This window comes from Drosophila mojavensis, unplaced genomic scaffold (genome assembly GCF_018153725.1).
Source record: "Drosophila mojavensis isolate 15081-1352.22 unplaced genomic scaffold, ASM1815372v1 contig_136, whole genome shotgun sequence".
In the NCBI taxonomy this organism is placed as follows: domain Eukaryota; kingdom Metazoa; phylum Arthropoda; class Insecta; order Diptera; family Drosophilidae; genus Drosophila; species Drosophila mojavensis.
This window is the reverse complement of record NW_025318667.1, coordinates 18,128,278-18,272,456: the sequence shown is the minus strand read 5'-3', so window position 1 is coordinate 18,272,456 and position 144,179 is coordinate 18,128,278. Positions and strand designations below refer to the sequence as shown.

Genomic DNA, 144,179 nt, shown 5'->3' with positions numbered 1-144,179 from the left:
AATCTATCTATATAAAATTTGTCTCTTATGCTAGCTCTAGTGTGAACATTAAATGATATATGTATGTATATATTTATATGATGTATTATGGGAATATAGCAAACCTGCAAATCTATAGATATCCTTCCTTCGAATCCGTACATTCTCTATATCTCTCTCTCTTTCTCTCTGTCTCTCTCTCTATCTCACTCTTCTTCGTCTGCCTCTCTCTTGCTTACTCAACCTAATTTCAACAGCAGCACAACTTTTTTAGCACACAGCTATTACATCAATTAAAAGGGTATGCAACAGTCGTTCACTTATAGTTATATGAATGAGTTACTCTTAGCTATTGTTGCTTCAACTTGGAACGCTTACTAAAAATGTTTATCATCACATTTAACTTATGTTTTACTTTGATCTCAAGTTTCAATTTGAAATACATATTTACTGCAAATAGCTTTAATTGTTGCCTCTCTCTCTCTCTCTCTCTCTCTCTCTCTCTCTCTCTCTCTCTCTCTCTCTCTCTCTCTCTCTCTCTCTCTCTCTCTCTCTCTCTCTCTCTGTCTCTCTCTTTCTCTCAAGTCAACTTAAGGCACTTTCTATGCAAAATTTGAATATTGTCTGGGTGGACTGTGTACCTCATCAGTGGCAAATACTTTTGTAAGCAACTCTGTAAGCATACCGACAAGCCACAAAGTCCGTAAAGACAGCTAATCCGAATCAATATGTATCGATAAGCATCGAACAGCGTATTATGGGTAGCAGGAGCTGAGATCTATGGCAACAGCTCCGCCAGCTAGGCGCACAAACTTTGCTGCTGCGACTCAATGGCTCTGCACAAACACAGACACAGAGAGACACACGCACACACACACACACACACACAAAGAAATAAAAGTTGTGAAATAAAAAGATGGGCAGAAGATGCAGCAGCAGACAGGCAAACAGCCAGCTAACCAACCAACCAACCAGCCAGAATGAAAAGAAGGCGCGCTCACACAGGAAATAATTTTGAAGAGCAGCGAGCCAAGCAGGCAAAGAAAAAAAAAAAGCAGAAAGAAGTAAAGTACATATAGATATCTCTATATATATATATACATACATATATCTGTATATACTGATTTGTATATGAAGAAGGGGGAGAGAGAGGGAGAAAGCAGCAGCTCGAGTTGAAGCTAAACCAAACACGAAAACTAAACCAAAACCAAGACCAAAACTAAAGCCAAGGAAACATTGAAGAAACTTTACGTTTCGGTGGCACGTTTGAATTGCAAAACTACTAAAGCTGCCTGGCGAAGGGCTGGTGGGGAAGACGGAAGGCGGAAGAGGAGGCGAAGGCGAAGGCGAAGGCGGGGCAGTGCTGTAGGCAAGTGAATCGGTTATAGTCAATGCAAGGGCCAACCAGGTTCAGAGTCAGGTCCAGCCAGCAGCCAGCAGCCAGCAGCCGGCAGCCAGCAGCCATCAGCCAGGAGCAGAGCGCAGAAAACAAACTTCCAGAAGTTATTCAGTTCGCATAACGATAAACGCCCATCGTTTTATTTTGATTTCACAAACGCCCCTTGCCCCCTCTCTGTGTGTATGGGTGTGCAGTTGTAGTAGTAGTAGTAGTTTATATGCTGCTGCGTTTTCCGAGATGAAATTATGTTTATGGCTGCCGTTGCCATTGCCGCCGCTGCTGCTGCCGCTGCTGCTGCCGCTGCCGCTTCAGTTGCCATTTGAATTGCACTTCTACTATCCACAAGTTGCAATTGCTCTTGCCTGCTGATGCTGATGCTGATGCTGTTGCCGTTTCACATACCCAGCAGTGTGCCATAGGTGAGGTATATAGAGTTGTTGCAAGATAACTTTAGGGTTTCATATATATATATAAAATATATATAAACTATTATGAAAGCATATACATATATATGTATAAATATAAATATTTATTTAAGCTTGAACACATCTTTGACTACAACCTCTAATAAGATTTGACTGGGATCTTAAAATCATCATATCATATACATATAATATATTACCTATAGGTAAGCAAGCAAGATCCATTGACATGGGCAAATCATTGATCAAACACGTTTTATACTCAATATACTACAATATACTACAACTTTATACTAAATATGCTATATATGCTATTAAAACTGTTTATACTATTTATACTATAGATACTTTATATACTATACGACAATCCCGAACGTCAAAGCGATTGCTTATAGAGATTTACGTATAACGTTACTTGCCTTTGCTCTCATTATACGACTTGCGAAACCATAGCAACAGACTTATGTTATATGAGAATATAAAATTCGTTGGTCTTCAGAGTGACGATCAGTTCAGCATAGATCGCTGAAGCTCACTCAGCTGAGTGCAATATAAATCTGTATAGCTCATCATCTCTGTTTGTATTACATATATAGATACAAATAGGTATATATGTATGTCTGCTCTATATTCAGTTTGAATCATACACAATTATTTCTCATAAACCTATTTCAACATTTTAGCTTGAGCTTGAGTCAAATTTGCCTTAGCATAGTTAATCAATCCATAGACATATATAGATCAATTAATAGCTTTATATAAAGATAAGCAAATAGATAGATAGAGAGACTAAAAGATTTGTTCTTCATATGAGTAAGCATATAGACAGAAAAAGAAACTGAAATGCATTGAAAAAATCCCATTAAAATATGCTTTAATAATGCATTGAGAACTAACTTCACAGAGACAGCTTAAATTCATGCTGAGCAGAAACTTCAAAGTTCTTCGTTAAGTTTGAAAAAACAGTAATGACTCCATAAAAATGCTATAGATCGAAGAAAATGTATTGCTTTAAAAAAATTTGTTCTCGATAATTATCGATAGTTTGAATTTTTGTATAAGTCGAAAAAAACTGATTACCTTACCATTTCGAATTATCGAAACTCGATTGTATCTGTAAATATGTTGTTATGGTTTGTATATGTACATATACAAACAATTTAGTTTTAGCTAATTATTTGAATGGTTTATTATAATAAATTATTTGTTATTTATTTAAAATTTTAAAAATATTCTAAAATAACAGCAGCACTTTGTCGACCCAGCCAACTGTAGCTCTTTTTCCCAGGGTATTTTAAATGTGAAGTTGCAGTTATTGTTGTTGTTGTTGTTGTTGTTGCTGTTGTTGTTGCACTGAAAATTGCTTGGGTTATGCGAGTGCGAGGAGCGCGCAGGCTGTGCAGCTCAAACCGCAACCGCCCGTAATCACGCCGCGTGCTGCTCACGTAGCGGCTCGGTCGAGAGCCGGGTCGAGTGCCTGGCCAGAGCTTAGACCCCAGTCGCTAGTCCGCCTGTCCGCCAGTCCGCCGTCCACCAGTCCGCCAGTCTCCAATATCAAATGGCCAAGCTGCACAAGCGGCAAGCTGCCATAGTCCATGCAGCGGGGCACGTCGCGATTGCGTCGGCTGCCGTTGCCATTTTTACCTTCACTTCAATGAGGACATTCAGCGCACGTTAACTTTTCGCTCAGCTCTCAACTCTGCTTCTGTAGTTGTTGTCGATGTTGTTGTTGTTGCTGCTGTTGTTGCTGCTGCTGTTGTTGTTGTTGTTGTGATTATCATTATATCTGCAAGATTACCAATTATTTGTTGTTGCTGTTTCTGTTGCTGCCTGCACTATGCGCACTCCTGTTTTGCAACCATATCCAGCTCACACCCGCTCCCTCTCTCTCCCTCTCTCTCTCTCCCTCCCTCTCTCTCTCTCTCTCTCTCTCTATCTTGCTGTGTGTGTGCTTCTGCTGGGTATTTTTTTATAATTCGCGTTAATTTTTCTTTTAAAATGAAATTGCATTGGTGCTGCAGCAGCAACAGCAACAACAGCAACAACAGCAGCAACAGCAACAGCAGCTCCAATCCACAACAACTCGAACTCGAACTCGAAGCACTCCCGTCCAGCTTCGTTGTTGTCTCGATTATGTCAGTCGTGTGTTGCCTCCTCTTTGATGTTGCTTGCTTGATGCTCCCCAGCAGCTGGCTGGAACACGCTGCTGCTGCTGCCAATCTGAGCGTTTAACTTGGCCCATTCATTCGGCTCGCACTAATATGCATTATGCCCCTCTCTTGCCCGCTGCCTATGCTGATTGTAATAGTCGAAGCTCAGCGCTTCGCTCCGGCTTCGCTCCGACTTCGTTCCGGTTTCGTTCATTGAACTGCTCGACGAGCGTGTCGCATTTTTTTGGCCACTGGTCTTCAGATTAGACCCCATTTGGCCGAGGGGGCCAATCAATATCTAAGCTCTTCTAGGCAATTGAACTATGGTATGCAATATTTTGGCCACGACTGTAACTGAGCCAACACAAAGGAATACAAATAAATGCTCGCAATTTCGATTTTAGTTTAAATCAAAATTTATTGAAGAGAACTTTAAGACACAAATCTAATTTCCTCTCTTTAGTTTTGTTTTGCATTCTGCAGGATATCTCTCAGTCGAGCCGTCTAGACTGCTGTCTGCTCCTCTGCTTCTCTTCTTCACTTTTTTTTTTTTTTTTTTTGCTGAATGTTTTTTATTGCTTTCGTGTTGATGGGCAAAATGCATTTTGTCATTATTGCCATAAATAAATATTTGAATTAACGAGAGCTGGCGACAATGGCAACTTGCTGATGGTGATGACAACAACAACAACAACAACGACAACAACAGCAATAACAACAACAACCACAACAACAATAACAACTTGCATAAAAATAAAAATAATAACAATGGCTTTAACTATGGCAATACATAGGACACGCACACATACACATATACATATACAGATGCATATGTGTTGATATGTATGTATGTGTGTAGCAATTTCTGTCAATATGCATTTTTGCAAAGATATATATGTATATATTTAAATATATATGTATGTATATGTATGTGTGTGTGCATATATTAATGTTGCATATACATGTTGCATGTGTTTGCATTGTGTTTTTCATACACTCAAAGCGGGCACTGGCACTGGCTAAGTGAAACATCAATTATCGCTTGGCTAGAAGAGAGCTCATGTGACAATATGTATCCATATTTATCAGCTGGATTGTTTAACTATATCATCATGATATTTGATAAGCTGCATTAGCTAACTATATTATGTATAAAGCTCTATATATTTTATTAACTTATACTCTGTGTTTTAAAGGACAAAATGCGTCAAAAATAAACATGTTTTATGCTTAGTAAAATCTGTCTACTTTTAAAAGGCCATAATCCTATATACATACATATCATAATCTTCACATATATCAGTTGGGCAGAAAAGCAATATTATTTATAGTCCATATTCGACGGATTTATTGCATTTATTTTTTCGAAATAAAAGAAGATTTAACAGTACAAATGATTGCTTTGAGCCTGTACGGCATATCGTGTCCGTCTTGTCTAGAGGTATGTATGTAGGTATACAAATGGGTCCGTCGAATTTGGACAGCCCTTTATGCATATCAATGTCTATCAATATCAATGGATCCCTTTGGTTCCACTTCAATAAGTGTCATACGAAGGCCCTACGATAGGCTCTATATAGTAAACCTCACATATATCAGCTGCATCGTATAGTGAACATAGAAAATATTATATTGAAGACATTCTTTTTTAACTCCATAGTTTTTTCATTAAATCCAAACATTTCCTCATTTATAGCTGCTACAATTACAGCCAACACTAAGAGCATTTCAACTTCAGTGTTCACTCTTAATTTTCCTTATTTTTTTCATTTTCATTTTATTTTTTAATACATGTTGCCGTGTTGTTTTTTGCTGTTGCATATGTACATATTTTGTTGTCGCAATTATTTTTGTTTTTTCTGCAGTTCTGATGTTGTTTTTTCTTCCTTTGCTTCCTTTTTTCATTTTTTTTAATGTTTTTTAATTTCATTTATAGATGTTTGTGCTGTTGCCCCTGCTGGTCCAATTACAATAATAATGACGATAATAGTAATAATAATAATAATAATAATAATCATTTTACGCCTCTGCAGTTTGGGTAAATATTTGAGTTTTTAAGCATATGCACATTCAGCTTCATTTCGTATTTTTCCACCCGTTTGTTTGCTCTTCCCATTGTGCAGCAGTCAATGTAAACAGTCCGTCAATATTATTTAATTTTAAATTGCTTACGCCGTTGCCCGATTCCACGTAAAACTGCGGACAAAAAGAACACTAAATTAGTTGAGTAATTCAGTGGAAAACTAGTAAAGCTTTATATCATTTTTTGGCTAAAATGCAATTTGAAAAGGAGGTAATTATGACATATATCACATAAATTGTTGAAAGACTGAAATTAAGCAGAAATCTAAAAATTCCATTTGCAGCTTAATCTGATCAAATATTTATATTATATTATATAGTTCAATATTCCGTTCAGCATTTTAATTTCAAAATTACTTTTTTTAATTGTTTATTTATTTTGTATTTTATTTATTAAATTATTTTTTAAATTTATTTATTATTTATTTATGTTTTAAATTTATTTATGTTTATTTTTGTTAATGTTTTTCCCACATTTTATTTTTTTTATATTTATTTATTTTTTATTCTATTTTTTTGTATATATTTATTTATTTTTTCATTTGTTTACGTCTTAATTTTATTTATTTTTATTTTGTATACCACTCAAAATGTGAGAAATTTCTATACTACTGTATATCATTATTAAATAAAATCCAAGGTTGACTCAGCTTCTGCTCTTATCATCAGCTTAGCTGCATCTTCTATATCAGAAAAATAAAAATCAAATAGTGTAAAGCCAGCATCAAGCTTCAGCTCCTTTGCTTCGATCTGTTGCAACTACTTTTGTACACGGCGAAAAATTTGTGTTTTCTTGTGAAAACCAGACCAAACTTGACTCTTTATTTGACAGCAATCTCTAATATTAATTTACATATATTGCAGCAAGTTTAAAGAGATGTACTAGCTGATATACTTCTGGCTTTTTAGCAGTCAATTATTGTAGTAAATACTGTTTCTTAGTTATGATGGCAAAAGCTGTGCATATGGATATGCGCATATGGTTGAATAATAAATCCGTTGGCTGGGCTGGGGGAAAAAAGAAATGAAACGTAAAGTATACGCCCCCTTGGCCACTGGGCAGGGCTCGTTGGGCACGCTGCGCATATGCCATGTAAATGTGACACGTAATGTTAATACGCGGCGCGCACACAAATCCGCAAATTCATTACATATATATTCTATTATATGAACAGTTGCACAGATACATACATACATATGTAAAGTATGTGTCTGTGTATTGGCTCGCATGAGATTAAATTGTAATTACTTTATTACTTAATAACAAAACCATTCATGCTGCTGAAGCTATTAAGAGTTATAAACTCGATTTTATTATTTTATTTATTTTTTTTTTTATATAAATATATATCTTTTTTTGTGTGTATTTTTGCATTTCATTATTTTTTGCTCTTGATTACTTTAATTCCCAATTGATTTTTAGTGCAAATCATAAATGATTTAAATTTAATTGCAAGTGCGACTTTGATGATCAGAAGTGGGCGTGCCGCCGCCTGTTCACAGGGCACTTTGATTGCAATCTCCGCTAAGTACGACAAATTAGACGTTTGACAAAGAAATTAATAGTGGAAAAAGCGAAGCGAGAAAAATGTGCATTAAAATGCAATATTTTATGCGATTTATGGGCTTTGCATTTTAATTGAATAGATTTCGATAGTCCGGTTCGGCCCGGCTCGATTGCTGTGGGCGTGGCATGCATGCTTTTTGCATGCACACACACACACAGAGAGAGAGAGAGCGAGCCAATGTATATGTAAGACTTTTGCAATCAGTTAATGGAATCTAATAAACGTGCGCGTATCTTACGGCCACATCTAATCGCAGGCGCACGACAGGGCTTGGCCGGGCCAGGCAAGACGGCCGCGGGGCTGGCTACAAGTACAACCAGCTACAGCTACCGGATCCCGGCTCCCGATATCTTCCCCTGCCACTGCCACCGCCTCCTGCCTCCTGCCTCCCGTATCCCGTATCCCATATCGATGCCGGTCGAAGCAGCTCATATGCAGTCAACACCAGCTACAAATGCTACTGCCAGCAGCAAGGCCACAGCCACTGCCATTGCCACTGCCACTGCCACTGCCACTGCCACTGCCACTGCCGCTGCCGCTGCCACTGCCACTGCGTCAGTGCTGCAGAGACTGCCACAACCGCTGGCAAGTGGTGTGTACTCTGTAATTAAGTCACATGGTCAACACACGGAGCGCACTGGGAAATAAGGCAATGCAGCAAGCAGCTCGAGTTACGCAACGGCAATGGCAGCGATCGACCCAGAGCATTGAGTGCGGCAAAGGGATGCAATATTTATCGATCGCAAAATGTCGGACGTCAAAAGTATCGATGGTGGAAGAAGAGTAACTAATGTTTATTATAGCTCATATTTTCTGGTAGTATATACATACAGGTATATGTATATGTATGTCTACATGATAATGCACTGAACTCTACCAAGTAGATTTCTTTTGGTAAAATCGATCCGTATGGCATATTTATTGTTATCGAAACTGAAGACATTTGCTGTATTTTAAATGAAAGCAGCCTAAAGACAAGCATTCATAACCAAAGATGTTTTAAATATCCTATATTGCTCATATATATATATATATATTTTAATTATTTCCGCCCATTGAAGACAATTTTTATCGTAGATTGAAAAGGAAGTCTGTACAAAATTTGGATTATTACATGGAAACAATTCTATAATGAAGCATTTCGGTTATAATATTATTTCTAAACCAATTATGAAAAAATATAATACATATAAATTAAACTGATTTTGTTCCATTGATTTGATCCATTTGATTTGAGCTAAAATTACAATAAAAAAAATTTTCAACTAAAAACAAATTGAATATAAATAAAGTAAATTAAAAGATGGTAAACTTATCTAAATTGTAAGTAAACCTAAAATTAATACATATAATATATATTTACATATATCGAAAACCGCGACAAATCGGAACAATTCTATCCCTTTGAAAAAAAAATCATTCTCGATAATTCTCGACTGTATAATAAAACATATATGCAAATATTAATACATGAGCAAAATGAAATATGAATTCAAAATAGCTGGGTATGAATACTTTAACTGAAAGCTGATCAAAAACATATTTCGAATGCTAAATTATATTATTTATAATATATACAGTCTCAGCTTAATATTTAATATATGTATAGTAGTCATATCGACAAGTGGAAGTAATTTGTAATATGTATAGCAATTAGATATATTTTGTCTGCATCAGCTTCCGCTTTTGTTATTCTCTCATTTGTTTAGTCGCTCTTCCGTTTAAGAATATCAGTGCATGCCTCTGAACAATCCTTACGCCATACAAGTAAGTACAAATTAAAGGTGTAGAATGTTCTTCAAATATTTTTTGATATCAATATATAGACAGATATATAAACCTGCATACGTTGCCTTTATAGATGTGACATATGAGACGACCGCCTTGGCGCTTAGAGCAAGCGTATCTATACAAAAGAGCGAGAAACCAGAAGAACTCTACTTGCTGAGAAAGCTATATTCCAACAGAGATTCAGTTATTTTTATCATATTATCATCCAAACTTTTATGTGCTCTACCACTGCAATTTTACCCACATTTCATATTTACAGTATGTGAAAGAAAATTCTCAAAAAAGAAAAGGTCATGGAAATATCTTTTGCAGGCAATAGTTTGGTGTAAATTATCTAGACTCCCTCAAGAGTCATTTTCTCCTCACCTTCGCCGTCACCTTCAGGAAATGTGGTTTCCAAATGACTTTTGCGCTTCAGTTTCAAATTTTCGTTTTTCCTCATTTTTTTTTACAGTTTCGGGCAAATTGCTTTGCCTGCAGTTAATTAGTTGCTCGCTAAAGACAGAAATTCAATTTCAAATTTCAATATTGAAAATATGTTTGGAAATGCTCTAAGAGTTTTTTCTTCTTTCAATTCGTTTCTTTTATTGTTATTGTTGTTGTTGTTGTTCCTTTAGTTTTTGACAATTTGGTGTGACTTGTGACGCGACTTGTTGGTTGATTTTTGATGAGATTTTCCCATAGTTTCTCGTTTGTATCTTGTTGTTGTTGTTGTTGTTCCGCACACACACATACACAAACACACTCAGAAATACATTTTGCTGCTGTCGCTTGAAGTGTCAGTTTTATTTCGTGTCCGCGTCAGTCAAGTCGCCAACAATTTTGTAGCTGTAGTTGGAGTTGGAGCTGGAGCTGGGAGTGGGAAAACCAACAAGCAGGACAGGCTAACAGCAAACAAAACTATGGGGACGATTTGGGCACCGAATGTCGGCTCCATGGCATAACCGCCGCAACTCTCCAGTCAACCAGCTAGCCAACTGTCGCCCAGCTCCCGCAGCTCCCACTCCACTCGAATATCCATCAGTGCCCTTAACATCCCCAGCGAGCAGCTGCCATCTGGCTGTCTATCGGTCTGTCTGTCTAGCTGGATGCCTGCCATTTGTTTACTGGGCCTGTCCATCTTTTTGTCACGAGTGCTGTCTGCCACGCCCACAATGAAGCGAAATTAGTTTGGCAGCCGGTCCACAGGTAGCACAGTGTGCAGCCAACAACAAACAACAAATTGTTCACACAAATGTCAAAATTTTCAAACATTTTAAATAAATATCTAAGTAAATTATATTAATTTTTTATTATTATTATTTTGTTATATTTTAAAATTTGTTAAATATTTATCATTTAAATCGAGTTTGGCCCCAGTGTGCAGCGACCGTTAATTAGCCCAGCTCAGCCCCAGTAAACGCGGCTGAAAATCTATTCGAAATTCCATTATTTTGTATTTTTTTTTTTTTTTCGAGCTCTGTTTTCTGCCTAAGTTTATTTTTTTTATCATTTTTTTTTTTTTTTTTTTTTCGCCATTTGTTTGTTAACTTTAAGATGCAAAGGCGATAAAAGCCGAGGGCATCATAAAGCGCTACAACAACAATTAACGAGGGCAACAACACGAGGTCGAGTGTGGGTCGAAGAATGCTTCTTGTTGTTGTTGTTGTTGTTTGCCTGCCCTGGCCTCGCCCGGTCTGGCCCTGTGGGCGGGGCAGCACTTGGGCTTCCAGCCTAACTGACTGACGGACTGGCTGGCTGGCTGGTTGGCTGGTTGGCTGGTTGGCTGGCTTATCGGCAGCAAGACCATCTCAATGACTTACTTAATCACATAGAGCAAATCTGGTTACAGGATATCCGCCGTGCACGGAGGCCATCAACATCAACAGGCGTTGACGACAGGACAGGACCTTTGGCAACAGCGACACACACTCACGCACGCACACACACACACACACACACACACACACAGATACACGCACGAACGGAAAGTCGCAGGACTAAGGACGGAAGGACTAACAGGCCCGGGCAGGAGGCACACAAATTGAAGCTCATCTACTTAACGCGGCTCGCTCGCGGCTGCCAACGTCGTCAGCGATGCGCTGAGTGTGTGTATGTGTGTGTGTGTGTATGTCTGTTTGTGTGTGCGTGTGTCCTGCGCTCATCGTGTTGCCGTATCCTGCGGCACAGTCGTCGCCCTCACACCATAATGGCCTCTCTCTCTCACTCTCACACTCCCTCTCTCCGTCTCTCTCGCTCTGCTTGGTTATGGTGTGCGTGTGCGTGTGCAGGTCTAAGGATAATCTTTGGCATAATTATTACAATGTCACCATGTTTCGGCCGCCGTCCTGGCGTCCGAGTGTCCTGCCCAGCCTGTCCTGCTGCCGAGTCTCACAATTTTTGCTCTCATCGCTATCATCTCATTTATTGCTTGCGGTGTTTGGCACGTTCCCTTGTGGTTTACAGCGTGAAATAAGATTTTCCTATGGCACAGCAGCAACACACAGCAGCAGCGGGACCTTTCTCCGCCTCCTCTTCTTCTTCATCATCTTCTTCTTCTGCTTCTTTATTATGATTATTTGTGCTCGTGTGCGTGCCGGTTCGAGCCCCGGTTGCCATGGTCCGGCAACTCTAGCTTCCCACACTCGCACACATCCTTGCTGCCCCGCCCACTCCCCGCTCTGGCGACAATGGGCGGTGACCTGCCACGTCAGCGCTTGGGCGAGATTTGGCTCCAGGTTCAAGTCACCAGCTCAGATGCTTGACACTTGCCTCGTCAGCGCCGACACTTGACACACGACACTGACACTCGCCACCGCTGCCAGCCACGTCCGGTGCCCATGTCCTGCCGGCTCGCAAGTGCGTTGATGCGTGCTCCTTGGCTCCGGCTGCCGCTGATGCTGCTGCTGCTGCTGCTGCTGCTGCTGCTGCTGCTGCAGTTACCGCCTCCTCCGATAGTGGGCTAATCACGTAAGAAATGCGAGAAAGCCAAGAAAATCAAGAATTTCATGATTATTACAATTATAAAACTAATACTATGTGATCTGATGCGTTTCTTGTTGTTAGCCAAATGCGTTTGAAAACGAAACTCTCTTTCGATTAAATCTTGGACAGCTTATTAAAATTACAACTGATTAGGGGAGAACTGAGTCAAATTGTCAAATCACATGCTAAAACATTTTAGGCTTTATCAAAATGCATGTAGAAAACAGAAGGAGGCGCAGCAAATCGCATATAGTATTATATATATATGCTGGATTGGGATGAAGAGCTGAATTTATATATTGGAGACACATCCATCTGTCTGTCGCCATCCTTGTGAAGTCTCATAACCCACAAAAGCTCGAGATATTTAAAATTCAATTTTAATTCAGTAGGCAGAGCAACGTTGACGTGTGCGTGTGTATGTATATATGTGTATTATGTATGTAGAAGAGAGACAGAGAATTATTAAAATATCAGCTCTTCGGCTGCTTACAGAGGAATTTTGGGTCATTCTAAAGGGTATAAATAGTTTTTAATCGGTATATCCGGCAAATGCAGTCTAATTTCTTGATATGTAACATTTTTTTAATTTTTATTTATCTGTAATATTTTTGATTATATTTAACAACAATTTTTATTGACTCGTATTTACCATAACTATTTAATTTTATTTTTTATTTTTTATTTTATTTTTTTTTTGCAAGAGTAACTAATTTTTACTTCTTCATTTAAATATCATTATTGAGTGTGGCTTGCATACGAAATATTTTAAATCTATCTTACTTGCAATCAAAATATGTGTTTATGATACATACAGTTATGAAAATAATATACAGTAATAAAATAATATATATAAGCACTATATGTAAATTCACATAAATATACATTTATGTATAAAGACAAGAATGCATAAACAAATATCCCCTTTTTAATGGGTACCAAGTAAACATAGTGAAACTACGTTTTGTCTTAGTTCAATTTCGTTTGAAGTAATTTTGAAGTTTTTAGCCAAGTTTTGAGGCAGCAAAACTGTGTCTTGGCAGGATTTCTGTTGTTGTTGTTGTTGCTGCTGCTGCTGCTGCTGCTGCTGATCCGGAATATTTGAGCACGCACTGACAGCAGAATGTGGGCTTAGGCCGTGGCAAACAAATTGCCAACAATAAGTCAGCAAAATTGAGCAACAACTGGGCGCAGGTAAAAATCGAAATGCTAGCTAAAGAGGCTGCCATGATGAGAGCCAGCTTAAAACCCTTTGCACATAATAAGAGTGAGGCAGAGGCAGAGGCAGAGACAGAGGCAGAGGCTGTTTTTGTGATTTAAGATAGCAAAGCGACCGGAACCCATCAGCTATCAAGCGGCACCCGCACTTGGCACTCTCAGACGCTGTCTCTGCTGCCCGTCCTCGACTCTGCTGCGGTCCGAGCTGTGGCTTGACAAATGATGATGAGCCGCACGCGCAGCAGCAACAACAACAACAACAACAGCAACAAATGTTTAAAGACCATGCTGGCTGGCTTTGTATGCAAATCACCGTTGACACTTGCCGCTGCCACAGGCCGCACTCGGGTGCAAACTCTGTCTCAGAGGCAGAGGCAGAGGCAGAGGCAGAGGCAGAGGCACGGGCCGATGGCCGAGGCACAGGTACAAAGTGCAACCAGGCAGCAGCTGTGTGCCTCACACTAAGCTGTCGAGCTTAGCGACAAATCCACTCGTTGTTGCAGCCTCCGCAGCTCTTTGTCAGCTTCTACATTCACATATGTACATATAGCTTGCTCTCTCTCTCTCTCTCTCTCTACCTCTCTCTTTCTCTCTCTCTCTCTATCTCGCTCGGCGTGCGTTCCCATCTGTTCGCTGTGGCCGCTTAATGTTTAATGCGCTTTTCGCATATCACACAAAATGCAACAACAAAACTTTTACAACACTTTTGTTGCATTGACATTTTCGCACCTCTCGCACCGCGTGCACGTCAATGAAATGAAATGCTCTCGGATTTTAGCCTCAGGCTTATCAGTTTTTTACTGAGTAAAGTACTTTAAAATCTGCATTGATGAAAAATATTGCCGATAATAATATATGACTGTGTATATACTATACAGATCTATCTGAAATACTGCTCTGCATTGCTCGATGCTGTATCGAGAGGCAAATGTCTGCCAGTCTGTCTATTGCTATGATTTTAATATTTAGTAATATCCTTTAATTTAGATAAGCAATTGATGTTTGTCAAGTTTATATTTGAATCAACATTGCATTTTGTTAATTTGCTGCGCTGAAAGCGAAAGCAAAACAAGCTGCAATTGACAATCGAGTGGACACAGCCACAACAACCAATCAGAGCGAGAACCAGTCGGAAATAAATACGCGAATCTTGTCAAAATATATGCGCATATAGTGGATATAACAGTAAAAACAATATATAGAAAAATCAATTTATGCACGATGCACGCTGTTCAATTCGGTGTACTGAAATTAGAGTTAGCTATTGAGGGATCATCTTTAAAGATATAATAATTATATAATGTCAACTTTTATAGATATATGTATAAAGATCAAGTTTTTGCAGTGATTCATATTTTTTAAATGTATTAAAATTATTAGAATCGACTAGAATAAATTATAATCTTAATTTCAGTTGCAACAATTGAATTCAGAATTGTGTTCAATCTTTTTAATTATTATTATTTGCTACAAGAGCGAAGAATTCGTATGGGAAGACATTTATGCGGCTAAAAAAAAATATTTATATGCAAGAAACCTTGTATATAAATATTTTTAGTTTTTATTATACATGTTATAGTATTATATAGTGTAATTTTGGGTTTTTCATGTATATACATATTTTCTCATAAGGATATATCAACTTTATTTTATCTTACTTTTTTTTTTTTGCTTTTGAATAGGTCTATATATTTAATTATGTTTTTGCTTCTTTTTCAAACTAAACTTATAATAATAATATAATTTTTATATATATAGAAAAATTTTTTGTGTGTTATTTATAATTTTAGGACTTTATTCTTATGTAATATTTGATAATGCTCTTAAGCATGTATAAGTATGTATAATATGTTACGCCACATCTGTACATTTAATGAAAATATAGTTTTAGAACATGTTTATAAGGATAAGATGTATAAAATAAATTTGATGTCCATATAAATGTTTTAAATGTCTGTAGGTAATTTTATAATATAATTTCTAAACAGTGTACATATTTTTTTAAATGTTAATCTTTAAAAGGTTTATATTTTTAATTATTATTAATAAATTCTAAAATAGTTGTTAATTGAGTAGTATTTAATTCTTTAAAATTGAATTAGTACATCAAATTCAATGCATTTTTATATATATTTCCCGAAAATATCTAGTGAATTGTGATTTGAGCTCAAGCTCCCCCAGCATCCCGTAGATAATTAGAAAAATATACGCACTTGACTTGATTTATGCATAAGCATCTATCCAATTTTTCAGAGTTCGCAGTGGCTCGAGCGATTCTTACGTATGTTAGACATCAATTTCGAAATCTGCTCGTGATGAGTGTTTGAATAATTTACGCTTTTACATATAATTTAAATTGCAATTTATTTTTTCCTTTTTTTATAATCACATATTTTCCACAGCTCATCTTCATTTTTTCCCCCCATTTTTTGCTGCTTTGCCATACGCGCTGCTCAAATGAAGCAACAGCCATTTTTATGACAGCTTTTCCCCACCTACCCGGAGGAGTCTTTCATGACAACTCATCTGCATACAACAAATTGACGCATCAGCAATTCACACACACACACACACACATGCTCACTCACAGTTACGCATAGATGTTACATGACAGCTCTTCATAATACTCTATAAAGTGCAGAGTCATGGATAATACTCTAGTTTTTCACTACTGAAAACTGTTTTCCAATCAATCAACATATTTCAGAATGTTTGACCATTTGTAAAATGAATTAGAGATATTTATGTAATTGTCTATAAATATAATTTTAATCTATTTGGTTGGCTTTGAAGTATTTAAGAAAGTAGTATCTCCTATTCGCATCCTATATAATTTACATTTAAATACTTAGCATATAGAATATTTAAATACATAGCATATACACTTATATATATGTATATATTTAATATTATACAATATATATATTTACAGACTTTTTTTTTTGCAGTCGGCGTTCAATATATAAAGCTGCGCGCGTGTTTCTGTAAATATGCACAACTGAATGCGACGTAATTTTCTATTTAAAATTTCTATTTTAATATAAATAAATTGTGTTTGACTGTGCACATGTGTGTGTGTAAGTGTGTGTGTGCACAGCACGAAAAATTATTTTAATTTTCAATAAAAATGCAAATACTTTTTATATTATTTATTTAGTGCCACATTCAATATGTGTGACACGCACATACGCACACTCACACACATGCATATATAATAGATATTGCACCACATTTGTTCAACTGTTCAGCGGATATTGACAATCTGGCAGCTGCTGCCTGCATTGACAAAGCGCTCATCCTTCAATTCATCAATTGCTCCAATACATACATAGATCCGATATGATAAATATCAAAACAAATAATACTAACAGTTTCATAATCATTCATAAGGCTATGCCTATTATTTAGCAAGAAAGTTATGATCACAAATTTCATCGATTTCCACTTTATATCCACTTTTTATACCCTGAACCCATTTTAAATGAGAAATCAGGGTATAATGGTTTTGTTGAAATGTATGTAACAGGCAGAAGGAGGCGTGGCAGACCCCACAAAGTATACATATTCTTGATCAGGGCGACGAGCTGAGTCGATTTGGCCCTGTCCGTCTGTCTGTCTGTCCATCTGTCCGTATGTTTGAACGCGTCGATTTCCGAAGATAGAAGAGCTAGAGACTTGAATTTTTTTTTTTTAAATGACCGTGTATACTGCGCGGATGTCGAGTTTGCTTTTAAAATTCGATAAATCATCTCGTTATGTTTTTATGTTTTTTTATGTTTTATTATGTTTTTATTATTATTTTATTATTATTTATTTATGTTTTTATGTTTTTATGTTCGAATAAAAACAATCAAGTTCAAGTCAGATATCACTATAGTTAATTGTGAATGATTTTTCATCTTTTTAAATTTCTCAAATATTCAATATAATATGTAAATCATATGCTGAAAGTTTCATTAAATTCCGTTCAGTCAAAAATTAATTAATTATTTGAGTTTTACCAGCGTACCTATCAGAAGTGAGGTGGCGTAGTGTGTTAGCTGCATGACGCTCGATTGAGAAGTCGCGGTTCGAATCCCGATCGGTGCAACTAATGTTAATTTTTCAGGGTAGTATCTAGTCGAGCACTCTCGATATTAGATTGGAAATTTATTCAAAATTTTAAATTCATTATTTCTATATTAAACTTTATTACAGTTTTTGAACAGCTTTTTCCTTTATAGATATCTAAACTTAAGACAAAAAACGTTTATTCATGCAGTACACTACTTATTGAATATCTGTTCTATATATATATCTTATATTTATTATTTTTATTTTTTTGTATTATTATATCACATATACAGTAGAATCCGGTTATAGCGACACTCGAGGGACCGTCGATTTTACGTCGCTATACCCGGAGGATACTTTAACCAGAAAGAGTAAAAAATATTTTTTTTTTTCATTTTTTTTTACGGCTGCCATTTTTGTAAAAGCTTTTACTATAAAACAATTAAAATTTTTAATCAAAACAATCATTTTTTATAAACTTCTTTCAATAACATGGTTTAGAAACATTTTTGTGACGTTGGCATTGTACTTTGCCTCTCTCCCCCTCTCTCTGTCTTAGCAGCATTTGTGGCGTTGCTACGCACACAAGCAAGGGTACTGATCACTTATCAATACATACATGTTACATTTCTAGCAGAGTCTTTTTATGCTGAAATTTTTTGTCATTATTTCCCGATTTTTTTTTATCACGTCGTAATAACCGGTGATTGACTCAAAAATATGAAAAAAAAACGTCGGCATCGATAGGCGCTGACCGCTGATAACCTGGCCAACAGTCGTGACTATGCAAATTTTGAAAACGTTTTGCATCGGAAACGGAAACGGAAAACGTTATACGAGTATAGACAGGGTAGATGCGACGGCTGGACAGACGGATGGGTGTACAAATGTATTTAGAAAAAAAGCATATATGGCAAATAAAAACAAAAAATATAAATATATACAAGCATATGCATACGTATGTATGTATGTACACGTGTGTGTGTGTGTGTGTGTGTGTGTGTGTGTCTACCATATCCGATCAGAGAGTCTGCCGGTCAATTAATATTTTGTTATTTTGCTGTTGTTGTTGCTGTTTTGCTTCAGTTTCGTGGGCATCTGAAGTCGAACTGGCTCGTGTTATGGTCACATCAATTTCCAGCTTGCTTTTATTTAAACGCATTTGTTTGCATAAATAAAGCGGGGCGAGCGCTACAAATGAATGGCAAAGGCAAAACGCCAAAGCAGCCAAATACAAATTTGGAAAATACAGAAAAAGAAGATGAAACAACAACAACAACAAGAACAACAAAAGCAACTAAACAAACGTCAAAACTTTTAAAATTTCAATTTCCGGTGCAACGACGGCAGGGAATCTTTACAGATCTACACAGAGAAAGAGATAGAGAGAGAGAGAGAGAGAGAGAGAGAGAGAGCTGGCCACAGACCCATTCATAAAATACAAGCAGAGCCAAGCGGAGCAGAGGTCAAGATCCTTTTGGGCTCGCGCAGCATGCGAAGCAAGTGCAGGGCCGGACTGAGGTCGCTCTCTATATCTGTGTGTGTGTGTGTGTGTGTGTGTGTGTAAAAATCAACGAAATTAATTTTATTTTGATATTTGCGCAACAAATTCCCCAGCGAAATTATCACAACAAGTTATTTTTCAACGCACAAGCAACAACAATAGCAACAACAACAACAACAACAAAGGACACAATCCGCAACGTTGCACGTCAAATTTATCAAAAGCGACAGCCGTAAGAATGGAATCAGCGAGCAGTGCCCCATGCCTCATGCCCCATGCCTCATGCCCCATGCCTCTTGGCCGACTGCCTGCTCCAGTCGAATCCAGCTCGAATGTCCAGTGTCTGGACCTGGACCTGGACCCGGCTCTTGGGCATCTGTCAGTGGCATAGCCTTGGCGAAATGTGCGAATCTTCTGTGTTTGCTATTTGCATTTATTCAAAATTAATCAAAAACGCTTGTGATTTGTGATTTCCTGCTGTGGTCCTGCCCTATGATGGCCACGGCCTCAGCAGATCGTTTCCCCTGCAGAGCACAACAAGAGGAAGAAGAAGAAGAAGAAATGCTTGAATGAAATGCTCTTCAGTCTTGCTATGAAACTCCATTAGTCAAGCTTGGCCAACTGTTGGAAATATTATCAAATTGTAGTGCAAATACAACAATTCCAAACTCAAATCAAAGTAAATCGAATCTTTAAGCATAACTTGAGGTGGGCTATTTCGTTAGATAGGGAATCACAGCTGCACTGAGTGCAATGGCTCTTGCCACAAATCAAAGCTATCCAAGTGCTTTGCATAGGCCACACGCAACATTCATCTGATTTGCCGTAGCAGGAGTTGCAGTAGCAGCAGCAGGGGCAGCAGAGGCAGGGGCAGGGGCAAGGGCAGGGAGAGGGCGCATGGACAAGACAACAATAGCAGCCCATTGATGCCGGAGCGAGTTGAGCTCATTGAGACTCATTTGAAGCTTACATATCGCATATAAAGCTAATGTGGCATGATCATGCGGCAGCCGAGATCCAAATCGGAGCAAGAATATGGGAGCAGTGCGTGACGAGCAGCGAGCTCAGTCGACAGATGCCAGGAGGCGGAGTGCTGTGCTGGAGACGGTGTCATAAAGATGCCTGGCGCTTGATAAGCGCACACACACACGCACACAGACATACGCACAGTTACAACTAGTATTGAAGCAATAAAGTAAAGAGTATACATGCTCGTATATATCCGTGTCTGTGTGTGTGTGTGCGTGTGTGTGTGTGTGTGCGTTGCCTAACTTTCTGGCCTGTTGCAGGCTTCGCACCCGCTCAGCGACAAAGATAAACAAAATGGCGCCCCAGCTGCAAGCGACAACAACAACAACAACGACAACAACAACTCCATTGGCCATTGGCTAAGTTATGGTTACTGGGCAAGGTCTGATCTGGTCTGGACTGGCTTGCTCTGTGGCACAAAAAGGTTTTGGCATCGATATGGGCATTGCATGCAAATGCAACATATCTCCCTCTCTCTCTCTCTCTCTCTCTCTCTCTCTGCCTCTCACTATCTCTCTCTCTCTCGGCATTGGGCTTGGCGTTTCCCCCCTGCACGTCTGCAGCTGACATGATATACGCTTTGATGTCTCGTTTTTTTGATAAAGTACTCAATCTATAAACGCCAAGAGCAAAAACGTAGAGCCGCTTTTGCATTGCCTTCGCTCCACTTGCCCCTCGCCCACGCTCTGCTCTGCTCTGGTCTGGTCGGCCCTGCTCTGGGGGTCAGTGCAAAAATATGATATGAATTGCCTGGCTGCCCAGCGACTGCTCAATGCTCAATGCTGACTGCCAACTGCCAACTGGCGACTGGCGACGGCCAACTGCCAACTGGTCACTGCTCGCCGCTGACTGGAGAATGGAAATAAAATGAAAAAAAAAAAGAAATAAGAAAAGAGAAATACCAATGAAATAACAGAAAAAATGGCGCGCTTGCAACGCTTCAAAGGTAAACACTTCGCGTACGGCAACCGGCAACAGCTTTTGGCTAATTCGCGCGGCACCAAAAAAGCGACAAAACAAACTTTGCCCGCACGACGAACAGAGGATACCCTTACCTCAATAGGGTGTGCAAAATTGAGAGTTCACTCGAATAAGATTGAGTCTGTAAATCAGAAGCAGCTACAATTGCTAAATTAGGCATATTTCTTATGCTCCTAGAAGTATGCTACACTGTTTAAGCTTTCCATTATATTTGCAGTTGAGTTGAGTATAAGAGTTAATTTTAGTATATTATAATATATATTCTAATACTCAGATTATCGGATATTCCTATATTCTTATATTTTGACAATTTTATATCTTTATATATATTATATTTATATATATTATATTCTATTCTTATATTATGAAATTCACAGATTCTTATATTCATTACATTATTATATTGTTTTATTCTTATATTATATTTTGACATTCCTTTATTTTTATATTCTTATACACTTATACTTTTATATTCTTTCGTTCTTATATACTTATCTTCTTATAGTCTTGTATCCTAATATTATTATATTCTTTTATTCTAATATTTTTATTTTTGTATAATCAAATATTTTTATAATCTTATAGTTACTCTTAAATTCTTTTTTTTTTTATTATTTATATTTTTATTTTAATAATTTCTTTCTTTTTTTTGTAATCAAATATTTGTACAATTTTATATTTACTCTTAAATTATTTTTTTTTTATATTATTTATATTTTTATTTTAATATTTTCCTTTTCTATAATCAAATATTTGTCTAATTTTAAGTTACTCTTAAATTTTTTAAAATATTTTCTATACATATATCTTATATTCATACGCGCTTACTATCTTTCACTCTTATCCTCTTACACTCTTATTTTGGTTTACTCTTATACTTGGACAGCCTTATAATCTTATACTCTAATTGGCTTATTTTATATTATACTCTGACAATCCAATACTCCTATACCTTATACTCCACAAGAGTCTTTGGTTTCTTTATATATATCTTTATATATATCTAACAATCTATAATCTCTATTACCTGGCATATTGCATACTAACATAGTATCAACTGCACTCAAGTGTTGCTAAACAGTCAATGAAGTGCATGCAACTCTCGCTGGGTTAGGGCAGCCGTAAGCTAAAATGTCATTCATAAATCATACGCAACGATGCTGGAACGACTACGATTCCATTGCTCCAGCTACGTTTTGACTCGTTTTGTTTTGGTTTCCTCACATCTCTGTCTCTCTCTCCCTCTCTCTCTCTCTCTCTCTCTATCTTTCTTTTCATTTTTGTCTTCTTTTTTTTGGCGGGCGCTTTAAATCGATTCGCAAGCAAATTAAAACATTTCAAGATTTATACGCACAACTGTCAAAAAATGTTCAAGTTCGTTTATCAGCGTATTACCCCCGAGCTGCCCCTCCTTCTGTCCCCTGTCCTCTGCCCCTGGCCTTGCGCCTTGCTGCTTACGTCTTGTAGCACAGCTTCATTCGCTGCATGCGCCATCCCCTGCGCCCCGCCCACCTGCCACGCCTATGCCGCCTCACCTACACTCGCATTTGCAATCGCAAAGCACTTCCGGCATTCAATTTGAACTTTGCACACAAAAAGGGCACACAATTTGCTCATATGACTATATATATCTATATATACTATATATATATATTACCCTATATATGTATAACTGTATGCAGATATGTGCATGCGTACATTTAGATATTATTTCTGGTGCACTAAGCCGCGGGTGTTGCGTCTGAGTCGAAACTTTTGTGCGTGCAGCGAAAACATAACCCAAAAATTGGCTTTAACTTTTATGATTTTCAATGATGAAAGTTTTCCGCAGAAAGAGCAAAAATAAAAAAATAAAGAGAAAGAAAACGAGATGAAAACGTGCAATAAAACGAAACAGCTAAAACAATTAAAGTCGAGTGCACTCGACTGTCCAATATCCGTTCGCAATCAAACGAAAAATCATATTTCAAATAGTTTCATTCGAATTTCATGTGAATAGCTGCAGCTAACGCTCCCCCACGCCCTCTCTCACACACTCTCTCTCTCTCTCTGTCTCACTGTTAGCTATAGCCTGTAATCCAATATACCCCTTTGACAGTAGCGCTGAGCGAGCATTGCAAATGGCAACAGCCGCAACGCGCTTTGCACAAAGCTCTGTGATAATATTTTTGCATAAAACGCGAAACTACAAATGAAATCATAATTTCATTAAAATCCAGCACACACACACACGCACACACAACTCAACACAAATGCGCAGCCTTTCATTCATAAATTTCGAAATTCATTTATATGTATGCAGATATATATGTATATGTATTTATAAGTAAATGCAGTTAGATATTTATTAGCGAGCTTCGCCCTGCCTTGAGCAATCATTTAAGATAGTTATTGTGCATATTAATGCGTTTGGAGCTATATTTGTTTTGTAAATTTGATTTGCAGCAAGCTCAAGCTAATATATGAGGCACCATATGCCAACAATTTCAGCATCATTTAATATATCAGCAATATAAAATATAAATAATTATATATTATCTTCCATAATTGACAATATTCTTATATATATTTTCTGCAATTTATGAAATATTTTTAAAATATTCGAATTTAATCATTGATATTTTGAGCACAGCTATGCAATAGTATAAAATCAATTTATGCTTAAATTTTAAACCGTAACTTTCCACAGCGCCATCTGCTGGTGGGTAGCAATTTATGCCTAAGAGTATGCAACACTTTCCGGCACACAAACCACTTCTTAACATACGACATTACATTCTACGATATTGGCTAACATTAGCAGAAAATGCTACCTCAAAGCTGCTGTTAACACATTTTCAGTTAAAGTTTGAATATGGAAGAGCTTTAAAAATATCTAAAATTCTTGGTAGACATAAAACTAAAGTATTTATTTATATTATATGGTTAATATTTGTACTAAAAGCACAATTAAAAATGTTGCATATTTTTAAGATTTCTTTTCTGTGAAAAACAAAAAACATTTAGTTAAGTTAACAGAAATTATCATGACGCTCTAACATAAATCTTAAATGTCGCGTGTCACAGCTATGCGTATGAGTGTGTGTTTGTCTGTCTATGTATTCGTGTGTGTGTTTGTGTGTTGCGAGAAGCCGTTAAAGAAAATATCCAAACGATATTCTATGTCATATCCGAAACAACAACAAAACTTTACGCTTGCTGCGTCTGCGCGCTCCAAAGACAACAACAGCGACGAAGCCGTCAAAGACAACCGGTTTCTAGAAGCAGATACACTGCCTCAAGCGAGCACATGCACTACATGGCTTAAATTGCGAAAATGTTTATTTCGATATTATCAATTTTATATTACTAAAATTCTAGATGTATGACAATAAATAAACTACACAAGAGAAAAACTATAAACTGAAAACAAAACCGAAAACAAAATAAAAGAATTTTAATATAGTATATTCAACATACGCATTAAATTTATTTATAAATAGAGATTTAATATTTAGTATTCAGGTGATTCTAGATAATTCAAATTAAATATGCAAAAATAAAGAAATAAAATTAAAAGCTTTGTATAAATAAAAAAAAAAATCGAAAATAAATAAAAATATCAGACATTATTATTTTTTTTTTTAACCTCGCTAAATGGAAAAAATTCTATCCCCTTGAAAAAATTCGATAATTTGAATTTCTTGTGTAAATCGAAAATAACTGTCCCCTTTGCCATTTCGAATTATCGGGACTCGACTGTACTAGATAAAATCTAGTCCATAGAGAAATCGTATATAGATTATAAAAAAAACAACTTGTAATTCACTTTTCAGATTGGCATTTAAAAGCTCACAGCAATACTGAGAATTGAATTTAGATTGGAGTTATGTATATGGAAAACTTGATCATGAAAGAGAGAGGGAGATAATATAAGCCAATGATATACTTGAATCATTAAAGTTTAAAAAGTTTAATGATATTACATTTCGCGCTATCAACATATACTTACCCTCCTCTCTCATCTCTCCCTACTCGATCATCGATTCCCCTACTCGATAGTTAGGGTATTATCGTCATCGGTGTGCATGTAGCGCAGCGTTGGTCTACTTGGTTTCTCTGTGAACGGTTTGGACTGGCGTCTTGGCTGCCGCATGTTGTTATTGTTGTGGGCCGCTTTGTTAGTTTGTGCGCGCGACTCGACAACGTTGGTTGTTGCACCAATCAGCGAACAACGTACAACGTACAACGAACAACACCAAATACCAAAATACCGAACCGCAGTTCTAAAACCGTTTATATTTTTTTTTATGTTCTGTAAAAGTTCTGTTTTGATTGGATTTTTTTTTTATATTTATTTGCGACACTTGTTGCCGCCTGCCCAAAAGTCCTGCGACTCGAGTGTGCAGGTTCAGTGCCTCGATAACTGAGAGCACGAGAGAAACGTGAGTGCAACTTGAACATCTAAAGTGTGCGAGAAAGAGAGAGTGAGAGCGAGAGAGCGACAAGGAGAGAACGGGAGTGAGCGAGCGAACAGCTGTACAGGGCGGACGCAGCTAGCGGGTAAGCCAAATCTTCCACAACTTCCGTTAGATGATAAAAACACATTTTAAGCCAATTTGCTATGTGTGCCGATGTGTTGGCTTTTTATGACAGAACACGATCTAAATTTGATGACTGTGAATGTGCACACACACACACACACACACACACACACACATAATCTTTCTGTGTGTGTGCCACAGATGTACAACAACAACAATTGCGATTGCAAGCGTTAAATGAAGCTCAAGCTGTGATGCTTGCATGCATGTTGAGTCTGTGCGGTGTCAAGCCGTAAGCCACGCCCACTTTCTAGACTTGCAATCGCCCAAAAGCCAAAAACCAGAACTCAACAGCATTTGGCCAGGTCTATGAACGCAGCCTGAGCTGCAGTTAGTTGGCATCAGATATGTCAAGTATTCGGCATGAGAAGCGCCGAGAAAGGCGCAATTGTGACTTCTGTTCGCATAGCAAATCCTAGGCAAACGGTATGAAAATTGATACTATAGCAGAAAGCAATAGCAGGTGTTAACTCGGAAATGTTTGGGCTGTAGAACACTTACTAGAAAGCTCTACAATTCTCTACAATCTATGGATTTATAATACAGCATGTGCAAAAGAAAATAAAGTGATATACATCATATATATGTTAAAAAGATTGTTAATTTCGATAACTATGCTAAACTTCTTCATTTTCGGTGTAAACAAGCCGCTCTCAACTCTTTGATAGATGATACTTCCTAATTCCAACTGTATAAATTAGCAAATAAAATAACAATAGACTCAGGGCAACTGAAAATTTGCTTAAATTCAAGATTTATCACAGAGACTGCGCTGTCTAGAAAGTTGCATTTGCCTGTTTAATTAGAAATGAATGCATGTAAGTAAAGTTAAGATATGCATATGCAGATGTACATATGGCACTATGTGGGTCTGTACCTAGGAAACTTATAGCTATGCAAATGTATGTAAAAATCCAACACACAAAGACAATGAGCGGAACGGTAAGAGATAGAAAGAGACAGAGACAGAGAGAGAGAGTGAGGGAGAGAGGCATGCAGAGAGAATCGCAACAGTTGCCCAGCTGAGCATCTCGATACATTGAGAATTGCATAGAGAGGCGAGGAGCAGTGAGCTGCGAGCTCGAAATGACTTTGACTCAAGACATTTGGCCTGAATTTTGTTTTTTTCGGTTTGCAGGTTTTTCTTTTCGTATCTCTTTTTGTTTTCGTTGCTTTTCACGCTTCTCGGCTCAGCTTTGCGCGCCAAGTGAATGGGCTCTTGGCGATGCCAAGAAGGGGAGCGAGTAGCAACCGCAGCGACAACAGCAACAGCAGCAACAACAACGACCATAGCTACAGTGTCGTCCATCGCATTAGGGCAAGAAACCTTTGTCTATTAAGCCATGCTGAGGTGTGCTGCATACATGTGTGAGTGTCGTTGGTTGTGTGTGTGTGTGTGTGTGTGTGTGTGTGTGTATAGGTAATTAAACAGACAACATCTGCAGTTCAATTCACAGCCATTACTACTGCCCCAGGTGCTGTTGCTGCTGCTGCTGCGATGCGTTGCAAGATTTATTTATGACTTGACCATTCAGCCGAGGAGCTGCTCGCTGGACAGTGGGAGGCTGGAATGGACCTCTGCTTCGTCTTTATGCTGCACAACAACTTGACGCGGCGCGGCTTTAAATTCATAAACAACATAGAAATCAAGTTTAGCAGCAGCAGCAACAACAGCAGCAACAGCAGCAACAGCAACAGCAACAGCGGCAGCTGCTGCATCAACGGGTGCACCGTTGTTAGAAGGGACTGTGGCATGGGCTGGGCCGGGCTGGCCGAGGTGTCCAGTTGGGGTATATGGCAATTTACTGTGCAATTGCTGCGACGATGGCAGCCACGCAAAATCAAGATGTTGCTGGAAAATTCTTCGACACGAGCATCTCTGTTCGCCTCGCTAGCCACATCCACATCCACATCCACATCTACGTCCAGCTCGAGCCGCCATGGACTCGGCCAAAGAGTGTCTTTGGCTTTTCGTTATTTATTTTTATCAGCATTTTTCTTGAGCGCAGCAAAACAAGTTTTCCAGCATATTTATTTGGCTTTTCTCTCGGCGTGCTCTCCACTTGGATTCTCTTCTTGGCTAATCCCTTGCGCCGGGCCTTCAAGTTTTTGGCATTCGATGCTGTTTTATTGTTATTATCATTGCCCAACTATTATTTTTATTTTCATTATTATTACTATTACTATTGCCGCATTGCTCAGCACAAAATGTCAAATAAATCATGGAGCATAACTGATTTTTGCATAGACAACTCGTCTAGCGGGTTTTCGTCGTCTCTGGATGCTGCTAACTCTTAAGGATAGCTACAGCAGCATCATCATCATTGCGGCTGATTAAGCAAACGGCACTATGCATCGTCTATGTGCAACAGCGTGAAGAAGCCTGTTACCTGCCACACATGCACACACACACACATACACACATACACAATTATGTTGGCAACATGAACATCAACATTTATAGCCCAGTCACGCTTCAATTAAGAGTCCTCATAAATACAGCAAGCAATTAAAATACCATCATTGATTCTACATACATATAAAGTTCAAGCCAAGGAATTATATGTATTTGAAGCAAATACGTGGAACACAGAGCTAGTCGACAGAAATTCTTCAAATATATCAGATGTTTCAAAAATTTATATATTTCTTGTGAAGTTTTCTTATAAAAAAAGCTTAAGGTTTCGTTTTCATTGCAATCAAATCTCAATAGATGATAATTATCGATAACATAATTTAATGGATATTAAAAAAAATACTGTCAATTAGTCAAAAGAATACATTCACTAAAAACGGTTTCATTATTAATATGGACAAAATTATGTTGATTAAAATGTAATAAAGCATATATAGATGTTTAAGTTGCGGGAATACCCCATCTAAGCGTTATTCCAGATGCATCATTACATTATTGAAATATTATGTTTAATACTCACTTAGAACTTAGAGTAAAAATACAACATACAAATGTTTCAGCTGTAGGAATACCCCCATTAAAGACATATATAATAGTCATCCATTCTGCTACACTGTCAATATCTCCAACATGTTTCTGACTGAAGAGCTTTTTGAGCAGCAAGAATATCCATACTATATACTTATGATTATTATATAAGTGTTAAATTTACAAGAAAGCCCCTACTACACATACATATCATTGCAAAAATAATTATGGATTTTTAGAAGCACTTAGAATACCCTTATTAAATATATTTTGCTAAATTCAGATTCAGCTGGATTTATTAAGGGCGAATTTGTCTATATATGTACCATCAAGATCTATTTATGCGTCCAACCATATTAACACAATTTCCAACTTCCAATTAAATTCATTTTAACTGCCTGTTAAACTTGACTTGGGGTAAAATTGCCAAAAGATTCCCACACCCAAACGAGAAAAAAAAAAAAAACACCGACTTAAGTATTAAGTGAATTTGACACATTTCACTAATCCATCATCAGCTTGGCTTGGCTCGAGATGACATTCCACGTAAAACTTTCGCACAGCTTTTTAAATGCCAAAACTAGCCGAAAGAGTCTAAGTCTTCGTCTGTCTGTAATCTATTCGCGTTTAACTGTCAAAATCAAATCAAACAATCATTTAATTAGCAGCAGAAACAGGAGATGCAGATGATAATGATGATGATGCTGCTAAAGCCGATGATGACGAAGAAACGAGGCCGCCAACTTCCGCACGCTATAAAGTCACCCGAAAAAAAAAAAAAAAAAATGAAAAAAACAAAGAGACAAATAAAAAATAAAAACAAAAATTAAAATTGGCCACTTGGCTGCTGGGCCATCATTGAGAGTCGTCTGTGTCGGAGGCCTGGGCGTTACCCTATTGGTGTAAACTTTCTAAGCTTTCAAGATTTTTAAAGTGTGCAAATATTTCCATATAGAAAGTAAATGAAATTTCTGCGCAAAATAATTGCCATAGATGCATGGCAGGGGCCATGTGTACTTGCTTGTTAATATGTATGTTTGTGTGTGTATATGTGTGTTTGTGTGTAGCATACACCTGCAGCAACAATGCCAAAGGTCTGCGTCAGCACCGCAGCCGACGCGAACGTCGACGTCGCGTCGTCGCATTGTCAACGGGCAATCAGTGAAAGTTAAATCGAACAATGCAGTCGCCTCTTCAGCTTGCGCCTTGCTGTCTTCTCCAGCACCACCAACACACACACACACACACACACACACACACACCCGCTTTACCTCTCTCAGTCTGCGTGCATGTGTGTTAGTTGTTCTCTCTTCTTTACGTTTCTTCACTCGCTCTCTCTCGCTCTCGCTCTCTCTGCCTGTCAGCCGCAGCTGGGAGCTGTCGTTGCTGTTGTAGGCGCGCCGCAGGTGCTATTGTTGTTGTTATTGTAATTTCACACTCTCAACGAGCAAAAGTGAAAAGAAAAGAATGCTTACGCACACGCACACACGCACAAGTACGACAAGCTCTGACAGTCAGGCGGGCCGCAGAAGACGATGAAGAAGAAGAAGAAGAAGAGGAAGCAACGGCAACCAGCAGCCAGCAGCTTGCGAGCAGCAGCGGCGACAGCGAGCGTTCATCAATTTAATTAAGGCGCGTGTGAAGCGCTGCAACAACAATAGCAACAACAAATTTGACAGCGCTGTCAGTTTAACAGTTAAGCCAAAGTGTAAGACAACACAAAAGAGACAATGCCAAAGTAGTACAATAAAAATTTTCAAAATTAATTTAACTGTTTCGTATAATGAAACAGGCGAAATGCCGAATATCTGAATAAACATAATCATAATAATAATAATAATAGTATTAGTCATAAAAGCTCTTTATAGGTTAGCAGTTGGTTCGCTTCACTATCTCAATCTGAGATAAGCCTAACGCGACTTTCAAGGTGGCCCATAATGGGCTGAGGCTGAAAATTGAAAAGGCGATGACGCTACATGAGATGGGTAATATTCTGGAACAATGCTTACGGCTTAAGTTTTCCAAAATGAAATATATCATGAAACGGTTTATGACTCTATTAGAACTTTTTTCACAGTTGCAGTAGCTCGAGTCGGAAAACAATTACTGAGAATTGCGTAGAAAGGCGTAGAATAGAGCGAGAGAGAGTTTTTAACAGTAATCATAAGTAAATATTTCGTATATATTGTAGTAGAAGTAGGAGCAGCTTACAAACTCTTCGAAAGTTTTCGAAATAAACTCATTAATTTTGATAGTTTTGAAAAATGAGTTTTTCAGCAGATATTGTATATGAAATGAAATGCTAACGGCCACACACACACACACACCCATTTTTCGACAATGTTTCGCCAGAGATATATCCGCTGTCCAGGTGTTTCGCCCGCATACGGCAGATATGTGCATCTATCAAATCAGAGTTCGCGTTGCTCTTTGGTTCGTTTGTTGGTCAACAAAATTACAATGCAAAATACAATTTATTGAAGGTGAACGGAAATGTGAGCTAATTTTTGAATGATTAATGCCTTTGCTTGGGCTCGCTGGCCAACAGTGATTTACTTTAATTAATTAAAATGCCAAGCTAATGCCAAGATACTCGTTAAGCAAAACAGCAAACCAGATGAATAAAATACAAAAAGACAACACCTGGAAAACGGAGCCAACGAAGCGCTCAAAAGTTTCTTGACCTTCACGGCGATGTTTTCTTTGCGCAACAACAACAACAACAACAAAAGCAACAGCAATGAGCGATAAGAGCTGTAACAGCAACCGATTCATAACTCACGACTTTCGCGACAATTTTCACCTATAACTCATCTAAATGGTAACGAAAAAACCCGCCAAAAAAGGCCACACACAAAAACCCGTTTGCAGCCAAAATGAACGTTGTTGTATTTTTTTTTTTTTTTTTTTTTGCGATACTCTTGGCAGCAAGTGAAAAGCGTTTTGTGAACGGGTTGGCAGCGTAATCAAATTAAGTACACGTACTTATATAAATGCACTCTATTAAAAGCCCATGACTGACTTAACTAAACTGCTCCATAGATCATCATCAACATTGAAATATTGTCAACATAATGAATGCAGTTATTTGATATTATGATAATACGATATGATATGATGATATAAATATGTATTTAAATTATATTCGAAATATAAGACTCATAGTTATATATATAAGAATCATAGCTATATACAATATATTATAGACCTTGATTATCAATCATAATATAGAATGAATTCTATTTAACTACATAAGTTTGATTTATTTTTTATTTTATTTGCCTCCAATAAAAATACAAATGTGCAATACCAGCTAATTTCTTCATATTATTTCTTCATATATTATTATTAAATATTGTTTACTAATATACTTGAAATATTCAAAATTCTTCTTCATCAGGAATCCAAATACAAATCATACGTAATCAAACAATTTCAAAATAAAATAACCAAACACATTTAAAAAATTCATTTTTATTTATATAAAAATAGATCAACGAAATTTTAAATAGATAAATTATTATCATATAGATAATTAGTAGACTAAATTGTAGTTAAATCGTATTGCCAGATGCTGAGATCGAAAGTAAGCTGTATTTTTGATAAGAGTAGGCTAAAATTGACTTAACTATTGTGGAAAATTGGAATACCAAGCAGTAAATATATTTAGGAGTGATCTTTTTTCTTTGCTCATCCGTTAATATTTTGGCTCAATATGTAAACAAAAGTTACAAATTATGCACGAAAACTACGAAAAACTATTAGTTTTTAAAATATGCAGTTTATGTCAATTAAATCGAGCAATATAAACTGCTATATGAACTTGAAAATATCCTAGAAATATGCTAGATAGAATTGCAAACATGCTAAATTTATGGCCATAGGCAATTTAGCTCATTCGAATAGGCTAGATATAGCCAGAAATAGGCTAAGCTGCAACACTGATTACACTTATTGCTTAATGTGATCGATATATAATCGATAAATGCCGCCTATGCAGAGTATTTCGGTTTCGTCGCTCAATGTGCGAGTCTCTTAAACCCGTTTTGGAGTATTTGTAATATAATAAATATTGCATTTTATTTAGACGTAAATTAAGTACTCGAACAACAGGTATACATATAAATACATGTACATGTATATATGTAAATTCATACAGATATATCTATGTAATTAATTTCAAGTCTGTTCGACGCGCTCACGGCTCACGGCTCACATAATTCAATATTTTTCTGACTTTCGCATATTAATTTGCTGCATAAATTTGACAATTTTATGACAGGATATTTTTTTTTTTTTTTTGTATTTCTTGTTTTTATTTTGTATTTGATTTTTTTTTTTGTTGTAAATTTATCTGCGGCTGTTGCGGTCAGTGCCAAAGGCGCAGAAATATTTATTGTACAAAAAAATATGAATAAAAAAGAAGGAGTTTTTTGTTCATTAATTTACTTTTATATTTTATGAATTTTCGGTTTTGGTTTTGTTTTTGTGTTTGATTTTTGTTTTTTTTTTTTTTTGGCTTTGGATTTTATTTTTTATGTGCATCATTAGAAAGTGAATTGCGCGTGTGTTGTTGGAGTTGTTTTATTTATAGTTGTTGTTGCTGCCGCTGCTGCTGTTGTTGTTGTTGTTGTTACTGGTTTGCTGTCTGATCGGCAGCACCTTTCTCTTAACGAGAGAGCGAGCCGAGAAACAAAAACAAAATCAAGACAAGACGAAAAAAAAAAAATAAGTAGAGAAGAGAAGAAAAACAGCTCAGTGCCAAAATCGATTCGCTTCGGTTGGAAATGGCCAGACTTGGGTATCTGGCCGATGTTGTAGCTGGCATTGGGAGTCGGACAGGGGGCCGTCTCTCGGATCTTGGGAATGGTATGGTACGCCAAAGGCAACGGTAGCAATGGACAATTTATGGGGGGCGCACTGTCTGCATTTTATGGCAAAAATAAATTAAATGCAAATTAACAAACGTTTTCGAGCGCTGAAACGAAACTGAAACAAAACACATTTTCAATGGACCAAGTCAAGAGCTCGGCCAAGAAAGCCGCTCCTATCTGGCCGTCTAGCCATTTAGCCATGTAATAAGCATTGTCAACGGATTCGCTTTGCCAACACCCTATCAATTTTATGCTACTCAACTTCGTGCCCAATCAAGTCGAAGCCCAATCACAGTGCTTGGCCAGTAGATTAATTATGGCCGTCATATGTATGTCTTTGTATTTTGTATCTTGCATGAGTCAGTAAAGGGGGCACCAATTCTTGTTTGTGGAATTTTATGTAACAGCTAGAGTTCATTTCCTTCCTTCATCCTAACACACTTGCCACAAGACTTCGCCACAGAAACAGGCGTAACGGTTGGATGGTGGATCTCTCTCTCTCTCTCTCTCTTACTGACTCTTTCTCTCTCCTTCTCTAATTCTCTTCATTTAATTTTCATCTCATTAAACAATTCCTTAGCTCCACTAAAAACATCGTCAAGTCGCAACAGAGCAAAGGCAAAGAGGAAATACTTGGCAAATCATAGATCAGATTTGATATTCATTTTTTTTTTTTCACTCTTCTTTTCACATAGGCAAGAATTAGTAGTCGCTAAAGCCTATCTAATAATATTATTAAGTTGATTTGAAGGTCTAGATACCTGCAGTAGCTTATCAAATACAACAATAGTAATACTATTTGCAATAGTTACAATTCAGCAATTGCTGGACTTAACGATATGAAAGTCTTTGACGAAAGCTTTTCGAACGAATTTTTTTTTTTATTATATTTTAAAACACTTTGGAGTCCCAAATAAGAATAATTCAATTTAGCTTGCACTGACAATACATTGAGTAAACCATTAACAAATCCATTTCAAATTTTCAACAAAACTCTGAATACAACTATTTTCTATATTCTGCTTTGCTAGAATGCTAACCAAACTTAACATTGGAGTTCACAGTCTAAACTCTAACATTCAACTGCAAAATGCTTTACTAACAAATCAATCTCTTCATTTAAATCAAAGCTGCTTCGTTCTATACACATTGGAACATATATTCAATGGCAAGCTCATCTTTGACTTCAAAGTTCAAAAGAAAACTAAAAGTTGTCTCTATTTATGGACTCTGCCGGCTGGCCTGTCCCTTGATGGGCAGATCCAGTTTGTTGGTTGTGAACCTTGTGGCTTAATTAAATGTTAATATAACCACTTTTAGTTTTCAGAGAGCCCATGGCACGGGCAGCCAGGCACTTGGTGTCCAAGTCCAAGTGGTCCCCGTTGACCAAATCGTGTTTCACTTTTATTTTCATTAAAAAGCATAAAATTTCGTTGCTTCTTGCTGCGAGGTTTTTTTTTTCTGCTTTTCATACATTTTTACGTTTGCAGTTGAACAATTCGCAACGGCACTTGGCTGACCCGTTTGGGTGGGGGCAAGTAGAGAGTGTGGATGGCGTTGGGCAGCGGGGGGCTGGCTGGTGCTGGGGGCATTTCTATGTTTCTCATGGCAAAATGCTGCCGACATGCGACATGCGACAATTGAAAGTGTTGTCAATTTTGCTTGTTTTTTTTTTTTCCTTTCTGCCACTTTTTTCACTTTTTTTTCTGTTTGTCTGTCTGTCCATGTGTCAGCCGGACTGGTTATTTGGCTGGGCGCGCTGCGTCCACTTGGCGGCCACTTCAGGGTACTGCCTCAGATTTCCGTCATTACTGTCATGCGACATTAATCTTTGTTGTTGCTGTGTAGCTTGTTATTTTTATTATATATTTAGTTGTTGTTATTGTTTTCCATTATTATGATTATTTCGCATTGTCTTTTTGGCGGCCGCGACAGCGTCCACTGCTCAGTTGGACAACCAGTTGACCCGGTGCCAGAGCCCAACAGCTCGGACGTCTTCCACGTCTTCCACTCGCCACTCGTACAGCGTTTTCGTTTTAATTATTTCGCTGATCTTTACAGCTTTGCCCAGTGAAACAAGTTTCAGTTATTGCAACAAAAATAAAATAAAATATATATATATATATATAATGTATATGTACATAATTTATTCGAAATAAAGAAGCACAAGTTTTTGACAATTAAGTGCAATGCCATGCGTACAAAAAGTCTACAGATAGCCCTTGTTTTTGGCTCATCAAATATGATGCAAGCAACCCCAAGAGCAACGATGAAATATGCATATTTCATTGAACAAAATTGAGATTGCAAAAAGACTCAGATTAGGTGATGAAAAAAAAAAAAAAATTAAGGCAGCAAGAATCACAGAAACATCAGAGATTTATAAATCTAGAGAGAGTCATAGTCAGGGAGGAAGCAGAGAGAGACTCACACAAAAGATTTATTATATAGAAGACCACTGAGCGACTCATAGATACAGTGTATATAGAATGACACTGAAGTAAAACAATAAGCAGAGTCTGCGTTGGAGAGAAAAAGGAATAGAGAAAAACACTTAGGTGTAGATGAAAAGACTTCAAGTTCTGCAAGAAATAGTTAAAGAAAGAGTGATATAAAAGGCCCTGGAAAAAACAGCAGGGTGAGATTAAAGAATGCAGAGAGATGGAAAAAGAAAGAGAGAAATAAAAACTTCTTAAGAAAGGGACATGGAGAGATACGGTTAAGTCATTTGATTATACTATACATAGTATCAAGCAATGAGAGCCGCATTTGAGTGTGTATTTGTTTGATCGGGAATATTTCTCTCCCTGTGCTCGATGTCCGTACACTCGCCCTCTCCTTCTATTACGACTTATAAGAGCTAAGCAACTGAATATTAAAGGCATTGCTGAATTGAGACTAGAGGCAGGACGTTTCAGCATTTGGTTCCAGATATAACATAGAATTGCTACAATAAAGGCTAAAGCATAAGACGAGAAAGTGATATAAAAAGGCTGAAAATACTGAGGAAACTGAAAAATAGCGAAATTAAAGAAGAGAAGAAGAGACAGGAAAGAATAACATATATATATATATAGAGAGAGAGAGATAGGCACAGGATCATGGGGAGAAAAAGAGATGGAGACAGAAAGACAGTGAAACAGAATAGTAGTAAGGGGAGGAAAAAACAAGAAAAGAAAGGAAATTTAAAAGTAAGAAAGAAATAGTAGTTTAATAATAAATATGTCTACCAATCATATTTGGGTTTATAAGAATCGCATAGTAATGCAGTAAATCATTTCTTGTAACTTCAATCTAGACCCAATATACATAAATCACAAAAATTAACTAGCGTCTTAGTAATATGAACATATCATATGTTAATATATGGAATTGGCCTTCACTTTGCCATCCATTTAGTTTCTTGATCAAATGCAATTTATTCCATTTGAGCCTCGGCTGCACCTGCTGTCAGCTGATGAGCATTTACAAAGGTTTCATAAAAATCACCTTCAATATTTGATAGTTTGTGCAAAATGCTGACTTCTGACCCCGCTGCAGCCCACCTGATCGACCCAGTTCAACTTCATTGTTCTTGTTGTTGTTTCTTGTTGTTGCCTTTTAGCGGAGTCAAGTGTTGTGCACAATCGATCGGATCATGGTATGACCTTTTCGGCATATTAAACAAAATGTTTTTTTTTTTTTTCGACTCAATCTCTCATACATACATAAAAGGCCAATCAAAAAATGTAGTCGTGCAGAGTCGCTGCTGTTGCCGTGGCTCTGGCCGTATCTGACTTCTTCAATGACCCACTAACCGTTGCTGGTTATCGAGCACGGAAGCAAAGCGTTTTGTATGCTTTTCATTTTGACTACATAAGGTAGATGAATATACATACATATAAATAACTATATATATATTTATTTGTTCTTAGACTCGTTCGCTACACTTTGGCTTGCTTCATATACAATTAATATCCACAGTAAAAATAGCTAAACAAATTATTAAACCAATTTAGCGCACTTTAAAGCATTCTTGTTGTTGTTATTGTTGCTTTAGATTATTTTGCTGCTTTCAGCTACAACAATTAATAACTTCTATTGTTGTTTGGAGCCCAGTTCGGTCGGCGCTTTTCATGCCATAATTTTCAGCTTCCGCAATTCGTAAATAATGGAAAATTTGGCAATAGAGAAACGAATCGTTGAATGATTCATGAGTTAATTTTTTATTTTTTATTTTAATGCAGGTGAGTTTTTTTTTTCTGTTTGTTTATTATTTTCGTATTGCGTATGCTCAGTTTTTATACCATTATTACTCGATTACTATTAGTATATATGTTTGTTAATGGCACAAGTATTTGCATTTTAAGCAATCTGAATATAGTAGATGAGCTAATGCTCAGACTTTAGTACAGATTTGCAGAGACACTCGTCAGCCTTTGCCTATTCAAGAGTTTAGACATCAAATTTTTCAATTACATTCATAATGATGATGATTTATAGAACCAGTTATTATGGCTGTTGTTGTTGTTGTTGTACATTACGCGTGCTGTTGTTACCTTGACCAGCTGCGCGTACCACATAACTGAAAAGTTCCCACAGAGATCCAAAAAACACGAAAAAAATAAATAAATGAACAAAATCAAAAGATAAACACGAAAAAATCATTTCCCGCTTCGAATGCGATTTCAAGGCGAAACCTTTCAATCTCTGCAAAGGGTGCACGCGCAGGGGGGCGTGCCGGGGCTAAGAAAAAAATTAAAACCAAAAAAAAAAAAATTAAATGACAACAACAGCAACAAATTCACGAAGGCTACAATGCTGTTGAAGTCGAAGTACGCCTCAAGTCGAGAGACAAACAAACAGCGCGACTGTTGTAAAAACATATAAAAGCAAATCAGATAATCCTGTTATAGCTAAAATGCTGCACTTACGCATACCCTCAATGGTTGAGGAAGAGTTAAGAGTTCCTTAAATGGAAATTGCGAATAAACGTGAAATGCGAAGTGGCAGTGGAGACTTGACAGGTTAATAAATGTATGTTAGCTCAAAGTCTTCAGAAAACTTGAGTTTGAACACATTTATAGATCATTTATAATAGTGTAAATTTGATTTTATATAGAGTTTTCTTTGACTGAAAACTCATCACCTTCCATTGTTCATTAAGACTTCACACTAGAATAAAATATTTCCGCTTGGTTCTATTTTAGTTTCTGTGCCTTCAAATTGTAGCTAAGGTACTTTTTTCTTTTTTTCTTTTTTGTCTCTTTCTAATCTATTGAGCGTTCACTGTAGCATCTCATGCAGTTCAACTACAACCGCCATTAGAGCAAACTGCAGCCCACACATGCAATTAATGCGGGCACTTCCGTAACGGAATTTGAGGCCCACGTCTTGAGGGCATTGCACCTGCCCCAGAGGTCAAAACAAGATACATTAGACCGATAACAGCTGAATAAAGACAACGAAACACTCATGTGAAGCTCAATGGGCTTGAAGTGCTGCTCAAAGGAAATACAATGGAGCTATTAGAAGCAATCTGATTTCAAAGTATGCGATAGTTGTAATAGCTGTTATGATAGCAGAGATACTATGAAGGTTGCTGATGGTAGGGTATGTAGAGTATAGAGTATATAGTATAGAGTATAGAGTATATAGAGTATGTAGGGTATATAGAGTATATAGAATATATAGAGTATATGGAGTATATAGAGCGTATACAGCTATAGAGTATATAGAGCATACAGAGTATACAGAGTAAATAGAGTATATAGAGTATACATAGTGCATAAATAGGTATATAGAGTATATAGAGAATACATAGTACATAGAATACATAAGGTATACATAGAGTATAAAAAGTATATAGAATACATAGGGTATATAGAGTATATGAGCTATATAAAGTATATAGAGTATATAGATTATATAGAATACATAGGGTATATAGAGTATATGAGCTATATAAAGTATTTAGAGTATATAGAGTTTGCAGAGTTTATAGATTACATTCGCACATCTATAGATAAGTCAATTATATTTATGGCGAATTTCATATCATCTGGATTCATTCAACCCCCCCTGCTCAACAACTTACCCACTTATTGAGTGGCCCAAGCTTATGGAAATTTCAATTTGAATCGCCTTGTTTGAGCATCAGGAAGCGAACGGCCAAAAGTGTGACATAATAACGAGCAGCAGCAATGATTGGTGGATTCGTTAGTTTCGTGAGTATCAATGCAAAGAGCACAGACATATGGCATGAAATCATTTGCGGTTGAGTGCAGCGCCTAATACTAGACAATTATTGCGATTACGTGCTGGATATTCGATAAAAGACTGCATATCCATGCACACGCGCTCCCCTGCCCACCAATCGATACCTGTATTGAGCACTGAGCAGTATGTGCTGCACATATCGATTACATCGCATGCAAACACTTCCCCATACAGTCAGGCCCAGGCCCAGGCCACACTCCCAATCTCAATCTCAGCCAGGGTTCGAGTCGACTGCACACGAAACGAACTAAAATCGAAACCGAAACCAAATCGCAAAGTGTACGCAAAAAAAAAAATGAGACCTTAATTACAACAACAACAGTAATCACAACAAATGAAGTCAAGCAAAACCTCAGACCCAGTCAGCACTCATCAGTTGTGAGTAGTACTCAGTGTAGTGAATAGTGAATCGTCTGTTCCAGTTCCAAGCAGGGCTATCATATGAGCGCAAGTCGCTCCATTGAAGCATTGCGAATTTTCAAATACCCTGTATTCGGTGGTGTGCCAAGGTGTATATCAGCACTACACATATACGATTCGATTATAGAACAATAATAATATTTGAAGACAGAGCTTAATATAGAATAATATAGACTAATAGAGTAATATAGAGTATCACTAATTATCGATCCGACATACGATATTTATCGATATGTATTGATTTACAGAAAGTCGATTTAACGTCATCTATCACTATTTACCGATCAACCGTTGACTTGAGAATTCCACTCATGCTCACTGTAGGGTATCTTCTCGTCGGGCAATTTTAGCTTATTTGCATCTTTGATGTTTTAGCACAAAACAAAAACGCGTTGGGCCGCCTGAGACGAAATCTTGGACTGAGACCCAGACTGAGAGTGGAAACAATGTTGGCAATAGTTAGCTACGGCAATAGCACCGGCCCTGTTGGCGCCCGTCCATTGTCTTTTTGCGGCTCTTCGATTATAATGATGTGACGCCAATGGATGATGCAACAATCCCAGGCCCTGGCGGACGTAATCGACAAACAGCTAAGCAACTCGCCAGCGCGCCGGCAACGCCAAGCAACAACTAAGCAACTTTGCTTAATTTGTTTACCCCCGATGCGGTTGATGCGACGCGTCGCTTCCTTTTTGGGCTTTTTGCTCAATTTCAGTTTCAATTTCAATTTGAGTTTCTTTAGCGTTATCTGCAGCCCGCTTCGTGCCTTATACAAAACATCATCCATACTTTATGATGTTGCCTCCATACACTTGCCGCACCAAATGCCAAACGACTTGTATAAGCAAATGTCATTTCCACTTCCAATTGAAAGCCAGTTGACTTTTTGCACAGTTTAGCTGTGAGTTAATGAACTAAACTGCGCCATAAGCGATACGAAAGAAAAGCCAGTTTATACCCTTGCAGAGCTGTGCTTCAGTTGCTCACGTAATGCCATAAAAGTCTCGCCATTCAGTTCCTGTAGTTATCGACGTTTGCTACTTGTTCACGATATGGAATAACTCATATTGGTTTTATAGAATGTCCATCTGAATTGACTTGAAAGCCTTGGAACATATACTGTCTCCCTTTTTATATAGATAATTGCAGTATGAAGCAAATTACCAAACCCTCTAATAATAAATATAGACCTTCTTATATAAACTTATTTAATATTTAATAATTAAATTCTTATATGAACTATAGTTCAAGTGAAGAATAAATATTCTTATTTATAAATATTTTAACTTCGATGCACTTCGAAAGCCTTCATTAAAAAAATATATTATAAATTAAATATTAATTTTTTAATAATTTAAATATGAATGTCTGAAAATATATATATTTTTTTAAATAATTTTTATATATTTATTATACAAACTCTGCTGCGTGTGTTTAATGTACTGACATTTATGTAATACAAATTTGTTGAATAATTTTTATGTGTATTTATATACACACTCATAACATAAATTATATTGCTTAAATGCTAAGGCTTGTGTATGAATTTATATGATAAACATATATAAAAAATAAATAAATTTTTAAAATAAATATATGTATATTAAGACATGCGTATATTTAATGACATAAGAAGACATTTACAATAATTAACAGTAAATTTGCTACTGCAACGCATCAACCACATTTAGTACAGGCCATTCGTTTTGAGCCACTCTAAATCCACCTGCCCATCCTTTCGTTTCAATTAAAATATTGCAAATATATTTTGTTAGCTTCAAGCTGTCAATAAATTATCAAAGGCAATTAAATATATGGAATATTTTCTGGTCTGTCGCTCGCTGTCGTATACGTAATTACGTATACGCCGTGCAGAGCGCATAGCAATCGCGCTCGCTTTTGAGGTCTGTTATGACTGTCATCCTTGACAAATTTGTTGTTTGATTTAATTAGCACTTGACTTTTAATTAGTGCAAATGTGTCAATGTTGTTGTTGTTGTTGTTGTTGTTGTCGCTGTTGTTGTAGTTTCTTGTGCTTTGTTGTCATAGGTTTGAAAGAAAGCGTGACTTGTGCTTTCAATGCACTCAAACAATAAAATGAGTTGCCCAAAATCGAATAAGTTTCGCCCACAAATTTCATAATCAAATTTCGTAAGTTTTTATTTTCTGTTTTATTCATTTTTTTTTTATATGAATAGCTTTGGCTATGCGCTATGTGAATTGGGCCCTGCCCCGCAGCCTTGTGCGGCTTGATCAGATGCAAAGAATTCTGTTAACTGGCACACAGTGGGCGTGGCATGCAGCGGCTTTGGGGCGTGGCTGGCACAGAGAGCGAGGCAGTTGTGCATGATTTTGTCTCTTTTATCTAGTTTATTATTTTTTCTGGCTCGATTTGAATTATTTTCGTTGGTTTTGTTTTTCATATTTTACCCACGCTGGGCAAAACAAAAGACTTAGGAAACGAACTTGCCCCCAAGACAAGTGACGCAAAAAGATAAAATGTGGTACAGCAGTCGCAGCAGCCGCAGCAGCAACAACAACTACGAAATGTGAATAGGAACAAAATGCTGCGGCGAATTAGTTGCATGTTTGCTCGACTTTTTGTTGCAGTCATTGCTGATGCTGTTGTTGCTGCTGTTGTTGTTGACTCAATTGCCGCTGCTGTTGTTGTTGCAGAACAAACCGCTCATTAGACGCATTAAATGCAACTGTGCATGTTGTTGTTGTTGTTGTTGTTTCTGTGGCTCGCTACGTAATTACCCGACAACGCGCAACTTTAATGTTGACACAAATTCTTCACGCACACAGACACACACACACATATATATACCTATGCATATGCACACTCTTGATATCTTTCACATCGCATGAGCATGCATATGTCTAAGGTGAGGGCTATTCAGAACTCGTTTTTGCTTGTCAAATATTTGATATAACTGCAAATAATGCCATTTGCTTAGCTGTTCTGGCTCTGGGTCCTTACTCTGTTCGAGGAGCTAGCTAGCTGTTGTTGGCATCAAACTGGAGTTTACATAATCTTCAGCTTTATAATAGACCTGAACGTGACTCGTTGGAAATCTAATTTGAAACTCAGCTATCCACAACTGGCGCATGCAAGTCTCAATATGGAGCTGGAATTTCAACCATCATCTTTTTTGAAGACGTATGGACCGATGATTCTCCCAGCTCAAAAAGAGTTATTTTCTGTAGATGATGTTTCGATGAAAGCATATGTATTATCCTCCATTCAAATGCAACAATTCTGATTATTAATGTCTCCATTCAACTTAAATAATGCTTTTTATATTATAGATACCATAAAACAAACGAACAGAATTATTATTTTGAATCCATTTTTATGGAAAAGTGAAATTAAATTCATCAATTTAAAAAGTAAGATTTATTAAATCGGCTTTCCAAAGCTTTAGAAAGATTTTTTAGGCATGAACATACATACACATATGTATATACGAAGACCGTATACCCGCCTTCTACGTACTCAATGACTCTGACCCTCAGCGATAAGAATATATAAGAGACAAATGAGGCTTATAAACGCTGCGATAGATACACTAGATATATATATAACCCGAGTCTGGTTATAAAAACCCGTACTCAAAAGTCAAGTGTATACGTTGAATGATCTTCAGCTACATATCATTAGGTCGACTATTAGGTAATATCGTTTGATGACAACAGCTGATCTTATGATATTTAAACAGCTAATATAGTAATACTTGTCTGTTAAAAATGATGTTAAACTTTTTGAAATGCTGTTGCCTTGTTGCCCTATCGAAGATGAAAGATCGACAACAGCATATTTGAAATATTTTGTTACTGTTTTGCTAGCGAAAGGGGAAAATGCAGTTAAAGTAGGGCGAATATTATGTGATGCATACGAATAAGATGTTTCGACCGATTTATATACTTACATATATGTATACATACATACATACATACATAGATACATACATACATACATATGTGCAGTCTTAGGTTTATCTTCTATCCACATATCTCATCACATAGCAATACACCCAATATATGCTCAATTCCCTTAAAGTTGGCTAATTACTTTTTATCCAAATATCATGCATAACATATAGTTTTTATGCACATTTCCTACAATTTGGCCTACAAGCTGCAGCGGCTGATGTTAACAGATCTCACATCAGAATTGTTTCTCAGCTAATTAGCTGGCTCTGTGAGCAGCTCTCCCATTTACAGCTACAGCTAACTAGGTAACTGGCTAGGCCCAACCAACATACATGTGTGTGTATGTATGTATGTATGTATGTTAGCTGCATGCATGTATTGTGAGACTGTGTCAAATTGTTGCTGTTGCGGTTGCTGTTGTTGTTGTTGCTGCTGTTGCTGCTGCTGGTGCGGGTGTGGGAAAAGCTGAGGAAAAGTGCAGCATCTTTTGGCTCGACTTGGCATTGTCTGATATCTAAAAACTATTTGCCATGACATGAGAATTAGGCGCAAAAGCGCAGTCAAGTCGGAAGAGAGCTTGTGTGCTAGATATGCCTGCTAGTTAGTGTCTGACATTGTTGTTGTTGTTGTTGTTGTTGTTGTTGTTGTTGCTGCTATTGTTGTTGTCTTTGTCTTTTTCTATTGGGGTAACGTTCATCACGTTTGTCGATGCAATTTCACAGATAACTGTTTCTTCATGTTTGCCACTCGTGCGGTTGCATAATCCAGCAGCACCACCAGCACCACCACCAGCACCGCCAGACCAGCCAAAAACAATGCAAGCGCTTTAAAATGCCGCAATTATCCAGCTACAACGACAATTGAAACTTTTTCGGCCAACTGCTTCTTTGGCTGCTTCCTCGCAAGCTGCCAGCCTCCGACTGCCAGAAGCCGTTTGCTGTTGCTGTTGTTGTTGTTGTTGGGGCTGTGGCAGTCAGAATATAATTGTTGTCGGTTTGTTTATTTTTGTAGACAAGTTTTTCATATTATTTGTGATTTAGTTATCTTTTTTTTTTTTAGCAGAAATATTTTCTGTGCCGTGGGCCGCTTTGGCATTTGCAATCGCATTTTTAGTTTATTTTTTCCCCCTCTTTTTTTTTTTTTTTTTTTTGGAGCTTGTTATGACATTTTTGTGTCTTTGTTTTGTTTGTTTGTTTATTTGTTGTTGTGTGGCATTTGAATGATTGCCTGACATTTTGTCACTGCCAGATCTAGAGATATGCTGCCAAGAATTGCTCACATTTATCAAATGTTAATTGTTTATTTTATTTGCCTTCTTCTTCTTCTTTTGCAGATCTGTTACAGTTCGCTTGAGAGCTTGAGAGCATGTAAGTTAATGAAGCTATTTATTTTTGGTATTTTATTGTGATTTAATAATGTTATACAACAAAGCTGATATTTTATAAATAAAACTCTTGATCAAACTGATTTGCTTTCCGCTGCAAAATTTATTATTTATTATGAATTTTCAAGTAGTAAAAGCTCGCAGCTATTCAATAAATCTTAGTTAAGAATCTGTTATTTGGCTCTACATAGAAAATAATGAATGAGGTTTTGTTGCACTTTCTTCGCTTGTGTTTCCCCATTCTTCAGTCTATTGTAGAGAGAAAAACACATATTGCATAACAAAGGCTAGGCAAACTCTTCTCACTTTCCCAACAATAATAATATTAATAATTCAAAAGAAATGTTTGAAATGTTTTGAAAATGTCATGCAGCAGATGGGAAAAATTTGTTTAAATATTTAATGCAATTTGATATTTAAATGCATTTTGAATAATATTATGTTGTGTTGTGTTTGTTGTGTTGTGTTGTATGCCATTGTCATGTTGCCTGCCTTTGGATAGTTTCACATGATTTTCCAAAATGCATTTGACAAATGCAGCAACAGCAACAACAGCAACAACAACAACAACAACAAATGGTAATAAAATAAAAAGCAACACAAAAGCCACATTGAAATGACATACAAAATATTCGGGCGCTAATTTGTTGGGGCAACAATGCAACAACAGTTGCGCATAGAAAGCTAATGTTAATGAACTATTTTTGTAAGACAACAACAGCGACAACAACATCAATGGCAGCAAATGGCTGCAAATGTGCGCTAAATGATAATCAAAAATAAAAAAAAAAACACGAAAACACACAAAAAAAAAATAATCACCTAAAATGCAAACTAAGAGCAGCAACAACAAATAAACAATAAACAAAAATCACGTTGTGCATTCAAATTGAAGTTCAGTTTAGCAAGAAAATATTGTGTTAGGCAGCGCAGCAAGCAACAGGTGGTCATCAGGGGCAGAGGAGGCGGTGTGGGCGTCTCTTGATGTCGCGTCAAGTGGCCACTTGGCAATCACAACAAGCAAACAAACAGGCAGACAGACAGGCAGACAGACAGGCAGACAGACAGACAGACAAGCAGACAGACAAATAAAGCGGCTTGCACAATGCACAATTTAGGCATAGTTTTTAAATGTTTTGCTCAAATCACATGCCCGGCAAGCGGTGAGCAGCAAAAGGGCATATTAGCTGGGCCAAGCCATTGAGGAGAAGTCTGAGTTATCAGCTGTTATGGTTTTGGCTATGCTAGAACAAACAGTGCTATTCCATCTCAAGTGTTTAACCTGTTCTGCCATGCCTAACAATAATCTATATCTCTGTGGTTCCGCATTGAAACCAGCTCAAAACAAAACAAAACAAACCACAACAGCAACTAAATAGGACTTACTTATGATAGAACTGGTTCACAGGCATTTCCCCAAGTATTTCAGAGCTAATAACTTATAACGATTTAGCACACGCGATAAGGCAATTTAACATATTGACAGTTATAGTCCTGATCTACATATTAGCAGTAAACATGGAGAAAGAGAGGGACAGAGAGAGAGAGAGAGAGAGGGAGAGAGAGAGAGAGTGACGCAAAACTGGTTCAAATAGCATTTGCAATTAATCACTGGAATCAAACGAGATTTGTGACAGTAAAAGTTATAAATAGCTGAAAGTGCCTAATAAATTGTCTATAATTTGGTATATATTTAACTAGACGCAATCAATTAATCAGTATATAAATAAATAATAGAAAAATGAATAAATAAATATAATTTTGTAAGAAATTAAAAATGTTATAGATTACGGTAAAAATCATATATGCTAGCATGTCTATATGGACATCTCTCTCAATACAATATTTAAATAGGTCTACAGTTTTCTAGAAGTAGGTATACGAAGTACTCTCTATGATCTGCCCTACCAGAATTATATTCCATTTATATTATTTAGTTCACATTTATGATAGAGTATCCACACGCACACATTCACATCAGACAGCAATGGGAGCTACTCTTGAAAATCAACTCCTTGTAACAGCACTCTTCAAGTCTCGAATAGTTACACTTGCAGCCCAATTAAAAGCTGTCGAAATGGTCGGACATATGCAAAGAGCATACCATTTTCGAGCCACTCAAACTTAGCTTTCCACTCATGTCGCTACTCAATTGCATTTTAACCTTCAACATTTCTCAATGAAATTTCAGCAGAGACAAAGCGACAGAGAGAGAGAGAGAGAGTGAGAGCGAGAGAGCAGCAACTTGTCTGCATGTGGATGGCATTTGTGATTGACATCGCTGGCTGAATGTCTGTTAAATTTTGTCGCCGCTGCTCAGCATGCATAGATAGCCTAGCCGAGAGAAGGAGAAGGAGGAGCCGCATGACATGAGAGTTTTGTTTTGTGCCAATGCCAGGCGTTCGGTGAAAGTTGTTAGCCCCTGTCATTTCGGGGCTCGTTGAATGTTTAATTGCTCATCGCGCTTGCCAAACCTCTTTGGTATTGACCTTTTGGGCCACGTCCTTCAGCGATATGTGCCAGCTGAATTGGTCAGGTGTTTGGCTGCTTCACTTGCCACCACTTCAGTTGGCCGACTTGGCTGTCTGTCTGTCTGTCTGTCTATCTGGCTGACTTGCTGAGTTGCGCTTCTTTTCTCTTCTCTAGCTGCGCTGCGGTGTGGCTGTCGCCTTTCTCCTGCCACTTTTGCATGACACTTTGGTAATTTTTTCGATAGGTTTCGCTGCCATTTTTGGCTTGGTTATGCGAGCAGTCGAAATTAACTGTCTGCCAGGTAGCCCACATGCTGCATGCTCGCCTCGACTGCAATTGGCGTCGACTTTCATTGATTTGCTGGCTGACAAAAACAAAACAAAACAAAAAAAAAAACTGTTTATACATATGTGTGGAAAAATAAACAAACGTGGCCCGAAAGAAAAATACTGCTGAAAACTGAAAACTTATCGAGACAATTTCACTTTTCATTGTCTTGTTGGCTGGTTGGCTGGTTGTGTGTGTGTGTGTTTTTTTTTTCTTGTCTTGGCTGCGATAGTCTGCCTGTATCTTCAGCTCAACCCCTTGCGGATCGTGCCAAAGCAGTTCAGCTAGCTTTGCATGCCAGCAGCAAGTTTGTTGCCTAAGTCTTTTGTTTCATTGTGCGCACAGTGTCCTGCCTCGCTCGCAACGGCCGCAGCGTCTGCTGCCACTTAGAAAGTTGCCGAGACGCGCTCCTAATTGGCCAAAATGTAAATATCGCAGCCACAAATCAAAGTCAAAGTCCTAGGCATACGAAAGCCCATTAGCTGTGCACGCAAGTGTGTGTGTGTGTGAGTGTTTATTTCTCTCTCCCTCTCTCCTGTTTCCCATTTAAGTGTCAATTCACCCATTTTCAGCTGCTCTAGCATTAGCATATTCATTTCTTTTTGTAAATAGAACATAGTTGTGGCTTATATAACTCAACATACACAAACAACTGTTCGTTTAATGTATTTATTCTGTTCCAAAGATCCAAGCGATAAGATCGAAGTTTCAACTGGCGATTGGCGACTCTCGAGCAATCGATTTATTTATGTTAGCTTGGAACCTAACACTTCTCAAGCCCATTAATATAATTGTGCTACCAGTTAAGAGTTCAGATCTAGTTCAGAATAGACTTGATATAAATTGTTGAACTACATTTCAGATATATAAGAAATTAAATAGCAGAAAATATCTATAGATCTGCCTTTGAATATACATATATGAAATTATATTGTGATTAGGTTTAAAGCTATAGCAATAAATTTAATATTTTCAATTATGAGACTCAGATCAAATCCCGAAAGTTGTTCTAAAAACTTTCCATAGAACTATGTTTACAAAACAGTAATGAAGAACCTACACTAAGCTCATCTTACACATATGTAGATCTGCAATTTATTATATCGATAGATAAAGCCATAAATACATATATGTTATGTGATCGAGTTTAAGAAAAGTCTTTCTTTCTATTGACCATTTTCATGTGATATTTGACTTGGAGATGAGCTGGAAGTCGTTTATCGTAGGTGGTCTGAAACCGTACGATCACAACTATTATATAATAACTGATTTGTGATTATTGTATGCAAATAGAGCTCTATTGTTAGAAAAGCAGCTCTCAGTTAGGCCCAAGTCTGGGTAATAATTTAGGCATTTGAAGTTTTTGGAAAAGCTCTTGAAAGAACTTTCTCAGAAAACAAAGTGACTCGAGCTACAAATTTGAGGCGTGGGCGATGCGTCGTGACAGCTATGCGTACGTGTATGTGTGTGTGTGTGTACGAGCTCCATTTATGGCTGTTAGCTGATTTTACAGTTACTTCTGACCAAGCTCTAACGGCGCATGCAAATTGCGTGCATGACAACGACAAAAGCCAAAATGAAAATAAACCAAAACCCAAGTCAAAGAATAAACATCAATAAATATTGAGCCTGATTGATTGGAAAGGTACGCACACAGTTAACACGAGCCAAAGCAAAACAAACTAAATTGGAGAGTTTATTGTGAGGGTGTGCGGGGCAGGGGCAGCGGGCAGCGGGCAGCGGGCAGCAGGCCAGACAATTAACCTTGATTTGCAGTACATGCAATGGACAGAGACCAATAAATAAAACAAAGCCAAGCAATACACAGTAAACAGTTAAACAAAAAGCCATAGCGAGAGCAGCAACAACAACAACAACAACAACAACAGCAACAACAAAAGTCGTGCAAATGAAGTCATTTTCAAGTACAAACGCCTCAAATGAGGGCAAATAACAACAGCCATGGCATATGTGCCAAAATCTGAGACCATTCCCAATTCCATTTGAGACTGTGGTGAAGTGCGAGAGGAGGGGACAGGGCGAACGGAGCATGAGCTTTGATCGAGCAGGTGTTGCTCGCTAAAACAGCCGGAAATCGCCGGCCAGAGGCCAAAAAGATACTTTTCAGCTCTTAACAGTTTGTTGCACAATAAGTCAAAAGTTAAGACGCAAACCGGTTGTAAAACGAAAACGAACCAAAAGCCAATTAAAGCATCTAATTGCCTTTAACTGGAAATTATTTGGTATATTTATTCGATTTTTTGCTTAAGAAAAAAATATTTATCGATAATTCTTGTATATAAAATATATATATTTATAAAATGATTTTTATATAATTTCCATAATTTATATTTTAATAATAAATTTAATAATTTCATAAATTATATATAAAATACTAAATATAAAATTTATATATGTAATTTTTATTATACTTGTTTATTATACTTAATACATATTTATATATATTATGCAATAAATATTTAATGAAAATAAATAAAATAAATTTTTATATTCATGCTCTATCCCTAAAAGGCATGTAGAGCATTCTCGTATTAAAGTTAGAGATTTGAAGATTTCAACACATACTCTTTGATATTGTTATCTTATGAGGTATTGAAATTTTTGCATTATATCCACAGAGGTAATGGCTAATTTAGAATTAAATAATTTATCTTGTGTAACAAAATTGCTCCTAGGTAAACTCAGACAACAATTATATAATAGCTATAGATACACTCTATGCTTTTATATCAGAGGCCAGTTCAGCTAGACATTAGATTAAAATATGTTAGCAAGTTAATATTATGTCCCATTTGCCGCATAGAGGGTATCCCTAAGTTGAGCTTCCGACTCCAGCTTTCTTACTTGCTCTCCATATGTATATAAACATATATATGTATATATACATATATCTTTTTTGTTTGACTCTGATCCAAAGCTCAATAACTGACTGCCATATCAATCTAAATCTAAATCGCATTTGTATTTTTTAACAATTTGAAAATCAAATTCAGCTACTGCACAGCACACGATTACTCGCATTCAATGAAGCTTAATGATATTTTAAAATGCTGATCTCAATGTGAAACGAGAAATTGTTCACTGAATATTTTTGTAGAATTCCAATACACATTGCTCTTTCTCTCAGTGTTTAACGACTTATTTTTTCTTTTTTTTTTTTTTTTTTTTTTTTTTTGCCTGGCTGATAAACAAAACGTTTTAATTATAAATGTGAAAACCGGCTACCAAATCCTGTCATGACATCAGATGCGATGAAGGCATCGAAATACCACAGCCCAGCAGCAGCTGACGAGCTATAGAACTAATAATCATCATCATAATCGGCATCAATTTCTTAGCAACTGCCCATAGAAAACAAGTAAGAAGACTCTAGTCGAGACTGCTCGACTAGGAGATACCCTGAACCCTCTAATCTGATATTCTAATCAGTCTGCACTTCTTTTCGACACACATTCATACACACACACGTATTAGAATGCGCTCTGCTAACTGCGCTTGGGTTGCGCTGTAGTGTAGTAACATTATAAGAATTTTGTTTGTTGAATAATTTAATTTCTAGATGTACAATCTTAATGAGTTTCAGGGCGTAATTATATGGTGAAAATGTATGTACATTCCAAAGCACATGTCTCTAGTACTTGAAATACGCCTTTTACAAAGGTGAGGGTGAGGGGGTGGATATAGGGGTGGGGGGTAAATTACAACAAAAATCGAAATTATATAAAATACATATAAGTCTACATTTAAAATTTGCAAGCTCTAGCTCTAAAGGTGTAGGAGATATAATTAAATAACTAGCTTTCGATAAGGTTTTTGATCGATAATAAAATATCGGGAGTAGTTATCGATATATAAAGAAAAACTTGATATGCGCGTGATATACACGGACCAAGGAAAAAAAATTTCAAGTCTCTAGCTCTTATATCTTCTGAAATCGACGCGTTCATACATACGGACGGACGGACGGACGGACGGACGGACGGACGGACGGACGGACGGACAGACAGACGGACAGGGCCAAATCGACTTAGCTCGTCGCCCTGATCAAGAATATATATACTTTGTGGGGTCTGCCACGCCTCCTTCTGCCTGTTACATACTTTTAACAAAACCATTATACCCTGATTTCCCATTTTCAATGGGTTCAGGGTATAAAAACGAAAAAATAAAAACCCAATACAGAATTAACAAAGAACCTGTGAAGCAAAATGAAGAGAGTCAAAAAATACCCAACTGAAGATCAAAAGAAAAATACAAAAATTAAATACATATGTTTTTAATTTGCGGTCGCCGCGGGGAGAATTTTTAGCCGCAAAGAGTCTAACGATTCATGGGCTCTGAAATCGTCTTAATTTTGCTTCCACTTTTGCAACGGATCAGACTGAAATATTTGTCATTACATGGCGAGGGGTGACAGGGGAGTAAGAATAATGGGCGATAGCTCCAGGCAGAAATACATTATCAAGCTGCTCAGCTTTCCTTTAAGTATTCGTTTCATTACTCCATTTCATACGCTGTGCCATATCTGAGTCGATTTTAATTTTCTTTCACGGATATCTAGAACATTTCTGTAAAAGTGTTCAGCAACCCTCGTTTCGCAGCAACACACTTGACTTCTGCGGTTGTAGATGGCTGGCACATGTGTATTGTACTTGTGTGCTGTGCTGTGGTATCATCCTCATTGTAAATGCTATCTAACGTTGTTGGGCCTGCTGTTGGTTTGCCTCTGAGCTTGGCTTTGCCTCCGTCTGCCTCTGTTGGCATTTGGATTCAGTTGCTGTGACTGCGCCTCTTTTCACAGTTGGCGTCTGGCGTTTGGCTTTTGTCAATTCATTGTCAACAAGTCAGTGAACTTGTGTGTGCGCGTCGGGTATGGTACCACAGCACTCAGAAGAAGGCTAGAAGACAGCAAAGACGACAGCAGAGACAGCAGAGACAGCAAAGAAACAGCAAAGGCAGCCAAGCGACCAAATGGGCTATCGGGGTAACAGGGTAGCGGTGGGCATGGTGTGGCTCTTTCTTTTACAAATAATTAACATAAATTAATAGGAAATGAGTAGAAACAGCGCATGGCACACCAGCAGCCAGTAGAGGTCGGTTACAGTTACAATAGCATTAGCATGGCCTGACGAAAATAAAAAAATACATAAAGTTCGTGTCTTAAGTCTTTTGTTTCTTTCGTACGTATATGTATAAAGCTATTTTTTCTCTATATACATATGCGCATTTTTTGTTCGCTATTTTTGTCTAGCATCTTGAGTTAGCTAGAGGCTGAACAATTACATAAGCTACCTCGAAATCTTGCCTAGTTATTTATGAGGCGCCACACACACACACACAGAGGCAGAGAATAACGACAATCGTAAAAGCGTACAAAATAACACTAAAACGCATTTGTGGTAAGTCGCGAAAAATTGCAGCAGCCATTTGGATGCATTCATCGTCGCGGTGTCAGCCAACTAATCAGCACCTGTCATGCGTGCAGCGCAATCAGGAAGCAAAACACAAAACCTAACCCACTGTGCAATAGTCTGACGCAGTCGCAGACGCAGACACAGCCTCGGTCTCAGTAACCGTAATGGCCTGTGGCGGGGACTGCGAGACTCGCACAGATACTGCAACTCAGACGGAGACTGAGACTGGGACTCCTCCTTCTCTGGCACAGCCCACTGTAATGTGATTAGGTATGGTTTTTTATGGGCTTACGTATGTCGAGTCTGTCATGATGTAATGTTTATATGGGATAGCAGGCAGCTAAAATGTCGGCGACTAGCACACACCCCAATAATGAACAGGCCATCAATAGATAGCTAATGAACTGCCAGCCCAGACTAACCAAAGCTTTTAGCTTTTGGGCAGCCACACTCACAGCATTGTTTTTGCAGAACCAACTTAGAATAAAAAAAAAAAAAAAAAAAAAAAAAAAATAACTTAAAAAATTAATTAGCAAATTATGTTTCAACTTAATCTGCGTTCTCAAATGATTTATCTATTAATGAGTTGTCCGAGAACAGCAAAACTTTTCAGATTTTATGATTGATTAGCGTTTTTCAAGCCCTGTAGCTGTTCGACCAATACCAAGTACTCAAAGACTATGAAATGGATTGGTTTTCGGCTAGCACTGGGCAGCCAATGAAACTTAATATATTAATTAATTTAGCTCAACTTGGTATTACCAATTACTGGTAAATAATTCCTTACTTTTCGAAACCATATTTCAATTCTTAAGAAAGACCTTATTAAGGTAAATTGTTAAAGAAGATTCAAGAGAACGTGGAAGATTGTCGGCCTTGCGCGGCATCAATATTCTAACTAAAGTCTCTCGTGATGCGCAAATTATCTTAATCGCTAGGCACAACAATCTGTGCTAGAAATCGCCAAAGTTCATAACTTTGCGCTAACAAAAAATATCAATAAAATGAAGGGAAACAATAAAGAAAAGTACAAATATTGACTGGAATGTACCGAGGCATGAAATCATCGATCTAGCCACACGTACTTGCCTATAATATACATATGTACAGCCTCATCACATTCGTTGTTGGAAATTAATGAAATTACATACAAATTTCTATTTATATAAAAAATTATTAAGTGAAAGTGCAACGATCGACCAGACAAACAACTGCAAGCAAACAAATCAATTTTTGTGATTTCTGTTTGCGAACAATGAGCAAAAATTTATTTGCCTGCCTTATGTGAAGAGCTCTCCCCACTGAGTATGCTAGGCGTATACAAATAAATATATATGTATATATATATTTAATATATTATATGTGTATAAATCATCTGCAATGTGATTGTTGATTGATTTATCATTTGTTAGGCATGTGTGTGGGATTTGAGAATTGCTGTAGCCAATCTAATGATCATCATCTTCTTTATTGTATAATAAACCTGAACTTTCGAAGAGTAAAGAAAACAGAAATTCCTGAATACAAAATCATAAAAATTGAATGCCAAAAAGAGAGAGAGTGCAGGGGAGCTCAGGAAAATGACAAGGATAGCCGAGATACCCTCTCAGGTGCTTATGTAAAATGCGATCTTTTATTACAACGACCAGCCTCAGGTGAACAGCATGATTATGCATGCACAGTGTATAATTATTTTCGACGACACACTTTTGTTTAATACCCTGTGATTAGCTCTGCAGTCTTGATCATTGGCCAGGCATCTGCGGCTGCCGCATTTTTATACGCATTTTATATGAGCGCTCATCAATCGAATCGTTTCTAAGCTCTTGAGATTGATTGTAAAATTTTTGATTAGGAGGCTTTGATGCAAATTAACAAATAACAGCCATAAAAACCGGGCGCTTTTGCTGGTTATACAATCGATTCGATACAATGGGCAAGGCCGTTAATGTGGTCGGCCACGCCCCTTTTTTGCTGGATGAGTGCTGGCAGCAAGCACGCAAACGCATCCGCAGATAAATTGATTGATAAACCACACGCACTTACACACATGCAGATGGGCCATCAATCAAACAGGCCCGTTAATTGAGGACTAACTCTACTCTATTCCACTCGCCGCTAGATGGCGCTGTCGGTTAGTCGTTTGCTTATTTGGCCGGAAGAAAGGTTTCGGTTTCTAGAGCCATTTGCAGCCGCAATCAAATTGGACAATCTTTACGCGATGTTAACGCTTCGTATGGCAGACAATTACCAAAAACCAAAAACCAAAAACAAAAACAAAACTTAAACTCAAAAGCAGAGCTGCTGAAACAAGATCTTGTTGGTGCTGCGCAAGTACTCGCACATCTGTGATCGGGCACAGCTTAACTCAGCTGCTCTATGCCATACCCGAAATTAAATGATATAATTATTCTGCGTACAGTTCCCCCATCCAGCTCCTCATAAACATATTTTTGGCTACCTACTGAACGTTTTTTGGTAAGCTTTTTCGCTGTTGTGCTTCAAGAACTTTTCTTTCTTTACTTTTTTTTTTTTTTTTTTTTTTTATTTAGGGCGCGTGTCTGTTCGCAAGGGTCAGAGTATGATAGACTTTATAGCCCCTTCTAAATTTTGGGCTTATTTTGCTTGAACTCTGTGCAGTTTTCCAGGAATTTTCACAATTGACAGCACATGCCAGATGCCACTCACTGACTCCAAGCGTTCAACTATTAAAGCCAGCCACTTTGATCCACTTATTTCGAGAGAGTAAAAGAGGCGAATTGTTTAACAGTTTTTGATGAACTCATTAAACATAAATCGAAGAAAGTATCGATAGAGACAGGTAAAGAAAAGGAGAAGATACAGATACAGATACAGATACAGATACAGATACAGATACAGATACAGATACAGATACAGATACAGATACAGATACAGATACAGATACAGATACAGATACAGATACAGATACAGATACAGATACAGATACAGATACAGATACAGATACAGATACAGATACAGATACAGATACAGATACAGATACAGATACAGATACAGATACAGATACAGATACAGATACAGATACAGATACAGATACAGATACAGATACAGATACAGATACAGATACAGATACAGATACAGATACAGATACAGATACAGATACAGATACAGATACAGATACAGATACAGATACAGATACAGATACAGATACAGATACAGATACAGATACAGATACAGATACAGATACAGATACAGATACAGATACAGATACAGATACAGATACAGATACAGATACAGATACAGATACAGATACAGATACAGATACAGATACAGATACAGATACAGATACAGATACAGATACAGATACAGATACAGATACAGATACAAATACAAATACAGATACAGATACAGATACAGATACAGATACAGATACAGATACAGATACAGATACAGATACAGATACAGATACAGATACAGATACAGATACAGATACAGATACAGATACAGATACAGATACAGATACAGATACAGATACAGATACAGATACAGATACAGATACAGATACAGATACAGATACACACACTCCAACAGATCCACACATCCCGCCAGTCAGTCTCCTGCTGGTATCCGCAGAGACAGATATAAATATACCCTGCAATCATAGGCTAAGTACTAAGCAGCCGACACGTTCGACGACGACTCGCAGCCCTTTGATGATTACAGGGCATTCACGGGCGGGAAGTCTAAGTTGGTGTGATAGTAGCTGCCTTTGATCATGGATTCTCCATGGTGATTAAGCCGCAACTTAACCACAGCCTTTGGATGCGTATGCAGTGCCAGGAGCAGCTGCTGCCACGCCCCCAAAAACAATCGAACATTATTCATTCTGCGTGTTGCTGATTGTTTGTGTCTGTGTGTGAATGTGTGTGTGTTGCGTGTTCGTGCTCGGCTCGAATCGGTGCGGAGTTGAGGTTCGCTTATGGCACACCCACATGCGTTTTCACCTAATCAATCGCAATGCTCAATCAATGAGCCGACACGTTCGGAGTCCCATAAACAACAAGCAAGTGGAAGTTGTCTGTTTTCGATCGGTGAGCCGAGCCAAGCCAACCCAACCCAGGCCAGGCCAAGACAGCTGGCAGGCAATTTATATGCGCGCTAATCATATGAAATAGATCAAATTTCTATTTGCCGGGGCAGCGGAGCGATCTTCGCTCATGTGGATGGGAGTTGAGCGCATTAAGGCAATTTCACTTGCCTCGCTGTGGCATGCAACATGCTGTGTGTGTGCTTGTGTCTCTCTGTGTGTTTGTGTCTGTGTGTTTGGGTCTGTGTGGGTTGCCATCTTATAAGCAGGCAGTTAAAATGTTTTAATTTTATTTTCTTTGACTGCGATAGCGGCTTTCGGCTTTCGGCTTTTGTCGCACTCTCACCGACCGCCTAATCTATGAACATAGAGATGTGGGAATTGGAATTGGAAATGGAATTGGAAATGAAATTGGTTAAAGATGTTGGCTAGTGGATTGGAGGTCGTTTACTGTCCAGCACTCTAGCTGATTGGAAGTTGCCATGCCGCACTGCCTTAGCATCAGTATCAGCATCAGCAGCAGCAGCAGCAGCAGCTTCAGCTTCAGCCTCGGCCTCAGTCGCGGCACGCTAATGATGATTACCCACTTTTACCCAGGCGCTTGTGCCTGACATGGTGTACATATAAAAATCAAAAGCGGTTTAACGCGTTTCTCGTTCGAGCAACTCTTTTTCATTGCAATTCAATTAAAATCGCTTAGCAGCTGCTGCACTGAGTCCCTGGCCGCCGATCGTCAAGCAGATCTCTCGCTCGCAAGTCGTCGCACCCAAAAGAAAGCCACTTGTTCCGAGGCCGTCACAAATCAGTTTCTCGTGTTGTTATTGTTGCTTTTACTACTTGTAGTAGCGACATTGACTGCCTGCCAGAAAGTCAGCCAGTCAGCCAGTCAGCCGGCCTGCCAGGCCGTGGGCGTGGCAGTTGCTTCTACCTTTTGATTTAATGGCACACAGCGATCGACTTGGATGCATCTCGGCCTTGGCCACATGCGCATTGCAGACTAGTTGGCTGGCCAATGGGACGAGCAGGAGGCGAGCTGCCTGTCTGTCTGTCTGGCTGCCTGTCTGACTGCCTGCCTGCCTGCCTGCCGCAGCTCTATAAAAGCGAGTTCGATTTTTGCACATGGGAGAGCTTTCAGGATTTCACCAAAATCAAAATATGTATACACATACATATATTTATATATAAATATCTATATATGTATAAATATTTATTAAAAGACAGAACAAACTTGATTGCAACGAAGCTGAAATACCCTACTTTTTTAGTATTTTTTTATGAAAACATTTTTAGACTTGTTTTCAAATTTTCTTACATTTTTATCATATGCATATTATATACATACATATGTATATATATATTTTTTTCTTTGTTTTAGTATTCTTCTTAAATGTACAATTTTTTTGTTTTTGTTTTTTTTTTTTTTTTTTTTTTTTTTTTAGTTAATTTGTTTGTATTTTAAAAATGATATGCTAATATTTATCACAAAAGAGTTTTACTGACACAATGCAGATAATTATCTAAAGCAGTACTGAAACTATACACATCCCTAGCCAGGTATGTGGAGGGTAATGCTAATGACGCCTTCGATAAATACACTGTGCAAAAAACTGAGTTTATTCATGCAACCAGTTGCCAGGCGGCACGACCATCGACGAATTTAATAGCAAATTATTAAGTGAGCGCGTATAAAGTTTTTATTATCATTATTATTTTTATTATTATTATTATTAGTTTATTATTGTTATTATTTTCATTACTATTATCATTATTATCTTTCGCTTTTTCGGGCATATTTTTGTATACTTCTTTTAGTTTTTCCATGAGTGAAAAGTGAAATTCCACTGTTTTTTTTTTTTTTTTTTTTTTTTTTTGTATAGTCGAAGAGGCGGGGCCTTTGGACCAATAGCATGTCAGCAGGTTAGCAGGGATTTGTCAAAAGAGCTGGTGAAATCTCTCAGATTGCAATTGCCATTGAGTTGTTGTTGCTGCAGTTGTTGTTGTCTCGCTTGTTGATATTATTGTTGTTGTTGTTGTTGTTGTCAGTGCAGTTGGCACGAAACGTGCTGCAAATGCATTTCAGTGCAACGTCTATGCGGCCAAAAAGTAATCACAATTCGCTGACCAAGGCCAAAATTTTAATTTACGCTCTGGCATTTACAACAAATACGTATTGCGCAGGTCGGCCAGGTAAGACACCTGTGCATAGTATCATGGGAGAGCTTAGCACGCACATGCGCAAGATATTGAAGAAACTTGATTTCATATCATTTGCTTTCATTATTTTTGCCTAGGCAAAACTTTTCTTACAACTAGAAATTAAGTAAGGAATTTTCAAATTTTCAAATTGATAAAATACAACGAAAAATACTGAAAATATATATAATGGGAATTGGCAATTCATAAAATGCTCATAAAATGATAAATGTATTTATTATATTGAAGCAGAGAATCTTATGCTTGAAAGAGCTTTCCAACTATTTATAAAATCAAAACTTTTACTGATTGGCATAGCCATCTCCTACTAAATAAAATTTGAAAAAATAAAATAAAATAAAAAAAAAATGTTTTGAAAATTACCTAAAAAAAAGCAAAACCTCACAAATTAATTGCGGAAACGTGTAGCACACATGATTTGATAAGCCCATAATCATTGAGCTTGAGAAAAGGGGAAAGAATAGGAAAGATGTAGCACTAAAAAATGAAAAAATAAAACCTTATGACATTTTTCCACTTAGAAGAAACAACAAACAAGATGTGAGATAAGATAGAAGCAATTAAGGCTGCTTACGGCCCATCTTAAGTTGCAATTAAGCAATTAATCTACGTGTACTTACACACACACACACACAGACAAGCGCCGACAGTTGCCCATTTTTCCGCCATTATGAAAAAGCTGAGAGGAAAACTTCTAAGACATTTGGCCTTAACTGAACTGGTTCACAATGCGCTCGCATTTCGAAAGTCTGTTGGAAATGAAAATGTGTGCCAGCAACAACAACAACAGCAACAGCAGCAACAGCAACAAAATTGTATAAATATCGACACCTTTTGGCGGCAACTGTCGACTAAATTTGAGCATTTCCGTTTCCGTGGCCAAAAGCAAAAGCAACACCAACAAACTAAACTATAAACACCAACAGCAACAACAACAACACAAGATGTGCGCTTATAGGCATATAGAATAATTTTTGCAGATTTCACTCGCCACTGACAGCCAAGCCAAATGCCAAGTTTTTCAATTTTGCAGCACTGCTCAGTGTGTATGTGTGTGTGTGTGTGTGTGTGTGTGGTTGGAAAACTTGTAGAATGCATAGAAACCATGACGGCTTTTCAAAGTGCTCAATGCTATATCAATAACAGCAGCAGCCGCCACAGCCACAGCCAGAGCCGCCTGCTGCACCTGTCTAAGCCAAAAAAAAAAAAAAAAAGAGAATCATAAAAATAAAAAAAAAATTTACACAGGCAAGAGCTACATCGACAACAACAACATCATGCACTGGCCTCACCAGGGCCAACAACAACGACGCCGCTGCGCCCAAAAACCCAACAACTTTTAATTTCAACACATTCCAGCCAGCGCGACTTGGTAGCAGCAGCAGCGGCAGCAGCAGCAGCAGCGGCAACAACTCTGTACGTGCGACTCGACTTTCTTTGCGGCGGCTTACAGCAACAATAACAACAATAACAGCACACACACACAAAGTCACTCTGTATGTGTGTGTGCATACCTGTCCAGCAGTTAGCCAGGCAGGCAGCCGCAGCGCCAGTCGCTCGAGCTGAAGTCAGTCAATAACAGACGGCCAAAGCGTTGAGACGTCGTCAGTTGCGGGACGCGTAAAACGTGCTTAACGAACAAAAATATCAAACATTAAAAGCCAAGCGAGCAACGGAGCTCACATTTGCCAACAACAACAACAACGACAACATTGAAGTCGCTCTTTTATTTTTTTTGCTGTGCGCTGTGCTGAGCAAGCGAAGGTGTGTGAATAGTGTAAACTAAAGAGAGCCAGAGAGTGTGAGAGAGCGTGAAGAGCGAGTGAGAGAGCGAGGGAGCGTGCTCTCGCGCTGTGCTGTGCTCTTGCAATTACCGTTAATCAAATAAGTTTTGTAGAAATTTAAACGCCGTGTGCATTTGTGTGTGTGTATGCTTCTCTGTGTGTGTATGTGTGCGTGTGTGTATGTATTAAACGGTTCATTGATCGAGTTCAGTTAAAATGGAGCAAATGCCTGTAACAAAACAACAACAACAGCAGCGGCAAAGGCAGCCAAACAAACGCAACAACAAAAAAAAATAAAACAGTGCAAGTGCCAGAGTCGATGTGCGTATGAGTATGAGTGTATGAGTGTGCGAGTGTCTGTGTCTGTGTCATCAATTTGCTTCATTTGCGGCGTCTTCGTCAAATGCGCTTAACCCATTTTAATGAGAACACTTTGTGTGTGCGCGCGCAAAGCAAAATCCAATAAGCGAACTGAAGAGAATGCCAAAAGAATGACCGAAACGGGGCGCTATGGCAACAACAAAAACAAAAACAACAACAACGGCAGCAAACATCAGACAACAGTCGCGACTGCGCCGAAGAAAGCAAAGAAACGTGAATGAATGGATTACATACAAATGTGTATTGAATGTTTCATTGGTGCTTCGACGCCTATTTCTATGTTTGTGTACAGCTAATTTCGGAAGAGACTGGAGGAATAGGGCTGTCGCTTTCTTATTGGAGTATATAGCATAATAAGTGAAGAATATCTTCGAGGAAAGCCAATCTTAATAGAGCAGAGAGAAAAAAGAGACGAGTAACAGATGTTGTCTATTTGACATTAATTAATATTTTTGATTTAGCATGATAAAAAAACAAAATACTAAAAATATATTTTTTTTTTTAATGATTAAGATTGTAATAGTACATTTGCTTTATTTAATTTATCAATTTATTAAAGTATTTCATTTCCCTTTGTGAACTTATTCCTGGCAAAACACTTGATCTACCCTATATATGAAACTTCAGTCTACAATTTGACATCGAAAAACTCAGTAAATATTTATTTTAGAAATTTCGAACTCTAAAATAGATAAAACACCACAAAGAAAAAAAAAAAAGCTTGAAGCAGACAATAATAGTCATATCTCATAATAAATAAATACGTAATATCTGGTTAGGCACATGCACATTTCGCATGCAATTATGAAATATTAGATTAGATTATGTGTTTATCTGGAGAAATTTAACAAATTGGATACACTCAGGCACGGCCATGATGCAGGCTAAGTATATGCAAAAACAATTGGAATTTCATGTATTCCACTCACGAACGATATAAGCACGAATGCATGAACCCCCTCTTTATCGACAAATAAACACAAATGACTGCGAACACAAAGCGAATCAAGTAAAAGAAACGTCGTGGGGAGAGCTCGACTAAGAGATACTCCAAAGAATCATCATGAGAAGTGAAAATTTTTTGAAGAACTTGAGCTAGCTCTGAAAAATGTCTTAAGAGAGAGGTTAACTGAGATCGTTATTTTCTTTGCACATATGCAAAAAATATATAAATATAAAGTTAGAAGAGCTTTCACAAGCTAAGTGAGATACATTGACCGTTATCTATATATACATAAGTATATAATTCTAACATACAAATGAAACATTTACTGTACTGAAACAGTCTGACAAGTAAGATCAAAAGGATTATTAGAACAGATATCGATCAAGTTTGTAGACTGAAAGAAGTTATCGATTAGTATGTGCAGAAGTGATCGATCTACACGCATTTATAATAGAAGAATGGAAATATTTATATATATATATATATATATATATATATATATCAAATACTTGGCCAGTACCAATGCTCTTAGATCTTAAGAACATCTCTTAGATATTGAAGCAAATACAGTCTTTCATACTTCATATACATATATATAGAATATGCATGCAATATCCCCGTTCCGCTACAGTGTGTGCATAACAAATGGATGACATCAATTAAATTTTTAACAAGTTCTCAGTCAATCGCATGCAAATGAAACTTGAATACCAAATGCCGATATGAAAAAGCAGTCAAAAAACGAAAGAAAATATAAAATTATATTTAGATGTATATATTTACATATTGCTTAAGACAAGTTCTGAGAACATCTTGAAATGAAATGGAGTGACCAAATGGCATATCAGATGATACGCTGACACCCGATACTTGAAATCATATATTGAACAATTCGAATATCGATATCAAGAATGAGTCACAAGAGCGATACAAGTTTTCGGCTTGTGGCTCGATTCCAATTCGTTTGCCATTCTTCAAAAGCAATTTTCGTGTCAATTCCATGCTGTTCCCGCACTTAAAGTGTTTCTCTCTCTTCATTTTTTTTTATACCCTGAACCCATTGAAAATGGGAAATCAGGGTATAATGGTTTTGTGAAAAGTATGTAACAGGCAGAAGGAATCATCTCAGACCCCATAAAGTATATATATTCTTGATCAGGACGACGAGCTGAGTCGATATAGCCCTGTCCGTCTGTCCGTCCGTCCGTCCGTCCGTCCGTCCGTCCGTCCGTCCGTCCGTCCGTCCGTCCGTCCGTCCGTCCGTCCGTCCGTCCGTATGAGCAAAAGGATCTCAGAAGATATAAGAGCTAGAGAGCTGAAATTTGGCATGCATACTCGTGTATACCATAGGCAGTACAAGTTTGCTTTATTTTTTCGATAACTTGTCCGATAACTTTTTTATCGAGAATAATCGAAAAATCGACATTGTTTTTTCAGCCTAATTTGAACACTTTTAGACCTGGAGACTTCAAATTTGCGTTGTATATAAAGTTAATAGATACAAAGATTTTGTAATTTACAGATTTTGGATACCACGCCCCCTTCGCCCCCAATTTGTAAAAAACGCATGTCAAGTACTAGAGACTTGTGCTTTGGAATGTACACACATTTTAGCCATATGATTACGCTTTAAAAGTTTCATTAGGATCGTATGTCTACAAAAGAAATTATTCAACAAATAAATTCTCATAATATTGCCCACACTGCAGTGCAGCCCAAGCGCGGCCGCTGCTAGCTGCGCAGTTTGCAGAGCGCGTGCTTATACGTGCATGTGTATGTATGTGTGCATAAAAGAGGTCCAGAATGATTAGAATATCAGTTTGGAGGGTTCAGGGTATCTCCTAGTCGAGCAGTCTCGACTGGAGCCTTCTTACTTGTTTTAATTTTTATTTTTTTGTTTCGTATCGGATTTTGGCTTGAGCACTAATGCGAATATCCATTAGTTTCGCGTTATTAACGGATTTTAATCAAAGGCCAACAAAGTTAATTCATGCTAAAAATAATGCATATTCAACGCGTCTAAATAAAACAAAAGCCACCGATCCGCTCTCAAGTCTTAAACAAAGATATAGGTATTAAACAAAAGTGTGCATATACTTATATACATTCCGGTATATACAAACACATATGCAGATTTCCGTTTGACTATTATCACTTTATTAGCACTCAAATTCAGGGAATACGAAAGTCATTTGTTGATCGCTAATTTTATACTTGAATAACTTAACTTTGCATTGTCTTGAAATGCCACAAAATCGAACCTATTTTGAATATATTTAAATTTGAGAAACTCTACTTGAATTATATACAAAACAAATTTGATAATTAAGATTATTATTTTGAAGCTGTTTTGATATTTCGTATTTGAGCTTCAAGATTTCTAGTTTGGCAACGTGTTTTGAAACTTTATGCAGATTATAGACGGGGGCACAGTATACCTACATATCTATAAATATATTCATATATATATATGTATGTATACTGCAGCAAAACGCCTACTTTTAGAACTTTTAAGCATGAGTAACGTGTAGGCTCAGGGCCACGCTCAAGTTCAGCCTTCAGCTGAAATATACGAAAGAAAAGTAGAAACGTTGCAGTTCCAATCAGACAATAAAGACTTTATAGTGAGTGTGTACTGTGTATACCTGTAACTCTTAGCCGAATCGAAAATGAAGTTTATTTATTGATTTAAGAAACTGCATTACAATTTTTTTTATTCGAGCCGTAAGCAAAAGTTGAAGAAACTTAAGCAAACAAATTTTTCACAATATATAAAGCAAATCGGATAATTCTTTTAGCTTGCATAAGCTGTCAACGCAAGCTAAAAGAAATTAAATTAAAGACATATTCTACATTTTTTCATTCTTCCAAAAATTTGCAATTTGAACAAAATTGAATGAAATATGAAAGATGAATTATTTAAAATTATAAACTATAAATATTGAAAAATTTTAAAAAATATTTGTATGAAAAGAACTAAAGAAAATACTTTAGTTAAACTACAAATTTGTAAACTAAAAACAAAATTAAAATTGATTTGTTATTTCGTTTCCAATACAAAATATTTCTACCCAATCGGAAAAGCAAGTTAAGGATTCAGACAAAAACAGCTTAAGCTCATATGCTCTATCTCCTTTTCTTCCCCTCCCTCCCTCTCCCTCACTCTTTCTCTCTGTGACTACTCGGGAACAGAACATCAATAGATTACAAGAATGTAAGCTTCTGGAATTAGTCGATGTAAAACATAACTTTGGGTGTTTTTCCGCTTTTAGTTCAGCCTTTTTTTTTTTGTCAGTTAGAAATTAATGTGTGTGTTTTGGGCGTGTGTCTGCCTGTCTGCGTTTTCTTCTAACAACATAAATTTAAAAACATTTTTTGAGGTTAATAATTTCGTTTGTTTAGCAGCTTTTGTGCGGTTGTTGTGACTGTGACAGTGACTGTGACTGTGGCTGAGGCTGCGGCTGCTTTTGTGTCATATGTAAATTTTAAAGGCACACACACATGATGCCGGCCATATAACATTGATAAATATCTATAGGAGCCTGTGTGTGTGTACAAAATATATTCAGTTTAAGGCAAGAAGAAGAAAGAGTAGCAGCAGTAAAACAGATAAAATAAAAAACAAGATTCTTTTGGCCTACGCAAGACAACGTCGCACAACAAGTTGTACAGGCTCATCGATTATGAATATTATTGAGAAGATATACGAGTATATAAACGACGACAAGTCCATACATACATACATATATACGACGACTAGAAGATACACACATATATACAATGTGAATGCCGTTGCTTGTTGTTGTTGTTGTTGCCCACTTTCCTATAGCACCAGTTTTTTTTTTCTTTATGCATATGCTAGGCATTTTAGCCATTATGACACAACAGCTAGCTGGGAATTGGAAATTTGTGTCTAAAAGTATGCCGTTAGAGGAACGCAGTCATGCTCCCCATGAGCATAAATATTAAGCATTCCAGTTAGCTTATGCTGTGACTGCGACTGCGACAGCGCTCCTTTCCCAATTCAACTCCAATTAGATTTTATGTTTAGTGGCGAAATAAATCCACTTGACACTAAATCTTCAGTTTATTACGTGCTCTTCGTGCTTTCTGATGGATAATCATCTCATCTCAGCCATAGCAAATGCCATATTTAAGACACACTTGACTGTTTAACACTAAGAGGATTCATTTGAACATTCTTATGAAGCTCTTAGCTGCAATTATTTAGCATTTTCATGTCATTTCTCTTGCTCACTTGAACTTGGAAATCTGAGTTCGCATTTCATTCCGAATGCATTAGCATTTATTTTTTTAAACAAAGTAGTTTTCCGTGCATTTTATATATTTCTAAAAGTTTGTTCTATACAAATTTGAACATATTTTTTTACACTTTTTTAATAAATTTATAATAGAAAATTAAAAAGAGAAATAACCTATATTTATAGTATATTATATATATTAAGCTTTTAAGTTATGAAAACAAAACAAGTAAGAGTGCTATAGTTGAAAGTGTCCGAATGGGCGATACCCTAAGCCCTACGCTGTTGTTATATGATCAATATTTACGTTATTTAAGCTATGCTGGCCTGAAAGATCGAAAATTACGAGAGATCCAGATCACTGCGTTCATATGAGCTGAGGAACAGAGGCACGAGCAAAGGGACGAACAGACGGACGGGCAAGCAGATATACGGTCATACATACATACAATGTAGCTTAGGTAGAACCAGCTCGTGGTCCGTATCAAAACTATATAAGCATTATGAGATCTGACATGACTTCTGCCTGTCTAAATATCCTGAGTTCCCATTTTAATGGGGGACTAAATACATATCCCAAGGAAATATTACAATATTATACTTTCGCTAAGCCTTAGAACTTTCGTTAATTACACTCTTGCATCTACTTAGAAGCACCTTCTTTAAATTTTTAAAATTAAATTTTTCCAATTTTGCTCTTTCTGCAGATGCTGAGGTGTACTTGGTAAGCGTCTGGGTAGCCATAAATTGAAGTCAACTGCATAATCTAAATTGATCGCTAAAGAAGAAGAAGAGGTAGAAGAGAAGTTGAAGATGGCGCTACGTTTGCGTCGGGACGTACAGAAGGCCTCCTACTATGTGTGGTTCCTGGGCGCCGAGGAGGCGAAGGGATTGCGGGGCGCCCGCGTCATTAACTCAGTGCTGCCGTATCTGGTGGACAGATCACGGGGCCAGGAGCCGCTCAAGGTGACGCTCCAGGTCTCGCACAAAGGCATCAAAATCGTGCAGGTAAGTGCTGAGCATACGCCACACCCCAAAAAAAAAAAAAAAAAAAAAAAAAAAACAGACACATACACAGACACACACTCATACACACCCGCACACACACACACACCTTCTACAAAACATTCCTCTATGTTGTCGTTTGTTGGAAACAGGGCTCGTCGAAGCATTTAATACCACACAGTGCCATAACCAGCTCCGTGCAAACCGATGACATCGTTGCCTGTGTTTTGCTCCTCTACAATCCGGCCACCAAATGCCCCTTGCATGTGCACGCCTACCGTTGCGACTCGGAGACAACGGCCGAGGCGTTGCACCTACAACTACAAATCCTAATCAATCGGCCCGACAATCAGAAGCGCTTTGAGGAGCTCGAGACCAGGTTAGTTTCGAGCTGAATGTTATAGTACAATATATTACATTATTATTTATCTATGGCCTTGGCCTGTGGCTAAGGCACAAATTTGTATATCCATATCGCGTCCAACTCTAAATTTACTTTTTTTACGCTCTAATGCACAGAACCTCATGCTGTGATCCCCAATTCAAATTTCATTTTAAATTCAAAAAAGCATATGACTTATTTCATAATATAAACAACATTATATAGGGAATCCCAATAAATGAGAGATAATATATGATAATCGGAATAACAATCGCAAAAGCTCATGATTTACTTTCAAATCGCAAAAGCTCGTGATTCCCAACTCTGATTATTGTTTATGAAATCGTAAAAGCTTCAATTTGCTGCCTCAACTTCCCTTTTAAAGTACAAATGCTTGCAATGAAACTCTTAGTACAGAACAATTTTGCAGATGTTTATGGAATTTTTTTCTTTAATCGAAAAGAGCTCATAAGTTTCAATAGTCAATAATATTTACGATTATATTCAATATCAATATCTATATAACTTACAAAATTCCAATATATACAATAGGACAAATTAAAATTTTTTAAAATAAATTTGTATCTTTTATTCTTTTAATATAAGTAGATCTGTTAAGAGCTTTCATCTTATGAAGATTTCTTCAAGAGAGAATCGTTTGAGTCTTCCCATCATCTTAATGTTATGCTATGTAAATGAAGCTCTGCTTTCGAAATCTAACATAAATTGTGTGTGGAAAGGCAAGAATTTCGAGTTTGCGCTGGACTTAGAGAGAATCTTTGAGTATTTGCTGGAGAATTAGATTTGAAACAAGGGAGATATAATATATGTACATACATGTATGGTATAGTATATGCACGTTGTTCTGGAGCTCGTGGGAAAGCCAGCTGCAAGTGCAGTGGCATCTCGGTGTCGTTATCATGAGTAGCAAATGAAACGATCTCCCGCAACGGGCAGAGATCGGATAATAGATTGTCTAAATGTCTAAATGTCTAAGTGGGCAGAGTTGGCTGCTTGGGTGCCAGTCGGTTGGTTTGCTGCTTGCTGCTCGCTGCTTGCTGCTTGCTGCTTGCCACTTTGTTTCCTGCTTGTCGGGCCGCAATTAATTTCAGCTTTGCGGTAAATTGTAGAAGATCCCCACATAGCCGAAATGTGAAGATGCCATGAGAAAGCGTTTTCGAGGCGGCAGCAACTCGAGCCACTGAGGCAACTGAACTCTGTGCGAGTCGACGCTGCTCGATGGGTGGCAAATGCCGAACTTGAGCAAAGATCAAAGCGTTTCACATGTGCGAAGTCCTATTTAATTTTCATGCGACTAGCCAGCATTTTTGAGTGATGTAGAAATCTGCTGGAAAATCTATGCCAAATAAAAAATGGTGCTAAGTTAGTTACTTAGAGAGCCGAATTATCGTATTGAATTTTAAAAATTTTGTAAAATAGTAGCTAGAAAATTCATTTTCATATTAATGTATTGATATAAAGTTTTTTTTTTTTTTTAATTTAAATTTTACTATGAATAATTATATTTTATTTCCACTTTTAATGGTATTTAAGATGATAATGCTGTATATGGCTCAACATAAGGGAATAAGAAAAAAAAAAATTATATAAATTTAGTAATATTTTACCCAGCTTAAAATAGTTATTTCATCTATCTGCCTATCGATGAGAAAAGTGAGTCATGAAGTCCTTTAAGTAAAGTGAGAAATATTCATAAAATATATTTAGAAAGCTAAAATCGATAGAGCTGAGTATAAGTATGTACGAGTGGGTATAAGACTATACATCAGTATACGATAATCCACACTCCAAAGTGCCGCAGCTAAGAATCACTCTGAGTGGACGCCCTCCTAACCTTATCTTCTCCTTTGAAGCTATCGCACTCATTTCTGTTCCTCTCAATGCTGTGATCCCCTCCAATACTTCTAGACTTTACCTTTCGCTGTCTATCCAAGATTTCTCCGCAAGCGCGCAGCATCTTTTGTATTGTCTTTGTATTTGTCACAGCATTTAAATAGGTAATTAATAGACCGAATGAGACATTCGTAAATGATTGACCCTAGAGCTGGTTCGACATCTTCTAGCAGCCAGTTTTCACAAAAGATTTTCTAAAATTTTCAAGTTTTCTCTTTATAGATACTACGTCATAAATTACCAAAACAAAAACCAATAATAAAAAATAAATAAATTCAAATAAATTCAAATATGCTTTCAGCTGTGTGAACTATACCAAACCAACAAAAATTTATTTTCTTTAATTTGATTTCATATGAATACGAATCGCATATGCTCATATATACATATGTGTATGTGTACATATATATGTCTATGTATACTTGTATATCAGTGTATACATACAGCCTTACCTAACTTACCTTACTCATTGCCTGTTTTATCTTTTCACCTTGCAGATTGGGCATTTTGCCACCGCTGCCCGCTGGCGGGCCTCTGGGTCACAATGGAGGCAGCAGCAGCAGCAGCCACAGCGGCGGCGACAAGCGCCACGATTCTGGCCACAAGTCGTCGCACCATCAGTCACAACAGCAGCTGCACTCGAGCGGCGGCTATTCGCAGCAGCAGCAGCGCCGCCACGAAACGTCGCCGAAGCGCTTCAGCAGCTCCTTGGGCAGCGACACGGGCAATAGCACGCGGGAGTCCGAGTGCAGCGAGGAGCACGGCCTGGCCGGCTCACCAGTCTCCCGCTCGCCGCCACATGGCGGCAGCAGCAGCAGCACCGGCAAGCATCACCACGGTTCGCATCATCCACATGGCCTTCCGCACGGCCATCCGCCACTGACGCCACAGCAGAACAGCGATCTGTTCGACTCGCTGGCCGCCGAGCTGCGCGCCAAGCTGAATGGGAACGGACCGCCGTTGCTGTTGCCGCCGCGCGACTACGACACAGTGCATCGCTCCAAGGGCAATCTAACGGCAATCGAGCTGCGACGCTGTCGCAATGCGCTCATTGTGGGCGGCGCGGGCACGCCCAAGGGCCAGGTGTCGCCTGGCACAGGACCAGCAGCACCAGTGAGCGCTGTGCCCGCCACGACGGCCAATGGCAAGCAGGTCTCGTCGCGCGGCTCCTCGGGCATTGGATCGGATCTGGCGCCCAGTCCGGAGCGACAGGAGCTGAATAGCTCAAGTGGTATGTTGGCTATAGATCTATGTACATGCATATATGTGCATGCAGCTTGTTAACAGAGATTTCACTGTACATACATACAGTGAGACCTGCCTTGAAAGGACAGCCAAACTTCTATTTAAGCTCTATGGCCAAGGGAAGTTGTCGACTTCATTAAAGCTGTCCTTCAAGGCCAACTTCACTGTATATGCATATCCATATCCATATCCATATTCATATCCATATCCATATCCATATCCATATCCATATCCATATCCATATCCATATCCATATCCATATCCGTATCCATATCCATTTCCATATGTATATCCACATCCATATCCATATTCATATCCATATCCAAATTCATATCCAAATCCGTATCCATATCCATAAATGACATATCCATGGATATCCATATCCATAAATGACATATCCATGGATATCCATATCCATATCTATATCTATGTTCATAAATGACATATTTATGGATATCCATATCCATATCTATATCCATACCCATTTCCATATCCATATCTATGTTGATAAATGACATATACATGGATATCCATATCCATATCTATATACAACACATCCACCCTTTCCATATTCATATCCATACTAAAATATCCTTGGAACTACCGTATGCATATTGATAATATCCATAATATGGATTCCATATCTATATCCACTTCCATCTTGAACTTATCCAATCCACCATTTCACATTGCAGACGACGAGCACTGGTCGAATGAGGCGGACAACTCGGTGATTGCGCTGAAGCCGTCACAAATCGCGCTCTCCCATCATGCGCAGCTGAAGCGTAAGAGCGCTGTGCAGCCGCCGGAGGATAGCTATCTGCGGGATCTGCCGGCCAAGCCGTATGTGCCGAGGCAGAGCGAACGCGTCAAGACGCCGGCAGCGCCATCGAACAGCAAGTCGTGGTCGCGCGAGGACGAGATCAAGCCGATCATCATGCGACCCGCTGACTACGATGCGAAATTCAATCGGGTGATGCAGCTGGAGCCGCAGCCGGCCAAGCATGAGGCGGCGGCCAAGCTGCGCGACACCGACAAATACAACGAGATCAATCGCTTGCTGAACAAGAAGCTGTCCGGCCACGATCGGGATCGGCTCAAGGAGCGTTCACTGCACGACGACGATCTGGACGACTTCGATGACTCGGATCCGTGCAGTGACCCGCCGCAGAAGCCGCTGCCCGTTGCCAGCTATCGCAAGGAGAACCTGACGGACAAGCAAAAGTTCATGGAATACGCGTCCAAGAAGCAGCAGCAGCAGCAGCAGCAGCAGCTCAAGTCCTACGCAGCCGAGGAGGCGCAGCGCTATGGCGGCAGTCGCCATCGCTATGTGGATCCCGCCGAGCTGCCGTTCGAGCAGCTGCCGCCAGTGCCGGCGCACAACAAATATGCGGCCGTGCATCGCGGCGCAGAGCCGACGCGCAGCAGCAACAGCGTCGGCGGCGGCAGCAGCAGCCACATCAACGGCAGCAATCCAGATCGACTACGGGAGCGCCATGACAGAGACAGAGAGCGCGATAGAGAGCGAGAGCGGGAGAGGGAGAGGGAAAGGGAGCGCGATAGAGATCACGAACATTCCAGGGATCGCAATCCATACCGCGAGGCAGAGAGCCTGCCCTACATCCAGAGCATGGAGAAGATGATGAAGTCGACGGGCATGCGCTACGGCGAGGAGCCGCCACGCAAGCCCAGCAGCCGGGATAGCCGCGACTACGTGCGGGAGTATCCGGCTGCGGCCAGCAGTCAGGTGTCGCCGAGCGATCGCTTCCACGATGCCAAGGACAAGTTCCGGGCCATGGAGCGCACCGGCGGCAGTCGCTATGACCTGGACGAGCGCGACAGCGGCAACGGAGTCGCACCGGTGGCGCCCACAGCCGACTACAGATCATCGTCGCGTCGGCGACGCGGCTCCGTGGAGCCGCCCAGCTACGATCAGTGGAGCGACGAGGAGGAGGAGCCCGAGCAGCAGCTGCCCGTGCCAGTGCAGCAGCCGGAGCCGATGATGAGTCGTTCGCGTGCTCGCTCGCGCGACCACTGGGAACAAGAGCAGCAGCATCACGTCAGCAATGGTGGCAACATGCGCCACGGCCATGAGCGGGAGCGGCGCGAGCGGGACTATCCCATGCGACGCGGCGACGATATGCGAGAGCCGCCACACGATGGCTATCGTCTGGAACGCGAGAGGGAAAGGGAGCGGGAGCGTGAGCGTGAGCGAGAGAGAGAAAGGGAGCGGGAGAGGGAGCGAGAGCGAGAGCGTGAGCGTGAACGGGACCGAGATCGAGAGCGAGAACGGGATCGCCATCAGTCGCAGTCGCGCCATCAGATGCGGGCACGCTCGCGAGAGTACATGCAGCCGACGGAGTCGGTGCCGCCCGTGGCCAAGTCCAGTTCGTCGCGCCTAAGCCATCATGCCGAGCGCTATCCGTCGCCGGCGCCGACGCCCAACAGCGGCAACAGCGGCAGCTCCAGCTCGGGCAAGCCGCTGGCCAGCATGCCCAAGGGCTATCGGCACAGCTATGCGGAGCCCGTGTTCGCGCGCTCCGGCGGACGCGTGGGCCTCGCTGCAGTCAATCCCTACTGATAACAAACGACAACAGCAACAACAACGACAACAATAATATTGCTTAATGAACATACTCAATAACTGTACATTACACACACACACAGACACACTCACACAAACACACACAAAAGTGGGCGAATCCCCATGCGGGGGGATGAGCAGCAGCCACGATCCAAGCGCCACAAAGCAGCGGGGCACCAAGTGCTTCGGCGGTCAGCGCCTGTAATTATGTGCCTTCAAAATATGTTTTATATCAGTGCAGATGCATGTATATACATATACATATATACGTACACATATACATATGTATCCATGTATATCGATGACTATATAATGCATGTATATTTTTTATTTAGCTAAACAAAAGAAAACAAAAACAAAAACAAAAAACGAAACGCGAACAATCACAGTTGATATATGCATTTTTTTTTTTTCATAGCCCTAAGTCGTGCGGTTGGTTGATATATAAATATATGATATATTTACATATATATGTATACTATACACATATATATGTATACTTTTTTTTTGTAATCAACTTAATATTCGATACGTGTATGCATAATAAACGTATATAGCTGATGTATCTATTGTTATCAATTTGATATTTACATTAATAAAGCGCTAGAAAAAAATCTAACTTAATCTTTTAATTTGTATGCAAATCAAATATGAATTGTTTACATTATGAACTTGAAAGTTTATAATGCGATCGAGCATTTTTTTTACTTATGATCAAATTCAAATGTGCCGCGCTTTGGTATTTGTTTTTTGCAACAGCGCCATCTATGGTCACTTTGCGTACAGCTTGACCGTAAATCAACTCTGCGCTGTGTGGCGGCATGTCGATAACAGCTAACAGGCACGATCAGTTAACCCGAATGTGCAAGGCATATTTGCCGTTGGGCGTCTGCCTTAACGTAATTATTTGGCTTCATTGATTCTCAATTAATTATTTTACATTATTAATTGAGCATTTTATATTATTTTATACAATTTTTTATCTATTTGGTTTTTTTTTAATGATTTAAAGCCAGCTACGAATGACCAATCGGTCAAAACTATATTTAATAGAAGACAATATATTTCGCTTTTATATCCATGTATCCGAATCGGTCAAAATAGATTTACACCACGACTTTGATCTATCAATAAGTATAAAGATTCCACCAGAACATACCGATCAATCTCCCCATACCTTTTTACATCCGCCAAATTCAACTTTTACAACGAAAATTTGAAAACATCTTTAATCTTAAGGACTAACCACATTTATTCCTTAACACATTCTATACAAATTTCATCGATTTTTGTTTTGTTTTACATTTTATTGTTTAATTTAAAAACTCTTTGTTTGGTTTTCACAATAGTTTTTGTTTTTTGTAGATTTTTTCAAAACAAAAATAAAGAAGAAAAATATAGTTTAGTTAATATATTTTTATCCTTTCTCTCTCACTTGTGTTTTTTTTTCATTCTTGTTGTTGTTTGTTTTATTTTTTTTTTTTTTTTTTTTTTGTAATAATATTAATTAAAAATATTGGTTTTCGTTTTGTTTTTGTTTTTCTTTCGCAAGTTAATTTAAGAAACAATTAATCAAGTTCTTATTTAATTATACAAATTTTAAAAAAATAGTAATTATATAATAATAAAAATAATATTTATAACGGGGAAAATGCAAATAGCTCTTCTTCATGCTGTTGTTGTTGTTGTTGTTGATTTCTCAAGTTGCTATTGTTGTTTGTTGTTGTTGTAGCTAGTATAGTTTGTTGTTTCTCTCATTTTGATGCGCGCAAAGAAAATATGTTGTAGGTGAGGGGCGTGTGGGGCGGGGCATTTACGACCAATTGAAAATATTGATAAACTAAGAGCGAATAATGGAAGTCAGGATTCCGTTAGATTGATTGTGTGATTGTCGTTCAACACTTGAATGTCAAAACCATTTTCATTTATTTTCTTTTAACTAATACTCTCCATAAATACACACATATTATTTCCCGTCCTCCACTTCTTCATCTATACTAAAGGTCAATTAAAAAAAAAAAAAATTTAAACAAAAGCTGCAAAAATGCTCGGCCAGTTGGCCTGCATCCATATATCAATTGAATTGGTAGTTGGCTATTGGGGAGTGGTAGGTGGCGCGCTGCGTCGAATTTCATGGTGGTTAGATTGGCTTGGGATATAGGATATAGATAGTTCCATGTGTGGGGCGTGGCGAGCGCTTTACATGTTCTCAAACTGATCGACGCGACGCTTTGTGTTGCCCTTGCGGATCTCGCGCAACGTCTTGTACTTGTCGCGTCCCTGGCGCACATTTTCGCGATGAATCTTATCGTTGGCCGTCTCTTTCGTTTCGTCGCGTGACTGCGCCAGGTCTTGCTTCAGGGCCTGCAAATAAGCGAGAGAGCGAGAGAGAGTTCGAATTAGAAAGAGAAGGGGATAGATAGAGAGCACACAAGTAAATATATTGAAGTATGATGTATAAGAAAATAACTCGACTCTTTATGTTGAATCACGACTATTCAAATATTTCGGTAACTACAATTGTAGAATGTATAACTATTTGGAACTCAACATATATGTTTATCTATGACTTGGTAAACTATGAAACATAACTAAAAGTATTCAGTATATAGGCTAACAATATTGATATATATCTCAATTTCTACAAATACACATGATATTATATGTAGATGTAGAAATGTGTTTTAACGTTATCTACCCTTTACACCTTCTGTATTAAACACATATAGAACATTTGACAACAAAATATTTGTTTTACACATAATATGAAGAATGCAATGGAAGCTTTTTAAACTAGGTACATTCTGCTACATTCTTGAAATTCTTATCTATAACATCTGACATATGAAGAGCATACTCAATATTTTTCTTTATGTTGTCTGTTGTTGGTTTTGCCACATAAGCCGAAAGCTTTTTGTCATGCCAATTATACAAAAAATGGTTGCTACAAAATAACTACATTGTCTGATAAGATAAATAAACAAAGTGCTTACTGCGCCCACATAAACAAAACAAAACCAAAGAAAATACAAAAAAACCCAAGCCTGTTATCTGCATATTTTAAGAAAGCTATCTAAGGAGGTTATCTCTAGTGGGGTGCGTAGCATATTCGCTCTATCTCTAATGTTTGCACGCACCTTAAGCTGATCGTGCAAGCGCTCGTTGCGCTCGGCCAGCGTGCGTCTGTCCTCGATGGGATCCTTGATATGCTCGTCTGTGTCCAAGTCGCGCGACACATCGCCGCCGGCATCGCCATTCGTCAGCTCCTCCTCGTTCTCGTTCTCATCCTCGGCCACGTGATGGTGTTGCGGCGTGGTGGATGCCGCCAACAGCGCAGCAGCAGCTTCGGCCTGGAAGATTACATAGATAAATAGATAAATAATGCCGATGGAGAAGGGGGGTATAGACTGAATTAACCTGCTTGCGGCGTGCCTCCTCGACCTCGTCTTGCAGGCGCTTGGTCTCTTCGTCCTTGGCATTGACTTCGTCCTGAATGCGTTGCACCTCCTGTTGCTTAGCCATGATCTCCTCCTCCAGCTTGGCCTTCTCGACGGCCTCCATATTCTTGGCCTCCTCCAAGCGCTGCAGCATCGATTGCAGCTCCTTCTGGCGCAGCTCAAGCTCATCCTTGGCGGCCTGCAGCTGCTTCAGCTGCTCCTCCAATCGCCGTATCATCTCCTGTGCCTCAAGCAGATCACGCTGCGAGCGCTCCATCTCCTCTTGCATTTGCTTGAGTCGATCCTCATACTCCTGCTGCTTCTTCTCGGCACGCTCACGTGCTGCCAGCGCCAGCTGCAGCTTCTCACTGTGGAGGAATTTATCAGATATTAGAGAACAGACTTTGGAAAAGTAAATCTCATCAGACTTACCGCTCCTGCTGTTTGGCGTTCTTCTCTTCGCGCGCCTGGGCCTTCATTTGCTGCACATCGATCGTGTCGGGCTTGCGACGACGCATGTAGAGCTCATGGTTGCCCATGCAGAGGGCCAGGATGCGCTTGTTGATGCGAACGCGCGGCGCAAAGAACATAAAGTCCGGCGCCTTCTTGTCAATTGGCTTGATGATGAACTTCTTCTCAGAGAACGAAATGTTACGGATCTCGGACCAGGGGAAGCCGATTTTGGGCGTTAGTCGATCGTCCTGCTCGTAAATGTTCAGGCCGAGCGCATCGACGCCCAACCAGAGGTCGGTGCCCTTCTTGTTGCGTATCTCGAAATAGTTAACGCCATACATCTCCAGATCCTGGGCAATCTTCAGATACTCCATCATGGCATCCTCGCGCAGCATGCTGCGATGCTCCTGCCACCAGGTCATTATCGACTGCTCCCATTCGTCCTTGGACATCTTGTGCTGATCGATGACGCGCTGTGGCAACAGGCGATCGTTCGCTAGGAAACCGGCTGTGTGAGTGGTTTTATTGTGATCGCCATGGCGCGCCTGCACCGCATAGGAGGCCAGCAGCACCGACGTCTCCGGCGGGCAGTAGATCTCATCGGTCAATATGGCATTCTTCACTTGCAGATAGAACAGGCGCAGTGTGATGTCCTGTATGAGCTCCTCGGCCACATCCTCCGGATAGAATTTGGCACGGAATCTGAATTGCAACGGATTCTCCTTTTTCACATCCTGATTCATGACCTAAACACACGAATGACAATAACATAGATTAATATACAGGCAATATTGATGCATTCTCTTATTCATTAAACATATTTCATATATTATTTGGCACATTATGGGTTACCCATGTTGAGAACGGCATTGATCCAGTCTGTGCGATTTGGTTTGTGCAATCGTTTCAAATGTGTGCAGCATGTTTCAATAGAGAATCAATCAGAGATCAATGATAATAATTATACATATATTCAGTTTTATTCGTATTCGTTCGACAACTCTACAGAGCTGGGACAGGAGGGATCGTTGTTGGCATGCAGGGTTGACTCTACAGACAAACTACATTCAGTCATAGATTATGGGAACGTCAACTAAAACCTTAAGCTAGACCTAGACCTAGCTGGGAAAAGGGTTTAGCTAAGGCCACAAATAGCAATAAACATTTGTTGGGAATTGATTGATTGGTTTTGGCTTTGAGATGTCGCCCACCATATCGTCGGCATCATCATCTTCCTCGCTCTCGTCCGTCTGATTGTGTCCATTGCTATCAGCGGTCTTTTTGTCCACATATTTCTTAACACGTTTCAAATATTTAATGGTCTTTATGGCCGGCGATTCTGGCTAAACAATACAATACGTAACACCTCATTATTCTCTAAGCAGTTAACAATATGCTCGAGGCGTATTAGAAACTTTGGCATATATAATCATTTGCATATTTGGTATACAGTTATGTATATGTGTAATGCTTACCTTTTTGTATAGCTTAATCCATGTGGAGTCACCCTTTGAGTCGGTGTACTGCAGACCAAAGAACCAAACCTCACGCAATCCAATCGTCTTGACCACCTGATCGAACAGTTGTTTACCGGTCGTTGTCGACTGAATGGCAAACTCCAGTTCAGCGTCCATTGTTGTGACGCGCACATTTAGCTACAAGTAGGAAGAGAATTTATATACAAATTAAAATTCATTGCATAAGCTAAGAGATCGTTTATATTTGACTAGGTCTTTCTCATATTCATGTATCTCTAATCTGTAGATTACCTTAACCCATAATCTATTATCGATATTTATCGATTTCTTATTGTTAATTTGTGAGTGAATTATTTCAATTTATCATAATCATTTCATTTACAACAACTGTTTGTTTGTTTATTAAAATCCTTTGATCTCTGGTATGCTATCGATATTCTTGATGAATGTCTATGCCATTCATGTCGTAATTATATTCCTCTATCAGAGTTCACGTGTCTGCTTCATGTGCTTTCTCTCCCCTTTCTATGGGTTTCACCTGCCTCGTCCACTTTTTCCACTCTGCTGACGTTAAGCCCCTCTCACCCACGCGCTGACCGAATTGGTCAAGTGACACACAAACACAGAAAGAGTCTCGCTCTTTCGCTCTCGCTCCCCCTCTCGTTCTCCCTTTTTATCTGTATGCCTCCATGAGCCCATGTGACTGACTGCATGTCCGCTTGTATAACGTTGACTTCTCTGCACACACTCACACTCACACTCATACACACACACACACACACATTCGGAATAGCCAGTCAATCCATTTACTATAAACGTCTGATGTTGTTGCTGTTGCTGTCATGCTTGATTGCTTCTTTTTGTTGTTGCCGTTTCCCGAGCGTGATTTTCCTAGGCAGCTTTTCCCGGCCAGCCGTAATTAGCAGACACGTGCACTTCTCACATGTTTGGCGACTTTTACTTCCATAATCCTCCTTTGACACTTGCAGCGCTCTCTCGCACTACCAATTGCAATGCGTGCACTAATTCGCATTAAATGATCAATGAGCGATCGATTGTTGGAGGTTCCAGTTATCGATTCATTCTCTTCTCTAATATGAAAGCAATATAATATTGACTTGATTTTGTTTATATATATTGACTAACTTTATTACAGTTCTAAGTTTAATTGGCAATAACATCTCAACAACAACTATGCTATCGATTAATTACAACTTTAGTTGTGTGTAAGAGCTGACTTGTTTTATGGCAATGTCTTGAATATCTGAGTGCAAAATTGGAAGAGCTGAACGTGATTCCTAACTGTAAACCGTAAATAGCAACCACAATTTTGTGGCTTTGTCGCGCTCATTAAGAGCGATAACAAAGTTATCGATAGCAACGTTTTTGTAAGCTCAAAAAATGCATAGTTTTTTCGTTATTTGCCTAGACGTTTCCAATTCTTGTTGATTTTTTATTTATATATATTTTTTTTTTGCATATGTTTTGCTACGCATTTTAACGTGTTTTTATATGTCTCTCTATTTTATTTTTTTTTTTTTTCTTTATTTTGTCTCTTTGTTGTTTTTTTTTTTTTAGTGCATTTTGTCGCAATGCAAATCAAACGTGACACAATGCAAGGAAATTGAAAACGTTCATGTTGAGGATTGATCTCGAAAAACTCATCATCAAGTGAGCATTTGAGCTAACGGTAAACACAGTCGTCGGCTGATCGCACATTTGTCTCTAGAATAAGAAACCGAATGTTCTGGATTATGAAATAGACGCAAACATAGAAGCATAAGGAGACATCCAGAACATTCGATATGCAGTAGAAGTAGGTATATAAGCGCGCTGTAAGTCGAGCCAAAGTTCATTCAGTAAGTTCATTGTGTAAGATTAATGTCAGTGTGTCGGCTCGGTTAGTTAAGTTCAAATCGTCGCGGTACGTGAAGAAGTGTACTTGTTACTGAATATTTTTGTTAAATAAACTTTTTGTGTTGCGCCTACATATACCGTGTTTCATTTAAGAAAAACCTTCAACAGGTTATGGGCCCAGACAGTGCTAAACGTGTAATGTAGTGTGAAATCGAGTGCAAGTACAAAAGTGAATTAGTGGCAAATTTGTAACTAAATAAAGACAATGAAAATGGAGCCATTAAATATGAGAATTGAACGATTACGCGACAAAGACAATTGGCATTTGTGGTGTTTTATGATTCGTACGCTATTGGAAGAAGACGACGATGTTCTTGCCGTTTGTGAAGGTAGTTTGACGTGTCCGACACAGGAGTCTGCAACATACGAGAGAGACTCGAAAAGGTTCTTGAAAGCTGATAAGACTGCAAGGAAAATAATTATTCACTCTATCGAGAGAAGACCGATGGAATTGATTGTGAGCTGCAAAACAGCAAGAGAAATGTGGATAAAATTGAACTCAGTATATGATATGAAATCAGAAGAAAATTTATCGGCTATTCAGAAACAGTTTTTTGATTTCAAATGGATTGAAAGTGAGAGTGTGGACTACAATATTTCAAAGTTAGAAGTTTTGTGGAGCAAGATGAAAAATCTTGGAAGTGCTGTGCCTGAAACAATGTTAATGTCGCGAATCCTGTCATCTTTGCCTCAAAAGTTTAACTATTTTCATAGTGCGTGGGATTCGGTCGAAGACAGCAAAAGAACATTGAACAATTTGACGACTCGTTTAATGACAGAAGAAATGCGGTCAAAAGAACAAGAAGTGGTACCTGGAGAGTCAACAGCGTTAGTCGCCGGCAACGGAAAAAATAAAAGAGAACATGAAAATAAGAAGAAAATTATGAAGTGCTATAACTGCGGCGTGATGGGACATCTGAAGAAGGACTGCTACAGGTGTTATATATGCAAGAAGAAAGGCCACAAGAGCAACACCTGTCACCAAAGGAGAAATGCAGGAAGTCAAGCGGAAAATAATCAAGGAGAATCGGGTGAATCATCGATGAAAGGATTGATTGCGAGCAGGGACGGCAGAGAAGATGACGTGTGGGTGATCGACTCAGGAGCTTCTGATCACATGTCAAGACGTCGAGATTGGTATTCTACTTATGAAGAATTTTGGAGCCCCTGAGGATAGGCGTAGGTAACGGTAAATATATCACGGCGCACGGAAAAGGTAATATTGATATTGAAACTTATGTCAATAATAATAAAAGGGCGACGACAATGTTTAATGTTTTGTATGTTCCGGAAATAGTTTACAATTTATTTTCTATTATGTCAGCTGCAAAAAGGGGTGTTGATTGTCTTATTAAAAATAAAGGAACACAGTGTTTGTTGAGACGTGATAATAAAATAATTGCAACGGGTTCTAGGTTCGGAAACTTATTAAAATTAGATGCGAATGTTTTGATGCCAAAATTGTGTAATTTAACAAGAAAAATAGAATCGAAAGAAAGTGATTCTTTACAAGTATGGCACGAGAGGTTTTGTCATCAAAACGTTCGACATGTTCGCGATTATTTGAAAAATAAGAATATTGATTTTCTAGAAAATGATTTCTTTTGTGAAGGATGTGCTTATGGGAAGCAGCATCGGCTAACATTTCACAAAAATATTGACCGTGCAACAAAGACACGAGAGATAATTCATACTGATGTTTGCGGTCCGATAGAGGTAGAGTCTATTGGTAAAAAGTTGTATTTTGTTAGCTTTAAAGATGATTATTCAAGTTATCGGGAAGTTTATTTTATACGTCATAAGTCAGAAGTATTTGAAAAACTCAAAATTTTTATTCAGGCAATTCAGAATCAATTTCATGAAAACATTAAAGAAATTCACAGCGATGGGGGTAGAGAATATATTAATAAAGAAGTTAAATTGTTCTTTAATAAGAAGGGAATAAAACATATTGTTAATGCTCCTTATACACCTGAACAGAATGGAGTTGCGGAACGTGAGAATAGAACTATTATTGAAGCTGCACGATCAATGTTGCATTCTAATTCTGAGTTACCATTATTTCTATGGGCAGAAGCAGTAAACACTGCAGTTTATGTAATTAACCGCACAGGTCCAACAAAACATGGGAATAAAACTCCATATGAGTTGTGGTTCAAGAAAGAGCCAGATATCGGAAATCTTAAAATTTTCGGGACTGAATGTTTTGTACATGTACCAAAAGAAAAAAGGAGAAAATTAGATAAAAAGTCTATTAAAGGATTTATAGTAGGATACGTTGAAAATTGCAAAGGATATCGTGTATATGTTCCAAATATGAGAGATGTAATTATAAGTAGAGATGTATGTTTTAAACCAGAAAACTTTACAGCTCAGTTTAAAAAACCTGAAATTTTAGTTGACAATTCTGAAAGTGAGACTAATGAAAGTGAATACGAAAATAATAAAATTGAAGATGAATCAACTGAACATAATAATAGTGAAATGGGTCGGCGATTGCGAGATAGATCACAGATTCGTATGCCAGATTTTTATGGTTGCCCTGTTACATTTATTACACAAAGCTTGCCTTTAAATTATAATGAAGCGTTAAAGTCTGATGAAAATGTATCTGAACAAAATAATTGTAATGCACCTTACCGCGAAGCAATAGGAAATTTAATGTTTTTACAAGTTGTTTCAAGGCCAGATATAAGTTTTTCTGTTAATGTAGTTTCCCGAGAGCTAGAAAACCCGAAGCAGCATCACTGGACGTTAGTTAAGAGAATATTTCGTTATTTGAAAGGAACGATGGATTTGGGAATTTTATACAGTAAAAATAATAATATTTTTGAGACATATAGTGATGCTGATTATGCAGGTGATAAGAAAACTCGGAAATCTACATCTGGAATTTTGTGTAAATATGCGAATGCTGCAATAACGTGGCAAAGTAAAAAACAACAATGTGTAGCTTTATCAACAACAGAAGCCGAATATGTAAGTGCAGCTCTAGCAAGTAAGGAAATGATATGGCTAAAGAAATTGTTTTTTGATTGTAACATTAATTTAAGTAACTACATCTTGTTTATAGATAATATAAGTGCGATTAAGCTAATCAAAAATCCTGAATTTCATCAACGAAGCAAACATATAGATGTTAAATATCATTTTGTACGCGATTTATTTGAGAAAGATGAGATAGATGTAAGGTATGTAAAGAGTGAAGAGCAGATCGCTGACATTTTTACTAAAGCTTTGCCAAAGCCCAGATTTTTGTATCTAAGAGAGAAATTGGGAATGAAGAATAAGGGACAAATTTGTTATAGAGATGTTGAGTTTTAGGGAGGGTGTTGAGGATTGATCTCGAAAAACTCATCATCAAGTGAGCATTTGAGCTAACGGTAAACACAGTCGTCGGCTGATCGCACATTTGTCTCTAGAATAAGAAACCGAATGTTCTGGATTATGAAATAGACGCAAACATAGAAGCATAAGGAGACATCCAGAACATTCGATATGCAGTAGAAGTAGGTATATAAGCGCGCTGTAAGTCGAGCCAAAGTTCATTCAGTAAGTTCATTGTGTAAGATTAATGTCAGTGTGTCGGCTCGGTTAGTTAAGTTCAAATCGTCGCGGTACGTGAAGAAGTGTACTTGTTACTGAATATTTTTGTTAAATAAACTTTTTGTGTTGCGCCTACATATACCGTGTTTCATTTAAGAAAAACCTTCAACAGTTCATTTCAATCCAATTAACGTTTTTGGGTTAATGCATGTTGTTGCTGCTGCTGCTGCTGTTGTTGTTGTTGTTGTTGTTGCTGTCATGTGTATGGTACGTGCATACGAGCATAACTCACTCATTGGCCCCACTGTGCAAGCGAGTGTGGCAACGGAAACAGCCGCATAACCAACCAGTTGCCATCTCGCCTCCCAACTCTAGCTTCTCACCCCTCTCTATCTCCCTCTCTCCCTGCTACTGCAGCTGTAGCATGACAAATTGCTCTCAGCTATGCCAAAATGTTGACGTTACTTATGCATACATATATTATTCGACTCTAGTTGTTTCTGTCAAGCCGGAAACCATAAAAATGCATCACAACAACAACAACAACAAAACTAACACGAAAATAACTGTGCAAAAGTCGTATATTTCATGTAAATGCTGCTTTGAATTATTCAATAAATTCGTCATATTTTATATAACTGCAAATTCCATTGATCGTTTGTCAATAATGTTTAATGAACTATCCGAAACTCTAATGACACATTGACTGAATAGCAGTTAAAAATATATAAATATTAATGATTTATATAGATATTAATTATAATGAAATTCTCTAAGAGATTACTGAGAAATACTTTAGCAAGCAAAATTATCTATCAAATATATATTTGTTATATTCTATTTTTAGATTTTAATTTTTAAACAAATATGAATAGCTTGACTAATTTGTGCATATCACAAGATAAGATAAGATCACAATATCTTTATAAATATTGATATATGTACATATTAATACAAATAACTGTATCTATCAACTGTCCACTGTTCAAGCTAAAGACACGTTTACATAGCCTAAAACAAGCTAAAGAATTCCCTTAAAGTGTGGAAGAAAAAGTTTATCTCTCATTTATATGCTAATTTCTGGTATTTTCATAATACAAAACTGTAAAGAGAAAAAATGTATTATAGAGAACACAGAACACCAAGATCAAAGAGCAAAGTGCTTAAACCCTTGTCAGTATAAACCCTGATAAATCGGATATTAAGAAATTGCAACTTTTCTAGGTAGAATACCGAGAAAATTGAACTAAGAACTAAGAAATCCAAGAACTCGAACTTAAAAGTGCTATACGAATTCCATTAAGTTTTTATTGGAAATCCAGGAATATAAATCTATGAAACCATTTTACAAATTCAGAAATTCGAATTAGAACTCTTGAGAGATTCAGAATACATGTTAAATCAAATTTGAATTTCAATAAAGAGCTCTAAATTCCAATTTGCTACACAAATAATCTAATACAAAAAAAAAAAAAAAAAATACACTTAAAAATCCATATTTTTCAAAACTCTCATTATACTATTTAGTGTTTCTAGTAAAATAACACTCATAATATTTCATGGAGCAATAGCTTTAACTTTCAAATGATATTCTGGAACTGAGTCGTATCCAATTAGTGAACGACAACTGGCAGTAATAGCCTAGGCAAGCTTCAGTACACTACGCCCCCATCGCTTCCACCTCAAGGGTATTTCAAGGGGATAGATATGGAAGCTTGGAACAGGCTCAACGCACCATTTTACGCTTAACGCTGCCGCCATAGCGCGAAAGACGCGCTCGACTGGTATCGGAGACGACGACCATTTTGGACGGCCAAGCGTTTTTCAGTAGCCTTTGAATAGTTACAGAGTTTTGGATGGCGCGTAATGCGCACACACATATATCACACACACACACACACACACGTACGCACGCACACTCGAGTAGCGAACGAAGTAGCAATAAAAAAAAAATGAAACGTAAATCGTAGAAAATTCCAATGCGCGTCGTTCTGCTGCCCAGCGTCAACTGAGGGAAATGGAAAAGCGACTCTAGGCTTTTAACTTAACTTAATGCAATGGCATAGTCGAAGAGACCCCAGGCCAGGCCCGATGCCAGATCCAATCGGGGCTGGTGGGTCTTAGGTGAAGGTAGACAGAGCAGGGGCACCCACGTCAGAGCTCAACAACTGTTCAATTTCAAACGGCAAGGCGGCAATACGGCAATATGGCAATACGGCAATAATGTGCCGCTCTCTGAACGACAAATGCTAGATTTATATTTTCATTTTCCCTCTGCTTCCATTTTAGTTCTTTTGCAATTGTATGTTAATTATGCAGCCAAAAATAGACACTGAGAAAATATATATATATATACATATATATAGATCTATATATACTCGCATGCATACAGTTAGCTGTGCTTTCTCTAAACCCACCTAACCCCCCTCCTCCCCTATCCGCACTTGGCTGACCAATCAATGGACAGCCATCGCGTTCGGAGAGGCCCGGCCTGGATAAACAAATCAACGTCAATCATACGACGCGTTGGCTGTCAGTCCTATTAGAGCTGCAATTAGCCAAGCCCATTAAGGTAAATACATCAAGCACAAAACCATGAAGGGGCATACATTATATTTGGGGACCTATTATTTTCACCATTTTATTAGCATTCACGAATAGTGCCTCATCAAATATCATTCATCATTTGAGCTCTCGGTCCACATTAAACTATCTCCATTGTCTTACGAATCGCTTCGCATTCATGAATGCAATTTGAATATAGAAAAGAGCCCAAAGTGGAAGAGGATAGGAGTAGAAGATGTTTAAGTTTAAGAATATATTAAAAATGTGTTTATCTTTGGTGATTTTGGTAATTATTGCTAGATTTATCTTTCTCTCGCTCTCTTCTTCTTTTCGTTATCTAGTTTCAATTCTTTGATTCGCTTTTCTATTTATCTATGTCGTTATGTTATCTTTCTCCAAATATTTATATTTCTTCATTTCACGCACTCTGTCTCTGTATCTCTTCTTCCTTCTCATATGGTCTCTCTCTTTCTTTATCTCTTTCTCTCTTTTCTCTTTTCTCTTCTATCCTCAATTCTCCTATTCTCTCAATCTCTCCTCACCTTTCTCTCTCTCTCTCCCTCTATTTCTTCATCTATTTCCTGCCCTACACTCTCTTTTTCACATCTCCATAATTTTATCTTATTAGCTTTTAATTATTCCCATCGGCCTTTTCTCGCATCTCTCTAATCTCAAATCCCCCTTACCACTCACACTATTCCATACCTTCATGTATGTCTCCATTCTCATCTCTTTTTTCTCCCCCTTCACTAAGTTTTAGCTTTATCATTTAATTATTCTCGCCTTCACTTCCACTGAAATTTGTAAGATCTCAAAATTTATAATAAAAAAAACAATTTCTGAATCACTTCCTCATGATTTATAATCAAAAAAAAAAAAAAAACATAATATATACATTTAGATAAATGCTTATATATGGGGCGGACAAAACCCCAATGTATAGTACATTTTATGAATCAACCGTTTTAGATAGTCGCAAAAGAAGATGACACTGAAAGCGTGGACTGATTTATTGTCTGTCCTGTTCGCTGTCAATCAAATGAAATGAAATCGAATCAAATTGAGGCAAATCAGTTTTCAGTTTTCAGTCGTCAACTGATATCGACAGTCAGCGCCATCACAAGACGGCTGGCACAGACGCCAATGGGTCAAGTGGGGATTGTGGGGGACTTTTCTGTATTATGACGTCGTCCACAAATCTTTGACGTCATCAGACTAGTTTAAACTTTTCTTTTTAATAGTTTGGCGCATTGCCAGAAGTGGAAAACGCCGGACTTCTTTTTTTTTTTTGGTTTCTGTTTTTGATTTGCTAGTTCAATGACGCTGCAGCTGACGATGACGTCTTTCATATTTTTCTACTTTTTTTTTTTTTTGGCTTCTGCTGTCAATCATTTAGTGATAAGAAAGTACACACTTGTCGTCTTCCTCTTCACCCTCTTCTATTTGCAGCAGTATCTGTGTGGCCATAAAGTGCTTGATAATCTATCAAAATTTACAAGCAGGTTTCGATTCGCATGCTATTTTGGTTTTCCTTTATCAGCTGCAGCTGCTGCTGCTACTGCTTCAAACACGAAATGAGTTTTTCATTAATTTGATTGCTGCCCCTGATTGATTGCATAACGATTCAAATTCAATTTGATATCACAATTGTGCATACCGAAAACAATTTCCGATAATAATATTTTATGTATCGCAAAATTTGATTTGAGTAGATTTTCGTGTCATATTTCAGCTCATTTTGTTAAAAGGATTTCATGTTTGATGTTCTTCCGTACGTAAGGTGGCAACGCTTTGACTCTACTTTTGTGTGATATGAGTAGGATCTTCCATTTTTATTTGATGTATATTTAAATCATGTTCTAAAATTCTTATTTTTCTTGACTTCGACAATCTTATTTTATCTTTAGCTTTTCTTCCCCGTAAGGTGGCAACGCTTTGTCAGTCTGAATTTCACTTTTAGAGAATATAGATTTGATCTTCAAATTCTTATTTTACGATTGTAATTACTCTACATTTATACCATCTATATTCAATGTTGTATTTTCTCCTTTGGGGATGGCAAGGTGGCAACGCTTAATATTAATATTTAAGCTACTATAACATATTGTCATGAAAGGTTTTTAAAACATTTCCTTCTAAATACTAAATTTTACTTAATTGAAATAATTTATTCCATTTGACATTGATGCAATATAACAACAATATGGCAACACTGTCACATATAATGTTTTCTCTCTTATTAACCAACACTAAACTTGATTATGCTTTTAGCTAAGTTTCACTACAACAATCCGATAGCATTATCTCAGCTAGTTTTATAGCGTAAAAACTTTGACCCATTATCAAAATTCACTTAAATTTGATCCTTATAAGCTTTACTTACCGATTTGGGCGACATTTTGCTGCTTGTCTATCCTCACCCCGTTGTTGTTAATGGAAATTGTTGGGGACGTCTGTGTTGTTGTTGTTGCTTTCGTGTTTTGCTAATTGTTCAGACTGCAATGAGAATTGGTTGTAAGATAATTGATTATTAATGCTTAAATAAACAAAGTAGTTAGCATTAAATAATAAAATTCGTTTGGGCCAATTGGTTAAAGCTCTTGGCCAGTTGCTTTCTGCACGCGTCAGGCGACTGCAAATGGAAAGCTCACGATCATAATTCCTATATATAGGAACTGTTTTGTGCACACACACACACATATATACATATATATATATATACATAACACTTGGCTCGTTTTGCTATATCTGGCATATAATATTCGTTTATTTCTGATTTCACCTGGCACTTTGACAACCCTTTAAAACAGCGAGTGTTTCATTTCGGTTTCCTTCTAATTAACAAATCGTGTGCACAAAAATTAACTCAAATTTATTTATTTATTTATTTTTTTTTTTTTCAACTCAAGCACTTGAAAACTTTAGATAACATTTTGTCAACGGAAATGCAAAACAATTAAAAAGAAATATAGTAAAATAAAAAGCCAACAAATGTTTAGATTACGACAGCGTATAAAGTTCTCCACTTATCGTCATAAAAATATATATATGTATATATATATATATATATAATATACATACATATTTTTATTTGTATGAATTTTAATAAGCTGAGCTTTTTTATTGACAGCGACCCAGCGGAGGAGCCCTTGAACCCAGTTACAGGAAACCCGTAAGACCAACTATTTGAATTTGATTTGAAAAATCACTTAAAAATTCTTATTAAATTGTTATTGTTGTTGTTGTTGTTGTTGTTGTTGTTGATTGTAAAAACCTGTGCCTGCCATAATGAAAATTCAATTGACTTTTTGACACCTGACATTTTGTAAGCGCTTTGAAAGCAATTGTGACGTCACACGGCAGAGACGCCATCTTCATTTGATTTACGAAGAAAATATGCTGTGTTTACACACACACACACACACACACACTGTATGCTTGCTGAAACTGGCTTGAACAAACGGTTTCCGTCGAAATGCAAATTAATAATCATTAGCTGCAAAGGCAGAAGACATTCCAAAGTTTCGATTTTTTTTATTTTTTTATTGTTGTTGTTGGGTTTGCACAAATTATGACATCATGCCTACTTTATTATCGCTTCTGCGTGAACTTCGAGTGTACACAAATACATATACACCGAAATATCTACACCAACACACACATATACAGACTTGAAGACATAAATAATATATGAAGTTATATTACACTGTTTTAGTTGTAGACATTCATGAGTCTTGTCGCTTTGTCTGTATAGTTACACGAAATATTTCCGAAATTCCAAAGAGGTATGTGATAAAAAGCAACAACAAATTCTCTATAATTCAATAGATGAGTGTTGATAAGTATTCAAGCTTTAGCATTTGCCTTTTTCTCCCCGATCGGACATTAATCAGATTTTGTTGTCTGCTCTGATAAGAAATTCAATTTCAGACCCAACAATTGGCGGTTGTAATAGAATCATGATAAAGCTCTATGTATACTACAATATCAGTACTATCATGACAGTGTTGGTAAACATACATACAAATGATTTACAAGTATGGAATAAATATATTGTCATACATAGAGTATTCCATTAACGTTGGCTTGACTTTCCAGTTACTTCATATTTTTGTTTTTTTGCTGTTAATTATTATTTATTTGCCTTCAAGTCAAGGGGGCCAAACAGTAAATTTGAAATGAGCTCATATTATTTTATTTTTATTTATTTTATTTTTGTATTTATTTTTTTATTGTGCAAGCTGTAAATGAGCGACAAATTCTTTCACGTTGAATCAAGAGTTGAGGGCCAAAACGTGTCGTCTATTGGCAGATGAATCATACAAATGCCAAGTGAGTACAATCTGCCTCTCTCCCTCTCTCTCACACATACACAAACAGAGTAAGCTTTTAGCAATGCATCCTGCCTTCAATCAACGTATGCGTCATTTCCTACTTCAGTTGATTGCTATTTGATTTAACTTTATTATGCTTTTGCCTAATCTGTGACTGTGATTTTTTTATTCTCGCACAGCAAAGAGTGAGAGTAAGCGATAGCGACAGAGTGAGAGAGTAAATCTAGCTAGGGCTTTCAAGTTCACCGCCAGAAACGGAAATGAAAATGATTCAGCGAAAATGCATAGTTATATGGCTTTACACACAATAGTTCAACAGTTGAAGTTCAGCTTAAGTTATCGATAGCGCTGCATGGCCCATAACTGTCCAGTTGGGGCTATGGCTAGTTATATTATGTTATGCACACGTTTACATAATCTCCGGAGCTATGGGGTTAACCCACGCGCAACATTTGCTCATTGTTTTGTTTATGTTTAATATCCATTAACTGCATTTAATGAGTTCAAGCTAAAAGCAGCAGGGCAAAAATCACGTTTTCGTTTACGTTTACGTTCAGTGCTTGACCACCGGAACCGCAAGAGAAAAGCACACACATACACACACATACACCCAGACGCATACAGAAATCCGAGCTTACTATACACAGGCAAATGAGCACGCAGCTAATGAGATTTTGAGCGCTGAGCGGCGCACGCAAAGAGAGCGACAAGAGAGCAAGGCAAGGCAAGGCAAGGCAAGACAAAGCGACGCTACGCGGCGAATCCCTCGCATTGCGTATGCGCAACGAGTGGAAGCCAAATAACTACATAAAAGCGAAATGACAACAACAACAGCAGAGGCAGAGGCAGCAGAAGAAGTAGCCGCAGTCGCAGCGTGTGCCGTCATATTTTTTTTTGCCATTCGCTTTTACTTTTCATTTACATTTGGTGTCGTAAAACAAGCATGAAAATAATAATAATAAATAATCATCAAATAAATAGACAAAACAATTTCTGCGCCAAACTTTTAATTTCAACAATTATGCGTCTTTTCATGCCGCGTTGATTTAGCGCAAATCCCAATCGCACGCTCTTTCTTCATCTTTCATTGTGTGTGTGCGAGAGTGTATGTATACGTGTGTATATGTGTTTTTTCTTTTTGTGTGGTCAATAATTAAAATGGGGCAATCAAGCGTACCAATGAATCGCTGACCAAGTAAACTGTTTATTTTCGCATACCCTGTAATCAATGAGCAACTTAAGGGGCATGCGGGGTAAGAGTGGCTGATAATGGCATAGCTAATAGCAATTGATTAAATGTATATTACTATATATATTTTCTTTGATTCAGTTAACTTGGGTAGATTTGTTTGTATTACAGGGCATTGCCTAGTCGCATACTCCAGCTTAAGCACTTCTCGTTTTGTTTTGTGAATGAGTAGAGGTAAAACATAGGGCAAACAGTCAAACAAGCAACTTAGCAACAAATGTTAATTACAGGTTAAAAACTATATTTTTAGAGCAGCTGTTAATTATACCTGTGTGTGTTTCGATACAAATTTTTATTTCTTCTAATTTGGCTTTTTAATGTGTAGATATATATACATACATACATATATACATATGTACACAACATTGGAATAAGATAGACGCATTAAGTATACAAATGTGACAATTTAATGAAGCAAATTAAGGCTTAAATGTTCTTGATAGCAAACAAATGGTACGCGCGCACGTAAAGAAAATAACAGCAGCCAAAGCCGAAACAACAAAAGGCAACTGTCAAAAGTTCGCTTTATACAAATGACAGCGAGTGCGAGCGAGAGAGGGAGAGCAAGATATATAGACAAGACGACGGCAGCAGCAGCAGCAACATCAGCATGGTGGGTGTAGAGCAATGGCGGTGGGTTAGAGATGGGAGAAAATAAAAACATCAACGCGACCATAATTAACAGCGACACGCAAATACAAACACACATACTACAACACTCCCACACATACACCTCAACACTTATGCATATCTATGAAGCTCAGTTCGTTCGGCATATTTTGAATAATTTCTTTTGACATTGCGCCTCACTTGGCGCATGATTATTTTAATTGCCAACATATAGCAGCAATTAGTGATACATGTACACATATATACATACGCACATATATACACAATCATACACTCAATGTTATTATTCAAAATTTAAGTATCAAATAAATGAAAGCGAATTGGCAATAAAGCGCTTAAGAACTTCATAAATATTTGCTACGCCAAAAAGCTCGCTCTCTCGCACGCTACGCTGAAAACAAAAAGCTCTCTCCCATAGCTCACTTGAGCACCGTTAGTTAGTCACTAAGCTGGATCTTCGCTTGGCTTTGCTAATTGTTTTGGTCAATTTGGCATGCAAAACACACAAACAAAGCCAACATTGTAATTGACAGTAGTTTTTTTGTTGACAATTTTATTTACTGTATTATTATTATTTTTTTTTTTTTGGCTATTTGCAGCTTAATCAATGGAAAGTTTTGATGCGAAACCAGGTGACCGGCTAATTTGAGTCAATAATTACGTATATGTGTGTGAGAGTGTCCGTGTGTATCGTACTGTTCCAGTTCATGATAATCTCAATTGGGTCATATTACGTAACGGAGACGTGCCGGTTATCAGTGTTGGCAACGTAATGTCATACTACGTGCATTCAAAAACTTAACTGATACACACACACACACATACACACACGTATTTAAGCCGCTTTGTTTGGCCTGCTATATTGGCGTGCCCGCAATAGGCAATCAAATTAATGCTCACGTTTTTTGTTTTTAGTTTTATTTTCATTTTTTTAATTTTTTTTTTGTTTAGTTTAAGAGAACGATTTGCCTTTTGTTGAGCATGGCATATAGAAAAGCCGATGTAATAAAATAAAATTGGCATTGCACTGAGCTTGCCCAGTATTATTATTATTAATAATTATTTCGATTGCTGTCAACGGCACTTCCGTTGGCAACTATTCTCCCATATTTATACAATGAAATCATGTGCATATCTTATCTAATATATACACACTCACACATGTAAGTCTACACACACATATACACATATTTGTGTAGCAATTGCTCCAAAAATAATTTATATCAACATTTTTCTATGCGGTCCGCGCCCGAAAAAAAAACTAGCTAGCAAAACAAAGAGTTCCGAAAAGGAAACAGAAATGTTCTAGGCGGGAGTATTCGGCTAGAGGATGAACTAAACTATGCAGAATGGAACGATACATCGATAAAACTAAATTATATATGTTGATCAAGAAAATTAACTCTATAAATTTCAACTTTAATATAATTCTAATTATATATTTCAATCTCTCTGCATATTACCTTCTATATGCTACACGAAACGAATATACCTTGTCAACTATTTTATGGGGTATAAAAACAATTAGAAATTGGCAAATAGACAAATAATGAATGACAAAAAACAGACAAACAACGACAGACAATTGGGTCGCTTGTTCTTCCCCCTTCAATTTTGCGCTATCGATAAACAAAGCCAAGCACGCACGCACGCACTCACGCACCCGCACCCACACCAATTTTGCCTCACCTCAGCACCCCACAATTTTATTGTCTCTGTCGCACATACCCCACAACAACATTGCGTATGCTGAATTCGTCTGCTCTGTTGACGAATCAGCACATGCAAAGGGAGTGTAAAGCGCAGCAGCTATTGGCTAACTGTAGCAAGCCACGCATGAGCATAAGCGTAAGCATACGTATGCAGCGCTGCTCGCACATCCTTAAGAGACCCAGAAGACAATGTGAGTGTGTTGAGCAAAATTCCCTTTCGTTTTTCTGTCTGCCCGCCCATTAGCTCATGCTAGGCTCACACTGTCCCACTCACTTCGCTCTACTTTAATTCGCTTTAATTCCAGCTCTATGGGTTTGCAAATTGAGCATAAGCACCGCTGCGCTTACATCCTTAAGAGAGCCAGAAGACAATGTGAGTGCGTTGGGCATAATTTCCCTTTCGTTTTTCTGTCTGTCCGCCCTTTGGCTCATGGGCTAGGCTCACTCTCTCCCGCTCACTTTGCTGTAGAGTAATTCGCTTTAACTCCAGCTTTATGGGTTTGTAAATTTATGCACATTTTTATGTCATAATTTTTTGCAGGCATAAAAGCTTTTTTGATTATAAAACGACGATATTTGCATGCAAAACTGTGCGCCGGTTAATTTTATGATGCAACACAAGCACACACATGCACATTCATTCATTAAGCTTCAGAGCAACAGGGATACAGATAATAAAGACAAAGAGACAAACAAAAAACTCGCCACATCTGCCATTTGCTGTTATTATTTTTATTATTTGCAACTTATTTTATGATAGCCGCAACCGCAACTCGTTAGTTAATTTCATTTTACCTACAATACAAACGCAAATATTAATCGCCAAGACAACAAACCCAAATATAGCACAATAAAAATGAGAGAAAAAACCCCACAAACAATAGAAACACACACACAGACACCATAAAAAAGTAAGTATATGTATAATATGCGTGACATTGAGTTTTGAGGTTATGCATATGATATGCAGCCGCAGTCGCCGCCGCAGTCGCCACCGCAGTCGCTAAGCACTTGAACTGTAGAGTTGCCTTAAGTCTCCATTTGGTATGATATATGTATATATTTGTATTCGTGTGTGTGTTTGTGGTGCTTGTTTAAACGTTAGTTAATTGAATAGGGAATTTCTTGCGCTTTTTCAGGGATTTATGCTCTTCACTTGATTTATGAAGTCCCAAAATAGCAAAGAGCAAATATCGAGAGCATGAACTTAATAAAAATATGCATTGAAACGTAGCGTCAGCAGCGACGTCAGCAGCGAGATCGTGCGCGTCACAGCTGTCATTAAAACAACATTAAAACTAAAGCAAACAGTGGCCCAACAAATTAAACTCACACATATAAAAAACAACGAAAATGACAAAACAAAGTAAATAACACTCTCCAATGGATCCCAATTCGATACAAAATAAATATTAACAAAAGGCAAGGCCAAGCACAAACACATTCGCGATCGCACGGAAGCTAAGTGTTGGAAAACGCTGACGTCTTTGGAGAGTTCTGCACCGAGCGTTGAGTTCAAGCTAAAAAGTCAAAGGAATTCTTAGACCAAAGGAAATGTTGTCTATTAGCAAAACTTTCATTAAAACTTTTCCAATTTCTAAGCAAAATAACAGTAAAACTAAAAAGCTCCTCGAATTCTATGCTAATTGTGACTAATTGGCGAGCTCTGCCAGCTCCGCTATTTGGGTACAGTTGTCAACACGTTGCCAGTTAATCAATCAATCAGTCAATCAATCAATCAATCCCCTTGGCCATGTACCACGCTAAGTAGGCCAAATGATAGCGAAAAAGCAATCGAACAAGAGAAAATCGAATTGGTAAGAGCTGCGAACACTTTATATGGCAAATAAATTAAAAATATTCTCGAACAAGTGAAGAGGCGAGCTGAACAACTGCCAGATACCACGCACAATAGGAAATAGCCGAGAATTGCCGAAATTGCAGTTGAAATCTTGTTGCTTCTGTCGATCGAGTTATACCCTCGTTTGTCATTCAATATGTAAAGGGTATACCGAAAGAGGCGCATGCTGAATCACAGACTAACCTTTTTTTTCGGGCAAGTGCCGCATGTGGGTGTGTGTGAATGGGGGTTTATACAAAAATACATACAATATAGTATATTGCCAGATATTTATCGGCATGTCTAACTGAGTAACCTGGCTATAAACGCGCATTGCCGTCATTGGATTCTGTTGTTAACTGATTCATCATGAAGCGCGTCAAGCTCCGTTCAAATTAAATTGTTTGCTACTGACGACGATATTTACCTTGACGCATGCAACGCCAACAAGCAAGCAAACGGAATCTAATGAAAACTGAAAACAACAAAACGAAAATATAGCAGAAAAAATCACAATTGTACAATTAGTCATTTCATCAATTAATAATTAACTATTTTTAAACGTGCGCGCGGCGCTGCTCCATTGGCTGATGAGCTCAGTTTGAAGCAATTTCCAAAGCAAGATAGAGCGAGATGGAACGAGATAGCGCGCGACACACAGCTCACATTTTATTTAAAGTTATTAACAAGCATGTTTCAAGATTTATCGTATTTCTTACACCTTGAACTTTGACGCAACAGACTTTAAAAAAACAAAATATTTTTTTCTTAAATGAAAAAAAATTGCAGTGCAAAGCTCGACAAAGCAGCGAGCGCAGCTTGACAGCTTCTTGCTATGTGTGTGTGTGTCTGTGTGAGCGTGTGTGCTATATCAACAAGCATTTGCATGCAATAGGCTCAGCTGCACCTGTTACAACAACAACAACAGCAGCACAGCCGAAAGCTGTGCACATTTTTCGACAATGGCAGCTAATTTAAGAGAGCCCAGCGCCCCAGGCGAATTGTCCAATTCGCCTCGTCTATTTGCATTTGACATTTTCCAATGCTGAGAGAGAGAACGTACAATACTTAAGAGTTAGAGCGTCAAACCTACTCTTAAGAATTCAGCACCGCATGACCTTCAGAGAGAAATTTTTTGTCTGTTTTTGTTTTGATTTTACAGTTTCTTTTTACTCTTTCTTAGGCACATTCACTGGGATGCTTGAAAAAAGAAGAAGAGGAAAAACATACAAACAAAAAATTAACATAGCTCAGCTGAAGAAAGCTGCAATAAGGCAAAAGAAAGCTGCGGAATTTTAGCAATGCGGCCAACACGATGGCCAATGGCCTCCCCAAGCGCCAACACAAGGCCTTAACAGCCAGACCAGTCTAACTCTACAGAGAGGGAGAGGGAGAAAAAGAAAGACAGAAGCGAGAGCAAAAGAGAGAAACAAGTGAAGATCGTTCATTGCCGTAAGAAAAAATCAACAAAAAATGTTGAAATAAAAACATAAATGTATATAAATATATAATATATATGTATGCATTTTCATATATATATGTCTGTCTATATTGGTTATGTCTTAACTACATTAAAAGCTCGTATTATAAATAAAACGAGGCAATTTAAATGCATTCGAGCACGCGCACACCTCACATGCCAGAGTCTGGCCATAGTCTATCCATGATGGGGTATTACCATTACCATTACCATCCATAGCTTTCGACATGCAATCTCTTGGCATTTTCACAATATACTATTATGTGATCTCTGTTCGATTCTCTGCACAACAAATAGACAGCTTAATTTGTTCAATTATAATTTCAGTTCGGTTTAATTAAAGTTAAATTCGAGTTTGTATAATGTTTAATTTGTTTGAGAAATGATCTTAACTTTTCGAATAGCTTAAGTTAATTGAGAAAGGGAAATAGATAGAGAGAGAGAGAGAGAGAGAGAGAGAGACTGGGAGATGGAGACCTCTAATATCATACTTTCCCACGTTAGCGTGGTGCACGTGGTTGCACTCACAAGCTTGAAAGATAAGTGGGATAACATTTTGGCATTTCATGAGACTTATTTTCAAAATATCCAGGCAGAGATTCTATATATACTATATATGTATGTCTGTCTACGAATCTGATATCCTTATGAATCCTAAATCTTTGACTCTCTCTCTCTCTCTCACTTTAACTTTAGCAGGATTAGCAGAATTCAGTAAAATTTTTGCATTTCTTTTTATTTTTGGCAATATATATAGCTGGATGATAAAATTTTCCAGCCAGAGACATTTGTTCCAAATGGTATACTCTAAATATCCATGGAGTCAACTCTAGTTTGCTTCTCGTTTATCAACTTTCATAGTGTTCACTATTGCAGCAACATTTTTGCGTTTTACAACACCTTTAAGCTGACAGATATGGAAGACTTTTGCCAATAGATACGTATATACATATATCTATATATATATATATATATATATATACATATATAGGTGACTGTGGAGCTGGCTGAAGTAGGCATGATTGCATTTTTATTTACAGTTAGTCGCTTGGCCAAACGAGTCGCTGAATAAAAAGCATCGTAGCTGTTGCCTCTGCCTCTGCCGCTGCCTCTGTCACTGCCTTGTCGCTGGACGCTTCTGTCGCGCTGTCGCTGACTCTGCGTCTGCCTCTGCCTCTGCCTCGGTCTCTGCTGCTGCTACTTGACTGTCTGGCTGTCTATCAACTTGTTTATGAGGCACTGTCTCTGTTTCTGTGTCTCCTCCGTTGTAAGCTTGACTGCTGCAAGCAGCAGTGGCATTTGCTGTGGCACTTAGCCATTGCCATTACTGGTTGTTGTTGTTGTTGCTGCTGTTTGTTGCTGGTCAGATTTACTTGTTGTTGTTGCTGCTGCTGCTTGACTAGCGCTTTTAGAAAGTATGTCAATTTAGAAAAGCCGTTGACTGGACAACGCACACACACACACACACACACACACATGCAGGCCTGCATGTTCACATATGAGACTTGGGCACATACAACATTGCACATCTCTATATACATATATATATTTATATATATATAAGCCAATATATTTGTAATACCAACCCAAGCAATTTGTTGTTGTTCTTCTTGTTGTTCTGTTTCTTGTAGTTCTTTTAATTGTTGTTGGCTTCATACAAATTGCACTTGAACACAACACACGAAAAAAAACGACATTTATTCAAATTGCAATTTCCATGGAAATAAAACCCAGGCGAATTCGAAACGTCACAAAAAAAACTTTGCGTCTAATTGAAACGAGCGCGCCGTCGCGACTGTCTAACTAAAAGCTTGCTGCTGCGGCTGTTACTTCGGCGTCGTCGACGCTGATGACTCCCAAAAGAGAGTGGGAGAGTCACAGAGAGAGGGAGAGAGTGACAGAGTGAACGCGCGTGAGTGCGGGCGGGGTAAAGCTGCTGCTGCTGCTGACTAGCTGCGATGCTGCTGCTTCTTCTTTGACTAACTCGAAACTCTGCTCAGCTAATAAGCGTTGCGTGCGGTGCTTTGTACAGACGCGTTAGCAAGTTTGCTGCTGACTAAATGGCAAATTTTATAATAGAGCACGTTGTGCGCTGAAACGACGCCAAAGCTTAGCAGCAGCAGCAGCAGCAACAGCAACGCCAGCTTACGCGCAGTCACAAACAGATAGAGAGTGAATGAGTGCGAGAGAGCGGAAGAGCAAAGCGAAGCAAGAGAGCAAGGAAAGACAGTTAACAGCAATCAAATAGCATTGTTGTTGCTGTTTCAAGATAGCACAGGAAATAATATCACACACACACACTCATGTAAAGTAAGAGAGAGAGTGAGAGAGAGGAATATGCGGCATTTTGTGCGATATGAGCGCCAAAACATATCAATAAAAGTGAGCAACGTGAAGGGGGAAGCTTGGAAGCTTACGATTAACACCGGTGACGGCGGCAGCTGCAATCAATTGAAAGTTCGCTCAATGTCCCATAGATGGAGCTACAGCTGCAGGTGCAAGGTTGTGCGGCGAGCCAACCAATAATAAAACCAAAGTCTACACCAATACACACACACTATGAGAAGTAGATAGAGGCAGTCGCGATCACAACCAAAATTAGAACATTACGTATATATATAACCACTTTGAAAATAGTTTATCAATTTTGTTGTTCCTCTGCTTTGCTTTGATAAAAAAAATATAAAAAAGCAAATAATGATGAAGTAATGATTGAACTGGAAGGTTGACGAAACGTGAGAAATATTTATAAATGCGCCCATAAAACTATATGTGTATATTGCAAGTGAATTTATACTCCACGGGGTTTTTCTTCCTCTATATGTATGCTCTACTCAAAAATCACATGATTACCACATGATATATGCCTTAACATATCTAAATAGACCAAATTCAGTTATTAATCAGTACTCTTACTTTATGTGTAAATAAAATAAGGTATTTTGATATACAGAAATAGTTAACAACATATGATGGACGCCCTTTCGAGGTTAAGTTCAGTGGAATCTACAATTGCAATTCAAAATCACTCACAAAAGCAGAAGTAAAGGAGAATGAACAATCGCTGTAGTGTTGTTGTTGCTACTGTGTCTGCCTTGAATTACACTCTCCACATTCATCTCTCCACTTCACTTCACTCCTTACGCATTACCCTCGCTTGCACTCTCATTGTAAGGTCAACGCAGCTTGACTCTCGACTGTCTGTCAGTCAGCGTCGCAGTCAGCATCGGTTCACTTTCAAAAGCATTTCGAGCAAAAGTAAAAGCTCTCCCACGCAGTTTTTAATGGTGGCATTGTTGGAAAGAGAAAGAGCAAAAGCAGGAGCAAGACCAAGAGATCGCATATCGTAAATGTTAACGTCGCCGTTGACGCCAACGTTTTAAGTGTGCTGCACGCAATGCTTAAAGACATTTTTGTCCAATGTTCCCAGATAAGATAACGAGAGCGCCAGGCATTGCTCTATGTGAGGGGTTTGGCGATGGGACAGGCGAGGACAGTGGAGGGGAGGTGAAGAACTGGTTAAAGTTGTATGTGGATCGGTTTTGGGGCGGCGTCGGAGGTCGACCGGCGATTGACCCACTAAACAACGTTGATGACGCAGCGGGTCTCTCAGAGAGCTTTTGCTTTGACGTTGATTAATTTCTCACACTTCACTAAGTGGGTTAAGGGCAGTTCTGATTGGGCAGAGCCGCTGCTGCTGCTGCAAGTGATAGCACAGCACTTTTAAGGCGTTGCCACCCACCCAGTCATACAACAATACACAAACTCTCACACACACACACATGCTTAACTTTCAGTTCCAGAAGTACACAAATATTTGTACTTACATGCAAATAATACACAAATTATAAAACGATAAAAAGCGCGCGCCAAAGCTTTCGCTCGCAGCTGCGCTCGCGCTTTTGCACTCGTACTTGCACACGTGCAAACAAAAAAAAAAAAAAAAAATAAACACTCACAACTGTTGTATTTTTCGACAATTTTTTTTGCTGCTGCGCTGTCCGCTGACTTTACGTACCGAGAGTCAAATGCGAAATGAGCCGACGTCGCAGCGCAGCGAATGCGAACATACAACGCTTTTTATCTGTGTGCAACGGATGGGGAGGGGGATAAGGGGTGGAAGGGGAGGCTTTCGATTCTCGAGAGATGCTCCACGAAATTGTAATGGCCGGCCAGCAGCCCAAAAAGCAAGTCACGCGGCCGACTTGAAGCTTCACACACACACACAGGCAGACTCACATATATGCACAGCGAAGTGGAGAGCGAGAGATCGCAGAGCGTAACAAGTGTCAGTGGAGCTGCTGTCAGGTGGCAACACTGGCGCATTGAAATTTAAAAGCAGGCGCCCACTTTTAACGTTTTTCGTTTCGTATTAGTTTTGTTTTGTTACGTAATGCAGCCACCGTCTACGCCGCCGCTGCCACTACCACCACCGGCTTTGCTTTGGTGCTGTACTCTACGCGCCGCTGCGCCCGCTTAACTAGTCAAGCATATCAACAACCCGTTTTGGTTAATTTACATAAAATACGATATAACAACAATAGCAAGTCGCTGCACACTTGTTGAGCAGCCCCTCCCCCTCTCCCTTTACCTAACAATAAAATAAAAAAAATGAAAATCTATCCTAACGCTGCGCAGTCGACGCATGAGCAAACAAACTGAGTGAGAGTGCCGAAACAGCGACGGCTGCGCAGCCGACTGTTGCGCTTCATGGCTAGCGCACGTGAAAGTACCAAAAAAGACGAAGAGAGAACGACAGGCCGAGAGAGGATTTTGTTTTAAAGTTCGAAACCAAGTTCGAATTTTTTGGGTGACTGTAACGTCAGCGTCGACGCTGTCGCATCGCTGTCTGCACTCAAAATGCAAATTGTAAATTCTGTTTTATTTCCATTACCTAAAAATATTCGCCTCGAAAATAAATTCAACAGGCGGCATAGTCGATGACGTCAGCGCGTCTTCTGCTGCTTCGTGTTTGTTGCTGCGCTGTGCAAAATTTCAGCGAATTCAATGCCAAACACACACACACACATAGGCGCAGCTGAGGAACAGAACACAATATCCGAAGACCAAGGCGACGACGAACGAGAGAACGAACGAACAACAATAGCGTCGCGTCGTTGGCGCAACTAGTGATGTGCACATTACTAGTCACGAGGGATTGCACGTGCATGAAAAGTGAAAGCCAAAAACAATTTGCATATCTTCAACCTGTAGTGTCATCAGTCCTAATTACACAGTAATAAATTTTATAACTTTAATTGCCAACTCAAATTAATTTATTTTTAGAATATTAAACACAAATTAATATCGAATATTCAAGTGTTATTGTGCTAATTTATATTTAACGCTCACATATATACATATATCACACGCGCACATCAGTAGCAGCAACGTCAACGTTGGGTGCTTACCTGTGGCTGCTGTTGCTTCTTCTCGGCGTTTTGTTTTCTTCTCTTCAGCCCAATAAAAACAACAGAAAATCGTTGGGTAGCTACGCAAATTTCGCACAAAATGGCAACACTGGCACACAAACTGGTTTTGTCTCAGTTTGCTGGATGAACAGCAATGAATATGTGGATATATATATATACATAAATCATAGAAAATAAGGTGTTAATTGATGAGAGCAATGGGAGAGGGAAAGAGAAAGAACAAGAGAGAGTACGCGAGAGTGAGAGAGATAGAGATAGAAAGAGATTTTAACACAGCTTCGGTCACCCGCCCGTTTTGGGCATGTTCAACAAGCTAATTACGAATCGTTCTACTTTTGGCCGATAAATCAAATAATGAATGAACAGACACACACACACACACAGAGTGAGCGAGAGCCCATTGGCGTTGCCAGTAAGTGAGCGAGTGTAAACAACTGAGCACAACTGCGCCGCAGCATCCGCTGCTACATCATTTACCAGCGCCTGCCTCTCGCTCTCTCTCTCTCTCTCTCTCTCTCGCTCAATGTTTTTTGTCTTTTTGCCTTGCGCGTACGGCGAAGAGTACGAAAGTGGGAAGATCTTGGCTGCTTTTAGAGCTTAGAACTTGGGTGCCCATAGGCTTCGGTTTTGTGGTTATTTATTTCTAGTTTTGCGCTGCTTTCTTGCTGCCACAAGACAAACCGTTACAAATGGCATGGGAATGTCAAGCCATTGAGATGCTGAACAAATCAGAAAGAACCAGAACAGCAAAGCGTTTAACTAATGTCCCGGTTCAATAAAATTGGAAACTTTCGTACACAAACACACACATGCATTCACACATATGCATGCGTGCGTGTGTGAATGGTAGAAGCAGGCCAGCCATCAAACCAGTGCTGCCAGGTTTTTTTCTTAGTCAAATCAGGATTGGGAATTTCGTTATTTGTTCTCTTTAATCCAGCTAGCACATACATATGTACATATGTATATATATGTGCATAAATAAGAATATAGGTGTAGGTAAAATGTGAATTTATTAGACCGTATTCAAAACTCACACAGAATCCAAACAAATTCTGTAAATTGGTTCAGTTTATAAATTGGAACAATATTAAAACTTCTAACTAGAAAATGCGTCTTTATGCTAATGAGATAATATGCTGTTGTTGGACTAGCATACATATGTATAGCCACACATACACACATATAAGTATATATACATGCATAAATATGTATGTATGTATGTATGCGGCGACATATGATAAAAACGGAAGTAAGCGACCTGCAGACACAAAGAAAGACAGTAACACAATACAAGACGACGCAACATAACGTATATGTATGTATATGTATGTATGCGTGTATGAGTGAGTGAGTAAGTGGAAAAACTTTGAACGACCCGCTGGAAAAACGGTGGTTGCGAGGCAGCATTGACTGCAATTTTCACACGCTTTGGCTAACACAACAATAATAAGCAGCAAAAGGTGGCCGGCGGGCAGCGACAGTGATTTATGGCAGCCGGCACACCAATAACAAATATATACATACATAAGTATATATATATATATATATATACATGTACACAAAATACAAAATGCATATATTAATTCTCACATTATTTTCCATTGTCTCGCTCTAGCGCACAGCGCGCGCGCTAAATACTTTAGGGAGAACTCAAGCTTGGCACTGAAATTCAAATATTTAACAGACTTTTTGGCGAATTTGATTTAAAACGGCGGCGGCAGTAGCAGCGGCGAAGAGAGCTAAGCCGTAGCATGCAGCGAAATGTCTCTCACTCTCACTCTCACTATTTGATTTGTTGTCGTTGCTATTCGTTGGCAGACAACGAAACTGTGTTAGTTGCATGTTTTAGCAAGTAAATACAACAAATATAAAAAGTGTCAACGGCAAATTTGCCAATTTGCAATGCCAAAAAACAGCAAACGTTGACAAAGCGGCGCGCAGGCCGGTTAATGACTCACTCAAACCAATTCAACTCAAGTCGCGCTCTCTCTCACACTAGCACACATTCATGCACACACACACACACAAACACATGTACATGTATGCACACTGACGCCGCGCACACCGGTATTTCAACATTGCGTTACACACTCATTCCGTTTGCTCGGTTCTTGGTTGCTTTCTTGCCATCCCACTTCATTTTTATTGCTTTTAATGCTGCATGATCACACACAAAAAAAAAATATTTAAAAAACAGAAAACCCTTTGTACTGGGTACACTCGTACGACTGCATATAATGTACCAGGAAAAGGTATAGGATATGAAAACCAATTAACTTGGCTGAACTCACCTGCAATTTCGGCTGACACCGGCACAAAGTGTTTGCGTGGAGTTTTTCTTTCGTTTTAGTTTTATGTACAACGCAACATACACTCACAAACGCCAAAATACTATCGCTGTTTGTTATTGGCTATAAATGCGCAGAAAATCACACAAAAGTTGAACGAAAAAAAAATAATAGAATAAAACTGCTTCAGTGGCGCGGCGGGCACAAAAGCACAAAAATTACTTCGTTGTCGCTGTCGCTAGAGCTGCACCATAATCGATAGTATCGATAGTTTTGTCACCCAAAGCACGAATAAAGACAGCACCACCGTCTGCTGGCGGCCGTTCTCAGTGTGTAAAAGTATGCCGAACTGCTATTGGGTGCCTTCACCTTTGTGCCTAAACAGACATGCGTATGTGTGTGTGACGGTGACTCAACGCGCAATGCGATGTAATTTGAATCTAATTTTTATATCAATTCCCCAACGCACTGTTATTTTTTAATATTATTAGTAACTTAGTTAAAGGAAAGCGAGCTGGCGATCAGTTATATTAGAGATGGATACATATTTCGATACATAGAGGAAAAAACACGATATAATTTCGATATCGTAGGAATATTTTAGTTTATCGACAGCTATTTATTACTGCTGGTATTTATTTGCTTGCCTCCACAGCCTATCGATAACTGTGTTGGCGGGTGCAGCTGGTATTTGAAAAATGTCGGCCAAATGTAAATTTAGATACGAAAAAAACAAATTTATTTAGCTTCAATTGAGGTGAGTATCGGGCGTCAAAAATAACTTATAATGCGCAACATTTCATGCTGGGCTCACTAATTTTGTACTCATCGAGGTCACATAGAGAGAGAGAGAGAGAGAGAGAGATAGATGGAGATAGATTCAACTCGAAGTAATTAAAACAAAAACACTTATGCTACGTCCAGGCGCTCCCGAAGCAGGCGCTCACGACTCTCCTGCGGGTTGAGCAATACCTTCACCAGATGCTCCACCGTTGGCCGCTCTGCGGTGCACAGTACCTTCAGCCCCAGCGACTCCAGGGCGCGTCGAGTGCTCGGCCCAATGGCCACCAGCTTCCACTGATCCGGCGCAATGTTGCGGGCCTTGAAGTATTCATACGCACAATTCACACCGGAGGGTGAGAAGAATGCCAGGAACTCAATATTCTCCGCCTTCAGGGCACGATCCATACACTCGGCCAGCTGTGGATTGCACTTCGTCTCGTACACCTCGCACGCATCCACACAGAAACCATTCTCCGCCAGCTTCGAGAGCAGCGTGTCCGTGGCCAGATTGCCGCACGGCAGCAGCAACGGCAGATTTCGTGATCCATCGAACGTGTCCACAATGAAGTCGCCCAGATTCCGGGCGTTGCCCGTCTGCTTGCCGTGGGTGAATAGCTGCTGCAGCGTGCTCATGGCCAGATTGTGCGTAACCTCGCCGACGGCATAGTTATGCAATAGTTTCCAACCGCTGGGCAGCTCCGCCAGTTGCAGTGCCTCGGCAACGGCCTCAACACACCTCGGACTGGTGAAGATGATGCCCGCATATTTGTCCGGCGTCTGCAGCTTGGCCCGCAGCTGTTCAAGATTTTTGAAGCCGAAGCTCAGCGTCGGCACGAACAACGGCTGAAAGTTGTGCGCCAGCAGAGTCTCCGCGTAGACATCCGTGCTCTCCGATTCCGATTTGAATATAATCACCGTCCGCTGCTGGCTGCTCATCTTGCTGTTTGCCGTTTGCTCTCTGTCTCGTCACGATCGATCGCCGTTTCTCGCTATATCTATATATCTAAGTATGCCGATTATATAGTAAATGCAGTCGCAGTTCCTCTGCAACTGCAGCGCTATTTTTTCCTTTCTTTCTTTCCTACTTTCTGCCTCCTTCTTATTACTGCCGCCGTTGGCCAGTGGCCCAACGATTTTTATTTTATTTTTATTGTTGCTGCTGCACTGCTCGCACAGCTGTTTTGCCGGCCTGCCGTGGTGTTGCCAGATAGTGCAAAACTAGCTCCGCTCAACGCGCCAAAGCCACAGTGGGCGAAAGCAGAATTTATTTGAAACTTACAAACGAATGTAGAAAATTAAATTTTATATTTTGCTACAATTGTTCAACAAATGTAAAAAAATAAACTATATATTTCTTTTAAGCTTGAATGAATTTTATTTTATTTCGATTTTAGTTACGGCAGTCTCATACTTTATTATATATATTTTTAATTAAATTTATATCTTTAGATAAAAATATATAAACATTTTTTTATCAGTTATATATGCATTCATTTAATTGTTACTTCATTAGGAAACTTAAATATTTAATGATGAAACTAAAATATTTTATCAGTCTCATATATTTTTTTCTTTTTTAGTTATTATTCTTCTTTTTTTAATAAAAATAAATTTGTTTTCAAATATAAATGCATATATTTCTTATTTCATTCAAAAACTAGAATATTGAAGTATTTGTTGTTTCTTTTATATATAACAATATTCTGGCAGATTGTAATAAATATTTGAACTATTCTGTCCATTATATGTTAGGATATCTTTTAAAATAAAAATTTGTGACTTTGCTGGGGAACTGGACCGGGGTAGTTAGTATATCTATATATATGCTTTTTCTCAGGTTTTTTCTTTTCAACATTTCTTAAATTTTAAGTTCGATCCAGTTCGGTTAGCTCTAAAAACTATTCTACAATTAATTATAATTTTAGTTTCAAAAGATATCGTTAATCAAGATCTTAATATAGTTAATATATCTATGAAATATAGCGTCCTTGATTCCTGAGTTGTTATACTATTATAGTTATATAGCTATAGTATTATGGTTAGTGTTTCGTTTTTATTGTTCAAGCCAAAAAAAAGAAAAAGAAGAAAAGAAAAAGAAAATAAAAAATTAGAAACAAAAAACCTGAAAGTTTAACGAATGAACACAAACCAACTAATGAACTAGAAGAAGACTAGATGATTAATCAATTGGCCTTGGCGGTTCCGTCACGTTCCATCCACTTGCGCAACAGATCCCCGGGACGAATATCGTGAACCCCCTGTCCAGCGTACGGCGAGCCCTGAGGCGATTGCACGCGCAACGGCAATGGGTAATCGCGTCCCACACTCGGATTCAGATTGTTCAGTGATGCCTGGTCCTGTCCTGATACTGATCCCCACTGGGATGGCTCGGGACGCTGATTGCCCAGCTGCGACTCGAAGCCTGAGGACTGGGACGAGGTGCGTGAGAGGTCGCGAGTGTTGTTGTTGTTGCACTGCATTAGATTGGCGGTGTTGGGCTCATGTAGCAGTTCCGGCTGCGTATGGACACTGGTGGCGTTCACCCAGGCGGAGATGTTGCTTTCGCGCTGCTGCTGCTGCAATACGAGGTGCGACGGATAGAGCAAGTTGTTGTTGGAGCGCGTCATCGGACGCTGATCAAGGCCATAAATTGTCTGTCCAGAAGTCTGATAATTGGAGTTAATGCCGCTGCGCTGCCAAATACCATCCTCTCCAATCGTGCTCACGCCCACGGCATAGTTGCGGCGCCAGCCCTGCTGGTCCAAGCTGCCGGCCGAGTACATGGACGTCTGGGTGTGATAGATGGGATTGTAGCTGGTGGCTGGCGTCGGTGAAAGCACCGGCGATGGGGACATCGGATTGAGGTGTGTGCGCTGCGAAGAGACACGCAGCGAGTCCATGGACAACACCGAAGGCGCAATAAGGGGCTTGCCCAGACTGTTGAGGCTGACGCTGCGCAGCTGTGGGGCCGGGTTCGATCTCGGGGTCGGGGTACGGGCTGCGACTTGGGTCGGGGCCGGGCTCGGAGTCGGACAGTTGGAGTTCAGCACGGACAGGTTGCTGGCATTGCTGTTGTTGCTCGCATTGCAGCTCAGCTGCTCGCTGATCATGCTGATAGTCTCCTCGTCGTTGATGCACTCGTCTGTGCACAGGCGATGGAAGCTTTCGGAAGCCGACAGTTGCTCCAGGCGACTCTCGTCGCGCATATACAACAGGATCAGGGTGGACAAGCTGCCCAACAGCTTTGGCAGGAATGGGATTAGTGAAGCTTGGAGTAGCAATTGACATGGAAGATTAAGAGTACTCACAATGAAGGTGATCCCATTGATGGCCTCAAAGATCAAAAAGGAGCCCTTGGCATAGATGCTCCACAGGACGAGCAGCGCGGTATAGCGGGTCAACTTGAATCCAGAGACAAGGTTACTAATCAAACTGATGACCAGCATGGCATACGGATAGAAGCTGGTGTAGCAGCTGTTGAAGGTGACCTCGTCGGCTAGGGACTGCGGCGTGCCCACGGTGTAGAAGACCAGTTTGCCCACGACGGCGGCAAACATCCAGAGCTTTGAGAGGAAGGCCTGTGCGGCCAGCCACTCGCTGGCATAGGCGATGGTCAGATGCAGCATGGTCAGGGCGTGCGTGTAGACGAAATAGGCGGGCTTGGCCAGTATGTTGCCCAGCAACTCGGTGAACTGCTCCGGTGTGGCCGTGGGCAGGGTGCACAGCAGACAGACGATGTTGACCATTGTCATCAGCTTCATCCAGAGCTGGTAGCGCATCAGGCAGCGCTGCTTCTGGGCATGAGCGAGACGCTCATAGTGCGGCTGCTTGAGCAGGGCGGCGCCCTTTATAATGAAATTCAACAGCTTAGCGCCCAGCACCATTTTCTTCTTCTCGTGGAGCACACGGTTGACATGGCGCTCACAGGTGGTGCACAGGCGATAGCGCTGTTCCAGCTCGTGTCTGCGGGCAAGCGAATGAGTGAATCTATGGGGCAGAAGGGAATACTCTCTGGGCTACTCACTTAAAGCGTTTCAATTCCTGGTCGAAGCACGCCTCGAAACGCGGCTCGAACTGGGCCAGCTTCTCAATCTTCAGGCGCTGCGCCTCGTTGCACTGGTCGCACAGTCCGTTATCTTGCGGTGGCGGCGTTCCGCCGGCCATAGCGTTGCCATAGTAAGCATTGGCACACAGCCCGTTACGCATGATGCCGCTGCTGCTGTCCATCGAGGAGTGGGCATCGCAGCGTATACTGGAGTCGTGCTGAGCGAATATATCACGATTATAGTCACCATCGCCGGTAAAGCCATTATACTGCTCGCATTCGGGACAGTTCCAGCTGTTGCGATCGCCGTACGGCACGCGCGAGTTTGTGTTACAGAACCAGCAGTTTACCGTTATGCCGAAACGTGAGCTAACCACGAAGATACATACATATATATCATAAATTGAAGCATAATTGTTACCTCAAGTCCCATACCGATATACATACATACCTACATACATACATAATATGAATAAAATTTCTGTCTTACTTACCGCACGTGCACGTACATCTTGTAGAGCAGCAGACAGAGCACAAAACTAAGCGCCAAAATCGGCAGCGCCTTGGCGGCAATCATTAATAGAAGAGATTTCATTGTTTTTGGGTTTTTTTTTTTCAGGTTGTAAAAGTTTTTTAAAATATTTTATTTGACTTGTACTACTTCCAACCACAGCCACGATAAAATGGGAGAAACTAAACGTCAAACTATTTGATATATACGTATGTATATTACAACTACAAAAAACCGGGCAGTGACAGCGGCTAGCTCTTGTCCTTGTATGTCAGTTTGTTTAAAGCAATATCGATGACGATAGATTTAAATGACATATGGGCAGCAGGACTGGCGATAGCCGGCACTATTGAATAAAAAGTCTTAAGCTGTGTGGCAAGGTATGCTGCTCAACATGGCAGCGGTGAGCAATTGGCCATTTGCAATTTTGGGGTATATGTTCAAGGAATAATAGATGATTTGCGTTGCCAAGCTACCCAACACTATTTTTACTGCACAGCATTAAATAAATAATATATTTATGCTTATTTATATTAATAATAATTTGCATGCAAATTATAAATCTGCGTACATTCAAAAATATAGACTGGCTGTAAGAGGCCCATGAATCAAAATGCTGTTATAAAATTAATTCTACTAAATCAATTATATAAATGTTTGCATAAGAACAGTAAATTAAGCATTGCAATCATGTCATGTTTCGCGTGCAGCGTATTAGTTGCATAGACAAAATGTATATGTTATCGATATATCGATTATGCTAGCTGGCCACACGAAAACGTTGACAGGCGAATGCTAAGCACGAGCCGTGTGTTTTGAAAGCCGCTAGCACGTTGCACGTGTTAACAAAAAGTGTTTAATTTGATTCATAATACACAGAACTGAAACGTTAAATCAAAACATTGAGACAAAATGCAACACGACGATGTGAGTATGCCAAATTCAATTAAGTGAAACCTAAATAAAACTGTTCACTCCCGCCCAGGTCGTTTGGAGCATCATCAACAAATCCTTCTGCTCACACAAAGTCAAGTAAGTGCAATTAAATTGAATTAAAATGGAAATGACATTGAGAACAAACAAACGTTTCCTTGCAGAACTGATACGCGCACCTTCTGTCGCCATGAATACAATCTGACGGGCTTGTGCACGCGTCGCACCTGCCCGCTGGCCAACTCACAATATGCAACAGTGCGCGAGGAGAAGGGCATCATTTATCTGTTCATCAAGACGGCGGAACGGGCACATATGCCGAGCAAACTGTGGGAGCGTATCAAGTTGTCGCGCAACTTCGAGAAGGCCATCCAGCAGATCAACGAGAACTTGGTATTCTGGCCCAAATACATGATAGCCAAGAACAAGCAGCGATTCCTGAAGATCACACAGTATCTGATGCGCATGCGAAGGCTGAAGCTGCGCCGCCAGAAGCTGATTGTGCCGCTGTCCACGAAGATCGAACGACGCGAAGCGCGCCGTGAACAGAAGGCGCTCATCGCGGCTAAGATCGATAATCACATTGAGAAGGAGCTGCTGACGCGCTTGAAGATGGGCACGTACAAGGATATCTACAATTTTTCACAGACGGCGTTTAACAAGGCGCTGGAAGCGGAGCATGTGGATGAGGATGAGGACGAGCGCGAGGAGGAAGACGAAGAGGAGGAGCGCGAGCATGAGACGGAAATGGAAGTGGATGAAGCCAGGGAGCTGCGACGTGCACTCAACGATACAGAAGAGTTTGTTGAGGCGGACAGCGATGATGATGAAGACGAGGAAGAGGACTACGGCGATGATGATGATGATGAAGATGAGGAGAGCGATTCAGGCCAGCGCGAAGAGGTGGAAATGGACAGCGACTTTGCGCAGTCCGACGATGATGATGACAATGAAGATGATATTGAGGTACTAACTCAGATTGTTCAGATTTATTATGTCTTTTTTTTGTTTGTTTTTGTTTTCTATTTTTCATTTCAATTGGCAATTTTACATTCGACTGAGTTTATTATTGACATTTGCATCGCTCAGAATTTGTTTTGTTTCGCATTTGTTTCTTATGCAAAAATCAGGCATTGCCCAAGGCTAATTACCATAATTTGCAATGAAAACAAGACAAGTTGGTTTTTTGTTTTGTTGCCGGCCGGCAGAAAGTAGACGACAGCGCTGCCGGCGTCGCTGCCGCCGTTCTCGACTGCTGGCTGCGGCGCTGATAGCACCATGCACATCAAGCGACAACGGCAACGGCAGTCGATGAACGCGCGCGCGCGCATATTGACTCGAACCCTAAAGCGCGCTTTTCGAGTGACAAATTGCCAAAAACAGAAATTAAAAATTAATAATAATAATTGAAAAGAACGACTAAAAAAAAGCCGTGCTAAATAACGTAAATGTTTTATGCAGGACACCCACGTGCCGACGAAACCCACAAAGAAGCGCAGCTCCGAGGATAAGAAGTCAAAGGCAACAACAGAGGCAGCAACAAAGGATACAACAACAACAACAACAACAACAGTTGCAGCTAAGCGACGCGGCAAACCGAAACTGCAAGTGGAATATGAAGTTGAATATGAAGCTGAGGCTAATCCAGCACGGCAAATGCGTCATAAGTGAGGTAGAAATAACGTTTAATAAAGAAGAGGCAGACAGAAGAGCAGATTTAAATAATATACGACTATTATTTTTGTTTGTATAGATCTAATTAAATTGTAATGTGAATAAGAAAGAAAACACAAGAAACAAAAAAATCCGAAAAAACCAAAGCTTTTAAAATTCTACTCTAAAATGAAAGAGATAGCAATAGCGCTTGCATTTCAAATCTCATGCGTGCGCGTGTGTGTGTGTGGCCAAATATGGCATGAACTTGACATTGACATTTGTTGTTGTTGCTATTTGGCTGCCTGGCTTTAAATGTTTGCTGTGAAGTCGCAAAAACCAGTTCGCAGTAACTACATTAAATTGCTTAGTTTTTACATTCAATTACAACAAAAGCTGCCTGGCCAATTAAAAAAATGAAATTAAAAAAAAAAAAAAAAAAAATTTAAAAATAAAAAAACGAACAAGAACGATAACTGAAAATATCTATGTATGTATACATATATATGTACTTATTTATATTTGTATTTATATAAAATGCACGCCAAGTTCAATGCAGCTGTGGCGACGCTAACTGCGACGGCGACGTCGACGCAGACGCCCCTCAAGGCTTTTGCTGAGCCAGCTTCGGCTTCAGCTTCAGCTTTGCAATTGTTGTTTGTATTTTGTTATTTACTCTCGTTACGGGCTACTGACGCTAATATCACCAAAACGACTAAAGGTTCTATATATCATAAAACAAACACACACACACACACACACGCATACGCATACTCACCGATAAAATAAAGTTGTCAACAATTGCCAATTAACAAGATTTTATGGTTCTCACTATTGCGGTTCAAACTGCAACACTGAAGGTGAAGCGATTGAACTCAATTTGTTTAGCTAATGGCAAAAACTTCATTTTCCTTTTAGACTTGGCCAACATCAACTAATATCAAGTGCTTCGCTTCATTTATAAAATATAAACAAACAAAAACAAAATGCAACTACGCAGCATCCACTAAACTAGATTCTATTGGCTAAACAGTTATGCACATACATACATACATACATTGCTGTCTTAGAGAGGGAGGGAAAGAGATAGACACACATATAGATCTTGACCGCTTTTAGAATAAAAATAAAGTCGAAACCTTTCTAAAGCTTTTTTATTAAAATATTAGTACAGAAATATCTATGTATATATGTATGTATAAATTTCTAGCACTTGTCTAAGCAAATACGCGTAAATATTTATACATACATAATGCATTACTGTTGAGAGAGATGTACATATGTATGTGCATATATTTATATAGATCTTGACTGTTTTTAGAATGAAAGTAAAGTCTAAACTTTTCAAGAGCTTTTTTGTTGCATTGTGTGATAAAAATTGCTAATGTTAAGCACGGCAGCACATGGGATTTTGTTGTTGTCTAATAATATATTATCATTCTAATTGGAGATAGCTAGGCTCGTGTCTCAGTAGCAGTAGTATATGTATGTGTATTTGTTTTTTTTTTTTTTTTTTTTAAGGGTAATGGAGTGTAAATCAAATGAGATTTATATATTTTTAGTCTTCAAAATGCATTAGATGTAGGGAGAAAAGTAACGCTAGGTAATATTAGTTAAATTATATTTAGCTACATACATATGTATATAGACAGTTGTGCAAATAGCAGTATAGTAGTAGTATATATTTACTACTATTTTCTTGATACAAAAATGCCAATTCAAGAATGGGAGTAATTGGACAACAAAATGATGTAAATTCTGATCAATTCAATGCCAATGCGACCAATGCAAGGGAGTTCTATTTAAAGTTAATTTACGATTTACAAGCAATTCTATTGAATTTTGTAGATTTTTTTCTGAATTTGTCCCAGTTACTTAATTCACGCCAGAATTTTCATATAAATTGCATTGAATAGTAAAAATAATGATATACACGCTTAAATATTTTCTTCAATTATTTTTTATTAAAATAAAATATGATAGAGGCATTTCTACATATCTCTCTAAATCAAAATAAAATTATGTATTCAATAAATTTTAATTTAAATTTCGCTTAAAACTACATTAAATCTAACAAAATATGTCATGTTATGTCATATCATAGCATTTATATTTAATTGGGACTGGGAGAAGCGGCAAGCTGTCAATACGGCAGGCAGTGTTCATTCAAATAGTAGTGGATATGCTTCGGGCAGAAAATAAGAGTAAAATTAAAATAAAATCAAATACAAAATTCAATATATATATAGTGGTAAAACAACTGAATGTTGTACAAAACAAATATTAAGATTAACATATATATTGTTAATAATTTCTATGTTGATATCGAGCCGAATATTCATAGCTCATTTTCACTACTGTTTCAATGACTGCAGCTGTATTGACCAGAAATACGCTTAAAGTATTATGTATTATGTATTATACATAATGCAATCATATTTTCTTATGCTCAAGAGATAATTATTTCTGTAATTGTAACAATTTTAACATAATCATTGTTGATCTTTCACTTATGATCGCCCAATCAAATACAAATGTATGTATAATAGATATACTTACATACATAGTAGATTAAAAAAAGAACTTTTTCACTTAGCGTCCGTAGGTGCACATGCCTATACATATATAGTATATATATATATATCTATATAAAAAAAAAAAAAACAACAAAAAAATGGCAGAAGCAATACACTCGCTGCCTACGTTCAGGTAAGATTGAAATTAGAATCCAATATTCGTCTGTCCCATCATCTCACACTGCTGCTAGTAAATGAATATTATTCTCATTCTCATTTGCTTTTTCACAATTCAATTCATAATTAGCTGCAAATGACTGGAGTTATTGATTGATTATTGAATCAATGCAGTATCTCTATTTCGCACTTTTTTGTTTACTGTTGTGGTTGTTGTTGTTGTGTTGCTTTTATATCTTAGACCCATTGAAACTGTGATATTAGGCTATAATGGTTTTTTTGTTTTTTTTTTGGTTGTGTTTGGCTAGTCAGCAGTGGAGGCCATCTCAGGCATTTGGACTGAACGCCGCCTGCCGCAGCAGAACATAGATCTTCTCCTTGATCCAGTCCTTGTTGTAGGGCGCGTAGGTATTAGTGCTCTTTTGATAGACCAGACAGCTAATGTCGATTAGCGTATCGATAAAATCGAACAGCTGACTGATGTCGTACGTAATGGTGGGCGTGTTCGGATTTCGTCGCTTCAGATGCTCCTCGTAGATCTTGCAAACGCCTTCCATGCACTCATTGACGCTCTCATAATCGCAATAGGTTCGCGTCTCGGGCCGCGCGCCCGGCTGTACCAGCAAAATGGTGTGTGACATATCTATGCTATCTATGCAGTAAAACAAAGCAAATATAAAGAGAAATAGAAAATGAACAAACAGAAATGGAATAAAAACTAAAATTTCAACCAAAATATTAGCGCCTAGAGCAAAAGAGAGTTTTGGGTTAGTCTTCATGCTTTTTGTTGTTAAATGTTATTTGTTAAATGCATACCGTTCTCTTACTGTACTTCTTGCCTCTGCTGCTGTCGTAGTTGGGTTATTGTAGTTGTTGTTGTTCCTGTTGCGAAGTTCGTTGAATTCAGTACAGCAAACGCATGAATTCTAGAAGCGAGAGGAAAACACAAACATTATTGTACAAACATGATCATCACTTAATAATGCAAATTCAAATTAAATAATAATAATAACAAACGTTGCTTCCACTGCAATTTTCGTCTATTCTTTTGACATTGTCTGCTCCAATCGCTGCTGAATTTACATACATACATATGTACATAGATTGCGATGCGAGACACCGGCAGCGCCAGCGGCACATTTTTTCTCCCTCTCTCTTCGCTGTCGTTGCTTGTGCCGACAGGCCCACACAAGCAAACACGCGTATACATATACAGACGGCGGCATAATTGTTGGCCATTGTTTTGCTGCAAAACTAACATGTATTTCATAAGACCAAACTTACCTGCTTATTAATGTAAAATTTTGTGTTACTGTGTGGGTTGTGTGTGCAGTGTATATATTAAACGTTATAATTTTTCCATTTTTCTAGTGGCTTGTGGTTGCATCTGCTGCTTCTGTGCAGCCAGTGTTGCCTAACAATGCGCATCAGTGTTGCCGTGCTCCCGCCGGCTGGGCAGTCTGGCAGCACTGTGCGCGCGTACGTTGCCACCTAGCGTGCCGTTCAGAGCGGCCAATTAGACACAGCTGATTCAAACTGATCGTCTCCATGGACCAATTGGAGAGCGGCGCCAGTTGCGAGCGAGCGAGTCGTTTAAGTAAAATTAAATTGCGGTTGTGCCTGATTTTGCGTGTTGTTGTTATTGTTATTGTTTTTGCTGCTACTGACTGCTGGCTGCTGGCTGCTGCTGTCGCAATGTTGCCGCATTGGGCAAGTGAAATGCAAAGTGAAGGCGCAGCCGCAGCATAATGTTTTGTGCATGTGGCACAAACATATTAATTAAACAAGATAAATAACAAAATCATAAGCATCGTTGCCTCAGCTGTATATATTTTGTTTCGGCTGCGTTTATGTCTTTTCTTTTTTTCTTTTTTTTCGTTTGGCTCCCCTCTAATTTTTTTTTGCCGCTGCCCAACGCGACGCGACGCACGCGTGTTGAAAGTTTTTGTTGCTTTTTTTTATTATTTTATTTTTTGTATTTTTATTATTATTTGTTGTGTTGTGCTGTGTATATACAAACATACATACATATATTACAAGTTGACGCCGCTGAGCGTGTTATGTGGTTATTCTAGTAGTTAATATTATTGTTTTCCTTGTGCACTGCTCTCTGACCAATGTTCTCTGCGGCCAATGGCAAAATCAAGGTGCTGAATCCAATTCCAATTCCCAATATCTGATTCCAATTTGAATGCCAATTGGCGACACACGCATATACATATATCTAATTGGAGTTTGTTATGCTTGTTGCAGTTGCCGCCACATGAGACGGACGTCGTTGCTTCGTCGACGCTGCGCTGCCTCTTGCACGGACCCTTCCGCGACCTCCACTTCAATGTCTCCGATCATCGGCTGATACCCGTGCACGATGTCGTCTTCCTGGACGACGTCGAACGCAACGTTAAGCCGCTCATCTACAGGCCCGTGCTGCCCGATACTGTGATAACGACGTCGACAGAGACGTCAACGGAGACGTCAACGGAGACGTCAACAGTGACAGCGTCGCTTGTGACGTCGGCGCCGAAGCCAGCTGCTGGAACAGCCAATGGCAGGTGAGTGTCTCTGTGTGTGTTTGGCCTTGAACTTGTTTCTCTTTTTTTTCATTTTTGATTTTGATTTGTCGCGCGCTCTCTTTCCTTTGCATTTCATCCGGTCAGTTTCTACTCTCCACTCTCCAACGTCTTCTCATTATTCAATTCCCAATTGATTTGACAGCTGTGCCAATTTTTAATTTAACAGTTATTCCGCGAAAAAAGCCGTTAAGCTTTGGCATCTCGTTTATGACTGCACTTCGATTTTAAGTGTTGCATAGCAGACGAAGAAGAAGCAGAAGTAGCAAAACAGTTCTCCAATTCGATTCAAATTGGAATTTCCCTAATTATAGTAGTTTGCCGGACTTATTTTACGGCTAGTTTTACTGCTAATTCAATTATTTTTTATCACGTTCAAATTTCAATTATTTAGCCCCTTAAGAATTAATGTTTTTATTTCAGTTTTTTTGTTTTGTTTTGTTTTTTTTTTTTTGTTTTACTGTGAAACTTGACTCTGGGGTTTACGAACTCGTTTCCTTAGTTTCATTTCGTATTTCGTTCAACCAAATTCGTAGTTTTTAATTAAAAATTTATTATAATTATTGCCACATTGTTAATTTAATTGCTAAAATGAATTGCTTAAAAAGCTTTGACTTGCTCTATAAGCTGCTCAGGTGAGTTACCTTAGTTAGTGCGATAATATTAATAGTGAGCATATAAGATATCGTTGAACCCATTGTCCTTGCCAGGGTAAAACTTATAAATGTTTCCTTATTTGGGAGATAATGTGGAGTGAGGTGAATGAACCTTTATCTATTTTCCCAAATGTTATGCTAAATTCTAGTTGGAATAAAATTTTGAATGTGTCTTTAGAAGTGAATTTTCATAAAGATTTATCATATTTTACAGCAAATATCGAAATAACAGTATAATAAAAAGAATTAATTGTTCAAAATATCGCAAAGTCATTCGAGCCATTCGGGAAAAATATAAAAATGGGCATATTAAAATTTCTAAAATATATATGTTGTATTTTTGATATTTGTAACAATAAAGATGATATAAAACATTAATAAAAAAAATATATAAAATGTTCTTCAACAAAAATACAAAAGTATTTTAAAAATATTATTGGAATTTATTTTTTTTTTTTTATAATATATAATTTTTGTTATATATATTTTTAAATTACTAAAGGCTTATTTTCTTTTAGCTGTTAAAGTCAGCTATTAAATTTCGACTATCTATCAGAATGTTAGCTAAAGGGATATTAGAAATCCAATCATAAGTGATATGAAATAATCTATTTTGTCTCGTTTATTCGCAACATTGACATACGCCCATGCTTTCTCTGATTGAATCACCTAGAATCGATGGTTTTCATAATTTTTATTATTATTAATTTATAATATTGTTTTGTTTTGAGCATGAGACATTTTCAATAACCGGTTCGTGGCGAAAAGCATGTTGGGAAATTGAGACCTTGTCACCTCGCACACTAATTGAACGTGTTTAACGAGCGTTTAGTGGTGCTCGCGCAACCTGTTCGACGATAAGCAAAGCAAATGCTGATAACGTTGCGTTATCATTGCTATCATTGCTCTGATCTGATCATCGTCACAGGTGCGACGTCATCGAAATTAGAATTATTTTTAAATTATATGTGAATTTGCATTTGTTGTTGTTATTGTTATTGTTATTGTTGTTTGTTATTGTTGTTGTTGTGTCGTGACTCTTTCGCCCAGCTGGAGGCGACATAACCACTTGTATAAGATGCGCGCATACATACATACATACATACATGCATACATATACGTACATGTGTCTATATAGATATAAATAATTAAATATTATAGCTACACATGAGTGTGTGTGTATATATTTTACGTGGGTTCATTTATGGCTTGTTGAGAGGGGTTCCTCTCTGTATGTGTGTGGGTGTGTGTGTGTTAGTGTGTGTGTGTGTGTGTGTGTGTAGCAATACTCAGAATTCGCAACGTGGGTTGCTTATCAAATTTGTTTATTTTATTTATTATATGTAAATACATATATTTTTGTTGTTTTTCTCTGTCTATTTTGATTTTATTATTATTATTTTCCATTCTGACAGTTCTAACTTTTTGTGTTCTAACAAGTGCTCAATAAATGATTGATTTTTAAATACCCTGTAATTGGTATTTAGTGTGTGAATGGTATTTAAAAGTTTATAAAAAGAAATTTATATATGTTTTTAGAGAAGGACAAAGAGAGAGAGAGAGAGAGAGAGAGAGAGAGAGAGGGGAGGGAGGGAGAGAGGAACAGAGAAAGAGAGACAGAGAGAGAAAGAGGAACAGAGAAAGACGGAAAAAGAGCGAGAGAAAGATATAGAGAGATAGAGAGAGAGAGCGAGTTAAAGAGAGTGATACAGACAGATAGAGAGAGAGGGATCGAGCGCGAGAAAGAGAGAGGGAGAGACGGAGAGAGAGAGGGAGAAAGAGCAACAGAGAGAGAGAGAGAGAGAGAGAGACAGAAATAGGGAGAGACAGAGAGAGAGGGGAAGAGAGAGATAGATAGAGGGCGCGATACAGACAGAAAGCGAGAGAGGGATTGGGTGAGAGATTGAATGAGAGAAAGAGAGGCAGAGAGAGAGAGAGTGAGAAATGTGAGTAACAATATAATGATGGGTATTTCATGTGCATGTTCCATTTAGCCTCGCTCGATACATTTACGAGCTGTTTCTGCATTTTGCTGATGTTATTTTTAAATTGAATCCCCCGTCTTGCTTGAATTGGCTCCAACGCGCTGATAATGGCCGTCAGCTTTAATGGTTAACACACGGATTTCATAAACATTTTGTAAGTTTCAGTGCGCCAATTAAGAGGAAGATTGCGAAGATGCGAAGATGAAGATGATATGATGAGATGAAGATGAAGATGAAGATGACGATGATATGATGAGATGTAGATGCAATTGACACCTTTCGTTGAGTTATTGGCCGCTCTTTGCTCCGTTTTCTTTCTCTTCTCCCAATATGGTCGATCTTCGTCTGGCTGCGACAGTGCCTGATGGAAGTTGGCCTTGACCGTGGCACTGGCAGTGCCATTGGCATCGTCGTCGCGTCATCTCGACGCTTGCCGCTTGGCAGGCAGCCATATGGGAATCGCCTGTCTGCGCGTGCAGTGCGCGTGCAACGCGCTTCACTTAATTAATTATGCGTTTAAACAGACATTCGACACTCGAGCTGACATCTATAATTGCCATTAATCTAATTGCCATGCGATACTCTGGCCCGATGCATTGCATGCCTCGCCCCACACACGCCACTTGCTGACACCGCCTCCCGGCTTCGGTTCCAGCCCCAGCTCCAGCCCCAGCTCCAGCTCCAGCTCCGGCTATAAATATCTGCAATGGCAAAAAGCAATTGCATGTTGTGTCAATAATACACGTTTACCTAATTACCCTCAAATGCTCCAGAAATAGTTGCAATATTTCCACCCGAACTTAACGCACGTTCATTCATTATGCTCGCCATTGTTCATTGGCCTAATTAGCTGTGGCATTCACTGCATATTCGCCTTTTTACTCTCGGCGGCAAATTTAAATCGCTTTTTTGCTAGGCAGCCTGCAGGCAAAGGGACGCGTGTCTACAGGCGAGGAGGAGCTGTAGAGGCTTTAAGGTCTTTAGATTCGTCATACCCGCTCAAGAAGTTAGAAGAGCCTATTAGTTTCATACAATATTCAATTGAAGCTGAAGACTTGAAATTTGCCATATGTACTCTCTGATTGGATACGCCCACTTGGGGCGTGAAGATGTATGTATATCTTATATATCTGAAATGCTATGACTAGAGGTGCTAGCGACTTGAAGTTATATATATACAGTACAATCCGGTTATAACGACTCCGTTTATAGCGTCTGTACGGTTATAGCGACGAAAATTCTGGTGCCCAGACAAATTATTATGAGCAAACTTATACGGTTATAGCACCTTCCGGGTATACCGACGGTCCCTTGAGTGTCGTTATAACCGGATTCTACTGTACTTATATATACAGTGGAATTCCGATAATTCGAAATGGCAAGGGGATCAGTTTTTTTCGATTTGCACAGAAATTCAAATTATCGAGAAATATTGAGAACGAATTTCTTTCAAGGGGTCGAATTTGTTTTCGATTTGTCGCGATTTTCCGTTTAGCAGGGTACGAATTATCGAGACTCGACTGTATATCATTTGTGGAGGTAAATTTCGTTAAAGAAATTTATAGTAGATAAAGACTATATAATGAGTTAAAAAAAAAAAAAAAAAAAAAAAAAAAAAGTAAAATATATATATAATATATTTGATAAAACTAGGTTTTCCACGGTTTGAATATTATTGATTAGCCAGTAAGTATATGTATGTGCCTCTGGTGGGCGTGGCAAATGGATAAGGGAGCTACACTTGCGAAATTTGAGAGATTTGAGAGAAAGTCTGCAGTAAGACTTCCTGAGCTAGCGATGAAGAGTGTTAAGTTCTATTCTCTAAATGCTTAAATAGACTTGGTATTTAATGAAATTAAGTAGTCTATATGATAATCATAGTTGGATCTCAACTATGTCTCATCCAAATATGAGCTGTGGCATCTAGGCCCCATTCGTTGTCTCCTGCCCTGGAATATTCAACTGGAGAGTTCGACCGCCTTAATAATAAGATAATTAAAACTCTATCAAATCTGATTAGCTGAAAGAAATTAATTTGCTTAAAATTTGCTATCCCAATAAATTTCCATTATCTACTCTAACTTTATACATGTTTGCTATATAACTAAGATCCAAATTCTTAAAATCAAACAATTTTCGTATTTTTAAATATGTTCAAGCAATATATTTGTACATATCACTCGCCATGCACGAGAGCCACGTACAGGGTATAATAGCATTTTCAGCTGGCTGCACACTGCGCCTTGGCATTGAAATGGCTCATTAAATGCGCGCGTTTTTTTTTTTTTTTTTTGTGTTTTTTTTGCCTTTGTGTCTTGGCTCAGCTCATTTTCAATTTTATGGTTCTTCTGGCTCGCCAACAACCGGAAGCCAGAGCCGCCGCCAAATCGTCAAATGGCCAAATAGGCGAATCGCCAAACAGCCGACCGAGCCAATATACGTATAAATTTTAATAAGTTTCAGCTTTTGCCTCTGCCTGCAATTAGCTCACACAGAAATCAATGAAACTACTGGCTAACGTTAGGCTAGTAGATGCGCTGTAAGCAATAGACTGGTCAGACCCTAAGCAGATACCCTGTAAGCAATAGCCAATGGCGAACGTGTATGCATATACCCTGTAAACATAGTCTTGTTATGTCTATGATCAAGCTATAAGCAATGTTGTGTCTTCAAGTAAATATATTGGGATTCAACGTTCATATGGGTAAGTGGGTTTTCCCCGACTAGATGATACTCTGACTCACTCTGACTCACTCTGACTCACCAGAATATTAAAGTGTTTAATATTCAATTTCTGTCTATGCTGGCAGTATCTTGATATCAACTTTGTTGACCTGAAATATAACTCTACCGGAAGTTTGACATGAGCTCTAATTGATCTTGATTTATATAGCTGATTATAAGCTTTAGCTCTTATAGGTACAGATCAATACTCTTACACATGCAAATACCCATGGAAGAATTGACAGATTTTGTGAAGCTTGTCTAATCTGAGCTTGGACTACGCCTCTGCTCATTATACATTATGTAGGGGTATTATATAGGATGAGCAAGAGCATCGATTCATGTTTCACTCAGTAGAATGAGCTACACAGATCTACGACCTCTGCTGAACTGATCGTATGTCTCTTCGAAGTTGGTGATCTTCTATGCAGTCCGATCAATACTCTCAGATATGCGAAGACACACTGAAGTACAACAAGATTTTTTGAGCTGGTTCAACCAGTTAATATGAGGCCTTTGAGATGAGTAAGCTACAGTGATCTATGCAAAACTGGTCGTTGCTCTGTCTCCATGTTTGATCGTTTTGCTTGATGCTCTCTCGCTCTATAGAGTTATATTGAATTTATATAAACAGTTACTGATAAGATAAAAGAAGTTTGTAAATGCTGCTAGCTTGTTCAGCTTAATGAAATTAATAAATTTGCTTAGCCAAGAACTCAGTTATTCTTATATATCTGATTGACTTTGAGTTCAGCAAGTTATATATGTATATTCATATACGTTAAGCAATTGTTCATAAGAAAATAGAAAATAGCTCGTTTCCCTTATTTACTTTTCTATAGAATTCCATTTTGGTTTGTGCTTATGACTGAAATAATTGTGAATGAATGTGCAATTGCGCTTTGTTCGATATAATAATGAATTAGCAATGCTATTATTTAAAGAAGAAATTTATTTGATATGATAATGATGTTTGATACCATTTGTGGTCTTAGATACATTTATCTATCTGCAGGGAGCATTTGTCCAAACATGAATATATTCTTTCGGGAAAGCATAGAGCTACATTTGACCATCCTCATGGTCAAGAGGATCGACTACAGAAATATAAGTGAAACACCTGTGTCCCATGCCGTGGGAAATCATGTTAATAGATGTGATATATTTTATAAACTATTAAAAGTGTCTTTCAGATACAAACCTTAAGTTTTAAAAAGTATCTATAAGATACAAAAAAAAAAAAAAAACTATCTTTTAGCTTAAAAAATAATGTTAATAAAAGCCATCTTTTAGATACAAACATAAAATGCTGATACTAATTCATATATTACAACGTATCTTTCAGTTTAAGAAATGATTTTAAGAAAAACTATGTATCTTTGATATACAGACATCCCATTTTAAAATGTATCTATCAGATGCAAGCATAAAATTTTGAGAAATATTTTTTGCATTCAAACATCACATCCAAAAGTATCTATCAGATACAAACATCAAATTTTAAAAAGTATCTGTCAGATATAAATATCACAAACAAAAATATCTTTCAGATGAAACAGCATGTTTTAGAAAAAGTATCTTTCAAATGCAGACATCTAATTTTGAAAAGTTGCTATCTGATACCAAAACACACATTAAAAAGTATCTTTCAGATACAGTCATCACATTTGAAGAATTATCTTTCAGACACAAGTGTCAGATTTTTAGAAGTATCTTTTAGATGTAAACATTGCATATGAAGGAGTATCCTTCAGATACCAGTATTTTTCAGATACAAGCATCCTTCACATACAAGTATCTTTCAGATACATGTATTTTTCAAATAAAAGTATCTTTCAGATACATTTGATACAAACATTGATTAAAACTATCTCTCAGATACCAAAATGTGATACTGATAATAAGTTATCTTTCAGATAAAGACATACCACATTCAAAAATATTTTTCAGATACAAATCTCTCATATTAAAAACTATCTCTCAGCTACAGTAATCAATAGTACTATTGAATCTGTTAGATACATTTTTGGAAATGTATTTCAAGTTTCATTTTGTTTGTAGCCATTTTTCTTGTTTTTTGTTGTCGGCCACAAACTGGGGCTTCCTACTGCTTAGCCATGCCAGCTGTAATGGCCGCCAAAAAATGTCGCCCCCAAAAATCGCTGACCCCATTCAAAACAAAAAAGGCAAGAAGAAGAAGCAGAAGCAGAAAAAGCAATGCTCTAGCAACATACACAGCTACAGTTACAGCTAGACATTTGCCCGCACTCTGTGGCTGGGCTAATTGAATTAGCTGGAATGAAATCACCTGGCGGCCTTTTCGAAGCCCCATCGAGTCAATTGGCCACTTTGGCCGCTTGCTGCCAACTGGCGACGCACTCGCAGCGCCAATTGCAGTTTTGGATGCGTTCGGTGCAAGTCTCTTCAGCGTGTGGCAAGTGTCTGTGGCAAGTGTCGTGTCGTGCGAAGAATTGGATTGGAATTGAATTGGAATTGAGTTGGAATCGAATTGGAATCGAATTGTCTCGAATTGGATTGGATTGAATCTCTGTTATAAATCGTGCCATATATATATAAATATATATCAATTTTTTTTTTTGCTTGTGCGTGTGTGAGTGAGTGAGAGCAACAGAAAGAAAGAGCGAGCGAGAGGGCGAGAGATATAAAGTCAAGCGATAGTAACAATGCCGGAGCGCAGCATTAGCCAACGCGATCTCGACGAAATCGAGATCGAGAGCGATGAAGAGGAGGAGGAATTGGAGCAGGGCGTCGGCCTGGCCGTGCAATCGACAATGCGTCGCCGTGCCGCCGCTACCGCCCAGGGGCGTGGCAGCACCAGCAACATTAGCAACAGCAACGAAGGCGGCCAGCAGAGCCGCGAGCGCAGCCGCGAGCGTTTCGGCCCGGTGAATGCCGCCCAGGAGGCGAGGTTCTATGACGACGACGAGGAGCGACGCGATGGCGGCTACGATGACAGCGACGATGAGGATGACATTGAAATGTTGGATTAGTAAGTGGCCTGACGCATGTTTTTATACATGTTGTAGTTGTTGTTGTAGTTGTTGGTGTTGTTGTTGTTGCTGTTGGTTTTTAATCTAATTAGCCGCGCAGCTTATGTGCATGTCAGCCTCTGCCTATGTGTGTGTGCGCGAGTGTGGGTGTGTGTGTGGGTATAACATTTCTATGGCCCATTTCGACTTTTCCGCAATTTTTATGATCTCTACTATTATTGTCGTTCTTCTAGACGCTGTCGCTTCTACAGCTGCGATTTCATTTTGCTAGTTTTAGCACCACCCACCGCCCACCGTCCACAATTCTTAGCCACGCCTCAGCCTCAGCCTGCCGCAGCCAAGCGCACATTTCATTCCCTCGGCATTTTCATGGCGTTTTTCCTTAATTTTATTTTTTATTTTCTGTCTGCATCGCACGCGCGCTTCAATTAAAACATTTCTAATTTAAATGGATTCTCTTAATTCCAGCGCATAGGTTTTAATAAAAGATATATGTATATATTTGTATACATCTGTCTTTATAAGCATACCTATATATATATTCGTATATGGTTTATAACTCTTTGCATTCTTCATCGTCGCTCAGCTTTAGCTCTTAATTATTAAATGAACATTTTTAACAGTTTTAAACCTAAAGACTCCAAAAGTTGTTGCTAGCCTTCTGAAGCATTGACGGGTTTGGTTACCCTACAGGCTTATTACTTGAGATTTATATGTCCTGTGAGCGATATTACGAGCATTATGCACTCGATAAGTTCCAAGATGTCTAGAGCTAGACTGTGTTTTAAATACCTAAACGGTTACACTTCAACAAATCAAGTCAGCATGCAGGACTATTAGATACTCTGCTGAACTAATCCAATGCAGTAATTTTTTTTCAAGAAAAAAAGAAAAGAAGCTTTACTCCTTTTTTTTTTATACCCTGAAACCATTGAAAATGTGAAATCATGGTATAATGTTTTTGTGTAAAGTATGTAAAAGGTAGAAGGAATTATCGCAGACCCCATAAAATATATATATTCTTGATATAGCATTGTGCGCCTGTCCGTATAAACGCCTAGATCTCAGAAGATATAAGAGCTAGAGATCTGAAATTTTGCATGTATACTCGTGTATGCCATACGCAGTGCGAGTGTATCTTATTTTTTCGATAACTCATCCGATTTCCTTTTTATAAAGAGTCCTAGTCGAGCAGTCTCGACTAGAGGCTTCTTACTTGTTTATGCATATATAGAGTTGTTTTACTAAATTTTGCAATTTATTATTGAGTTATTTAAGAATTTGTTGCCTAAATAAACTTTTATAAACAACTAACTTTATTTGAACTTCGCTCACTTTTATTATTTGTATAGTTGACTTAATTCACACGTTTAATACAAGTTGATATTCGCTGCCATTACAAACGGTTTAGCTCATTTGTCAATAAGCATTTAGCAGCAGTTGAAAACTTCGGACGGCTCGCCAGTTAGCCAGCCAGCCAGCTATTAATTCTCCAACTTTACTTCAACTTCAGGTTTTCAACAGCTGCGTCCAAGTCCTTCATGGTTACTTATTTAAGAGTTGGACTTTAATGCTTGTCACAGTTCCGCCAAAGCTGCTAGCCGACTGCTGAGCTACGGTCTCTCAAATCAACCCTTCACGCAAATGATGCCCCGCCTCTGCGCCTTTACGGCTCTGGGTCCACTCAATTCTCGGTCCTAAGGCAAACTTAAACCATTTCGCAGCCAAATTGAAATGTTTCAAGTTTTGCGGTTTTTGCGTTGCGCCAAAAAGTTAAATGTATGACATGAGATCTACATAGATGTTTATTTATGTTCTTGGTAGCAGCAACTCCCTCGACATATATATTTACAAGGCATCGCCTGGCACTAACAAAGCAAATAAAACTACCTAAGAGAGGGTAATATTATGTGTAGATACAAATTGAGAGTCGGGGCGGGGATAAATGGAGTCGAGTCAGCAACATTTATTTATTATTCCCTTGAAAATCTCAAGGTTAACCCAAAAAAAAAAAAAAAAAAAAATAAATAAAATAAACAAATAAAAATAAAGAATAAAAAATGTAAAAAAATAAATCGAAAAAATGCCAGCTGGCAAATGGCAAAATGTTCAAGAGTAAAAAGCTAAAAGCTAAAAAGTCCGCGACTAATTTGTCATTTTCAAAAAAAAAAAAAAAAAAAAAAAAAAATAAAAAAAAAAAATAAATAAATAAAAAAAAATGCGTGCCTACTTTAAGGCGCGTCTAGGGATGTGCTCGTGCGTCAGGAAATATGCCTTAAGAACTCTGTCGAAACGGAAATTTCTAGAACAACAATAGGCAAAGACACAGAGAATAATAAATATATTAAATTATAAGTTTAACGGAATAACTGTATTAATTAACTTAAAGGCAGAAACGAACAAAACCCTTTCACGCTTTATTTATTGAGATGAATATGATTTGGCATATTTATATACCAATACGTTCTTGTAAATATTAAATCCTCAGACTATTTTCCATTTATATCAGCTACGCTTAATATGCCTTTGATATATCCGGCCTTAGCTACGCTTTTTTCTGCCCTTTAAATTTGTAGCTCTGTAGCATCTGCAGACATTGCGCAGGATGTGAAATACTTTCTTATTTTGTTGTTGCTATTTTTATATATGTATGTATATATATATATATATTTTTTTTTTTATTTTTATATTTTTGCTGTTGTTGTCCTGTTTCTAGTCACCTTCAGTCAGACTTCAGTCAGCAGTCAGCGCTTACCACTCACCCGTTAGCAGGTACCATTTACCAGGTGGCATTGGCACAAAAGTTGAAATTTTTACGGCCTACCTCACATTTTGGGGCTGACTTTTGTGTCATGCTGTGGGCGCTTAATTAAAATTAATGAAGTACGTTGGCTTTTTATCCTTTTTGCCAGGACGTTGGCAGCAGTCACATTGGCCCCCATCTTGCGCCCAGCCACCATTCGTCATACACACACATACACGCACACATACTCTCCATTTCCACATTTGCCCTAGCCAAGTATTTACCATTCTCCAGCTGAAGCCGTTGTAAATATTTGCGACTGACTTTATTTTAAGTCTGTTAATTGAGCGGCAGCTGTCGTAGTGCTCTCGCTCTCGCTCTTTCTCTCTCTCTCTCTCCCTCACTCTTTATGTTGCTTGTGCCATTTCGTTAATTTAGTGCTCTTAACTGTTATGATTGACCAAATAAGGGAAAGGTCAGCTTGCTGAATCTCGAATCGACTTCACAGTTTGATTGATTGACTGAATGGCAGATTAACTGAAGCACTTATGCTTCGTCAGAGAAAGTGATAAGCTGATTGACGCCATTGTAGCTGTTGATTGACTACTAGATAGTTGCCTTCCCCAAGGATTGACGATGTGGTTTAAAGAACTATAGATATATTGATTGACAAATGAATTGATATTGAAAACGTATTAAGCTGAAAGCGAAATTAAAACTGATGAAAGAGTTGATTCAGTGACTTAATCGACTTGACTACATTTTTCCCCATTAGATGTTTTCAGAATACTATTTGAATATATAGAATGATTATCTTCCTTTAGTTAATTTAAATCTATCATAACAGAGCAGCGACTGCATTCAATTATATTTAAGATTTATTTTCTGCTGCTCGCTCCCTTGGCTTTATATCAGTGTCACAGCAAATTGCAGTGCAATAAATATTGCTTGCACCTGGCTTTGGCTTTTTGTGTCACTTGTTCAACATTTCATAATTAATCATAAGCTTAAAGCCGTTTTTTGGTTGCATTTGTAGGTGCATTTGTTAACCTTTGCATTGGGGCTTCGCCAGCTCCAAAAACGGTGCACGTTGAACACTGAAAATGACCCAGAAAATGTATTCCACACGCACACGTGCCTCCCCCTCTTTAATCTTGACGTCTCTCTGTGTCTGTCTGTCTGTGTGTGTGTGTGTGTGTGTGTAGCATTTTATCTTGCTGTCGCAGCGATAACAAATGAAATATTCATAACATTGTTGCCATACATAAATTTATACACATATTGGAGCAAGTGGAGTGCTGTGAGTACCGTCAAAATAAAAAAAAAAATTAAATACTTAAATTGATAAAAGCCCGAGACAGAAATAAGATTAGGTAGAAGTAACTCCTGTTTAATATTATGCAAAGTGATATTATCTCATTAAAGAGATTAACCTTAATTTATTAGTTTATCTTTGGGCAACGAATGAAAACATTTTGTTTATTCAAATATTTCAAATGTGAAAACTATTAAAAAAAAATAAAATAAAAAAATTAAGCAAAGAGCGTTCGAGTCGAAAGATAAGATGAATCAGGGCGAAAAGGCATATTTGGCTTATACTTTTAATGATGAAAATAATTCACTTAAGTAGGAAATGAATAGATTGTCTTCATCAAGTGGCTATAATATAGAGTAGTATAATATAGTCTAGTGTCGCTGTCAGCCAACATCTAATAAGATGCTCTTCTAGTCTACTTAAGTGTCAATTGCTGTGTGTGGATATGTCTTTGAGGACTGTTGATATGCTTTGGTTTCTGTGCATGACTTGATAGCGTACATATCACTCCATTGGAAGTCTTTGTATGCCTTATGCATTGATGTAGTTAACCCAAAGTGTTTGCCGTAGTTTCAAACAGGTTTCAAAAGTGCTTTGTATATTAACATACTATGAATGATGGGAAAAAGAGTTTAATTTGGATTTTTCATAGGTAAACGTAAACTCTATAGCATTTATGAGTTAAAAGATATATGTACATATTTATAGATAGACAGAAGACGCTGAATGAATCGGGAAGGTATATGCTTAATATTTATATAAAGCCTGCCCTAACTTATCAAAATTATGAACCGTCTAGTTCCTTACGCTCGGCTTGCGCGATCCGAACTAATATACTAATATACTCGTTCTATTTTCGTGAATGAGTATAAAAATCATGTACAATCGGCCCTCGCTCTGAGCAAGAATCTTCGGAACTTTTCGTTTTTCGTTTTCTGTTGAGCGTCTGGAGTTGAACTATTCGTGTGATGCTCTCTTCACGAGCATCGTTTAGGGAGCGATACGATTGATGTTCACACAATGAGAGTCAATGAAAACGGTCTTTACATGCATATACACATACATGCCCATACTTACGAATGACTAGAGCAGAAAAAAGGGTTTCTGTTCGATCGTAAAAAAAACTCTTTGTAGAACCGATGCAATGGGTTGCTCTCTGACTTTTTTCTCAGAGTGTGAGTGAAAGATATCTATTGACAGACATCGAGAAACGGTCGACAATTATTTGCTAGCTATAATTTTCACAGAATTTGAGCTCTGAAAATAAAATAACAAATACACACATAATCGGATTCTAGATTATAACGACGCTCAAGGGACCGAAGACGTTATAACCATATAAGTTTGTCTAGGGATCAGGATCTTTATCGCGGAGTTGTTATTTATGCTCACATCATTATAAATTGCTCCGTCTTGGGTAATATTCATTGATTCGTAAAATCTCCATAGATTTTGATGTCGCCATTGATTCGTAGTAGATTTATTTATTTACTGTTGGCATTTTTTGTTATGTTTGAAATTTGTATTTGTCAATTTTTCCCTAGGCGACAACGAATTATTGAGGTTTTTATTTGAATATCATATAAAATTCTGTTCTCGCATTCCGAATTCCTTGAACAGAATTTTTTATGACATGAGAGTAACCCCAATAATGCGTTGTCGCCTTGGGAAAAACTCGATTGCTTATAATAAATATAGAATAGAATAAAGAAGTAAGTGTGCTTTAGTCAAGCCTTTGTGAATTACGAGATCTCTGAGTTCTAATGGACGGGCGGACAACAGATTAAGAACTATATAATTTAGTTTTCTGTTTTAAAAACTCAATATGTGAAAGTCCTGTCACATAACTTTTGTCCAAATATTTATTTTTGTATGCCCTGAATCCATGAAAAATATGGGTAATCCGGGTGTATTGGTTTTGTGAAAATGTATGTCACATATAGAGATATATATAGATATATATATATATATATTCTGGGTAACCGCGACGATCTTAGTCTAGCTCCCACAGTATAAAAGTAGAATGGAATATGGGAATATCAGCTCTTTGCCGGGTTCAGAGAATTTTCGAGTCGAGCAATCTCGACTCGAGCACTCTTACTAAATGAATTATTTAGTTTGTTAATGAATCATCTGCCAATGAATAAGAGATAAGTAGCATAGCGCAGAGCTTAGCCCTGCTCATCTGTAGTATAGATATATGTATATATATAGCTGCAGATAACACTGCTCATCTGTTGTCTACATATAAATATAACTGTACTCATCTATAGTCCATATACTGCATATACAGACGGAGATCTAACCCAAAGTTAGTCGTATTTGACTGAATTTCATTTAGCTCTCAAATAGTTTTACTACTTGCATCACATATACGGCTGCTGTCCAATATTAAAAGTGAAACGTTGAAAGTTTTTATGTGGTATTCGTGGCGTCTTAGCGCTGCACCACCACCACGACCACCACCACCACCACCAGCACCACCAGCACCACCACCACCACCACCACCACTTGAATGGCGCAGAGCGTCACACAAAAACACACACATAAAATGCTGGCGCATTAAACTGCAGTGAACGAAATATGCATGCCGCATGCAGTGTGCCGCATGCAGCATGCAAAGTGCAACTGCTGCTCACTCTCCAAAAAATATGAAATATATGCCAGCAGCAGCAACAGCAACAACAACAACAACAATTCTTGCATTATTGCAACATGAAGTGCAACAAAAACAAAATATGGTCCAACAATTTAAAGTAAATATGCGCTTAGAAATTGTTGGCAAACAAAGCCATGAGCGTCAAATACTTTACTGCATCTTCTCTTTGACTCGCAAGTGTGTTCAGCACTCTATATGTGTATGTGTGTGTGTGTGTGTGTGTGTGTGTGTGCGCGCTTGCTGGTCTTTGCACATGCCAGCTACATTTCTGGCGCCTGTAAAAATATTTGTTGCCTGCAGCAGCATCAGAAGAAAACTGAAAAACTACAAGAGCAACGCGTTGACAGGCCAAAATGCTTTGACCTTCAGCTTTCAAAAAGTTTTCGTTTTTTTTTTTTTCTTTTCTCTCTACTCATTTTGGTATTCGTTGAGGAAAGAGTCAGAATGCGCATGGAGGCTACATTAAATATATATTGCAAATATATAGAGTATCAAATGTATTTGCGACGAATCGAATTGAGTCAGCGAATATAAATAGCTATTATCACATGCAGCTAATGCAGGGGAATTTGTTGATTATAAAATGTGAAAAACTACAAAGTATGTGTTAAATAAATTAAATTTTTTTTTTGTATAATATATACAAAAATATTACAAGAAAAAAATAATTGCATTTAAGATTTTTTTTTTTTTAATCTGATTTGATTATTATTTGTATTATTTGATTTTAATTATTAAATCCTCAAGGAGATGCTGGAGCTTTGTGAGGCGTCAATGTCATTGATGAAAACTCGAGCTAGGTTCCACTATCAAAATTTAAATCCAAGACAATAATTTAGATCCAAGACAATAATCATAATGTATATAATATATATGCATGTACATATGTCTATATGTATGACAAACATTTTAACTATATCTATTTTATTATCCACAATTTTTTCTATGAGAACTGAAACTTGATTTATTTTCAATTTAATTAAATTATACTTGATCATTTTTATTAGCACACTAGTAAAAACTTAATTTTCTTAGACTCTCTGAATTCTTATAAATAAAAGAAAATTTTGGTAGCCGAAATTTTAGTCATATTAAATAAATAGCATTTGACTTATTGATTTAAAACAAAGTTGACTTTAAAACCAGACCTTGTTACACACACACACACACACACACAGCTTCCCAGCACTAACAACACTTTAAGTGAAATTGACGTGTGAGGAAAGTTTTGCCACCTGGACAAGTTAATGTCAAGTCTAAATAAGAAAGCTAACAACAAATGCACACAATGCGCCGACTGCAGGCAAAATTTGATTTATAAAATATTTATTACTAAATGCATTTGATGTACTTGGCTTTAGTTATTTATTTCCTATGCGAATAGCATTTCTGTTAATTGTACTCGATCAATACGCCACTTCTCCTATCCTCTGATTATCTCACAGGAAACAGAAACAATTTGCAACTTAGGCGACATCCTGTAATTATTTGAAATTTATAGAACGAAATGAGCCCGCATACTGGAGCATTCTTGCAGTGTAGCTACAATGTGACTTACAGTTGGGGGTATTTTCATTGCAGCTTAAAATTTCAGTGTGCCAAAGAGGTCAAGCTTGCTGCCTCGAAATATGAGTTGAGTAGAGGTATATTGCATTGAGAAAATACATACATATATGAAATGAGTGTATCGACTAAGTTAAGCCGGTTTCATGTGGTATAGTACACATAGACATGTACGTATACTTAACTGTTAACATTTATTATTCTGATGCCAGACCCGAGTTGCAAAAAGTTAATAGATATTGGACAACAAAAGCGGATGTTCTTAAACACGGCATTCTGCAGAGCTCGGTTCTGAAGAGAAGAGGAAGCATGATATCTAATATTGTTGTTTATACGTGGCTGTATGTGTGCTTGTGTATATACAAGTAAGACTTCAAGCAGAGGTAGTCTTTAGAGATGCCTCTAAATTGTCTTTATTGCATATATCTATAATATAATATATCTATCTATATTTTCATCTATCTATCTATCTTTCTATACATCTATTCATCCATCTATCTAACCATCAATCCATCTTTTTATCCATATATCTATCTATAGGATAGTTGAATGTCCTATATTTTTATATAATATTATATAATATTATATTTTGTATTGATTGACTTTATTTATCTATCCACCTAATACGATTTAAATCTTGTTTCATTGCAGTGATACGTGAGTAGAGCGATGCATATTACATGTATTGGTACTTTAAGCCCGTTTGTAAATAGATTTTCGCCGACAAATATCAGGTATTTACACCGAGATCTTTGAATGAATTAAAATGCCAGCATCGAATTTGCGGTCTATTTAATAAATACAAAATGTTCGTTTATCTCTTGACCCGGCGCGAACTATTTGTAATATTTACGTGTTTGTCTACACGCGTGAAAGGCAAATTGCAAACAATGCTTTTAATTTGTGCTTAATTATATAATATAATTAATTACGCATGGCGCAGAGTTCATGAAAAATTTACACGTTTTACGCAAAATAATTAGAAACGAAGAACAATCGAAAAACGAATTTCAAAATTAAATAAAGCTGAAAATAAAAAAAATAAAAAAAATAAGAGAAAATCACAAAACGACAATGATTCTCTTTCCAGTCGATCGATTAAAAATATATATGAAGAATGTTTTTATTGGAAATTCAAATGTAAAATATAAAAAATACTCTTAAAATTTTAAGAAATAATAATAATAAAATAAATAATATTAATAAATAATACAACATTTCAAACTAAATAAAAATATAATAAAATAATAATAATAATAAAATAAATATAATAAAATAAAAAAATAAATTAGTGGGGATACTTGTATATTTATACATAATAAAAAATATTTAATTATATACTTTTTATTTTTATTACATAATAAAAAAATTTTAATATATTCATATTTTACAATTTTAGTCCATTTTAAATATCATTTTTATATATTTAAAATTGTATGATATTAATATATTAGGATTTATTTATTATGTATTAAAAATAATATAATACAAAAATAATAAAAGCTATAAAAACATTTTTAATGCTTATATAATTAAAAACATATAATAAGTAAATATTGAAACAAATATATTTACATTTATATATATGTATATACATATATATAATTTATGTTTTTTAATTTTAAGCCAAATAAATGGTGTAATAATCTAAAATGTAAAAATATTTTGCGGTTAGGGTATATAGCGCATTCATTTATTATTAAGCAGGCATTATTTATTGTTTATATGCATATATGTACATTTTTTATGCATACACATATGTATATACTTCTATATATGTTATATACATAAACTGCCACGCCCACACAACAGACAACGCAGACCGGACAATATATATGTGACAAGCTTTCCACCTGGCACTGTTCTGCGTCAACCATTGTAATCATATTTCCCTCTTCTCAACAACAACAACAACAACACATAATACGAAAGCGAAAAAGGCAGCTGGGATTGTGAGCAGAAAGATGTTTTGATTATGGTGCGACTAGGTAATGTGGGCGGTGAAGCGAGGCGCGGCGGTTCCCCGGTTTGGTTGGCATGTTGGGGTTTTTGTCACAAGATTACGGGAGGTGGGGAAATGGTTGGCTTAGGCACCGCAATATGCTTTATAACGAAAAAAAATCTATAGAAATTCAACAGAAAATCGTTTAAATGTCTTCATTGCCTTTCCTCACCTGTTCCACATCGAAATGGATATTGATGTTCTTTAAAGCCTTTTTAAATGAGTATTTGAGAGTGTTTTTAATAGAGAGCATGTAGTTTTATCGTCTTTATTGTAAATTTTATTTTTTATTTTATTTATTTATTTTTTTTTTAAATATACATTTTTAAAATATTTTTGTACTCTTTCAAGAAAGTGAAATGAGTATATTGGTTGGGTGCAATGTGTATACCTTCGAATCAACAAGTGTTGTCCGATCCATCCACTACATGTGGCGTATGTATATATGCCTATTAGGGGCGTGGCAGCTCGGGAAAAACGTTATCTTTTACAGCTTTAGGGCTAGAAAGCTTTACTAGATTACTGTTATGATCCTAAAAAATTGTTCAAAATAAATGGGGAACATGGTAAATTGTTTCTGAATATAAAGCATTTTTTTTAGCATGTTAAATCGAAAAAATAAAATATTTTACAGTTAGAATAGGCAAATATCCGAATTGGCGCGTAGCAAATCTGGAAATAGATCTTGCAGCTTTTGAGTGTAGCCGTGAATGAGTATTCAGCAGTCGGTAATGCTCGACTGAAATGGCTTTACTTGTTTTCACATAAATCCATGCCCCATCCATTTTCCTTAAATTTGTTGCATTATTTCGTTTGCCACTAGATTCTGGTTACGCATACGACGCGTTGTATTGGCTTCTTGGTTTCGTGCTCGTCGATTTCGATTTCCTGTCGGCAGACTTCTTAGGGCCCGTAAAATGTCTTACAGCCAATGTCAATAAATTGCTGGGGCCAAAGACGTGCGCCAGTTACGTGGGAAATTGATATCATTGCATAATCGTTGTTTGTCATTTCTGTGACCCACAAAAAAAAAAAAAAAAAAAAAACAAAAACATTTGCTGTCGAATGCCGAAGGGAAGCACAAATGAAATAGAAACATGTTAAGGGCACTGCCAAATAGTAGCTTTTATTTGATGAGCCACGAACCTGATACCACCAAATAGAAGATCAAAATCAAACGCAAATGCCACCTCTATAGTTGCATCAATTTAAATATAGCATCTAATGCTTATAAATATTTATATATATATAGGTGCTTATAGATATATTTCTCCCCCTCTCTCTCTCTCTCTCACGCTGTATATATAAATATGCAGATTTTTTGCTGAAACTTTTTTCGCGGCCCTTTGAAATGTTGCTCGCATTTTGCTTTTGCTGTTGACATTGTCAGTGCTCTGTTTGTTATTGTTGTCAATTGGATTTAAATTGCACAACAACAATAAACCGTTAACTGTTGGAAGGCAATCAAAATATGTTGAATGTCGTCGTCCGCTTGTTGTTATTGTTGATGCTGTCATTGCGGTTGTTGTTGTTTCTGCTGTCGTTGCTGTTGTTGTTGCTGCCTGCTGGCTTTTGGTAGCTCCCATGTTGACAACACTTTGCTGTTTTCCAATGCATTTGATAACGTGTTCGAACAGTTAGATCAGCATATTAGCTTAGTTGGTTCATCATCATGTGCATATCTCTTGTTGGCGAGAGTTCTCAGTGGGACTGTGTCTGTCCGTCTGGCTGTATGACTGTCTGTATGTATAACTGTCTGTATGTATATCTGTCTGTATGTCTGTAAGGTTGAATGTTTGTAAATCTGTTTGTCTGTCTGTCTGTATGTATATTTGTCTATATGTGTGTATGTCTTTATGTCTGTATGTCTGCCTGTAAATCTGTTTGTCTGTATGTATTTTAGTCTGTATTTCTGATGTCTTTATGTCTGTCTATCTGTATGTCTGTAAATCTGTCTGTCTGTTAGTCTGTAAATCGGTCTGTTTGTCTGTCTGTCTGTCTATATGTCAGAGTTTCTGTCTCTCTGTCTGTATCTCTGTTTGTCTGTCTGTCCATCTTCTCAGTTTCTCTGTATGTCTGTCTCTTCGCCTGTCCATTTCTTTATTTGTCAGCTGTTGTTTCTCTGTCTGTCCGCCTGGAGACTTACGTTTGGATACCCCGAAACCATTGAAAATGCGATTTCAGAATATTATATACATACTTGCTTAAATATGTACGTAACTGATATATAATAAAATGCGGGGTCGACTTCATAGAGTCTATAAAATCCATAGAAAATATAGAACATATATTGAATTCATATATTTAAAAGTGTTAGACTCGATTTATTCAAATCAAAATTTAATTATATATGTATATCTTTGTTTACATAAATTAATATTATTTATACAGAAATAAGCTGCTGCTTTATTATTATTATTATAATTTTTATTATTATTATTTATTATTATTATTTTTTTATTTATTTATTTATTTTTTTTTTTTTTGGCTGTTTTTTACCTGTTTGCAATGCGAGCTGCATTGAATGAAGTTTAGGGTATATCCTAGTTGGTTAGACTTGACTCGTGCATTCTTTTCTCTTAATATCTCTTCCGTTTGCTGTGAGAGCGAAAAAGAATTCTCATCATAATATCTCAACTCATTCCCAACTCATTCAAAATGCAGCTGAAGTCCTATCACAGTGAACACACCTTTACAAGATTCAGATACACTCGACAGCTAACATCTGAGCACATCTTTAGTTGCTATGTCTGTCAAAAGTGAAAGGCATATCCTGCAGATATTCCATTCATGCAATAACAACAGCAACAACAACAACAACAACAATGAAATATAATCAGCTCAGTGGAAAAAATGAAACTATTGACGCAAGTTTGCCCAGGTTAATTGTGTACAATCAATATTAATAAGCAGCTTAGGATTAGCTCCTGGCACTGGGCTGCTTTATGGAGGCCCACTTGAAATATAGATAGGTTATTAGGTGAGTGCATAATGCACTTAAACAAAATAATATGCATAGAACAACATTTTCATACGATACAATATAGTGTAAACTGAAATGGATATAACTTGCTTTTAAAGCACTCGAAATCTGATAAGATATGATGGCTGCTGTCATTTAAAGCTCTACGAATATTAATTAACAATATTTTTATCGATTCCGTGTGAAATATTTGCGTGTCTCATGTGCTTTGCGTGTCGGGCATTGCCTATCACGTCTTCATCTCTCTTAACGTCTGTGTTCCTGGGGTGGCTGGGGTGGGTTGTCTGTTGGCCGGATGGGGGGCAGGTGGCGCTGAATCGGCCCGGAGCTCAACTTGAGCAACCCCATGCTAACGTTCGCATTAAAAATGTAAGCGCCTTAAATATTTAATATTACGCATACGACATGTTGCGCCAGTTTGGTGCGCTGCGCTGCTTAGCTCAACTCTGCTCAGCTCTGAGCTGTTCTACTCTGCCTCGCTGACATTTAAATGAATTTTCAATAATTTTTGTTCATTCTTATTTTGCCCACATTATGCTCTTCGCACAGCGGGCTCTGCATACAGCTGAGCACAGGCAAGCACTTAACGCCTGGCAGGCGACAAGAGTCAGGAGCTGTTGGAATAGTAAAGTCTTGGCTTCTCTCTCTCTCTCTCTCTCTCTGTGACTAGGCCCAAAATGCCATTTGTGTAAATCTAATAAATAACAAACCGCATTAAATTCAACAACAACAACAAGCAGCTGAAAAATGAACGCTAAAGGGGGCCTGACACGGCAGTTCGCACGTGTCAATGCGACCGGGTCACAAATTTCATTATGAGAAAAAAAGTAGAAAAAAAAACAAAATAATAATAAAAAAATTTAAGATACAACAAAATCCACAGAATATGAGCCCAGTCAGAGTGTGCGATTAGATGATACCCTGTAAATTATGAATGTTGGTTCTCTTATGTTTTCTTACAATCCCTATATTCTGTTAACACTGGATTTATCTATAGCTAAATTGAGGTACATGTATACAAGCAAAGTATTATCTAAGCATATCAGTTGGTAAGATAAAAAAATATATAGATGAATGTATATATTCCAACTGTTAGCCAGATAGGCCAGACTAGCTCAGTTACTTGAAGTCTATTAACACTTGATAGAAGTCATATAGATCTGGCCCTGAAGCACTTGTACGAGGTATATTATTATTGTTGCTGCTGCTGTTATTATTATTATTATTTCCCGTTTTTGGCAGCTCGAGAATTTTCTTTGGCAACGGCCACAGCCGAGCGCCGCTGTGTAGTTTAGAAGCAAATTAACATATCACACAGGCCGCAGTCGTTGGCGCAATCATTGGCGAGGCCAATCCTTGTGGCATGCCTGGTGACTAGGTCGCTCTAGCGTTGGCTCTGGCTCTGGCTCTGGCTCTGGCTCTGGCTTTGGCGCTGACTTTGGCTCTGCTTGACTTGTCACTTTGAGGCGGCACCAAGGCAACTAACTATGTATGTAGATATGCATGTAGCCGCACTACATAGGCCTAGGCAATGGGCCGGCCCTCAACAGCTGCTCTCGTTTCTGGCCCAGACACACATAAACACACGCACGCACACATACACACAGAGCCCAAAGCGCCCAGACCGTCTAAATTCGGCGCTCGACAACGTCATGGCTCATATCACATTTTTGCTGCTGCGGCTGCCTTATGGCCTGACATTTCTTATGAAGCCTAGGGAACTGGCAGCCGAAAGTCTTCTTAGCGTCAAGTGCTTTTAAAGCAGAAGCATCCGTGTACTTAATTTTGCATAGGAAGCTTTTGTAATGCTTTCACTAAATGAACCACTTACACGCGTAACATATATCATCATTTAAATATGCGTGTGTGTATGTGTGTGTGTGTGTGTGTGTGTGTGTGTGCCTTATATACAACCTGTGCGCTATATCTGAAATCCAAACATTTTCAACATTTCTGTTATTCGGAAACCATTCGTGGAGTGTTCATTAACCGACTAAAATAACAGATAAATCAGTTAATGAACCAGTCATAATTTATAATATTCTAATTTGAGTAGCTTTTTGTTATGACAATTCACCTAATGAACCAATTACAAACAGTAAATAAATCATTTTGAATAATTGAACTATTTCCGGTGACTATGATATATGGTAATTTAAAAATTAGTTTTTTAGATAGTATTTGCACTAATGCACTAGTTCTTATTTGTTTTTCATGTAAAATAACAGCTGAACCAGCAAATGAACCACGGAGTTTTAGATAATCTAGATCGATTAGCTTTTTCTTAGATCAATTTAAACATTTAAGGGAACTAGTTTATATTTGCTCTCAATAATAAGAATTAAGAATAATTGAACTAGTTCCAGTTACTATACGAGTACTACGAGTTTGAATTATGCAAAAAACTCATGAATAATTTAAGCAATAACC

At 38.1% G+C, this 144,179-nt stretch overlaps 8 protein-coding genes and 1 long non-coding RNA gene across 17 annotated transcripts; 5 read left to right on the top strand and 4 right to left on the bottom strand.

The window, feature by feature from the left end:
* The first annotated feature begins 25,498 nt into the window (after positions 1-25,498).
* Positions 25,499-75,175, top strand: LOC6584155 (apical junction molecule). 2 transcript variants are annotated; one of them, XM_032732261.2, is made up of 6 exons: positions 25,499-25,682; positions 45,489-45,522; positions 68,134-68,434; positions 68,584-68,810; positions 71,225-71,958; positions 72,668-75,175. In XM_032732261.2, exons 3-6 carry the CDS (start codon positions 68,240-68,242, stop codon positions 74,551-74,553), a joined length of 3,042 nt encoding a protein of 1,013 aa, XP_032588152.1. In that variant the 5' UTR covers positions 25,499-25,682; positions 45,489-45,522; positions 68,134-68,239; the 3' UTR covers positions 74,554-75,175. The 2 variants fall into 2 exon arrangements, with proteins under 2 accessions (XP_032588152.1, XP_032588151.1); XM_032732260.2 differs by lacking the exons at positions 25,499-25,682; positions 45,489-45,522 and adding an exon at positions 61,618-61,817.
* Positions 75,176-76,076: 901 nt separating this feature from the next.
* Positions 76,077-107,378, bottom strand: LOC6584154 (moesin/ezrin/radixin homolog 1). 5 transcript variants are annotated; one of them, XM_015161484.3, is made up of 9 exons: positions 106,924-107,378; positions 90,336-90,448; positions 79,922-80,101; positions 79,658-79,789; positions 79,299-79,325; positions 78,426-79,192; positions 77,974-78,361; positions 77,694-77,906; positions 76,077-76,920 (listed from the first exon to the last, which is right to left on the bottom strand). In XM_015161484.3, the coding sequence occupies exons 2-9, from the start codon at positions 90,348-90,350 to the stop codon at positions 76,756-76,758; spliced, it is 1,887 nt and encodes a 628-aa protein (XP_015016970.1). In that variant the 5' UTR covers positions 90,351-90,448; positions 106,924-107,378; the 3' UTR covers positions 76,077-76,755. The 5 variants fall into 5 exon arrangements, with proteins under 5 accessions (XP_015016970.1, XP_002009813.2, XP_043862962.1 ...); XM_002009777.4 differs by lacking the exon at positions 106,924-107,378 and adding an exon at positions 103,025-103,116; XM_044007027.1 differs by lacking the exons at positions 90,336-90,448; positions 106,924-107,378 and adding an exon at positions 87,123-87,307.
* Positions 97,106-99,228, top strand: LOC122756728. Its single transcript, XR_006356564.1, has 2 exons — positions 97,106-97,694; positions 98,901-99,228. It is a non-coding gene; the product is annotated as an uncharacterized LOC122756728 (long non-coding RNA).
* A 258-nt stretch (positions 107,379-107,636) lies between the features above and the next one.
* On the bottom strand, positions 107,637-108,876 carry LOC6584153 (uroporphyrinogen-III synthase). Its single transcript, XM_002009776.4, has one exon. The coding sequence runs from the start codon at positions 108,637-108,639 to the stop codon at positions 107,830-107,832; it is 810 nt and encodes a 269-aa protein (XP_002009812.1). The 5' UTR covers positions 108,640-108,876; the 3' UTR covers positions 107,637-107,829.
* A 448-nt stretch (positions 108,877-109,324) lies between these two features.
* LOC6584152 lies at positions 109,325-112,550 on the bottom strand. Of its 2 annotated transcripts, XM_015161483.3 has the most exons (5): positions 112,243-112,550; positions 111,728-112,117; positions 111,012-111,666; positions 109,853-110,945; positions 109,325-109,728 (listed from the first exon to the last, which is right to left on the bottom strand). In XM_015161483.3, the coding sequence occupies exons 1-4, from the start codon at positions 112,341-112,343 to the stop codon at positions 109,887-109,889; spliced, it is 2,205 nt and encodes a 734-aa protein (XP_015016969.1). In that variant the 5' UTR covers positions 112,344-112,550; the 3' UTR covers positions 109,325-109,728; positions 109,853-109,886. The 2 variants fall into 2 exon arrangements, with proteins under 2 accessions (XP_015016969.1, XP_002009811.1); XM_002009775.4 differs by having other exon boundaries at positions 109,369-110,945.
* A 496-nt stretch (positions 112,551-113,046) lies between these two features.
* LOC6584151 (protein MAK16 homolog) lies at positions 113,047-117,087 on the top strand. The gene is made up of 4 exons (XM_002009774.4): positions 113,047-113,186; positions 113,245-113,291; positions 113,357-114,158; positions 114,654-117,087. The coding sequence occupies exons 1-4, from the start codon at positions 113,172-113,174 to the stop codon at positions 114,861-114,863; spliced, it is 1,074 nt and encodes a 357-aa protein (XP_002009810.1). The 5' UTR covers positions 113,047-113,171; the 3' UTR covers positions 114,864-117,087.
* A 704-nt stretch (positions 117,088-117,791) lies between these two features.
* Positions 117,792-118,970, bottom strand: LOC26527276 (protein enhancer of rudimentary). 3 transcript variants are annotated; one of them, XM_044010298.1, is made up of 3 exons: positions 118,823-118,970; positions 118,355-118,464; positions 117,792-118,283 (listed from the first exon to the last, which is right to left on the bottom strand). In XM_044010298.1, the coding sequence occupies exon 3, from the start codon at positions 118,177-118,179 to the stop codon at positions 117,865-117,867; it is 315 nt and encodes a 104-aa protein (XP_043866233.1). In that variant the 5' UTR covers positions 118,180-118,283; positions 118,355-118,464; positions 118,823-118,970; the 3' UTR covers positions 117,792-117,864. The 3 variants fall into 3 exon arrangements, with proteins under 3 accessions (XP_043866233.1, XP_002009809.1, XP_015017157.2); XM_002009773.4 differs by having other exon boundaries at positions 117,792-118,190; positions 118,823-118,969; XM_015161671.3 differs by lacking the exon at positions 118,823-118,970 and adding an exon at positions 118,556-118,759 and having other exon boundaries at positions 118,184-118,283.
* A 187-nt stretch (positions 118,971-119,157) lies between these two features.
* Positions 119,158-121,063, top strand: LOC122757606 (the record flags this gene model as incomplete). Its single annotated transcript, XM_044010294.1, has 3 exons — positions 119,158-119,685; positions 119,792-120,090; positions 120,979-121,063. Coding segments are annotated over exons 1-3 (414 nt in total), but the record flags the coding sequence as incomplete, so codon positions are not given.
* A 6,753-nt stretch (positions 121,064-127,816) lies between these two features.
* Positions 127,817-137,882, top strand: LOC6584148 (extracellular matrix protein 2). Its single transcript, XM_002009771.4, has 3 exons — positions 127,817-128,483; positions 137,416-137,421; positions 137,478-137,882. The coding sequence occupies exons 1-3, from the start codon at positions 128,158-128,160 to the stop codon at positions 137,518-137,520; spliced, it is 375 nt and encodes a 124-aa protein (XP_002009807.2). The 5' UTR covers positions 127,817-128,157; the 3' UTR covers positions 137,521-137,882.
* The last annotated feature ends 6,297 nt before the right edge of the window (positions 137,883-144,179 follow it).

What these genes read in the sequence shown, in the direction of transcription:
- LOC6584151 (XM_002009774.4), top strand. An exon ending in TTCTGCTCACACAAAGTCAA is followed by an intron (nt 113,292 to 113,356) that starts GTAAGTGCAATT and finishes GTTTCCTTGCAG; the next exon opens with AACTGATACGCGCACCTTCT. An exon ending in ACAATGAAGATGATATTGAG is followed by an intron (nt 114,159 to 114,653) that starts GTACTAACTCAG and finishes TGTTTTATGCAG; the next exon opens with GACACCCACGTGCCGACGAA.
- LOC6584153 (XM_002009776.4), bottom strand. Translation starts at nt 108,639, where the DNA reads ATGAGCAGCCAGCAGCGGACGGTGATTATATTCAAATCGGAATCGGAG.
- LOC6584148 (XM_002009771.4), top strand. Translation starts at nt 128,158, where the DNA reads ATGCCGGAGCGCAGCATTAGCCAACGCGATCTCGACGAAATCGAGATC.
- LOC6584155 (XM_032732261.2), top strand. Translation starts at nt 68,240, where the DNA reads ATGGCGCTACGTTTGCGTCGGGACGTACAGAAGGCCTCCTACTATGTG. An exon ending in AAGGCATCAAAATCGTGCAG is followed by an intron (nt 68,435 to 68,583) that starts GTAAGTGCTGAG and finishes TGTTGGAAACAG; the next exon opens with GGCTCGTCGAAGCATTTAAT. An exon ending in GGAGCTGAATAGCTCAAGTG is followed by an intron (nt 71,959 to 72,667) that starts GTATGTTGGCTA and finishes TTCACATTGCAG; the next exon opens with ACGACGAGCACTGGTCGAAT.
- LOC26527276 (XM_044010298.1), bottom strand. Translation starts at nt 118,179, where the DNA reads ATGTCACACACCATTTTGCTGGTACAGCCGGGCGCGCGGCCCGAGACG.
- LOC6584154 (XM_044007027.1), bottom strand. Translation starts at nt 87,191, where the DNA reads ATGGTCGTCGTCTCCGATACCAGTCGAGCGCGTCTTTCGCGCTATGGC. An exon ending in CAATGCCGTTCTCAACATGG is followed by an intron (nt 79,193 to 79,298) that starts GTAACCCATAAT and finishes TCGTGTGTTTAG; the next exon opens with GTCATGAATCAGGATGTGAA. An exon ending in GCTTGCACGATCAGCTTAAG is followed by an intron (nt 76,921 to 77,693) that starts GTGCGTGCAAAC and finishes GCTTATTTGCAG; the next exon opens with GCCCTGAAGCAAGACCTGGC.
- LOC6584152 (XM_015161483.3), bottom strand. Translation starts at nt 112,343, where the DNA reads ATGAAATCTCTTCTATTAATGATTGCCGCCAAGGCGCTGCCGATTTTG. An exon ending in AAGATGTACGTGCACGTGCG is followed by an intron (nt 112,118 to 112,242) that starts GTAAGTAAGACA and finishes CTTCGTGGTTAG; the next exon opens with CTCACGTTTCGGCATAACGG. An exon ending in TCAATGGGATCACCTTCATT is followed by an intron (nt 110,946 to 111,011) that starts GTGAGTACTCTT and finishes TTCCTGCCAAAG; the next exon opens with CTGTTGGGCAGCTTGTCCAC.